The 143,372-nt window shown below is 49.2% G+C and overlaps 1 protein-coding gene across 4 annotated transcripts; it reads left to right on the top strand.

The window, feature by feature from the left end:
* The first annotated feature begins 62,615 nt into the window (after positions 1-62,615).
* Positions 62,616-142,504, top strand: SFSWAP (splicing factor SWAP). 4 transcript variants are annotated; one of them, XM_049865198.1, is made up of 19 exons: positions 62,616-62,987; positions 65,470-65,639; positions 66,225-66,356; positions 69,584-69,669; positions 73,844-74,069; positions 76,074-76,186; positions 77,564-77,699; positions 102,749-102,986; positions 104,025-104,156; positions 104,779-104,872; positions 106,000-106,177; positions 112,651-112,881; positions 114,017-114,207; positions 126,512-126,780; positions 131,183-131,338; positions 132,647-132,772; positions 140,225-140,389; positions 141,564-141,636; positions 142,133-142,504. In XM_049865198.1, the coding sequence occupies exons 1-19, from the start codon at positions 62,770-62,772 to the stop codon at positions 142,196-142,198; spliced, it is 3,000 nt and encodes a 999-aa protein (XP_049721155.1). In that variant the 5' UTR covers positions 62,616-62,769; the 3' UTR covers positions 142,199-142,504. The 4 variants fall into 4 exon arrangements, with proteins under 4 accessions (XP_049721155.1, XP_049721156.1, XP_049721157.1 ...); XM_049865201.1 differs by having other exon boundaries at positions 62,897-62,987; positions 63,838-65,592; XM_049865199.1 differs by lacking the exon at positions 131,183-131,338.
* The last annotated feature ends 868 nt before the right edge of the window (positions 142,505-143,372 follow it).

The following is a 143,372-nucleotide window of genomic DNA, read 5'->3' as shown; positions in this document are numbered from 1 at the left end:
TCATCAGCAGGCAGGGACAAAGGCCTCTTCTCAGTGCACACAGCAGACCCGACCCATGCGGAAAGCGCCATATGAAAGGGGAATTAGAATGCACCTCCAGTCTGAGTCGTGTCCTCCAGAGACATTTAAAAATGAACATTCCCCATATCTGCATGCATAGAAGTCAGTGCTGATGACTGTGTGGGAGGCAATCTTTTTCTCACTTTATGAACGATTTTCCCAGCACAAGAGCTCATAGCTTGCCTTTCACTTCTGGGAACAATTGTCTATGTGTCAGATAAAGAGAACTTGTGTCAGATAAAGACAGAACGGTTCAGGACGGCAATAGTGTTCCCCCGCACTGAGGCACCCTCTTCAACATTCTGAGTGCCAATCAGTGCTCATCCAGCCATCTGAGGTCTGTCGCTGAGAGGAAGCTCCTCAGAGGACCCTGAGGAAGCCTGGACCCACATTAGCACCTGTGTCCAGACCTGGGGCAGTGATCTAGAAACTAATCTCCCAGGTATGTTTCTGATGACACGCTGCCCACCTACGGCCTCACTCTCAGATGAAGTAAGGAAAGAGATGGCAGCCAGGGCATCAACAACATCAGATCTTACTCCAGAAGGTCAGAGAGCAGCAGTGACAAGCAGACCAGGGCTGTTGAGTGCTCAGTGATCACCATGGCCATCCAGATGGCAGCTGTGGAATCTGGCATGACAGTTTTTCAAACCGGACCACCTGAGCTATCCAGAGCGCAAAGCTCCAAGGAGGCTGAGAGGGGTCTTAGGGACCACTGGCGTGGGGCAGATCAGCTCTGTGGGAGTTTTCCTGAGTCCCCTGTTTCTTCCTGTGGAGAATGCAAACCTACCACGGCAAAGCAGAAAAGTCGGTACTCTGGATGAGAGAGAGAGGACACCGCTGAACCCGCCACTGCCTGCTCTTTGAAGCTCACCTGCATGGCTGACCTCTGCTCTTGGGCTGCGTGACCTGCACCATCAGTTAGCACACCTGCGGCTAACTGAAGGGAGCTCAATGTAGGGCCATTTACAGAGGGGCAGGCAGGACAAGGGGGTGCTCCACATGAATGGCCTCACCTAGACAAGCACCCCGGGGGCTGAAGCAACAGGGAAGCTGGTACAGCTCTGAGCCTGAAGGCACAGGAAAGGGGACAAGTACTGGAACCTGGGCAGGCCATAGCTCTGGGAGAGGGACACAACTCACGTGGGAGAAAACAGCACTGCCAAGCCTCAGACCATCAGGGCATGACTGCTGCAAACTCTCTCATTCCACTCTGCCATCTTCTGCTGGTGACACCCAATGATCAGATACACCCAGAAGACAGAGAGCTCTCCACTGATGCACGTTTTGGAGGTCAGTCCTCTGAGGCCCGGAGCACACAGAGAAGGGCCGAGAGCCAGTCTAGAGAGACTTCCGGTGTTAAGATTTCACCTCCTTTGGATTCCTTGAGCAAAGAAATGTTTTATTTGGTCTAAGCACATCTGAGTTTGTTGTGTCTCTTGTTTGAGTCTAAGTGTCCTGTATCTGTGGCTGACTCCCCAGGGGTCAGTAAGTCCTTCAAGGACCTGGCCTACACCAAGCACAAAGCCTGGTGAGTAGCAGGTGCTCAGTAATCTTTGCTGGATGACTTGGTGACAGTACAAGAAAGGGCATTGCAGAACTGCAGAGGCATCGTCCTTCCCGGACAGACCTTGCCCTGGTTGCCATATCCTCCACCCACCCTGAGGTGAGAAAAGCATCTTAGGATCCTCCAAGCTTTGTTGTCATGGAGCGTGGGTGTGCCTGGGGGCAGAAACTCTATCGTGACCATTTATAAAGTTGGCTGCCTTGCACAGTGCTGATTCAGTTATACTTTTAATCAGTGATGGATGGATGAATGATGGAAGGATGGATGGATGGATGGATAGATGGATCAATGGATGGATGGATGGATGGATGGATGGATGGATGGATGGATGGATGGATGGATGGATGGATGGATGGGTGATGGATGGGTGGATGGACAAATGATGGATGGATGGATGGACGGACAGACAGACAAATGGATACTACTGACTGTTTCCACAACCATCAGGAAGCCACATGACCCTTTTAGATAATTTATACTGGCATTGAAATTTCAGAAAATCAGCGCCCCATCCCTGTGGCCTTATGGTCTAACCCCGGCACCAGCACATGCTCCTGGGAGGACTGGACCCTGATGACTCCTCTTTCTATGGTCTCACCTAGACAAGCAGCCAGTGGCAGGGGAGGGTTCACTCTGAAGAACTGCAGTTGTGGTTCCAAACCTCCCCTTGAGCTGAGTTCCTCTGAGGGGTGCGTCTTTATATCAGGTCCATGTGCCTTTTCACGGGGGAAGTACGTGCTGCTCTCCCCACCTCAAGTAGAGGCTTCGGGGACCTCAGAGCATCACAACAGGCCCGTTACAGCCCAGGACGAGGGAAGGTGTGGAATGTGTACTGATGTGGAGAATTAATACACACGAGAAATGTGTCTATTTAAGCCAGGCTCTGGTTTCGTTTGGGGGCAGGCCTGTACCAATTGTCAGCTTGCTTTTTGAGTATGGACTACTGTTCCTCCTGCTTCCTTCGAGACGCAATAGTTTTAACCTCTAGACTTGAACAGGCTGAGTCACAAGCATTAAGCAAGTTTTTTCCTCCTTATTTCCCACACCATTAGCCTGGCTGATTCTCCGGAGATTTACAGGCGATTCCCCAGTGTTAATTAGCTCCAGCACCCAGTTCTTTCCAGTCTGGGTCTCAGAACATTAGCCAGTATCCCATGGGGTCATCTCCCCAGTAATTATCTGGGCTCAAAATCAGATGTTAGCCAGGCTTGCACCTGGATTTCCTGCCCATCACTACCCAGGCTGAACCTCGAACATGGGCTAGCCTTGGTTCTGGACATGAGCCAGCTGATTGGAAAGGGGCCTCCGGAACGGGCTCTTGGGGCAGCTTCTCCCAGAATTGTGGACCTGGTCCTGTGCCTGCTGGGAGCAGGAAAGGAGAGCGACTTCCCTGCAGTCTCAGGGTTGGAGCTGGGGAAATGCCAAGCCCGTGGACAGGCCTGCTCCTCTGTCACAAAGCCAGCCCATCAGCGAGTCTGGAGACCTGGTGAGTACTCGCAGGCACTTCCTCCTACAGAGTCACATGCTTGCTGGGGACCATCCCCAGGCCTCAGAGGGCTGGGACCATTGCACCCAGCACTCTGCATTACACAGGACAGATCTCTGGCTGGGGACCATCCCCAGGGCTCAGACAGCTGGAACCAGTCACACCCCGCACTCTGCGTTTATGAAGGACAGCTCTCTTGGTGGGGACTGTCCCCAGGGCTAAGACAGCTGGGACTAGTCACATCCCACACCCTGTGTTACAAAGAACACCTGTCTTGGTGGGGACCGTCCCCAAGGCTCAGACAGCTGGGACCAGTCACACCCCACACGCTGCGTTACAAAGGACAGCTCTCTTGGTGGGGACCTTCCCCAGGGCTCAGACAGCTGGAACCAGTCACACCCCGGACTCTGCGTTTATGAAGGACAGCTCTCTTGGTGGGGACCGTCCCCAGGGCTTAGACAGCTGGGACCAGTCATACCCCACACCCTGCGTTATGAAGGACAGCTCTCTTGCAGAGTACTACCAGGATTAGGCAGGCCCTGCACACTTCTGAGGTGCTCTGGACACACCCTGCCTGTCATGCAGGCACGGGCATCTCCTAGTGAAAACGTGGGCCCACCTGGCCATGCTCCCACAACCCCAGATCCTGGCACCAGTGCCCTACACACCCTCTCCTGGACTGGGAGCTGCCCAGGCTGTCCTGGACAGAAAGCACAGTGTTGCCTGCAAGATCTTGAAACGTATCCATCGGACTCCTCTGTGGCTGGGGCCTCTTGGGACCATGAGATGCAGCTGCAGGATTCCGACCCCCCCCCCCCCCCACCAACCTGGCGTGTCCAAGGAGGGTGGCAGCAGGGAGGCCTGTCCTGGGTGAGAGCCCAGGGCCTTAGGCAAAAGGAAAGCTGTCTGCAGAAACAAGTAGGACAGAGGAGCCCTGCACAGAGCTCTTTTTCGCTTTTAATCAAGGTTCCCTCCTGGTTCCTGGACTTGTCACTGACAAGCGCTTAATGAACAAATAGACTGTGAGTGTAATTACCTCCCAGCATCCTGATGCTCCAATAGGCTGAGCCCAGCAAAGCCACAGCTCAACAATTCTGAGCCTCAGATTGTGAGAAGAGACAGGGATGGGCCCCACTATGACCTGCAGACACAGCGTTGTGTCCAGATCCCAGAGCCCCTCTTCTGCCCAATCTCTCGGAGGTCTCAGGGTCTTGGGTTAGAAGTACAGAGTATCCTGCCAGCACACAGAGAGGGAGTCTTGCAAATAAATGCTTCCGTGGACCAGCCTTCAGACTACAGACACCCGAGTGTGTCTTCCTCAGGACTGAGATCAGATACCTCTGTAGAGGACGCAGAGCCCTGACTGCACTGAGCCTCTCAACTGTGCTCAGGGAAACTAAAATTTTAAAAAGCGTTGTCATGAAGAAAGCCCTTTCAACCTTCTTTATTATCCAAGAAATGCAACATCTATATGTATACAATTTAACATATGAGAATATAAAACTATATATTTGTATATATAATCATAAATACATATCTACCTATTGTCACCTATCAACAGGCTTATCTCAGTGTTAATTTCCTATGTCAGTGAGTGCACAGAGAAGTTAACATTTTTCTATCCTCCTTGTAGAACTGAAATTGGAACGTCCTTTCTGGGTGACAACCTGGGAGTAAATACACATCCAAAGTCATTTGAAGGTGACTGCCACCGGCTGCTTGATTCCTCACTGTCACTAACGCATGTTGGGGTAGGAGCTGTGGCCCTTGTGTCCACAATGAAGGCCTCACTGAGCCTCCCCGCCCCGCTCTGGTAATGGGCTGTTGGGTCAGTCCCACCAGGTGCTGGGTGATGGGGATGGGCGTGCTTTAGGCTCCATGAGAATCGACTTTGAGGGAGGTCCCAGCTCTAATTTAGCAGCCTCAATCCCTATGAATGGTCCTAAACTCCAGGACATCCCCATCAAATGAGCCCAGAATAGTAGGAGGAAGTAAAAGTCTTGTGATTCAGAGTTTACCTTGGTAGAAAAATATTGCAAAATAATGGCAAAGCTGAAAAATACCATTAGCAGGAACATTAAAAGAAAATAAGATCAGCTCTGCCTTCCCTGTGGAATTCTCTGGAACAATCCCTGAAGAAGCCCACATGTGGGCCAGGGGTTCTGCGCCAAGTTTCCATTGTCTTCGAAGAACTGACTCACCTTGGCAGGACAAGAAGCAGTTTTCTCTCCATCAGTCAAATGGAACCCATCAGTTTAAAAGGAGTGAACGTTCCTTCCTGCTGTTTGATATGTTTTAACTACATCACCCCTTTTTTTGGTAAGTATCTTAGTCTGGACTCATTTCAGTGACAAGTGACAGAAATCAAACTCAAACTGGATAACGTGGGGGAAAAAACACGATGGGTGGCTCAACGGTTAAGTGCTTGGCTGCTCACTGAAAGGTTGACTGTTTGAATCCATCCAGCTGCTCCACAGGAGAAAGACCCCAGAGATCTGCTCCCATAAAGATTACAGCCTAGAAAACCACATGGGGCAGCTCTGCTCTGTCACATGGGTTTGCTATTAGTTGAAAATTGACTCAATGGCACCTAACCACGTAACAGTAAAGGAATTGATTGTGGATCCCAGGAAGGGCCAGACACATGTTTTCTATCTCTCGTTCTGTTCAGTGGCCCACCTCTGCTTCCTCCATAGGCTTTACTTCAGGCGTTCTCTCTGATGGCCCTCAGTTATCCCAGGCTGACACCCCACCAAGAAGCAGCTTCAGTGAAGATGGAAGCAGGAATGGGAGTGATCAGAGACACACAGGAGAAGCCGTGTGAAGATGGAGGGGGGGATGGGAGTGATGCAGCTGCAAGACAAGGACCCTCATCACCATCATTGTCATTGCCACCATAGACCTCATATCTTCATCATCACTATGATCATCATCACCATCATCTCACCATCACCACCATCATCACCATCATCACCATCATCTCACCATCACCATTGTAATCACCATCATCATCACCATCATCGTCATCATCTTCAACACTATCGTCATCACCTCACCATCACCATCATCACCATCATCAATCATCTCACCATCACCATCATCATCATCATCATCATCTCACCATCACCATCGTAACCCATCATCATCATCTCACCATCACCATCGTAACCACCATCATCAATACCATCACTGTCATCACCATCACCACACCACCATCTTCAATACCATCATCATCACCATCATCGTCATCATCATCATTATTCCACCACAAGAACATAAGCTCAGTGAGAGCAAATATCTGAACTGTTTGTTCACTGCGCCCAGTGTCTGGAAGGGCCTTGCACTGAGTGGACGTGTGAATATTCACTGAGTTAATGAAGGAGTGAGGGAATGAATACCTGTGCAAACACTTGTGTACAGTGAAACTCTGGCAATTCCAGGATCACATGGAACCGACTGCTGATTGCTGAGGCCTGGATGTCACAGGATCAAACATAAAAGCTGCCCTCCACCCACTCTGGATGTTCCTCCAGCCTCAGCTGCCCTCCGGTCCTCTGAGTCACACGGGCTCCACACCGCCCATTGATTAAATGTCCAGGCCCATTAAGTGGTGGATACTGCATTTATGCCATCCTGCCTGGAAGTGGCCTGCAAAGCTCCGGATGAAGACATCTAGTGATGGGAGCGACCTGAGGAAATGGGAGGCCAGAGGAGGTCACGGGAGGAGATGTAGGGGAGGCAGTGTGGGGGCTGGAGCTGTGCTGGGCTCCCAGTCAGAGAGCCAGGCTCAGACACTGCCTGTGGGGTAACCGCAGGGGAGGGGCCCTGAGGTCCACTGCTGATGGGACAGACCATTACATAGTGCACCCCCAGCCCCACACAAACATTTCCACAATGCAGTGCATCCAACGAGCCCCTGTTCCAGGGAAGCTGAGCGGGGGCTGGTACTGCTCAAGCTGGCAGGGAGGAAGGAAGTGTTTCTGCCAGGAGCTTCAGGAAAAAGATCAAGCTATGGAGGCTGCAACAAAAGGGTTTATTTCGGGGCTTCGAACCAGTTCAGTCTGGCTGGAACCCTTGCTGAGAATTTGTGTTTCCAACAAGTTCCCAGATGGTTCTAATGCTGCTGGTTAGGGACCAGTCCTGAGAGCCCCTAGTAGAGCAGTGGTTCTAAAAGTTTATTATACATAAGGATCACTTGGGGATCTTGTTAAAATGTAGATCCTGACTCAGTGTATCTGGGGTAGAAATGCAAATTCTCAGCAGGGGTTGGAACTGGAATGTACTAGTTCAAAACCCTGCTTCGTTTTCCCCAATAGGTCTTCCAGGGTCGGTTCAGCAGTCCAAGGTCAAGTTTAGGGGGAACTGTCCATGCCCCCCAGACCTGCAGTCATGGGGGCTACCACACAGAAAGCTGCCCAGAGCTTCCCTAAAGAGCATCTCCCAGGTGCTTAGGAGGCGTGGCGTCCTTTGGGATCAATAGTCACTCTTTAGGGCCAGGAGAAATTGCTGTCTGAGCGTCCCAACAGCTGGTAACTTCTCTGTGGCCTTGAAAGGGGTGCCTGAGGGAATTTGGAAAAAAACCGTGACTGTGTGTATGTGCATGTGTGTGTGTGATTATAAGTGTGTGTACAGGCACGTGTGTGAGTGGGTGTATGTGTAAGCGTGTGCGTGTGCGTGTGAGTGTATGTGTGCATGTGTGTAAGCATGTGTGAATGAGGTGTGTGTGAGCGTGTGTGTGTGCACATGCAAGTGTGTGACCATGTGTGTATCTGTGCATGTCAGTGTGAGTGTGTGAGTGTATGTGTGAGCATGTGTGTGTGTGAATATGTGCATGTGTGAGTGTGTTAGCATGTGAGTGCAGGTGTGTGTATGTGCGTGAGTGGGTGTGTGCGTGAGCATGTGTGTGTACATGTGTGCATGTGTGTGAGTGTGTGTGAGTGCAGGTGTGTATGTGTGTGAGTAGGTGTATGCATGAGCATGTGTGTGCATGTGTGTATGAGTGTACATGTGAGTGTGAGCATGTATGTTTGTGCATGTGTACATGTGAGCACGTGTGTGAGCGTGTGTGTGCATGGGTGTATGATTGTACTGTGAGTGTGTGTGTGCAGGCATGTGTGTGTGAGTGGGTGTATGTGTGAGCATGTGTGTGTGCAGGTGAGTGTATGATTGTACGTGTAAGCATATGTGTAAGTGTGTGAGTGCAGGTGTGTGTACGTGTGAACACATATGTGTGAGCACGTGTGTATGATTGTACTGTGTGTATGTGCAGGCATGTGTATGTGTGTGAGTGGGTGTATGTGTGAGCATGTGTGTGTGCGTGTGAGTGTACGGTTGTACATGTGAATGTGTGTGTGTGAGTCCAGGCATCTGTGTGTGAGCATGAGTGTGTATAAGTACATGTCAGCATGAGCATGTGAGCATGTGTAAGTGCAGCCATGTGTATATGTGTGGATGGGTGTATGTGCAAGCATGTATGTGCTTGTGTGTATGACTGTACATGTGTGAGCATGTGTGTGTTTGCATGTGTGTGGAGTGTACGTGTGTGTGTGTGAGGGAGTGTGTGTGTGTGAGTGCGGGTGTGATTGTACTTGTGTGTGCCTGTGTGGGTGCGCATGTGTGTGAGTATGAACTGCATCACACACCTGCATGCCGTTTACACCGACCTGTGTGCTGAGCAATTACCAGCACTAATATATTTACGAGGAAGCTGGGAATTTATGGGTGGCAGGATCCGGAGCATCAGAGATAATTTTCCTCGAGCTGTCATATTAGCTTGGAGCACTAAACAGCCTGTAGAAGTCACAGCGTGGTTGTGAAGGACAGTGTGCCACCTGCGGTTGTGCTTCAGAAGTCACAGCGGAGCGTAATCTACAGGGGTAAGGTGGCCTCCGTGTCCCTGTCACTAAATTATGTGCCTGTCAGCATGTCCAGGTGCTGGACTATTAAATACAGGCTCTCTGGCGGGGTGTCTGCACTTCAGTGGTGTCCTGTAAACTCCTTGGTGTTAAAGGGAAGGTCACACAGGGACCTGAAGTTGAGCCTCACGTGGGCAGATGCAGGGTGAGGAGGGAAAGGAGAAGTAGAAAGGGGGAGGAGGGAGCGGGGTGCAGGCAGAGGAGGGGTCCCCGGCTCTTGTGAGCGTGTTCTCCCTCCTAGCTCCAGGTTTGGGGATAGAGCTGGAACCCAGGTCTCTGACATCTGACCCAGCACTGTGTTCCTCCCAGGAACCCAGGTCACACAAGCTCTCTGACCCTCTCACACCTCTGCCCGTCTCAGCTGGCACTCCCTGTCCAGCCTCTGTCTCACTGTGATGACTGGGAATCTGGGCACAGTAAGAGCCTCATCAAGGGGCACTCTGCTCACATGGTGACCCGAGAGACTGTGGAAAAAGCATGCACAGCCGTTGTCTACAGCTGCACCAGGTGTCCACGTGCGTGACACCTGTGCACCTGCATGGGGGGGGGTGACCTTCCACGGCCCCTTGATCCTTCCTCAGCGCACCTTAGCTTGGCCGAGGCCGGGCATCTGTGTCCTCTCAGATGCTGTAGCCATAGGCTGAGTTGTGGGAGAAAGAATCTGAACATAAGGAGGAGTAGCTGGCTTCTTGGAGAGGAAGCTCAGACACTTCAGGAATGCAAAGCAGACCACCACCCCCAGCCCAGAGCCCCAGAGAGGGAGGGGTTCAGATAGACTGGCTCCCAGACCCCACCCCAAGACATCCTCCCCTCAAGGAGCAGAGGCCTGGCCTCAGGGTGAGGACCTCATGGTGAGGACGGGGTCCTATCACTCATTATAAATGTGGGTGCAGCCAGGACGGACAACGAGCACACAGAAGGCAAAGGCAACACCTGGCAGAATTTTGCTTCACCTACGGATAGCTCCCGTCTGAGCTGTCTACAAGGTCACATGAAAATGTGATTCAGACAAGGCCGTGGGCGGTGTCTGTCCCACCTCCAAAGCCAAAAAGTGGGGTAGTGGGGAGCCTGTGGGGGCAGCAGCAAGAGCTGGTGTCCCTGGGCCCCACCTCTGGGCCAGGAGGAATCAGGAACTGCTGGGGGTATGGGAGCAAGGGCAGCCTGGGCACTCCCTGAAGAGCCTGATCTGAAATCTAGGGGGGCAGGTGGAACCCTCAGCCTCAGCCACCTCCCCCCTACCCTGTTGAATGTCGTGGTTCTGGGTCTCTGGGTTTCCTGGCACCCTTCAGTTGGGGAAGAAGCGGTGACCACTCGGTCCCCTGCCAACTATGGTGACTAATGGCAGGGCTTGCCGAATCATTCCAGAGTTGCCTCGAAGTGTTATTTGCCGAACTTAACTTTCTGCAGAGCAATGACACATGTGTTTTGCATACAAATTTAATAAAGAAGGGTGCTAGCACTGTTGAAATTAAGAGCATTTCCTAACTAAGAGTGAAGTGAAGTTCAGTGGTGCAGGAGAAAGGGCGGGAGCCAAGCCGGGGATATTTCTGCCCAAGGACAACATATTGAACACTTGCGGATTATTTATTCCTTTAATTTTACTGAAATGCAGCCGTAAATCCACATGCCATGACTCTCAATGAATATTAATTTCTGAAATAACTGTGTTGTTCTGGGTCTCCTGTTGAACGGCCAGGGAGAGGGGGAGACTGTGCTCACAGACCCCTGGCCCCCCAGGTCCTTCTGTGCAATCAGGAAAACTCCCTTTCAATATGCTGTCGCTCTTATTAACAGCGCAAATAACTTAAATTAGTACCAATCACTAAATATATAAGCGTTTGGGAAAAAAATATAGCTTAAAGCACGAGCTAAAGGATGTACATACAACTCGGTACTTAATTCCTCTCTTATTGTCATCAAACGCTGGTCAGGGTAATTCTGGCTTTGCTTCCTGTAAAATTGTGGCTTTTCTCCCTTCCCTGTATAGTATGTGGTGACCTATAAAGCTGATTCCAGCTTTTAGCATTATATGAATCAAGACGTTGCTTTCAAGTCAACACCACTCAGAAAACAAAAAAGCAGAGCAGGAGCCTACTGAAAGTGTACAGACAGCTCAGATTATGGAAGAGAGAGTAGCAGGGGCCCTTGAGACTTTGAATCAGAAGCCTAGTCTGGCCAGATTCTTCTCTTCCATCCTCATGTGTCTCCCTGCATGTTTCCCTATGCAGTGTGAAATATAGCCACCAGGCACCCCGGCTGGCACACTTGTAGTGTAGCAACCCCAGAGGAAAGACGGGCTCTATCTCCACACTTGAGAACATGGAAGTCCCTGATTGGCTGGACGTGGAGAAATCCAGGGGGCGGGGTGATAAGGTTGGCATCTTCACCAGAATCTCAGGGCCAGAGGGTAGGAGCAATTCTTCCAGGGAAGTAGGAAAAGGAATGTGGTGATGGGCAGGTGAGGACACGTTGGGCATGGGCATGACGGATGTGGAACTACACTCCTTGTCCCTTTCGTAGGAGTCTCTGTGCACCGCTCGCTCTAGTCCATGCCCCCAGTGGTTGGGGCAGGGGTGCTCTGCTGTAAGAAGAAACAACCCGTAAACGTCAGTGGCTTCAGCAACAAATGCCTGTGAGCCTGCTGCATGGGATCTTTGCACGGGGATGCAAATGGATAGAGCATGTTCTGTGTGGAGTGTTGTTGGAGGAGGGAGGAGCAAGAGAGACAGAAGGAAAGTGGGACTCAGCGCTTCTGACCAGAAGTGATACGTTGGCCAAAGCAAGTCCACTGGGCACTTGGCCACTCCTGACTCTGATGGGGTGGGGTACATAAGCTCCTGGAGATGGGAGCCTAATCAATTACTTTGTAAAACAATGTGAGCTATGGCAGTCCCTTTCTAGAAGAGAGAGTCCTTGGTGATGTCAGGGATAACTGTTTTCGTCCTTTCACTGAAGGTTCGTTTAAGCACAGAAGTGCCGAGTTGTGCATGTCCACCTCAGTATTCTCATGGGGCAAGGACACGAAGGCACAGTGCTCAAGTCAGCTCACCAGAAGACCTCGTGCCCCCTCCCACTCATGGCCCTCCTTTCTCTGAAATCCAGGGGAGCGGGGAAACTGGTGCTTAGATATGTCTGGCAGAGGTAGTGAGAAGCAACAAATGAAACCTGCCGAAGGGCCCGCCTTCGTAGGATCGCGGCTCCAGGGCGGAAGTCGTGCCTGGACTCGTGCCCGAGGTGGGTCAGATCTCCTTACAGATCCCACTGGACTCTGATCCTCCATTTGTCCTTTAGCTGCTTGTGTTACTGGTTTTGTCTGCATTGCTTTGTGTTTTCTCCCCTTTATTCACAGGGAATCAGTCCTCTGGAAAAACCAATTAAAAATAAATACAGATTAAAGGCATTTACTGTTACCAAGTGAACATTTCAAAAAGCACTGGGAATAAACAGTTTAAAATCCACTCACATTAAAATTAAACAAATACTTGACATTCAACCTTCATTTCCTCGGTCAGGTTTTTGTGTTGTTTCTATGGAAATAAGCAACACTTGCCCTGAGTGCAGCACCCTCCGTGGCTTATTTCATTTTATGGCCACCTTTGGCAATTGGCACACACATCCAGGTGCTCCTTGGGTGGGGTTGGCCTTGGTGTGCGGCATGATTTGTTGAAGGCAGCAGCTTGCTCAGGCCAGTTGCGTGGTGGGCCAACAAAAGTTTTGCCTCGGGATCTTCCACGCTAAATCTTTGGGGAACAGAGCAGTGTCCCGAGATTCAGTCTGCTGCGTGGCTTTGTGTCATTGCACTGAGTAGAAACAGACGTGGTGCTGCCTGGCCTCCAGGGGCATTCAGAGCTCTGTCCCCTTCTCAGTCACCAGCAAGAACAGGTCTCCCTCTTGGTGCACAGGGAGGAGCTGGGGCAGCATGAGACCAGGGAGAGCTGAAAAAAAACAGACAGAAAAAGCCACTCTTGAGCAGAGTTGGTGCATTTAGGCAGGACCTCTGAAATGTAATTTGCACTCTGTTGCCTCAAAAAGTAGACATTGCAGTCAGGAATGGGTAGACCACAGGGCACCATGTGGGAACATGTGGCAGTAGGAAAAGGAATGTGGTGATGGGCAGGTGAGGACACGCTGGGCATGGGCATGACGGATGTGGAACTACACTCCTTGTCCCTTTCGTAGGAGTCTCTGTGCACCGCTCGCTCTAGTCCATGCCCCCAGTGGTTGGGGCAGGGGTGCTCTGCTGTAAGAAGAAACAACCCCTAAACGTCAGTGGCTTCAGCAACAAATGCCTGTGAGCCTGCTGCATGGGATCTTTGCACGGGGGATCATGGTGGGCAGTCCTGAGCACGCATCTCCATACGGTTACGCCAGAGGCATTTCTGACCCAGCGGAGCCAGCAACCATGGTGGTAAGCAGCCGGCTACACTGGTGGCCATGATCATGAGGGATTCAGACAATGGGTCCGCCAAGATGCAACTTTGGGGCCCTCGGTAGCAGAGCATGTCATGTCAGCCTCTGGTCCTGTGGCCTTCATTCAAGTGCAGAGTGAGACCCAGTTCTAAGTCAGGATTGGGTCAGGGGGAAAAACAGATGTGTGATCCTTTGTATCATGGAAGTCTGGGATTTCTGACAGCCAGGTTCAGAAATTAGTGTCAGGCCTTGTGGTGCAGTAGTGATTGAGCTTCTCCACTTACAGGGTGGCAAGGAGGTCCCGCAGCCAGGGACATGCAGAAAGGTGGCTGGCACCCTGGCCCTTCCAGCGCAGCCTGCAGGATGCTGTCACAGGCCCACGAGGCCAATGGGAAGGGCTGGGCTAACACCTGCTCCTTGGACTGAGGAGTGTCTACACACTCTATGTGACCTCTAAAGCAGCTTCCCAAACTTGGGGCACAGTAGGTATCACCAGGGCCACATGTCGGCCACCCAGACCTCCTGAACTAAGATGTCTTCCAGGTCAGGGGCAGGGGTCTCCAAGTTAGGAATGGTCCCTTAGGGCTGGCTGTCTGTGTGGAGAGGCGGATCACAGCAGGAGAGGACTGGCCCTTCCCCGGACCCTCCCACTGACACTGCTGCCTGCCTGCTGTGTGCTCAGTGCTGGGGCCCAGCTGTGTTCAGAAAGAAGGGGCCACGTCAGCTGAACTGCTAGCAATCTCTGCCACATCCTCCCCCCACTCTCTAGCCCCCAGTTTGTGTTCATGGAGGGATAACTATGTGCACGTGTGTGTGTATATGCACACGCGCACAGACATACATCTCTAGACACGTGAACCACACCACGCCGTTCTGCACCGTGCTAGGCCTTCCTTATTCCCTGCCTCCTTCTCCTGCCTCCTCCTTTCTTTCTTCTTTCCTTCCTCTCTTTCTGTTTCTTTCTTTCTCTTTTTCTTTCCCTTTTGTCTTCACTTAGTAATACATTGGCCCACAACAGTACACACATAGATAACTGGATATCCTTAGAGAGGCAAATGAATCTTTGCGTGGACCTTATCTCCCATCACTCCCAGATAGAGTGGAGATGTAACTGTGGGAGGTAGAAAAAGCCCTTCTAGGAAGTCACAAGAAATTATCCTGATGAACTTATGGCAGGGAAAGACTCTAAATACGACAAAAAAAGAACAAACTATAAAGGTTAAAGAAAAGTCAAGAAATCAAAGGACGCACTGCATTTGGCAAATCTGCTGCAAAAGATCTCTTTAAAGTGTTAAAAAGCAAAGATGTCACTTTAAGTACTAAGGTACACCTGACCCAAGGCATGGTGTTTTCATTTGCTTCATATGCCTGTGAAAGCTGGACAATGAATAAGGGACACCAAAGAAGAATTGATGGCTTTGAATTATGGTACTGATGGAGAATGTTGAATATACCATGGACTGCCAGAAGAACAAACAAATCTGTCTTGGAAGACGTAAGTCCAGAATGCTTCTTAGAAGCAAGGATGGCGAGACTTCGTCTGACATACTTTCAACATGTTATCAGGAGACACCAGTCCCTGCAGAAGGACATCATGCGTGGTAAAGTAGAGGGTCAAGGAAAAAAAAGGAAGACCCTCAAGGAGGTGGATTGACACAGAGGCTGCGACAATGGGCTCAAGCATAATGACAACTGTGAGGATGGCGCAGAACCAGGCAGTGTTTCATTCTGTTGTACCTAGGGTCGCTGTGAGTCAGAACCAACTGGACGGCACCTAACAACACAATAAAGGTTAAAAACAATGGCTTGGCCCTAGACAGCCCTCTAACTCAGAAGTGAAGCCACTCCCGTAGCTCATCTTTCAGCCAAAGATTACACAGGCCTATAAAACAAACAATAACACACATGAGATATGTGCTTCCTAGATCAATCAAGTATACGAGACCAAATGGGCAACTCCTGCCCAAAAGCAAAGAGGAGAAGGCAGGAAGGGACAGGAAAACTGGATGGACAGACACGGGGCACCCAGGGTGGAAAAGGAAAAGGCGGGGAGTGCAAACGCATTGTGGGGATTGCAACCAATGTCATGAAGCAATTTGTGTATCAATTTTTTAATAAGAAACTAGTATGCTCTGTAAACTTTCACCTAAAGCCAATTAAAAAAAAAAAGACAGTGGTTTGGTTGGACTTCATTACAATTAAGAACTTCTCTTCATTAAAAACACCTTTCTTCCATGGCGCCACCAAGTGAGTTCAAACTGCCAACCTTTAGGTTAACAGTAATTGCAAACCACTTGTGCCATCCAGGCTCCTGTGCACGTACTGTGACCCAGCAGTTCACTCCTGGACATGTCAAACAAAAAGGCAGATATTTGTGTACCAAAACAGGTGTAAGAAAGCTTATAGCAGTCAGCCTCAGGCCCCCAGAGTCACTCACAGGGGGCATACCTTGCTCGGCTGAGCAACCGTGTAGCGTGTGGAGACGCACACCTTTCGTACAACGTGGCCCTTAATACAGGGATCTCCCTCGTAGGGTGCTCTGGTCCATCGCTGCAGAAGAACAGTCCATACTGTGTGTACTCAGAGACACTTGTCCTCATACCAGGCTTCCAGGGCTACCCAGGACAGCTTCAAGGGTGGTTCTGACTATTCATGACTCTTGCCTGCTGTGCCACGTTAGAAGTTTACGTCCAGTCGGCTGTGACTCACCTAGCCCCACTGCCATCTGGACCCTGTAGGACAGAGTAGAACCTCCCATAAGGTTTCCAAGGCTATACTCTTAATGGAAGCAGAGTGGGTGGTGGGTTTGAACGACCAATCTTTCTGGTTAGCAGCTGAGTGCTTTAATCACTGTACCACCAGGACTAGTGACTCACCTACCTAGTCCATTAAAAAAAAAAGTGCTGGCTGCCTGAGGGGCCCTATCTTCTGGGGTCAGGTGGAGCGTCAGGCAGAGTGATGAGGCGTGGGAAGAACTTCTTGGCAGAAATGACTGACATGCTTACTCAGGAGACTTGTATCAGCCCCAGGTCTGCAAGGCGGAAAGGTACGAAAATAGTCAACCTGTACAGAGTGCCTACTGTGTGCCCAGCCCTGTTCAAACCATTGTGGTTGTTTTTGTTGCCATCCAGATGGCCCCTACTGATGGCAACCCCAGGCACAAGAGAACAAAACACTGCCAGGTCCTGCGTCGTAATTCGTAAACCACAGGGTTCTCATCGGCTGACTTGCAGAGGCAGATCACCAGGCCTTTATTCCTAGCCTGTCCTAGTCTAGGGCTGCTGGGGCCCAGAGAGGTTGTTTAGACATCTGTGCACAATTTCCAAAAACCCCTTCATCCCCGCCTGGAGCCTGTGGTGAGTCTGTTCAAACCTCAGTCAGGTGGGATGCAGGGCAGGTAACCTGTTCCCCCTCCATGGACTCCTCAGCTGTGACCCAGGTCCTGTCAGGGCAGGGAGGGAGAGGGGGATGTCTGCTGAAATGAGGCCCAGAGATGGCCTGGGGCCTCTGCAGTAATGAAAATTATTCATCTGGTGCACGGGTGACCTCTGTTGGCCCATCTGCGAGTTTTCTCTGACCTTGAGGGAAGCTGAGCTGGCTCAGCAGGGAGCCACGCCCCTACTAGGCCAGGCTGCTGAGAGATGCTCAGTATGCATGATGCTGGGTGACATGGGGGAGTGCGGACATGGATAGACGGGGTCTCACACGTGACCCTAATGTGACTTGGGGGAGCCAGGACACAGGTAGACAGGGTCCAACGCATGACACTAGCCATGGGAAGCCAGGACATGGGTAGACGGGGTCTCATGCTTGACCACTGGCATAACATGGCGGAGCCAGTAATAGGTAGATGGGGTCCCATGCATGACCGCTGGCATGACGTGGGGTGTTAAGGACATGGGTAGACGGGGTCCCATGTATGACCACTGGCGTGACGTGGAGGAGCCAGGACACGGGTAGGTGGAGGTTCCAGTCCCAGGCCTGCTGCTTAGAGAAGAATCCTGCTCTTTAGACCCAACAGAAGTGGACGCTCTGCTGGAGGTGTAACTCAGAGAGTGGGGTATAGGACATGGTCTGAGGTCCCCCCGTGCACCCCATAACATCCTGAGCTATCTCAGGATGCCCTAGCTCTGTCCACCTCCTCCAGGGACAAATGTGGTGTCTGAGCTGGAGGCAAGCCGTGCTCACCTCCACCTGCCACCATCCCGGCACACAGGGCCACCTGCCGCCACACAAGAAGCTTCCGTCGCTGGTGCCCACCACCTGAAGCATTGCTGATTGAATTTCTCTCTGTGTGATTAAACTCATCAGTTTTGACAGCTTTTCCAGTATTTCTGCATTTAAGGTCCTTGTCTCCGTCTGAGAGGACCAGGCAGAAGCTACATCGTCTGGTCTGAGAGGATCTGTGAGTGTCCACGGCCGTGGGGACTCTGGGAGGCCCCCCTTGAGGTTCATTTGGCCCCACAAATACTGTCCAGGAGCAGCTGGTTAGGGTCCCCGCCCTCTGGGAGAACCTCCGGGGTGATGTGGTGGAAGACGCTCACTCGTGAACAGGGCACCAGTGCCCACCCCACCTGGGGGGCTGACGCCCTGGGTCCTGCCCCTCTTCTCCTCCCCCACTTTGCATGGCAGCCCAACCCCCTCCTGCCTCCTGCCCGAGTCTTCAGTTACGACACTTTCCAAAATTAAATTACTGTGCTGCAGGCTTCACTCAAAAAGCAATCTCTCTAATTGTTCATTTTGGGATCTGATCCGATACTCCCTTGACAGGGGCCTGTGGCTGTGATGTTAGCAGATATTAAGTGTCTGTGTCTGTATGTTACATCCACACGTACACCCACACGTGCACACACACGCACACATACACAGGCCCCAACCCACGTCTTATTAGTTCTGTGCTGGCAGAACCATCTTGATTTCCTCTTTCTTGCCTGGACTCCGTGAAGGCAGGAAATGTCCTTACTTTGCACCTCAGTGCCATGTGGCTCCTTGTGCCAGTAACACAGGGCCCAAGACTCTGGTGGCTCACTGGTTAAGAGCTACAGCTGCTAACCAAGAGGTCGGCAGTTTGAATCCACCAGGCACTCCTTGGAAATCGTATGGAGCAGTTCTACTCTGTCCTTTCGGGTTGCTATGAGTAGGAATTGACTCGAAGGCAACAGGGTAAGACTGCCTGGGTGGACCACAGGACCCAGGGCTGGCCTGAGTGGACCATGTGCCCAGGGCTGGCCTGGGTGGACTCTGTGCCTGGAGCTGACCTGAGTGGAGGGCAATCCCAGAATTCCTCTGCCCCCTGCTGGGTTTGGCAGACCAGCCCCCCAGAATGTAGATGCCATGAGCACAGGGCCACACCCACACAACCTGCCCCCTGAATGTAGACACCTTGAGGACAGGGACCTGCTCTGGCTTGTTTCCCCCACCCCTACCCCCACCCTCCCACCACTCCCCCTGTGTCCCCAGCGCCAGGGACAGACCAGAACCCAGGATCCATTTGTGAGCTTTTGCTGACCGAATCAAAGAAGGAATGAAGGAAGGAACAGATGAAAGGATGAACGGGTGCTTCAGCTGCAGGGACCACATCAGCACCCTGGAGCGTGCTGGGCCTCACTCCAGTGCCATCTGAATCCCCTGGGGTCAGTTAGAAGGCAGGAACCTGGGTCCCTACACAAATACTCTGATTCAGGAGTCGGGGCTGGACCCAGGAATCTGCATGTTAGCAAGGTTCCTAACTAGCAGATGAGGTTCCCTCAGCACCCACCCCCCACCCCCGGCAGGAAGGCGCTATTCCTAGAGGGTGGGCATCAGAGCCCACAGGTAACGCCCCCTGCCTTCTCCAGAGCCCAGCTCCTGAACCGCTCAAGATTTCTGCACATGGGGCTGCTTCCCACTGCCTCCCCTCTCTGCACCCACTTAGCAATCCCGAGAGGATCCCGATGAAGACACTGCAGCAGGTCTCCCTGGAGCCCCCGAGGCACCCCCTTTACACTGAGGCTGGAGAGTGGGAGAGAAAATCAGCGGCCTCCAGGGAGCAGCTCTCCTGGCTGCGGGTGGGAACCAGGTCTCAGCAGAGGAGCTGTGCTGGTCCCTGTGGAGTCGGGGGACACAGCCGGGATAACTGAGCCTGTGAACCCCACCCCCTCGCTCCCGATCTGTCTCTGCAGCCCGGCTGTGCGTTGGCTTCTGACTGAAGAGGGCAAGCTTCCGGGTCCAGGAGGGTGACAGCAGACGGGCTACGAGGGGGTGAGCCCGCCATGGTGACCTGAGAGGGGCCAAGGGTACAGCCTGGACACAGAGGGCCTGTTCCTGGTCCCTCCCTCCCCCGCCCGCCAAGGGCCCCAGGGGTTGAGATGCTCTGACCGCTGTGACTCAGCCCTGCCCAGGTGGCTCTGTCCTCAGAGGAGCCCTGTCATGGGGGTGGGACACAAGGGCCCTTGTTGTCGGGGTAGACAGGAAACAGCTGTGCAGCCACAGGGGTCAGGCCTCCCCTCCCCCTCCCCTGCTGCCCCCAGGAAGGGTGAGTCCCTCCTGGGCCTGGATGCTGCACCTACAGCCCCTCCTGCATTGGGGAAACCCAGTCTGTAAGCTAGAGGGGCAGCACTGGGCCTGCAGCTGCCTGCCCTCGTCCCTGGCCTCCAGCTGCTGCAGCCCCCGGACTCGGCTGGACCCCAGCCCTGCCCCATGTCCTGCCCCTGGGAGGACAGACCATGGACTGAGGGTATGGGCGCTGAGTGGCATTGGGATCTGGTCCTCTTCAGCCCTCGGGTCCCCGCCTCTCCTTTCCTGGCCTGTGGTGAGGAGGGGGCTGCACTGGGACATAGGGGGAGGGGCAGTGATCACAGGCCTCCAAGGCACACAAGGCATCTGGTTGGGGTGCGGCCTCCCCACCAAGCTCAGGGCTCCTCCTATGTGAGGAGGGTGACTCAAGACCACGGTCAGATGGCGCACTGTGAGCCTGGGGTGTCACTGTGGGTCTGCTTCTAGCTCTGGCCTCAGCCCTCAACCACAGGCATGAAATGAACTGTTTGCCACACTACTCAGGCCACCATGGGTCCTTCCCTGCAGCTGTGACCTCGATGAAGGGGCGAGGAGGCCCAGCTGTGAGGGAGGAAGTGACAAGGCCTGAGCACTGGCCAAGAGCCTCCCCCTGGGGCCCTGGCGCCAGAATCGCCTTCCTCTGCAACCTTCTATGGCCCTCCCCCATTGCTGTGCATGGGAAAACCAAGCCCCGCCCTTCTGGGCCTCGCCCATTATAACCGGCCTCCAGGCAGCCTGCATTTGGCTTCAGCCTCCCCGACCACATAGAGACCGTGTGGGTTTCGGAAAGCATGTACTGGGAACTGTCGAACCCCATTCGGCTCCCTCACATCATTCTAGCATTTGGAATTGGTTTTGATTCGATGACACAAGGTTGGGGGGCCCCCATCATCCCCTCAGATATAGCCCCAGAAGCCAGGGCCCAGCCTGCTGGTGGGTCTATGCAGCCTGGGACCTGCCCCCCACCCACGTATCGGGTCCCCTCCCACCACCTGAGTTGTGGCCAGGTGGACGCCCACATCCTCCCCCAGCTGAGTAGACTGCAGGTCATCCATTAGAAATGACGGAAAACGCTCATCGCTCCCTTTCTCTCCAGCCCATCTCTTCACCCCACTCCATTTCTCCCTTGAATTTCTTCCCTCGGTGGTACATTTGTGCTCCACAGCATCGACTGATTACCATATTATACTTCCCTACCACAAAAATACATACCCGTTGCCATCAAGTTGATTCTGACTCACAGCAACCCCACAGTGGCCCTATAGGACAGGGTAGGGCTGCCCCACAGGGTTTCCAAGGAGTGGCTGGTGGATTTGAACGGCTGATCTTTGGTTAGCAGCCAAGATCTTAACCACCGAACCACCACATTGCAATTTAAATAACACGGTAATTCTTGTGTCTTAATAGCTCCAAGTGTTAAAACACCCTCCAGATTGTGTTACGATTGCATTATCACTAGTAGATAACCTATCAAAACAACTTGTCATTAGGGCCATCATGTCACTTCCAACTCATAGCGACCCTATGTACAAGAGAACAAGACACTGCCCTGTCCTGTGCCATCCTCGCAATCCTTGCTATGTCGTAACAACGTAAATATGTACGTTCACAATTATTCAGCTACACAAGTTGCTGTACCCTTCAGGAATTGGGTTGTGGATACGCCTGAGTCCCAACTAGAGGATGTCCCACGCTGTCACCATGGGCCCGGGGGTCTCTGGGCCTCTGGATGTGCACCTGAAGAGGTTCGGAGGGGATGTTGCCTTCTCCAGTACAGTGTGGGGAGGGGGAAGGAGGAGCTGTAATAGGGACAGTGGGAGTCTCAGCCCTTCTCAAGCAGGTGCGTTTCAGGAGAAGGTGCTGGTGACCTTGAGGGATGTCCTTCTGCTGGCCTGTGGACCCCCCTCTTCTCTGCATTTCCCTGTGGGGTCTCCTTGTAAGCAGTGGTCTCTGTGGCTGTCCCCATGGGTCCCATGGACCCCCTCTTCTCTGCATTTCCCTGTGGGGTCTCCTTGTAAATAGTGGGCTCTGTGGCTGTCCCCGTGGGTCCCGTGGACCCCCTGTTCTCTGCATGTCCCTGCGGGGTCTCCTTGTAAGCAGTGGTCTCTGTGGCTGTCCCCATGGGTCCCGTGGACCCCCTCTTCTCTGCATTTCCTGCGGGGTCTCCCTCTAAGTAGAGGTCTCTGTAGCTGTCTCCATGGGTCCATGTGCACATCCTGTTCTCAAACACTCCGAGTTCCAGTGTCACAAGGACTGAGAACCAGTGCCCTGGGTATAGTTGTGCTGACACACTGCTGCTGGCCAGGCTGCAGGTGAGGCCCAGGTGAGGGTCCAGGTGAGGCTCAGATGAGGGTCTGGGCTTTGAGCTGACCAGGAGGCTTTCTCCTTCCCCAGCAACCCAGTCCTAGCCCGGACCCATTGGGTGAGTGGCACTCTTGCTCCGGACCCAGACTTGTGGCTGGGTGGGTCTAAGCCCCACGAAAGCTCCCTGGGGAGCTGTAATTAGGCTTCCCATGCTGAGATGAGGAAAAAGGGGATCTCTAACACTAATGAATTTCCTTCCAGGGGGACTTTATTTAAAATGCAAATTGATCAGTGAGAAGTATCTTGTCTGTGTTCAATCTAGAGGAAAGACAGGCTGCTGCTCCCTGGGGAGAAGAGGGCAGCTCTCAGCCTGTCTGCAAGGGCGCTGGGCTCCTCACACCCCACGGTGGGGAGCACTTCCCAGGCTCACACCTGCACAGGGCTCAGCGTAAGGTCAGAGTCACCAAAGAACACACAGAGCCAGCGTCTCCTTCGGCCTGATCGTCCAGGTCCTGGAGATGAGTCCTTTTGTCTCTAATGTCCTCGTAACTCCTTGTCCTCTACCCCAGCCCAGTGTAGTTTAGGGGGGATGGGCGCCCTCATAGCTGGTCCTCAGGGAACATGTTCCTTTCCTGTTTGAACTGATGGTGCCGAGGGCTGAGCGGACATGCAGGGCCGTGGGAACAGCCGCTCATGCCTCACCTTGCCTGTGACAATGACTGCCATGGACCTAAGGTTATGCACCACGTGAGGTCTCAGAGTGGGCTGTGATGGGCATGGACATCATGCTCTAAGACAGTGTGCTGGGAGAGCTGGGACATTGGGCCACTGGCTTCTGGCAAACAGGCCTGACACCCTGCTGTTGGACAGAAAGGCGACAGATGGCAGGGGTGGGCAGCATCGCTTGAAGAGCTATGACCATAACAGAGGCAAATGCAAACACCGTCATCACTTGGGAGCCCTCGCTGCACCAGAGGGGATGTGACCACCCCATGCTGGGCATCCCAGGCAAAGATGCCGCTGCTTCTGGCCATCCGTGCTGAGTCTCCACCTACCTGTTGTTAGGCCTCTGTCCCTGGAGAGAGCTTTCCAGATGCCCAGTGAGCTTAGGAGCACAGCTCGGCAAAGCCTATCAGCATCCCGAGCACACAGAGGGCCACTTGGAGGGTCTCCATCTACAACCAGGAAGCAAGGCGCCACTCCAGGGGGCCCAGGTGCCAGCATCAGGGGTCTACCTCACTCTGAGCTTGGTCCCAATATCTGCTGGGGTTCTGTGTGTAAGGAGTGGCTGGCTCTCAAGAGCGAGCAACCCTTCTCCCTGACTCCTTGCTTTGCATCTGACCCCCTCCAGCCTTGTGCTTGAGTCCAGATCTGCCTCAGTACCCCGGGAACAACCTTTCCTTCTTCTTGTGAATGGGGAGGGGGGCCTGGGCACCTAGCTGCTCCTTACATGGTCCCCTGGGTTCAACCCTCAACTCTCTCTTCCCCTCATCCCATACATCCTGTTTGGCACCTTAGATTTTAAGCTGAATTTATCAGGGAGACTATTCTATATCATACATAAAACATTTCTATTTTTCTAATTGCTGTTTAGCATTCCTTTGCATGGGCACACCGTAATTTATGTCATCAATCACTATTCGCACATGTTTAGTAGTTTCTAAACTTCTGACGCAATTAGCAAATTAACATCTTTAACTTACTTCTGTGAATACATTTGGGGTTTCATCTGTAGGATAAATTCTTAGAAGTAGATTTGTGAGGTCAAAGATTTTGAAGATGGAGAATGTGAGATTATGTGCACATCGGATTTACCAAAAGCTGACATGGCATCATGTATCCTGATCTCCTGGTTTGACCTATATTTTTTAAAATCCTGAAAACAGAGGAAAGAGGTGCTCTCTGAGGGTGCACTAAACTCTTCTTTCCAGGATATACAGAAGGTGATACATGTGGATTGATGGATGGATGGATGGGTGGGTGGGTGGGTGGATGGATGGGTGGGTGGGTGCGTGGGTGGGTGGGTGGGTGGGTGGATGGATGGTCCATTCATCTGTCCATCCAACTTCCCTTCCTCAATATAGCCAACTTTCCATCCATCATCCCTGTTGTTGTTAGGTGCCATCGAGCTAATTCCAACCCATAACGACCCTATGTACAACTGAGCAAAACACTGCCCAGTCCTGTGCCATTCTCACAATCACTGCTGTGTTTCAGCCCATTGTTGCAGCCACTATGTCAATCCATCTCGTTGAGGATTTCCCTCTTTTTCGCCGACCCTGTACCAAGCATGACATCCTTCTCCAGGGACTGGTCCCTCCTGATAACATGTCCAAACTATCATGTCCTAACCAAGCTGACACATATTTTGGGAGGACACAATTCAAGCCATGATAGGTGTTGCTTGTGGATCCAAGTAAAAGGAAATCCTTTATAACTTCAAACGTTTTTCTGTTTATCGTGATGTTGCTTATTGGTCGAGTTGTGAGGATTTTTGTTTTCTTTATGTTGAGGGGTAGTCCATACTGAAGGCTGTAGTCTTTGATCTTCATCAGTAAGTGCTTCAAGTTATCTTCACTTTCAGCAGGCAAGGTTGTGTCATCTGCATAATGCAGGTTGTTAATGAGTCTTTCTTGAATCCTGATGCCACGTTCTTCTTCATATAGTCCAGCTTCTCAGATTATTTGCTCAGCGTACAGATTTAATAAGTACGGTGAAAGGGTACAGCCGTGAATGACACCTTTCCTGATTTTAAAGTGCACAGTATCCCCTTGTTCTGTTCAAACAACTGCCTCTTGATCTATGTACAGGTTCCTCATGAGCACAATTAAGTGTTCTGGAATTCCCATTCTTCACACTGTTATCCATAATTTGTTAAGATTCACATAGTCGAATGCCTTTGCGTAGTCCATAAAACACAGGTAAACATCTTTCTGGTATGCTCTGCTTTCAGCCAAGATCCATCTGACATCAACAGTGATGACATCCCTCTTTCCACATTCTCTTCTGAATCTGGCTTGAATTTCTGGTAGTTCCCTGTCGAGGTACCACGGAAACAATTTTTGAATTATCTTTGGCAAAACTTTACTTGTATGTGATATTAATGATGTTGTTCAATAATGTCTGCATTCTGTTGGGTCATCTTTCTTTGGAATGGTACAAATATAGATATCTTCTAGTCAGTTGGCCAGGTAGCTCTCTTCCAAATATTTTGGACTAGAGGAGTGAGCACTTCTCTTGTTGCATTCATGTGTTGAAACATCTCCTTTGCATTCCGTCAATTCCTGAGCCTTGTTTTTTGCCAGTGCCTTCAGTGCAGCTGGGGTTTCTTCCTTCAATACCATCACTTCTTGATCATGTGTGCCACCTCCTGAAATGGTTGAACCAGTTCTTTCTGGTACAGTGACTGTATTCTTCCCATTTTCTTTTGATGCTTCCTGCTTCATTCAATATTTTGCCCATAAAAAAAAAAAAAAGCCCATAGAATCCTTCAAAATTGCAACTCAAGGCTTGAATTTTTTCTTCAGTTCTTTCAGCTTGAGAAATGCCAAGTGTGTTCTTCCATTTTGGTTTTCCGTCTCCAAGTCTTTACACATTTCATTATACTACTTAACTTTGTTTTCTCAAGCTGACCTTTGAAATAGTCTGTTCAGCTCTTTTATTTCATGATTTCTTCCATTTGCTTTAGGTACTCAGTGTTCAAAAGCAAGTTTCAGAGTTTCTTCTGACATCTGTTTTGGTCTTTTCATTCTTTCTTGTCTTTTTAATGACCTTTTTGTTTTCTTCATGTATGATGTCCTTGATGTCATCCCACAATTCATCTGGTCTTCAGTCATTACTGTTCAATGCATCAAATCTTTTCTTGAAATGGTCTCTAAATTCAGATGGGATATACTCAAGGTCGTACTTTAACTCTCATGGACTTGTTTTAATTTTCTTCAGCTTCAACTTAAACTTGGATATGAGCAATTAATGGTCTGTTCCACAGTCAGCCCCTGGCCTTCTTCTGACTGATGATATTGCGCTTCTCCATCTTCTCTGTCCACAGATTTGATTCTTGCGTATTTCATCCAGAGGAGGTCCATGTGTATAATCACCAGCTATGTTGTTGAAAAAAGGTATTTGCCACGAAGAAGTTGTTAGTCTTCCAAAATTCTCTCATACAATCTAGCATCGTTTCTGTCACCAAGGCTGTATTTTCCAGTTACTGATCCTTCTTCGTTTCTGACTTTCTCATTCCAATCACCAGTAATTGTCAATTCATCTTGATTGCATCTTTGATCAATTTCAGATTGCAGAAGTTGGTAAAATTTTCAATTTCTTCAGTATATCCACCCTTACATTCATCATCCATAGATCTACTTATTCACCATTCATTCGATAGCCAACCATTTGCGAATCCACCCACCCATGCATCCAATAATCCACACATTTGCCTGCCCGTCCACTCATGTGTCTGCTCACCCACCTTCTATCAGCCCATCCTTCTACCCACCCACCCACCTCTCTACTCATCCATCCACCCACAAATCCGTCTGTTCACGTGTTTGTCCATCCATTCATCTGCACATACACCGAGCCTTCTATTCATTCTTCTTTGTTTCATCCATCTACTCACCCACCCAACCATTTACGCACTCACTCATCCAACCACCCATCCACCGATCCATCATACACCCATTCACCCACCCATCCACCCCCCATCTACCCATCTATCCATCATCCATCCATTCACCCACCCATCCATCCATCATCCATCTACCCACCCACCTACACACCCATTCATCTATTCATCCCCAGCAGCACTGACCACCATTCTTCACTGGCTTTCCTAGGAATCGTCATCAAATCCTGGCAGATAATTATTGGACCATCAACTGGAGGGGATTTGATGAGCCTGTTTTGTGGCATATGTCTGCAGGTGTGTATCCTTGGCTCATTTCTTACCTTGGAGAAGATGCCATTAGAAGGAGCCTATAGGAAAAGGGAGAGGATACCCTGGTGGCATAATACTTGAGAGCTACGGCTGCTTACCAAAAGGTCAGCAGTTGGAATCCACCAGGTGCTCCTTGGAAACTCTATGGGGCAGTTCTACTCTGTCCTATAGGGTCGCTATGAGTCAAAATCTACTCACAGGCATGGGCTTTTATAGGAAAAGGGAAGATTGATGCCACCCAGTCCAGAACCCATGCCCCTTTCGTGTTAATACAGTATAGTGTGTTCGTTTGATCAGAGGCCACTTTGTTTAATTGCCACATTATCACACCAGAGGCACCATTCCTACCTCAACACCTCCTCTCCTAAGCAAGGCAGGCAATTAGCATCCCAGTGGCTGATAGAAGCGTGAGGTGCAGAAAGGAGAGGAACTGGCAGAGTAGTTTATTTCCGCATGAAAGCTATTAATCCTGCAGAATCTGACGTCCACTAATGAGGAACATCTCACACAGCGAGTGCTGTCCTTGTCCAGTCCAGAGGCCTCTGAGACTTTCCCTCTGTTTTTCTCCCACGGCTCCTGACAGCGTTTCTGGCCTCAGTGGTCACAGTGGGGTGTGGTGTGAGGATTATTACAGAGTTTCCTTCTCTGGAAAACAAAAGCAATCTCTCCTACATTTGGCCAACTTCCAAGGTTGTCAGGAGGCCTCTAACAAGGATGAATACATTCAGTCTTTCTTCTCAGAATCGGCCTCAAGAGGAAGGAACATCATGGAACTAGAAGGGTCTTCAGAGCCTCGGTGGGGGTAGGGGACTGCTAGGATGAGCAGGAGCAGCCCCACCCCTAGCAGGAGGGAGTTCAGGGGCAAGGCCCCTGCCAGAGAGGTGGGAAAGGGCCATGTCCCAGGGGGTCGGGCTGAAGGCATGGGGCTGGGAGGTCCTCCTCTCTTTTCTCACCCTCCTCCCCTCGTCCTTCCAGACCAACTCAAGCCCCGATTTAAGGAATCTAGGTAGTGAGAGAACAAAGGTGCCATTGGCTAAGATAACTGAGATAGGGGAGTTGGGGGCAAGCTGGCTTGGATGAAAGGTGAAGCTCTCTTTGGACCACATGCACCACTTATTGAGCAGTTGGCATTGGCCCTGCCCCTTCAACCGCACACCCCTCCTGAGCTCAGCACCCCGTTCTCTAGACTATACTAGGACAGGACTGGGAGGGGGAGGAGAGGATTGGGAGCTACGTGCCTGTTGGGGTGCAGTGTTTGTTCCTGGCGGAGGCCCCCTGGAACCTTAGAACCAATGAGGGACTTCGGGAGAACCCTGTGTAGAGACTGAGGGTCCTGCAGAAGAAGAGGGAGCAGAGCACATGGGGCAGGGGGGCTAGGAGCTGGACATTCATTTCCCCATGGGGGACTTGAGTCAAGAACCCAAGAGGCCTGAGTGTCACCTGAAGACTCATCACAGAAGGGCCCCGAGGCTCCAGAGCACTGGCTCCTGAGAAAAGGGGAAAATCACTGCTGAGCCATCAAAGGAGGTGAAGAAGGGGCCTGGGGAGGACGCCAGTGTCAGCTAGAATGAACCAGAAACGGACACTGCATCTCACAACAGACATGCAGCATGGGGCTTTCTGAGCCCAGACTGCCTGCCCTCTCCACCTCCACACAGAAGAGCAGCAGGGGAAGCCAGGCCTTGGCAAGAGGACTTCCTGGGTGGAGAATCGCTCCTCAGCCCACAGCTTGCCGTCTGTCCACGCTGACGGGCCAGGGCAGGAAGGATATCGGCTAGCCCTCAGCCTGAGCTCTCACCTCCTCTTGGACAAACGCCGCCAGGAGCCTCCTCTGAGGCTAAATCAGTTGACACGGAGAACACGGGTGGCCTGGAAAGTGCAGCTGGGTCAGCACAGGAAGGGGTGTCCCAGGTAGCCCTTACTTTCCTGCACTGCTCAGAGCTCCGCCAACACTGGCTTGTTAACCTTCTTCAGGGAGGTCCTTCCCGCACCTGCAGGCCTTCCAGAAGGTTTCCACCTGAGATTCCCAAGATCCAGAGCAGGCTGTGGGGCAGGGCAGGGGGAGTCTGAAAAAAAAAAAAAAAAAACCTTTGACTCCTCCCTGAAGCCCTGACCCCCTGTTCCTGAAATCCCTTCCAAGCGAGGCCGTGGTGGGGAGCAGCAAGAGTGTCAGGGGCAAGAGAGGTGAGTGTGCAAGTGGGGGCCCTGCGGAGAGACAGGGGCAGATGAAGGGGCCAGATGGTCTTTCCCGGACCCCTGCATTTGGGGTCTGACACACGGGAACAAAGACTGCTGTGATAGTCTAAGCCCCTCCTGTCCCTCTGCACAGGAGGTGTCACATCCAGGCTCCTGCCGGGACAGCCCAGAGAAGGACTGTGTCCTTGCACTGAGCACGTCAGGACCTTCTTGATGCATCATTCATCCCGTTATCATTCCCCTTCTTTCCATCACACTGTGACAAGAGGGAGAGCCTACTGGCGACACCATCAAAAGCAGGTGCGATGACTCAGCACCCGTGAGGGCTGGGTAGCTTTAACCCTCCCCAGTGGGTTTCCATTGTACAGAGAGAGCCCAGAAGCAATGGCCAGCCCAGAGGAGGCTGCCACACTGGGGTTTAGGCATGTGTCAAGCTGCAGAGGGGTCCGTAGGTTAGGGAGGGGACCCTGGTGGTGCTCCTGTGGCACCGAGGCCAGCTGCCCCTGCTGAGTCTCTGAGGGTCGCTCTGTAGTGGGGGTCAGGGGCTGGCAGAGTCTCAGCTGCAGAGCAGAGAGGGGACATATTTGCAAACTATTATTGAAAAGCAGCCTCACGCATGAGCTTCCGGAGACCAGAGCTTCGAACCCGCTCATTCAGGTTCAAATCCCTGCTAAGAATTTGCATTTCCACCACAGATATACTGAAATCAGAAACTACATTTTAACAACATCCCCAGGTGAAATGCAGCCAGACACACACAGCCGGTCTCTGATGTCAGCAGCTACAGAGTGTCCGTGAAGCCTTCCCTCAGAGTGAAGAACGGGCCCCTGGGGATGCTCTGGGCTTCATTGCAGGGAGAGAGCTCCGTGCAGGTGGCAGACCATCTGGAAGAGTATGTCAGTGAGGAAAGTGTGGGACTTAAAGAAACATGAACTTGTTCCCTTTTCCTGTATATTCCCAGCCTTTTCCTGACCTTCCCTCACGTAGAGACCACCGAATAGGCTAGAATGGTCAGGTGGGTGCAGAATCGTTGCCTAGAATCTAACCAGGGAATGATGGGGTGGGTTGTTTTCCAGCTCTTTCCACACCAGTGGGATGACTCCTATTGGGATAACAGTCAGCAGGGCAATGAGCATCAAAATCAGATGGAACATGGACCAGTAAGAACAGGGTGAACCAAATCATAATGGGGCATGGGCCAATAAGAAGGGAGCATGGGCGAATAAGAATGGGGCATGGATCAGTCAGAATTGAGCAGGGACCAATCAGAATGGAGCACAGACCAGTCAGAATGGCACATCGACCAATCATTATGGAACAATCAGAACAGAGCCTGGACCAATAGGGGTGGACGCCTGTCGAGGACACAGCACAGATGGGGCAGTGTGTGTGTCCTGCTGAGGATCTGCCATGGGCCTTCGTTCCCAGGTCATCATACTTGTCCCTTCAGCCCCAGGCAATGGGTCAGGAGACAGAGACCAAGAGACGCCAAGCCCTAGGCCCACTTCTGTCTGCACGGCTGGGCACCAGCCTTGATAAGGACTTGGCAATGGACAGGGGACAAGAGTCCAAGCGTGTGCTGTGTTTGTCTATCTGTCTGTGCAGGAGCTAAGAGACCTTAGGTGGCCTTAGACCTGGGCCAGCATCCATCCTTCTCTGCTGCAAAGCTGACTCCTGGTCTGGCTGAGTGTCGCAGCAACTGAGAGCAACTCAGAAATGTTCCCAGGAGCCAACAGTGCGGCTTGTGCAATTAATCTTTAATAGTCCACTGACACTTATTGTAAACGGTGAGTAGTTCTCGCCATCCTTACCCGCCTCATACTTGAGACTGAGGGAGAACATCACTTTAATTGCAACCAACATGGGGCCCTGAAGACTTTATGGCTCTGTTTTCAGTTTACCGTCTGGGGACACATTTATGGCCTTGCCAGTTGGTCCTGCATTCACTCAGCTCCTTGTCAGGCTCTGGGCAGGGGAGCAGAGTGGAAGAGCTCACGGGGAGCTATACTCCTAAATAGGGAGACTGGAAACTGTACAGGGGTTCAGTATTCCCATGTTAAGCTATACGTTCAATGTAGTAACGATCAAGATCTCAACACTGACTTTTAGGGACAATGATAAATGGATTATAATATCCATCACCAGGAGAAAGTGCCAGAACAGCAAAGACAAAGGAGGAAGGGAAAAAGGAGTGGGAAGGGAAAAAGGAGAAAGTGGTAAGTTCTCCAGTTTCAAAAGAAAATAAATGTATAGTAGAAAAAACGGGGTACAGTTGAAATAAGCAGAGCAAAGAGGCCAACAGAACATGAAGGAAGTCCCGAAGCAGAGCCATCTGCACATGTGAACTTCAAATGATGAAGAGGCATTTCCAGTGAGGAGGGAGGTGGCCATAAATGGTGCTGAGACGCTCGCCTGTGCTTGTGGAAGAAAAGAAAAAATAAAATTAGGCATCAGCTCCACACTATTCCCAAAGATAATTTCAGGTGGATTTAAGACCTAGCTATAAAACAGAATTATAAAAACATGGGACAAAAACAAAAGAAAATGTAACCTGGATGACAAAAGACCTGAAACAAAAGAAAAATGCAAAAGGCTAAAATGCAGAATACATCAGTTTGACTACAGCAAAACCTAAAATTCTATAAACTACCGTGCAGATAAGAGATAAGCCACAGGCTGTGAGAACTCATTTGCACGGTGGGTAATGGGCAGAGGAGTCACATAGGGAACACGTAAACGCCTTCACAGAATATCATGAAAAAGATAAGCATGTCTATACAACTTCAGAGAAAGGATACAAACAAGCAATTCATGGGAGAAAAATTACAAACAGCCAACAGACATATGAAAAAGGCTAAGCTAAGTAGGGATGAAAGAAAACAAGTTAAAATGAGACACACTGTCTGCCTATCTGACAGGCAAAAACGAGAGAGTGACAGTACAAGTGTTAGTCAGGACGTGGGAACAGGCATCTCACACCTTTCGTGGAAACCTAAGTGGGAAGAACCTGGTCCAGAAAGCCCAAGCCCTGTGCCTCGGCAGTCCCCCTCTCCTTGTGGGCCTGGGAGAAATTTTCACGTGCGGACACAGAAGCGGATGTTAGAATGTCCACTGCGATGCTGACCACTAGCATGAGAACGTGGAGGAAAACTAACTTAAATGACCTCCAGTGGAATGTGTGCTTCCTTCCCATGCTCACTTGTTTACGGTGTTGTAGATGGTGTTTTCACACAGAGGTCTACAGTTAATCACTAGGCTTTGTGAAAATAGCTTTCTTACCCAAATCTCCAACTGGTGGAGATTTCTCTACTAAATTTAGTCCACTGCAAGACTTTGTAAAAGCAGAAACCCAGGAGACAGAAGTTCTGAGCAAAACCCTTTTCCTAGCAGACTTTTCACTATCATGTCCCCCAGGAGACAGCTCAGAGCTGGAGGCGATTTGAACAAAGCTGCTCTTGGCCTGAGGTCTGAGTCCATCCAGGCGGGGCCTGGGTTCTTCCCTAGTGGATGAAAGGCTGTGGGAGGAGCGGGGGGACTAGAGGTCTTCTGAAGACTCATAGGCCGCCCTGAACGGCAAACCAAAAACCAAACCCTTTGCTATCGAGTTGATTCCAATTCACAGAGACCCTACAGGGCAGAGTAGAACTGGCCCATAGAGTTTCCAAGGAGTACTCTGGTGGATTCAAACTGCCCACCTTTTTGGTTAGCAGCCATAGCACTTAACCACTACACCACAAGGGTTTCCCTCTGAAGGCCAGAGGGTGGCATTTAGCTGAGAGCCCTGCAGACTGGGCTATTGTCCAGGCAGTGGCCTCAGGCCTGACCTCTGACCCCCTGAACCCACTGTTGGCTTCGCTGGACACCGTGGAGCCTCTGGAGCCTCCGTGCCTGCAGGTCCTTGGCTCTAGTGGGATCGTGGCGGAGCTCATCCTCCATCCCCACCTGTGCTCTTCTGATCAGACTAGTGCACTCTCTGCTCGCCACGCTGTGCAGAGACACAGCGTGGCTGACCGTGTGGGGCATCCATCCTCACGCCTTGTTGGTGCTGGGGGGCTGGATGGGGGCCCCAGGAGCCCTGGTCAGGAGGACGGGTGGTCTGCTCTGTCACTCATGGATGTCATCGATGCCCCGTGGAGCCCTACTGATGTAGGCCAGACTGGAGGTCGGGCTGAGCTGCACCGAGGGAGATGCGCTGGGAACATGGCTCAGGGATGGGGGCTGAAGGGATGGGGGGGCCTCAGCACAGGCTGGAATAACAGCCAGTGGTCATTCTCAGCAGGGCCACCCTCCCCAACTCCCCTGCCCCTCACACACTATTATGAAAACAAATCCATGAATTAAACACTCCGACAACCTAGGAACACAGCATGTGATGCCCAACGAATTAGAAGAAAATCTTGACAAATTTATGCCTTAATTCATTCCGTGTCACAAACCGAATGTGCCACTCAGGCTCATAAATCTTCAGGAAGGAAACTTGGCTCAGAAGAAGCGGCATGTTCAGAAGTGTCCCCTGCTCTCACGGCTGCGAAACAAAAGCCCCTCACAGACCAAGCTGGTCCACCTCCACGTCCCCCAGGTGCCCAGGGCCTCGCTGTCCTCATCGTGAGACCTGAGGGCCCTCAGCTCAGGACTGTGAGGGCGCAGGACCGCGGGGCACTCCTGGGGTTGACTTGGACTTCACACCATTGCTGGAGTTTCTCAGCCAAAAGAGATTCATTAACCTGCGAGGCCAGAGGAGCCCCTAGGAAGCCTGGGGGCGAAGGGTATGAAGGAAGCAGGGACCTCACACTCTGAGGAGGCTGTTTCATTTCCTCTGGCTGTGGCCCTTCCCTACGCCTTTTCTGGGGGCAGGGCTGGATACACAATTTTGAGGCCCAAGGCAAAATGAAAACGTGAGGCCCTCTGTCCCCAACCCTGGTGGGACATGGCCCCAGGGGTCTCAGCTTCCCGCCAGTTCACCCTAGTACGTATATTGGGATGGACCAGACTCCTTGGCACTGCCAGCCTGGGGCAGGGCTGGCCACAGTCATGCCCACCCTGATCCCGCTCTCTGTGACCTTGGCACAGATGACGGTCAGGGAGGGGCCAGGGACACTCTTTGAATCCTGCAGGGCCTGCGTCGCATTTATCTACGTCCACCCAGTGTGTGACCAGCATGGCCCCTCTATACCAACTACCCCCACCCCCAGGCAAAGGCCAAGCCAGGCCACTGTGCTTCCTGGAGATTCCTGGACCCAAAGAGGCTCAGGACAGAGGTTGACTCAGGAGGTTGACTCAGGAGGTAACAGGCCCAGGGGGCAGCAGACAGCGACCCTCCAACTACACCAATCTTCGTTTTCACCCCCAAACCTACGTCCAGTTGTTAACCACCGTGCGCAGCTCACCAGACTGGGGCCAGGCGATGCTTCCTTTTTATATGGACAGTAAAGCCAAGCACCTTAGAGCCCGTGACCAGAAGGCAGGTGACAGGCAATGTCCCATCGTCAGGTCAAAAACGACAACAGTCTAGACTCCTCCATAAACACACGTCATAAGGACCCAAGCGCAGCACTCAGTGAGCGCAGGGCTGCAGACCTCACTGCTACTGCGCAGTCACACGCGCACGAGAACGCTGTCCCCTGGCCGTAGGGGGCCCTGGAGGAGCCCCCACTCCGTGTGCTCACCCTCCGCGAGCGCCCGGAGAGCAGGAGAGCGTTTGGACAACATCCCATTGAAATGCCACGCACCCATTACACATAGTCCCTGAGCTTTGTGTCGCTCGCTTGGGGGAATTTCAGTAATGTGTGGTAAGGCTGATAAAACAAGGGCAGAAACAGGGTGCCTCCTGCTCTCTCCCCTCCTCCCGCACAACCTGTCCTCCGTGCAGCTGCCAGTCGGGTCTCACCTGCTAAAGCTGGAGCTCTGAAAGCACCTACAGTGAGATCCACCTGTCTCACCATGACCTGCCTGTGGGTCTCTACACCCTGCCTCACCGTCCTCCAGACATCTGCCTCCACCCCACACCTTCCAGCCTCTCCTGCCTCCTCCTGTCCTGGAAGACCTCAGGATCCTTCCTGCTGCAGGGGCTGTGCACGTGGGTTCCCTCTGGCGGGAGCACGTGCCCTGCAGGTTGTCCAATGACTCCTTCCTACTATTCAGGTCTTGGCCAGAGGAGCCTCCTCAGAGACTTTCCAGACCAGCCTGCTGAAGACCCTCCCCTGCCCCTCTGGCTACTCCCCATGGTGCTGTCCTGTTTCCTTCCCTCTTTGCACTACTCTCTGAATGCAGCTCACTTCTCTAACTGTTCACTTACTGTTCTAGAGTGTCGGCTCCAGGAGGACGGGGGTGTCTGTCCACTGACAGACCAGCAGAGCCCAGAGCAGCACCAGGGATGGAGGAGGTGCTTGGTGCACGGTGTTTCACTATCAACGTTTAGTGAATGAAGGAATAAACGAGTGAGCGAAGGAATGAATGTGGGCCAGCACGAAAGGCGACCAGGGCCGTGGGGAGGACGGTGGGTCGGGCAGCCCAGCATTCTGCCCTGGCCCCAGGCTAGCAGAGCGGCAGGTGAGGGGAGATTTAGATTTGCACTGATACTCCAGGAAGACTCTCTCAATTGACTTGTATCACGACCCGAATATAGCAGGTAATTAATTTTCAAATTAGCAAACGGAATCTAATTCGGGCAAAGCGCGATAAGTCAGATTTTGGAATCCTTTTGTATGTAAACTGCATTTTTAAGGCTGTTCCAGAAAGATTAAGTGAAGGATCAATTCATCCACATCACAATTATAACTGCTCTGTTCCCTCCCCTCCCTGGGTTTGAGGGCTTGTTGTTAACTCGGCCAATGTCTGAGCACCTGGGTGCAGCCTGGAGTAGGGTCTGAGGGTGAGGCTGGCTTCTCCCTTCTCACAGAGAGGGATGTGCAGGTGTCGAGGGGTTCAGGATACACTCGCACAAAGCAAGGGCTGATGGGCATAACCACAGGACTCGAATGAGAGCTGGGACAGCCTGGTTGGCCTGTCAGTCAGTTCCATCTAACATGAGTCCCTGCACCCTATAGACCACCTTGTGCCGCCACTTCGGGACACGGCTGCAGGAGTTGGGGGCTTCAGCACGACTGGGTTGAGTGACTGTCTGCAGAGCTCACTCTGGTGTCAGCAGATCTGCTGAGATGGGAGGGACACCTGTTTCCTGCCGGCCTCCCACACGTGGGCTGCCCTTCGGCAGGGACAGGAGCAATTTGGTGTCAGATCTGATACTTTTCCCTCCCCCCGGTCCCGTTCAGTAATGGCCCTGTCCCTCCAAGGCTGAGGCACCTGCCCAGGTGACTGACGTGGATGAGCTCACCACCCAGGAAGTGGAGAGAGGAAATGACGACGGGACAAGGAGAAGAGGGTTTGAGGAAGAGCTGCCCACAGCACACAGAGGGTGACCCCAGGGGGGCTGGGCCTGAAAGCTTCTCCCCTGAGGGGATGTGAGGCAAGGCTCTGCCCCTCATCCCCAGTCATCACCTTGCCCCTGAAAGCTGGCACCACACGGACCACCACTTCAGACCACCGGTTACTAGGGTGACAACTGTTCCCACTGCATCTGCCTGTTTCAGGGGTGAGTGCAGAAAGCTATCCGGACACCCTCTTGTTTCTTCTACTCCTTGGCTCAAGCACCAGAGAACTTTCTAGAATTTAAGATTTATCAGGGAGAGGCTGAGTGTTCTTGGAGAAACTCAGAGCTTCATTTGGTGCCAGACCTGAAACAGACACAGGGTGAAGGGTTACAAGAGACAGAAATCCCAGCTCAAAGTAGTTTAAGCAGAGTTGAGAAGGTAATGGCTGTCGTCAAGAGTTTCAGAGCTTGAAGGGCATCAGGCACGGCTGGACCCAGAGCGTCAGCGAGGTCACCAGGACTCGTTTCCTTTTCCCTCTTCTATCCCAGTTGGCTTTCCTGCATGCTGGCTTCGTCCTCAAAGTTTCTTCTCAAGAGGATGGTTCCTGGAAACCCTAAACTTTCATTCTCCCATTGATCCTTTTTGCATAGCAATAATTTGGGAGGTTTTTCCTGAATAGTTTCAAGAAAAAGTGAGGGCGTCTCTGAACCAACCACGGTGACAGCAACGAAATACCCTAAGGGCCTGCATCCAGTCACTGGCCAACACTGAAGCACCTGCACATAGGGAAGGAGTGATTCCCAAGGAAGAGGGGGTGCTGGGTGGGAAAGCAGCCAATGCCCATCACACGGGGGTCAATGTGAGCAGGAGCCATGAGGGCAGGGAGCACGGAGAGCCCGGCCCTGCCGATGGCTGACACAACAGAGGGTCTGCTGGAGCAGTCACAGATTCAGGAGTCAGTGGGAGCAGCCGGCGATGTGCCACAGGGCTCCTACTTAGCACCCTGGTCAGGCCACTTTCCGGGAAAGGCCGTCATGAGGGGCGGGGTCCTGCCCTCTGCCCTGCAGACCCGGAGAATCTGAGCATGCTGGGGCTCCAGCTCCATCTGGTTACCATGGCAACGGGAGACCTGGCCAATTGGACAGCAGCCCACTGCCTCCCTGTTGCCCTGGTGACAGGATGCAGAGCAGTCCCAGAGGTCCCTGATGTGAAGTACAACTTTGTTCCCTCAAGATAACGTTTAGCATCTCCAGTGCTGAACTTCTGCTTCTCTGGGGCCTCCTAGATTCCGTGGCCACCTGCCTACCCAGTAACCTGAAATCCCCTTCTGCTGAGTCTCTGCCCTGCCAAGCCCTCCCCTGGCTGCTAACCACAGCCCAGGACAGCCCCCTCCTTTGCAGCGCTCCTCTTCTGTCCTGGTGCATCTGACCTCTCCCAGGCTGCCACTGGGCTCCCAGAGCAGGACGACCACCCACCATCTCAGCACCATTGGAAACACTACTTTCTTTTATTTTTCTGCGATTGAGCTTAGTTTTTGTTTAGACTTCTTCTCACTCTGGATGATAGCTCATCTCAAAAATGGGGGATCCCCACCCCCATGCTGCCTCTAGTGCCGTGTCAAGGTGTGGGGGGTGCTCCTCTGCATGATCTCAGCCAGGATCTTCCTCTTGGTGACAAAGGGGCTGCCAGAGGCTCTGGGCCACGGCTTCTGGGGTTTAATGGTGGGAAAGTGCTATATCTGATGGGCCTGCTCAGTCAGGAGCTCACCCTGAGTCCATCTCGGTGGTTGGGATGGAGTGCCCCGAGACTCAGGCCGGCATCCTGCCCCCTTCCTGGAGGGTGGGCTCGGCTTTGCAGAATTACGGAGTACTGAATGTGCCCAACGTAGAACCTGGCAGCTATCAAGGCTAGAGACAGGCCTCCAAAACCAAACTGCTGTCCACTGGCTTGAATCCTGCGGGGGAGGGGGGGTGAAGTGGATGTGGGAGGTGGGTGCAGGTAAGGAGACTGAGGCACAGGCACCCACGAGGCCAGTAATGGGGTTAGGGCGAAGCCCACATCCCCAGCATTAGGGCCGGTTAGAAGTTGTACATGTGGACCCTGGTGACCCCTGCAGCATCAACAGGTTGGTTCAGACCCCAGACAGGGTGGTCTAAGGCCCCCGAGTATAGCGCCCTTGAAGGAGGCTGCCTGGCTGGGGCATTTGTGGTGCTTGTCTTCTGGGTCTTTGATCCCTTCACCCTGCATGTCCCCACTGGCTGCCTCCTCCCAGACCTCAGAGCAAGGTTGGGAAGACACAGGACAGATACCTGAGGGGGAAGGGGGTGCCAGCTAATGTGGCCCAGCTCAGCCTGTCTGCCCCTGCCCCCAGCTGTACCGTCCCACCTGCTGTCCATGCTCTGCCATTCCCCAGGGCCCCCAGAAGACAGGGAGGAGAACAGCATCAGGACACAGGTAACCATCAGACAGATGTCGGTACACTGCAGTCTGGGGGAGGGGGGGACATGACCCACTTTAGCACCAATTTGATTTAAAATCTCCTCATGGCCCCAGGTCTGGCACAGCTCCCCATGTCTGAAGCTCTGAGTCGTGGTTGCAGAAAAGGAAAACAACCTCCTTGCAATGTTGCTTAGGGAGGAACACTCAGGTGTCCTACCAGGTCCTAACATCTCCCTCCCTGGGGTGCTGCAAGTGCACGTGGGGCTTGGCATGGACTGGACCAGCATTGCAGGGGGAGGCTGAGGGATGTCACTGACATGTGGAGGACCAGCCCGCATTGCGGGGGCAGGCTGGGGGATGTCACCAACAGCATGGTGTGCGCAGGGCAGGGGCTGCATCAGGTAAAGACTGACCGAGGCCCTACTAGGGGCCACCTCACTCCAGGCCCCAAACGCACAGGAGCACACACACCCAAGTCCCGAGAGCAGACGTCCGAGATGAGAAGGAAGCCAGCCTCTCAGAACAATGACCTGGGTGTCCTTTCTTCCTGTGCCATCACCCCCCCATCAGCCAGCCATGTCAGCTGTCCTCTAATTGTGTCTAGACCAAACCCCACCCAGTTCTCCGTGGTCCAGCTGCCACAGTGTCCTTTGAGGACATACAGAGCCTGCTGGCCCCGTCGTCAGCTGCCATATGGGTGCTGCAGGACACACAGCCCCAAGCTCAGGGGTTAAAACAGCGAGGGTTTTGAAACACGTCTGCAGCTCATCTGGGCAGCTGGACATCTGTCCTGGGAAGGCTCATGTATGGGGCAGCTGAGGGCTGATCTAGGATGTCTCTCTGGACAACCGACGATTCGTTCTGCTCCACAGGGCCGTGGGCTGTCCTGGGTGCACCTGTCCATGGCAACAGGGAAGGGCAGGAGGCAAATGGCCACACGCTGGCCCCTCGACACCAAGCTCAGAACTGGTAACCATCACTCCCAGATCAGTCTGCTACTGAAGCCAGTTTCAGTCAGGGATGTAGACCACGTCCCTCAGTAAGAGAACCCATGGGGTTCACACGCTGAGGATGCAAGCACAGGGGTGGGAGCTGGGTGAGGACAGAGACCCTCTACTACAGTGAGAGAACCTGCGGGGTCACACGCCAAGGATGCAGGTGCAGGGGTGAGAGCAGGGCGTCACTGCAATTTGCCCTGGCTTATACCCCCCTGTCAATTATTCTCACCTAAGCACCTGGGTGACCTGTCTGAGGACAGACCAGGCTGAGCCACTTCCCCAGTCCCAGCCCCCAAAAATGCCCATGGAGTGACCTGGAGTCAGAGGCCCTGTGTGCTGTGGGGACAAGGCCTGGCTAGTCAGTGTCCCAACCCTGTCTCCGCCCCCACGTCTCCCCTCCCCAACCTCTTCCACTCACTATGGTCCAGTCTCAGGGCCTTTCCCACCTCTGTGCCAACCCCGGCTGGAATGAAGTTGAGCCCTGGCACTCTGTCACCCTGGAAGGACCCCCGCTGCTCTGGGCACTTAGAGGGAGCCTTCCCCAGACGCTCTGCTGCCATCTGCTGGGAACTGTCCCTGTGATGTCACCCTACGACTGCAGTGGACAGGCGCCCAAGCCAGGCAGTGCACGACCTGGACATCCGTACCTGGTGGCCCTGCCTCCTCCTCTGCCCCCACCCAAACAGTATGTGTTTCCGCTGTTAGTTGTCTGTCTCCCCGCTTGTTGTAACCTCCCCAGGAACAGGCAGTGTTGTCTCTGGTACCCAACGTTGTGTTTCCGGTGCATGGACGGTGCCTGTCACAGAGAAAGGACTCGGCAAGTGTTTATAGGACGACAGCGTGAGGTACCGCGTGAATAAACAGTCCATTGATGAGTGACTCTCCTTTCTCTTGTCCCCTGAGCACTGCCCAGTGTTCCGAGAGGCCACGATCGGCAGTAACCGAGTAATGTTGTTCCCCAGCTAGACCCAGGTGTTGGGCTCCATCGCGTCCTTTGTTTACAGGACAGTGTCTGAGCCCATCACCAAGTGCCCAATTAAGCTGTCAAGTGAGGCCTGGAGAAAACGCACCAGAGTCAGGCTTTATATAAATATTTGCTTTGAAAATCATTTGACTTCTGTGAAATTTAGTGAGTAGAGTGTTGGGTTCCTGAGCAGCCGGTGATGGCTGACATGGGGAGGCTGTTTTTCATCACAGGGGAGCTCTCTCCCCAGTTTCATCATCAGTGGGAGAAGTCCTGACTGGTTAATCTTCCTTCCTGTGACCTGGGTGACTCGGACAACTTCAACCTCTTTAAAGGGTGGCTATTTACCTTCCCGGTTTGAAAGATGGTAAAGCTGAGGACACCTCATGTGACCAACCGGCTGCTCTGAGGTGGCGTCGGCCTCCCCGCGAGGTGGGTGGTGGCAGAATGTGACTGGGAGGGGCACGCAACGTTAAGGTGCAGTCAGCTGACTGCATAATGGGCTCTCACTGTGGATCGGAGCACGACGACCACGCCGGTCTGTGGGCATGACCGCCTCTGGGGCCTGGCAGTTGGGCCGGGGGGGTGTGTGTCCACCCCGAGAGTGGTAAGGGGCTTCCCCAAGGTGTGGAGGCACAGGTGAGAGAAGAGGGGGTTGGGTGGTCAGCACCCCAGAAAACAGCAGCCCAGCCCATCCCCCCGTGTGAGCATTGAGGCTCTGAGTGGGTGACTGAACTCAGGGTGGCTGGCAGGGGCAGTCAGGACTGAGCCGCGTCTGTGTGTCTCACACCCCAGACTGCACTGACAGCTGTGTCCTGCTGTCTGAGTCGGAGTGAGAAGCCACATCAATATTCCGTGTGTGGGCGAAGTAATTAAACTTAGTAGCAGGGAGGAGCTGACTGCGCCTGCTTCTGGAGATAATGAAATGACACCTGCCACACAGGAAATGGACACCGGCTTCCGGGCCAGAGCAAGGACTTGTCAGCTCAGTTCCTCTATCCCAGCGTCCCTCTGCCTGGGGTGGGAGGCTCCGAGGGAGGGAGGGGTTGGGTGGGACCAGGCACCTATTGGGTGGTCTGTGGTCTTGAGGAGGGTTTTTAAGGCCACCAGCTACAATGGGGGTGGATGTGCCACAAGAGCTCACAGCGGGGGAGCTAGAGGCAGCCTAACATCAGCAACAGCACAGGCCCCTGCCCCCCAGGACCGAGGGATGGGGAGGGGTGACGGGGTCTAGGAAAGGGGTGGCCCTCAGGAGCAGGGCCTTGTCCAGGCCGAAAGGGCACAGAAACCACACAGGGAGATGGCCTGGAAGGACCTCCCAGGCACTATCTCCTGTGAGCCCAGTCATCCCCGCTGTCCCGAGTCCCTCTGAGCTGGGTCCCCTGACTGCACTGAGGGCTGCAGACACACTTGCTCACCGACAGGCCCCTAACAGGGAGGCCCAGCATGCAGATGGCCCACCTCTCCAGGACCAGGGGTCCCGTCACCCCAGCCCCTGGCCTCGCGGGAGCCCCTCCTATTGGGGACAAGGAGACAAGCCCACTGCCACACAAGACACAGACACCTCCTGGTTCGAGGCAGATGAGCCTGCTCAGAGTGACTCCATCTCAGTGAATTACCAGTCACTCAGCTCAGGGGGCCCGGCAGGGAGGGGCGTCTTCCCAGCACAGCCGAGGGGACAAGATCAGACCGAACTCCCACCGAGAGGAGTAAGGTCCTGCCTCTGGTCGCCGGGCACTGGGCGTCAGGACGTGAGGCCAGGTCAGGAGTGCAGCCTTCCCTTGTGCCTGCACCGCAGGCAGCTGTGGCTGGAGAGGGCGTGTCCTAATGGTGAAGCTACTGTGCCCTGTCCCCTGGCTCCCACATCTCAGAACAGGGTGCAGGAAGGTGTCTGCACGTCACTCCCCAGCTCCTCTCCAGGGACTCGCCAGCTCGGCCCTCTGCACGGCCACTGTCCTTCAGTCCCTCGGGGCACAGGTGTTCCACCCTGTTTTTCCCTGACCATACACCTGCCACCACCTGGGAACAAGGAAGAGAGGTTAGCTGCTCGGCTGCCCTGGGAGGGGAGCACCAAGATGCAGAACTGAGCCAGCAGTTCCCATCCCAAAGGCTCTGCAGTGTGGTCACTCGCCTCCAGATGCTGTGCAGTTGATGGGAAGTCACTGGGTTCCCGGTGCCATAGCGACGGTGCCATAGCAACCTGCACATAGCAACCGACAGGTGGAGCTCCTGAGTGGTGGTTACTTTAGTAACATGATCACCCTGGAGAGTCAAGGCTGGAGCCACTTAGCACATGGGGCCTGATGTCAAGGACTGAGTATGAGATTACAGGAAGGAGCCGAGACCCAATGTGAAGATCATGAGGGAGCCCACAACCACCACTCGGGGCCCCCTGGAATCACCGGCCATCCCCTGGAGGGCTTCTGTCCCATGGTGGAGATTTAGGAGAGGATGAAGGACAGAGTCACAGGAGGGCTTCAAATGGAACATGACAGCAGCCTCATCCCGAGGTCACCAACATCTCCATCACCGTGTGCCGTGACACTCCATGCTTGCCGTTGTCGTGAGGATGATCACATTCACCCCTGCACTCAGTCCTGTGAATACAGTGACAGTCTCCTTTTATAGGTGGGTAAACTGAGTCTACCCCAAGTGTCTGTCAGTTTGTCATACTATGGGGGCTTGTGTATTGCTGTGATACTGGAAGCTATGCCACTGGTATTCAGGAACCAGCAGGGTCACCCATGGTGGACAGATTTCAGCTGAGCTTCCAGACTAAGACTAGGAAGAAGGACTCAGCGGTCTCCTTCTGAAAAGAATTAGCCAGTGAAAACCTAATGAATAACAGCAGAACATTGTCTGATATAGTGCCCAAAGATGAGCCTCTCTGGTTGAAAGGCATTCAAAATATGACAGGGGAAGAGCTGCCTCCTCAAAGTAGAGTCAACCTTAATGACGTGGATGGAGTCAAGCTTTTGGGCCTTCATTTGCTGATGTGACACGACTCAAAATGAGAAGAAACAGCTGCAAATATCCATTAATAATAGGAACCTGAAACGTACAAAGTATGAATCTAGGAAAATTGGAAATCGTCAAAAATGAAATGGAGTGCATAAAGGTCGATATCCTAGGCATTAGTGAGCGGAAATGGACTGGTATTGGTCATTTCGAATCAGACAATCATATAGTCTGCTACACTGGGGATGACAAGTTGAAGAGGAATGGCTTTGCATTCATCATCAAAAAGAACATTTCAAGATCTATCCTGAAGTACAATGCTGTCAATGTTAGGAAAATATCCAGTTAATATGACTATTCAAATTTATGCACCGACCACTAAGGCCAAAGATGAAGAAACTGAAGATTTTTACCAACTTGTGCAGTCGGAAATTGATGAAACATGCAATCAAGATCCACTGATAATTACTGGGGATTGGTATGCAAAAGTTGAAAACAAAGAAGAATAATTGGTAGTTGGACAATACGGCTTTAGTGATAGAAACAATGCCGGAGATCGCATGACTGAATTTTGCAAGACCAACGACACTACTGCAAGAAACCAAAAGAGACCTACTTAAGTGGAAACACTTACCTTGCTCATGGATGGGAAGACTTAACATTGTAAAAATGTCTATTCTACCAAAAATGATCTATAGATACAATGCCATTCTGATCCAAATTCCGACATTTTTTGAGATCATTGCAAATACATTTTTTTACCAACATAAATGATGACTATACACATGGACCTCGCCAGGTGGCATACACCGGAATCAAATTGACTACATCTGTGGAAAGAGACGATGGAAAAGCTTATCAGTCAAAACAAGGCCAGGGGCCAACTGGGGATCAGACCATCAGTTACTCATATGCAAGTTCAAGTTGAAACTGAAGAAAATTAGAACAACTCCACTAGAGCCAAAGTACAACCTTGAGTATATCCCACCTGATTTTAGAGACCATCTCAAGAATAGATTTGATGCATTGAACACTAATGACTGAAGACCAGACGAGTTGTGGACTAACATCAAGGATATCATATGTGAAGAAAGCAAGAGGTCATTAAAAAGACAGTAGAGAAAGAAGAGGCTCTGTCGGAAGAGACTCTGAAACTTGCTCTTGAACACCAAGTAGCTAAAGCAAAAGGAAAAACTGATGAAGTAAAAGGGCTGAACAGAAGATTTCAAAGGGTGACTTGAGAAGACGAAGTATTATGATGACATGTGCAAAGGCCTGGAGGTAGAAGATCAAAAGGGAAGAACATGCTCAGCATTTCTCAAGCTGCAAGAACTGAAGAAAAACTTCAGGCCTTGAGTTGCAATACCGAAGGATTCTTCGTTTAAAATATTAAATGACGCAGAAAGCATCAAAAGAAGATGGAAGGAATACACAGAGTCACTGTACCAAAAAGAATTGGACGATGTGCAATCATTTCAGGAGGTAATATGTGATCCAGAACTGATGGTACTGAAGGAAGAAATCCAAGCTGCACTGAAGACATTGGCAAAAAACAAGGCTCCAGGAATTAACGGAATACCAATTGAGATCTTTCAACAAACAGGTGCAGTGCTGGAAGTGCTCACTCGTCTATGCCAAGAAATTTGGAAGACAGCTACCTGGCCAACCAACTGGAAAAGATCCATATTTATGCCTATTCCCAAGAAAGGTGATCCAACCGAATACAGAAATTATTGAACAATATCATTCATATCACATGCAAGCAAAATTTTACTGAAGATCATTGAAAAGCGACTACAGCAGTATATCGACAGAAAACTGCGAGAAATTCAAGACGGATTTAGAAGAGGACGTGGAACCAGGAATATCATTGCAGATGTCAGATGGATCTTGGCTGAAAGCAGAGAATACCAGAAGGATGTTTGCCTGTATTTTGTTGACTATGCTAAGGCATTCGACTGTATGGATCATAACAAATTATGGATAACATCGCGAAGAATAGGAATTCCGGAATACTTAATTGTGCTCATGAGGAATCTGTACATAGATCAAGAGGCAGTCGTTCAAACAGAGCAAGGGAATACTGCATGGTTTAAAGTCAGGAAAGGTGTGCATCAGGGTTGTATCCTTTCATCATACCTATTCAGTCTGTATGCTAAGCAAATAATCCGAGAAGCTGGACTATATGAAGAAGAACAGGGCATTGGGATTGGAGGAAGATTCATTAGCCTGCGTTACACAGATGACACAACCTTGCTTGCTAAAAGTGAAGAGGACGACGCTGATGAAGAGTGAGCTAATTATATCAGGTGTACACTTGAGATTGTGTTGGCAACTCTTGTCTGGAGGGGGGATGGGAGGATAGAGAGAGAGGGAAGCCGGCAAAATTGTCAAGAAAGGAGAGACTGAAAGTGCTGACTCAAGACGGGGAGAGTAAGTGGGAGTAGGGAGTGAGATGTATGTAAACTTATATGTGACAGACTGATTGGATTTGTAAACGTTCACTTGAAGCTTAATAAAAGTTATTATAAAAAAACAAAACAAACAAAAAAAAAAAAAGTGAAGAGGACTTGAAGCACTAACTAATGAAGATCAAAGACCACAGCCTTCAGTGTGGGTTATACCCCAACATAAAGAAAACAAAAGTCCTCACAGCTAGGCAGATAAAGAACATCATGACGAACAGAGAAAAGATTGAAGTTGTCCAGGATTTCATTTTACTTGGATCCACAATCAACACCCGTGGAAGCAGCAGCAAGAAATCAAAAGACGCATTGCATTGGACAAATTGGCTGAAAAAGACCTCTTTAAAGTATTGAAAAGCGAGTATGTCACCCTAAGGACTAAGGTGTGCCTGATTCAAGCCATGGTGTTTTCAATCACCTTATATGCATGTGAAAGCTGGACAATGAATAAGGAAGACCAAAGAAGAATTGATGCCTTTGAATTGTGGTGTTGGCAAAGAATATTGAATATACCATGAGCAAACCTGTCTTGGAAGAAGTAAAACCAGAATGCTCCTTAGAAGCAAGGATGGTGAGACTACATCTAGCATACTTTGGACATGTTATCAGGAGAGATCAGTCTCTGGAGAAGGACATCATGCTTGGTGGAGGGTCAGCGAAAAAGAGAAGACCCTCAAAGGATGTATTGACTCAGTGGCTGCAACAATGAGCTCAAGCATAGCAACAACTGTGTTGATGGCGCAGGCCCAAGCAGTGTTTCATTCTGTCGTGCACAGGGTTGCTATGAGTTGGAACCGACTTGATGGCATCTAACAACAACAACAAACTGAGTCTGGGAAGTACTGTCCTTTGCCCGGGTCTCATGGCTGTGAGTGTTGAGTGCTAGCGAGATTCTCACCCCCTGAGCCTGCGCCTATCCCTGCCACTAGCTGGCTCCATGACACAGGGTTCTTCCAGTCTGACCCCAGAACTCCCAGCTCATGTGACGGCCTCAGGCTGCCTTCCGGCCCCAGCTCTCCCATTGCTCAGTTGAGGTGCGGGTTTGCTTCTTCTCACCGTTGCAGCAATTCATGACACTGGGGACCGGGCTGCCTTGGATGGTGTCATCAAACACCGTTTTGTCTCCAACTTCCTTTGCACACGCCAACCCTCAGACAGAAAAACAGCATTGGCATTAATCCTGAGCGATACGGTGCAGCAGACACACTACAAGAAGAATAAGGGCTCGCCACGTCTAAACTCCGGGAATTGTGTCCCAAGTGATGGCGTGGATGGAGCTTCCCGAGCCATCACTCCACTGCAGAAGTTCGCATCCCCTCTGAGACTTGATTTGTCACTCAGGTGTGAAGCAGACCGGGCTTTCACCCTTTTTCCACGGCGCTGGTGGTGGGTGATGTTGAGATGCACAACAGACAGCTCCCGGCTGCTCCGGGGTCTCGCAGACCCAGAAGGGTTCTGCAGGGAAGTGGTACATGCAGAAACTCCAGAACACCAGACCACGATGGCCATGCGTGCTTTTCCTCCCCATGTCCTTCACTTCCTCCATGAGGAACTTCTTTCCAACTGGGGGTCAGCCCCCACTGTCATCCCTGTGGTCTGGGTGGGACCCATGCTTGTCCAACATGTGACCAGGTGACCAGGTCCCCTAATGGACACCCACATCACAGACACAGCTTCAGGGTGTGGGCATGTGACATGGCCTGGACCAATCAGAGTGGCTGTCAGGACAGGGTGAAGCTGGTGGAAAAGCTGTGCTCTACTTGACGGCACCGGGTTTCTGGGATCGTGACAGCATTTGGGGTTCAGGACTGATGCGGTCATAGCTGAAGAGGCCCTGGGGCGGCCAGAAGACACCACACGGGCCTAAGAGTGACCCCCACACAGGGGAGGGCGGAGCGAAAAGTCAGACAGAGAAACCACTTCCTGATGGTAACTTCAGAGGCCTGAAGGAAGCCACACCTGAGACCAGGTAAAAATGCCGTCAATTCTTAGTGATGAGAGCCAGCAGACTCCCTTCAATGTGCTGAGACTTTCATATAAACCGTGACATGTTCAGCTGATACACTCACGACTGTGACCATTTCCTGCCCGGCCACAAAAAGTACTATGAATGGGGGCTGCCCTCTCCTCCCTCATGGGTGGCCTCTACCTGTGATCAAGGAGAGAAACAGGCATGAGTGATACCGCTGCTACAAAATCTCCCTCTTGAAACGCCCACGCTTCGCTGTGTGATGGAGATGTGTGCTTCGGACCAGACCCTCAGGAGGATGGAGTGACAGAGGAAGTCTTCGATCAGTGACAGGATTCTCACCTTCCATGCGGGAGACCTCATGCACAGCACCACCTGTCAGTGGAGGATTCCGAGTTGCTGCGATATTGAACAGGTTTCTGAAAGCTTCGGGCCAAAATAGACCAGGAAGAAAGGCCTGGAGATCTGCTTGCAAAAATTCAGCCAATGAAAATCGTGTGGATCACAACAGCCTGACCCTGTTGTGCATGGAGTCACCTTGACCCAGGGTCCAAATGGATGGCAGCCAGCAACAACACCAGCAATATTCAGTATCAAGGCAATAAGGGGGTATCTCTCGGGTCATTGAGTCGTCTGTCCACATGGATGGTGGCTGAGATGTCCGCTGTCCCAACCCTCTGGGTCCTGTGAGTCACCTGTTCTCGGGCTCTTGTGTCCCACACATGAACACAGCGGTCCTTGGGTGCTACCTGTGACCCCAGTTCCCTGTCCTGCAGCCTCTCCTCTGTGGTCACAATTTAGGCTGAGCTGAGGTAGGGCAGGAAGATGCCCCTGTGAATGGTGTCATCGAGAGCACAGAACACGTGCTTCTGAGCAGCAGACCCTCTTGGTGATCCTGATGAAGACCCTCGTCGTGTGTATGGTGCCCCTGATGCAGACAGCCCACTCGAGGTATGGACAAGTCGGAGGGCTGGGTGATCCTGTAACTCACCCTCAGCCACCTCCTCAGATGGGACCTGCTTCTTTCCCACACCAGCGGACCAGCTGTCTGTCCACCTGGGTTTTCATCTTGCTGCCAGACTCCAGGGCAGTTGTGCTTCTAGAATCCAGACTGCTGACCCTGTGCTGAGGAAATCAATGTCAGAGTCTAGATGAGGAGAGAGCCACTTTGTGTCAAAGCTGGTTATGTCTCCCTCCAAGTGGAGCTGAAACAGTCGACTCTCCCGCCTGGCGTCCATCCCTAGGGACCCTGCGGCTCAGAGAAAGTAGTCCCCCCACCCTCAGGCTCCCTTTCTGGACAATGGGGTCCAGTCACTTAGTCTCTGAAGCTGCATTTCTACCTTCTTCTACAGCTATAAAAAGCTTAAAGACTTTTTTCCATAATTGTTGCTTTTGAAATGCTACGGACAACAGTAACTCCTTACATTTCCCTTTAACAACGATTTTTTCTGCAGTCCACATGCATACGCAGGAATTTTTGTGAAGTGAGAAAATCTCACCAGCAAATTCTTTCCAAATGCAGTATAAAGTTAGGAACGCTAAATTTAGTAGTTAGTGGAGTTGACATTTTATCCGTGATCGTAGACATTGAGATAACCATTCCTTAATTCTAGTTTTGCAGTTTCTGCTTTACGTTTTGTAGCTAGTATCTTTATTTTGGGTCCAATATATTTTTGGAGAGCCTTGAAACCTTGGCAGAATCCAGACCATCTCAGGCCCAGCCCAGTGGACAAGTGGCCCTTCACCGCGGCTCACATCTGTTGGTTTCCGCCCAGGAGACATCTTCACCAGCGTGCACGCACCTGGGACCAGGTGGCTCGTGCCCAGGGATGTGGTTGCGGGAACTGTTTGGTCTCCAGGACATCCCTCAAACGCAAGAAGACAGGGACTTGGGGGGGACGTCGGGATCCTGAGGAGGGACAGCCCGAGAGCAAAAAGTGTTCCCACCAGACCGTGGAGTCGGGTGGCACCGATGGAGTGTGTGTGTGTGTGTGTGTGTGTGTGTGTGTAAATATACGTGCACCCTCGCAGCTCCCCCAGGGTCTCCCCCAAACTTTAGCATACTTAGATTCATTTGTTATACTCTGTGGGCCTTTCTCTTTCTGTGAGAAATACATCCTGAAGATCCCCTAGACTTGTCCATAAACAGCATCTCAACATTTTCACAGGCCGCGTTGGCTTCCTGTGTAGACATTTATTGCGTCTCTTGTAACACAAGTGGCGGTGTGGTGGATGTCTCTGTGTGCGTGACGCGTTGTTTGTAATGCCCGCCTGGTGTTCTGTCAGAACAATGTGCGATCACGTATTCGTCCGCTTCCTCGGCCTTAATCATTTCGATTGTCTCCGGTAATTTCTGCCGTTATAAAAAATGCTGGTTGAACATAAATCTCTGCAGGCACCTCTGATTACTGCTCTGGGATGAGTTTCTGGAGGGAAGTGCTCGGTGAAGACAAACATCTCACCAGGCTGAGTCAGGGCTGCCCACGTAGGGCTGTTGGGAGGAGGCAGGATGTGCTGAGGAGGGGCAGGGTCCACCCACCAAGTCTCCAGGGGTCATCCGGACCAGGCGCCTTTGCTAGTGTGCTGTGTGGGGACAGGGGACCCCCAGGGCAAGATCAACTGTGGGTGACACAGAGGGGTAAGCCGGGAGGGAAACTACATGTCCCCCACAGTACCAACGTGTGTGTGTTTTCATCACCCCTGTTACCTTTTGTTGGTTACCCTTATCTGTGCACACTGCACCCTGGGAAGGCAGGTGACACGAGACACAGGACAGTTCAGAGTCCCAGCCAGAGGCCACCTCAGCACCACCTCCCTGCCAGTCCCTATCCAGGTCCCTGCCTCTCCTTAGACTACCTCTAAGGGCCTTGCGTCCTTGGTACCAAATCGCATCACTTTTCAGACAGACAGACAGCTGCAACCCCTCCACCTGCATCTTCCTGAGCCCTGTTTACATGAGTTTCATGGCAAGTGCTGCAACGAGGGATAAGGGAGGATTTACAGTGCGCAGCTCCGTGTCACTGGTCGTGTTCCATTCTTGGTTTACTGCATGCACATCGTGGCTAGGTGGCAGCGGCACTGACTTCTGGGCAGGGCAGAGCTCAGACCTGCACCTTTCTTCTGTCTGCCACATCCCATGCTTGTTCAGGGGAGGGGAGGACACGGGTCGGATGCAGCAGAAGTCACATAGAGGCTTTGTGGCGTGATGGGGAGGCGATGGGGCTGTCTGAAGCCTGACCCCCGTGCTCACACCACAGGCTGGTTTTCAGTCAGAGCTCTCAGAGGGCTGATCACTGGGTGCAGTCCTCCCCAAATCCGCACCTCTGTGAGGGCAGGCACAGAGTGTGTGGCCTCAGCAGATTTAGCATTAGAGAGGATTCTTGGGTAAGTTGGGGTCCTTGGCTTCTGAAAAAGCTTCAGTGGAGCTGCAGGAGGAGACAGCTCATTCCTGTTTCTGTTTGGAGCTCAGGCCAATCGTGTCTTACGTAACCCCCAGGATCACCAGCAGAGTGGCTGCACGCAGGGAGGTGTGTGCTTTTTCTGCATCTGACAGGGTCATGTATTGTTATTCTCTTACTGTGGTGCATTGTATGGTCTGGCTTTCTAATGTCAGCACAACCTTACATTCGAACAGCTTACCTTGGTTGTGGTGCCTTGCTGGATTCCATTTGTGAATATCTTGTTGGTGATTTTTGCATCTACAATCATGGACATGTTATTTTCTTCCTTGTCAAGGTTTGGTGTCAAGGTTATGCAGCCTCATAATACTTTCTGAAAGAGTTTGTACAAGATAAGTGTTATTATTTCTTTAAGTTTGGAAGAATTCAAATTTTTGAACCCATTTAGGGCTGGTGAAATATTTGTAGGAAGGCTTCTAATTATAGATCCTAGTTCTCCTATAGATATGACTATCTAGATTTTCTATTTCTTCTCGTGTCAGTTCTGGTAGACCTGTTTCCCCTTGAGGAAAAACACAACACACAGTGTCAGGCTCAGTGCATTAAGTTTTCTTCCTCTCTCTGATCTGGGCTCCTCAGGGTCTAACTGCCTTGGCAATGCCTTCAAGCAGATTTTTTTGTTTTTGTAGTTTAATGAGCTTTTCTAATGATTGTCAGTTGGAGGTTTGTGTGCTATGAGGTGGTCTACCATTACCACCAAAGGAGTATTTCTTTATATTAACTTTTAGTTACATAAGCAATATATGAATAAATTTTCCTCATTTAAAAACCAGACATTACAGATAAACCCAAAATCCCTTTGGCTCACCCTCTTCCCCTTCTCTGGCTGGTCTCCAAAGTTAAGTACTCTTAGTTGGTTGGTGCGTGCAGTCTGGCATGTTTTGCTGTGCGTTTACCTACGTTTGTGTTTTCCCATCAGAGATATATACAGTCAAAATGGGTCAAAAATCACAGCCTAGAGGAGTGACTTGCGGGGGGGGTGTTCATGTAGTTTCTCTGTGCCTCAGGTTTCTCATGTATAAAGTGGGGATAATATTCTACAGGGTTGTTGGGGGGACTGAATATGTGAACTAAGACAAAGCCCTTATGCACCAGTGCCAGAAAGTCAGGGTTCAATAAAGGGACCGTTGCAAGAATCCTGCCCCACTGCACACGTCTGTCTGTGGCGTCCTTTCTGTTCTCTCTCAACAACACACCTGGGAGAGTGTTCCACGGCAATCCACACAGATGAGCTAGACGCTTGAAACGACTGCCTGTCACTCCATGGGTGACTGCACCACAGGGCAGTTTGGCTAATTCCTAATTAATGGACACTTTGGCTTAAAAAAAATTTTTTTTTTTTTTTTGGCTATTCATACATTTCTCTTGTACAAATATGGTTGCAGTGTGCACCCTAAAGCCAGCTTCGTGCGTGTGTCTGCTGTTTATTCCTCATCACAGCACATGAGCAGGCAGGCCTTCCCCACCTGGTGTGCAGAGCATGTCTGGGGAGACCAAGGCACATCGCTCTTCACGTTGGGGCAGCTCCGAGCTGCAGGTCGCCTTCCACAGCCCGCGGGGCCCGCTCAGAGCAGCTGTGGGGGGAAGGAGAGAGGCTGCTGGGGAGGAACAGCATTTCTCGAGCCCTCTTGTCTCCAGGGAGAAGACGGCCCTGCTTTTCAGCCACACTCAGCCCGTTTATTGGAACACCGCAGAAAGAATTGCGATTTTCATGTTGACGTAATCGTGTGCTACTTCTGAGAGCAGCATCAAACTGAGAGCAATTGCTGTTTATGTGCACGCGGGAAAACAGAGGGGAACTGGAAGGCAATTTCTGTCCTTCCTGGCTGGGCAGAGGGGCTGTGCTCAGAGCGACCTCTCCAACTGGAGCCGAGGGGGCGGAGGACACAAAGAGCCGCCTGTGAGGGTGGCCTCAGATAAAGCTGGCCCTGGAGGCCTGGGCATCGATTCTCTCAGCTCAGCTGCCTTCATTGTGGACAGAGCAGAGACTGAAAACAGATAAATACAGGAATGAGAAGGGGGATGAAGAGAAGAGCCAAGTGGCTCTCAGGGGCCTGGCTCGGAGGGGTAGCCTGTGACTGCCGAGTGCTGTGGTGGAAGGGGTTTGTTCCTGATGAACCCCTCTCGTCCTCCACGTCTGGGATCCCTCTGACCCTCCACGCTGACCTTTCGGTCCACATCCTCCCTCACCCCAAGCGGAGCCCTCTGAGCCCCCAGCACCTCTCCCAGAAGCCGCCTCCCCATCTTCTCACTTGGGACCTCCCTCCCCAAAATGCAGTAAGCTCACATGTTCAGTGCCCCAGCAAAGCAGCTCAGGTCACGCAGAGCATCAGCCCCTCCTTACGGGGCTCCCAGGTGGACAATGTGTCACTGTGAGCCTGTGGTGATGCCGTGGTGAATGGTGAGATCGGTCACTTGTCCGAGGGGCGATGTCATCAAATGAAGGGCATTCATCGTGGGTTGTGAGTCTCCGGATTAGTGCAGCTAGAATCAGGAAAGGGGGTAGCAGAAAGGGGGGACGGGCAGCCCACATCTCTGACCATTTACTACCCCCAAGGCAGCAAGTAGACTCAGGGGAGTCCAAGGCTGGCCTGCAACCAGTGATTTGAATAACCTTTTTTATTTGTTTGTACTTTGATAGCTATAAAACACCTCCCTGTACGTCCCATTTGTTCAGAGAGAACATCACAATAAACGCTAAAACAAAAATGGCAGAGTTTAGAATGGGAAGGAATCTCGAAAATGCCGGTCCTACTCACCTGCCTCACTGATGAGCCTAACTAAAAAAAAAACAAACCCAGTGCCGTTGAGTCGATTCCGACTCATAGCGACCCTATAGGACAGAGTAGAACTGCCCCCACAGTTTCCAAGGAGCGCCTACTGGATTCGAACTGCCAACCTTTTGGTTAGCAGCCGTAGCTCTTAACCACTACGACACCAGGGTTTCCGATGAGTGTAACAGTGAGATGAAGCAGGGTCTCAAGGCAGTCCAGGGGTAATTGTCAGTGGGTCGTACAGATAATCGCTTCTGTCCTCTTATCTCCAAGCACTAACGCTGACTCTGGGATTGTCTGATCCCAAATTTATCAGGATGAATCAATGCAGATTAAATAGCTCATGAGTGGCACTCCAGAGTTGAACTGGACTGTAACACCAGTTGGTGGCTGAAATGATTACTGGGAACTATTTGATGAGGAGTTAAATAAAAAAAAATAAAAACCCATTTTTACATGACGAACTTGTGCAGTGGCTAATTGCATGTGTGATTCCAGCCTCAGGTACCACATGGCTATGTCACCAGGAGTAGAGATTGCCACTTACAGATTAGAGTCAGACCTCGACCCTGCAAAGAAATATGAGGCAGTTTCCAAGAGTACGTCATCACAACTGCTCAGAGCTTTCACTCTGAAAACTAGATTTCAAAAAAACTAGGCTAAAGGCCCGATGAAAAATATATTAAATGTAATAGCTCAGAAAAATGGGGAAACTGGAGATTGTGCTGGCTATTCTGTTATTTTATTTTTGTGGTTGTTTCTGAACTAGAGCAAAACACTGCTGGAGAGGGGAGACAATAAGAGACGTTTGTCTGGAGTTCAGGTTTTTGTTTCTATTATTCTTTTTGCTGAGAGAGTACTTTCTCTTCCTCAGAGTTCAAAGAAGCTTCTAGAAATAAAAAATGAGGAAACGGTAGGAGGAAGATGAAGAAGTAATTGTTAAGGTTTAAATGTATGTTATGAGATACACTTTTTATTTGTTTGTACTTTGATAGCTATAAAACACCTCTTTACACCAACAAAATTTCCCTTTACCAGATTTGATAGAAACCTTAGGGGAGGGTGAATTTATGTTAGTGGGGGAGGAGCAACTCAGAAAAGGAGGGTGAAAATAGTTACAAGACTCAAAAAATGTGATCAGTGTCACTAAATGGTACCTGCAGAAACTGTCGATGTATGTTTTGCTATGTATATTCTCAACAACAACAACTAAATAAAATTAATACATATAATTTTAAATTTCCCTTTACCAGCTGATGCACACTCTGTCGTAGTGGGCATAAACCAAAAAAAAACCAAACCCACTGCCGTCGAGCTCCGGCTTTTTCATCTCCAATCTAGGTTTTTAAAATATCAAATGGAGGAGACAGCCTCGGTCACACAGCAGCCAAGACGCTTTTATTTCAAAAGAACGTAATGGCGTAGGGGGACTAAAGAGTTTGTATTCAGGGTACAGGATAATAAAACGTCCTTTAAAGAAATCCCGACTTATGTAATGTTCTGCCAGAAAAGGTTTATTCTTTTAGGTATCTGTCTCCCCAACTTGACTTTGAGCTGCTCAAGGACGGAGCCTGCCGACCACTTGGTTTCATAAGCCGAGCGTGAGCTTTGGGCAGGACGGCTGGTTAAGGGCACAGTCTCCGGGGTCAAACTATGACCCTGGACATCATCGCTTCATGTCTCTGTGGAAGACACAGGTAACAGTGGCGTCTTTACAGAGGTCTCAGAATGGTGCCTCGTCCTCAGACCCTTCCTGCTGTGGATCTCCAGGCTGGCCTCGCAGGCTGGGAACCACAAGCTCCCTTGCCCATAGGTATGGAGGAAGGAGGAGGGGAGTCAGAGTACTGCTCTCCGTTTGCATTCTCTGTGTCTTCCTCATGGCTCCCACTCTCCCTGGACAGCCCTTCCTTCATAATCCACTCCACGGGGTGACCTCCTTCGAGAGTCCAGTCCCACCTCAGCTCCGATGACACCATCTCCTCCCACCATTCCTCAGCCCTAAGCGTGACACTACTTCCTGCTGCTGTGGGTCTCAGGACCGCCTCATCTGCCTGTATTCAGCTCCTCTCTGACCTCTATAACTAGTTCAGGGCGTTCAATTCCCTCTATCAAACCGTCTGCCTCAGGCTGTTTTCCTGATGAACACTGACTTATAAAATGTGCAATAAAATGAACCATTATTTCTAGAATGGTGGTTGTGGTTGTGTGCTATCAAGCCCATTCTAAACCATAAAAAAAAAAAACCATAGTGACCCCATATTACAGAGTAGAACTGCCCCATAGGGTTTCCTAGGCTGTAATCTTTACAGGAACAGATCACCACGTCTTCTCTACCGCTGAGCAGCTGGTGGGTTAGCAGCCAAGTACCTAAACGCTGCACCACCAGGGCTCCTATGAACCATTATTTCTAAACTAAGCATTTTCAGATCCATAAAGACAGATCTTGTGCCACAGTATAGTGATTGTTTACGTTTCCCTCCCCCCCCCCCGCCCACCCCGCATTTGATTAGGATTCAACAGTAGGAATAATGTAAAATGTAGCAGACACTGCTAATTGTCCCACCCAAATACCATTCTCCCTTCACGGTGAGACGACCGCCTTTATTCAAGGAGACTGTTAATAGTAACTGCAGTCCAGCTGGCCCCAACTCACGGAGACCCCATGCGCAACGGACTGAAACCCTGCCTGGTTCTGTGCCGTCCCCATGGTGGGTTTCGGATCAGACTGTTGTGATCCGTAAAGTTTTTTTTTTTTTTAGATTGCTATATTTTTATTTAAAATTTAACATTTAATGCAGGAGGAGGGGTCATTCTTAGTATTTCTACTTGATTATTTATTTTCAGTTTTGATAAGGTTTCTGATAGGAAGATCTTCAATGCAGAATATTCTTTTTCTATTACATTTTTTAAATTTTTATTTTGTTGAGAACATACATATGCAGCAAAACCTACGCCAACTCAACCGTTTTTACACGTACAATTCAGTGCCACCGATAATGTTCTTTGACTTGTGCAAGCACCTCACCTCCTTTTGTGAGTTGTTTCTCCCCCATTAACTTACTGTCCCCTAAGGTTCCTATCTAAGTTTTCGAGTTGCTGCTGTCACTGATCCCACATAGATAGTTCTTAAAAGAGCATAATGCCCAAGGCAGACATTTTTTACTAGTTAACCTAAACTTACTGTGCAGTTTTAAGAAGACTTCAAGGGATATTTTTGGTTTATTGTTGTTAGGGGACATTGAGCTGGTTCCGACTCGTAGCGACCCTATGTACGACAGAACGACGCTCTGCCCGGTCCTGCACCATCCACAGAGTCATGGTTATGCCTAAGCCCATTGTTGCAGCTACTGTACCAATACATCTCATTCAGGGTCTTCCTCTTTTTCAGGGGCCCTCTACTTTAATTAGCATGATGTCTTTCTCCAGAGACTGATCCCTCCTAATAACATGTCCAAAGTATGTGAGACAAAGTCTCACCATTTTTGCTTCTAAGGAGCATTGTGGCTGTACTTCTTCCAAGACAGATTTGTTTGTTCTTTTGGCAGTCCATGGTATATTCACTACTTGTTGCCAACACCATAATTCAAAGGCACCAATTCTTCGGTCTTCCTTATTCATCGTCCAGCTTTCACATACATATGAAAAAATGAGGCAACTGAAAATACCATGGCTTGGGTCAGGTGCACCTTAGTCCTTAAAATGACATATCTGCTTTCTAACACTATAAAGAGGGCTTTTGCAGCAGATTTGCCCAATGCATCATTTGATGTATTAATTGCTGCTTCCATGGGTGTTGATTTTGGATCCAAATTGTCTTCGTTATCAAGTCCTGCTGTAACAGACATTCAACAAGTGGATGGCTTTAACAAAGAGAAATTTATTCTCTCACAACTAGGAGGCTAGAAGTTCAAATTCAGGATGCCAGCTCCAGGGAAGGCTTTCTATGTCGGCTCTAGGGGAAGGTCCTTGTCATCAATCTTTTCCTGGTCTAGGAGTTTTCTCAGCACAGGGACCCTAGGTCCAGAGGACACACTGTTCTCCTGACTCTTGTTTCTTGGTGGTATGAGGTTCCCCCATCTCTCTGCTTCCTTCTCTCTTTTATATCTCAAAAGAGATTGACTCAAGATACAATCTAATCTTTTAGATGGAGTCCTGACTCATAACATAACTGCCTCTAATCCTGCCCCATTAACGTCATAGAGGCTGGAGTTAAAACACATAGGAAAATCACATCAGATGACAAAATTGTGGACAATCACACAATACTGGGCATCATGGCCTAGCCAAATTATTACACATTTTGGGGGGTACACAATTCAATCCATGACCAAGTAAAATGAAATCCCTGACAAGTTGAATCTTTTCTCTGTTTATCATAATATTGCTTATTGGCCCAGTTTTGAGTATTTCTGTTTTCTTTATGTTGAAGGGTAATCCATACTGAAGGCTGTAGTCTTTGATTTTCGTCAGTAAGTGCTTCAAGTCCTCTTCACTTTCAGCAAGGAAAGTTGTATCATCTGCATAACGCAGGTTGTTAATGAGTCTTCCTCCAATCCTGATGCCCTGTTCTTCTTCGTATAGTCCAGCTTCTTGTATTATTTGCTCAGCATACAGATTGAATAGGTATGGTGAAAGAATACAACCCTGACGCACACCTTTCCTGACTTGAAACCACACGGTATCCCCTTGTTCTGTTTGAACAACGGCCTCTTGATCTATATACAGGTTCCTCACGAGCACAATTAAGTGCTCTGGAATTCCCATTCTTTGCAATGTTATCCGTAATGTGTTTTGCCCACTGAAGGTTGCAACTCAAGCCTTGCATTTTTTCTTCAGTTCTTTCAGCTTGAGAAATGCTGAGTGTGTTCTTCCCTTTCAGTTTTCTAACTCCAGGTCTTTGCATGCGTCTTCATAATACTTTAGTCTTCTAGTGCTGCCCTTTGAAATCTTCTGTTCAGCTCTTCATCATTTCTTCCGTTCACTTTAGCTACTGCGTGTTCAAGAGCAAGTTTCAGAGTTTCTTCTGACATCCACTTTGGTCTTATATTTCTTTCCTGTGTTTTTAATGACCCCTGGCTTTCTTCATGTATGATGCCCTTGATGTCATTCCACAACTCATCTGCTCTTCAGTCATTAGTGTTCAATGTGTCAAATCTATTCTTGAGATGGCCTCTAAATTCAGGTGGGATATACTCAAGGTTGTACTTTGGCTCTAGTGGAGTTGTTCTAATTTTTTCAGCTTCAACTTGAACTTGCATATGAGCAATTGATGGTCTGTTCCACAGTCAGCTCCTGGCCTTGTTCTGACTGATGATATTGAGCTTTTCCATCATCTCTTTCCAGATATGTAGTCTATCTGATTCCTGTATATTCCATCCAGCCAGGTCCATGTGTATAGTCACCATTTATATTGTTGAAAAAAGGTATCTGCAATGAAGAAACCATTGGTCTTGCAAAATTCTATCATGCAATCTCCGGTGTCTTTTCTATCACCAAGGCCATATTTTCTAACTACTGATCCTTCTTGTCTCCAACTTTCGCATTCCAATCACCAGTAATTACTCCTGCATCCTGATTTCATGTTCAATCAATTTTGGGTTTAGCTTAAACATTATCTCAGAGCAATAGTTTCAGGAGTTCATCTAGCCTCCATGGCTCCAAAAAGTCCGGAGCCCTTGAGAATTTTAAATTCTGTTCTATATTTTCCCCTTTTTGATCAGGATTCTTCTGTAGAATCTTTGATCAAAATGTTCAGGAATGGTAGCTGGGAACCATTCAGTTCTGATCTTATGGCAGAAGCAGCAGCTCTTCATGGAGGCAGTTAGCCACACATTCCACACCCTAGTATTCCTGACTCTCCCTCTTCCTCTGTTACTCCATGCAAATAGCCACCGATTGTCATGCCTTGGATGGCTACTTGCAAGCTTTTAAGACCCCAGGCACTATGCAACCAACTAGGAGGTAGCACAGAAGCACTAAATATTGTTAGGCTAATTAACTGGGATGTCCCATGAAACCATGAGTCTAAACCTCCAAACCAAGGAACCAAATCCCGTGAGGTTTTTGGTTGCACATAAGCAGCCTCAGCAGCTTTTTTTTTTTTTTTTTTGGTCGTTTTAAGTTCCATAGGGTTTTCACTGGCTTTCAGAAGTAGATTGCCAGCCCTTTCTTCCCAGTCCATCTTAGTTTGGAAGCTCCGATGAAGCCTGTTCAGCATCACAGCAACAAGCAAGCCCCCACCAACAGATGGGTGGTGTGTACGAGATGCACTGGCTGGAAATGGAACTGGGTCTTTGGCATGGAATTCCACCACTGAATCACCCATGTCTTCAAAGCTAATTGTAGTCTGGGGCTAAATATATGATGTCATGTGAGGTGGTGATAAGTGATATAAAGACAAATCAGGAGGTCCATGGGCGAAACCAGGAAGGGGAAGCTCCAGGCAGTGTGAACCACTAAGGTCTCCCTGAGTAGGTGGAGATTAAGACCTGGGTGGGGAGCCTGTCAAAGGAAAAGCCAGAGGAAATAAAAACACCAGAGGCCCTTGGGTGGGAACTATTTGTTGGACTGTTGAATAAATGGTGCCAAATTTTATAAAACCCTATGGGGTGGTTCTACTCTGTCCTATAGGGTCGCTATGAGTTGGAATTAACTCAACGGCAATGGGTTTGGTTTTTGGTTTTAATTTTATTAAAAGGAGCCCCGGTGGCAGAGTGGTTAAGTGCTCGGCTGCTAACCCACCAACTGCTCCAGAGGAGAAAGATGTAGCACTCTGCTCCTGTAAAGATTACAGCCCAGGAAACCCTATGGGGCAGATCACTACGAGTGAGAATCAACCTGACAGCTCACAACAACAATTTTATAAAGCCTATTAATCTTCACGTACATTATCCCATTTCAACCTTACTAGCAGGAAAACGTCGTTTTTTTTTTGTTTTTTTTTTTGTGGAGAAGGAATCTGTAGTCCAGAAAAGAGAAGAAAGAGCTTACTCACTTTCGATTTCTCAGACTGACCCCTGGCCCCAAAGCCAGCGCTTTGGCACTCCAGCCCTCTTTACTCTCTGCCCCTAAGTGACAGGCGGACTGGAAAACCCCTTAAGGAACCACAGGTGGGGAAAATGAGGGCCAAAAGGACAAAGGGTCGGCAAACCACACTGAATCCCAGCCTCCTAGACTGAGGCTCCCCCTCCGCCCCAGCCGCTTTCTCAACTCGGGTGACAGAACCCTAAATGTCGGTCACCCGGGAGGTGTTCACGGCTTACGAAGCCCTTTGACACCTGCTGTGGAAGCCTTCGGAGGCGGGATAGGGGTCACGGCCCTTCTGATCAGGACGCCAGCAGGGCCTCAAAGGGCAGCGGCTCGCCCGGCGCAGAGCCTGGCCGGCGCCCGACCCCCCACGGGACCCCTGCCCCGGCGACATCAGGGACGACGAGGCTTGGGACGGTCGGAGGCCTTCCAGGCGCGCAGGAAGGCGCCAGCCCCCGCGGTGGGCCCGGAGGGCGAAGCAGGCAACGTCGCCCACCGCTCGGACCCAGGTCTCTTCCGCTCGGATGCGATCAACGCCTCCGCCCGGCCACGATGAAGCCGGCGCGCGGTTCCACTCCGCACTTTCGTAGCCACTCGTTGCAGCCGCCTGAGAAAACGAAGACTAAAAAAAATGCACTCCCGTCTGTACACAATGTTCCCTATCGTGAAGGCGCTCCTGGATGCTAAAAATTAAAGGTAGAATATTTTCTAGCGGTTCAAACAGGCCTGACGGGTTACGAATCTGCCGAAACCCCTGCCGGATGTGCGGCTACCTCTCGCCGGAAGTGGCGTTGCCTCCATTTTGTTGCCCGCTATGGCGGCCGTATTAAGGTTGGGCCCGCGATGCAGAGCGTTTGACTGAGGGGGTAGGCCAGGCGGAAGCATCGGGGCCCTCGGCGCCGCGCAGAAGACGATCAGCCTGGAAGCCGGGGACGCTGTCATGTACGGCGCGGGCGGAGGCCGCGCCAAAGCCGAGAGGAAAAGCAGCGCGAAGGAGGAGGCCGGGCCCGGCGGCGCCGGCGGTGGGGGGAACCGAGTGGAGCTCCTGGTTTTCGGCTATGCCTGCAAGCTGTTCCGGGACGACGAGCGGGCCCTGGCCCAGGAACAGGGGCAGCATCTCATCCCCTGGATGGGGGACCACAAGATCCTCATCGACAGGTCGGTTCCTCCCCCCACCCGCCGACCCTCCCCTTCCCTCACCCGCTTGATTTCGTCTGATGTTGACTTGGTGGCCAGGACTAAAAGGGGCTTTGCGGAGCCGGCGGGGGCCCGGGGGCTCCCTCCCCTGCCCCCGCCTCCTCCTGGTTTTGGGGGTGGGGACGGTGAAACCTGCCCTAACGCGCTGGCTGGAATCACGCGCCGCGTCTGCCGCCGTGGGGACCGTCTCCGCTCCCGCAGCCCCTCTCGACCCGGCCCCGGTCGCTGGCTTCCACTTGGCGGCTGTGGAGGCGGCCCGCGCCCCGGGCCTCTCCTGACCTGCGGGGGCTGCCGCCGGCGCTCCCGCAGATGGATGCGAAACGCCGCCGGTGAGGCGGGGGCTAGAAGCCTCTCCCGGACCCTGTGCGTTAGCCTTGAGCCTTTTCCGCCCCCAGCGCCTTCCACAGTGGAGCGCCCCTACACGGCCGGAACGACATCTGGTCCCTTTCCCTGTAGTAATCCGACAAGATGGGCAGATTCCGTTAGTGGGTGAAGTTGCCATTAAATCGGAGGCCAGTTGACTTCGTGATGACACTCTTGGAGCCAGTGTTCTTAGGGCCGGTTTCACCGTCTCTCAGAACTGAAGGGTGGAGCTGGGATAGAAGTGTGTTGCTCCTTTTCAAATCAAACCTGCTCTAAGGAATCACCCTTTGAAGATGTTTAGGATCGGGGCAGAGGGTTCCCAGAACTGGGATGTCCAAAGGTGTCTGATTTGAAAAGGATGACGTTACATGATGTAGGCTGTTTGCTCCCCTTTCCTTCCCTTTTTTTCTCAGACCCTCCTTTCTCCTCACTGGGGTTTTTTTTTTAGCCGATTTGGCAACACTACCTCTGGGGCCCGGACTGAAAAGCTAACTGTGACCAACCATTAAACTGTGGAATAGCCTCCAAGTGAAGGAAATCCATCGTTTGAGACCATTAAAACTGGATTCTACAAAGTCCTGGAACATGACTGTAGGGATGACTCCTGAGCTGGCCAGAATGGAGCACATTATTGACCAAATAGGCTGTTTCCACCCCTGACGTTTGCTTTTGGAGTTAGGTCTAGAAAACAAGGACTTGTGAGGGGAGGGTTGCCAGACCAGCTGAGATCTGGGTCTGATGGCTCTTGCTCTGCTCAGACAAGCTGTGCCTTTAAACCTGGGGGCATATGGAGCGATGTTTCCTCAGTTACCAGGCAGCTTGCTTTTCCCAAGTGCTCCTTGTGATGTTTATTAAAGTTTGGTAAGCGATGAAGACTGAGCTCTTTATACGGTTTTCACAGCGATCTGTGTACAGTTTGAGTTAGGTCTTCCACAACTGGTGGGGAGCAGACTCTACACATGTACGTGTGTAATATCTTTAAATAATGACCTACATTTGTAAGTTAAGGAGGTTTACAGCAAAGTGAAATTAAATAAAATGCAGTAACTTGGCTACTCTGGAATTTTTGGCCTTCCCCCCTCCACCCCTTGTAAATGTCTCTTTTTTTAGTTAATTTTTTTTTGTCCTGTTACAAAAATCAGCATTAAATAATTTGGCAAACTTTTGTTTGTTGCTCTACATTTGTTTTTGCAACCCTAAATCTGAGTGTTTTAAGTAAATTTCACTAACTCACTGATTTGCTATCCAACAGATGCGTGCTGACGATTAGCATACTGATTGAGTCTTTTCTGTTAAAAGCATAGCACAAAGTACTGTTTTTAGTTTTCATGTGGCTATAATACCTATCGGTCCATGCAAGACGAACATGGATGTGTCTTCATGTATGTTATTTCCTGGGGGTAAAAAGTTCAGAAGAAAATATTTATGCTGCATCTTCTAATGGTTTTGCTCTGTTTCCAGTGAACCTCCTTAAACTGCATGTATATGTTACTGTTCCTATGTATGTGTGTCTCTCTATCACATAACCCAGCACTTATTTCCTCAGCCAAATGGCTAGGGGGCGAGCCTAGCCAAGATTTTACCTCCAATGGACGCAAGTTTCTTTGGTGAAGATCTCTCCTGAGAGTTCGGGACTAGCAGAAAGAAGCGAGGAAATTTCGACCGTTTGGTTCTTACGGATAGGTATTTATGTATTCGGGTTTGTGTGAATGTAAGCTATTTGACTTTTCAGAAAAATAATTTTTTTTTTTTGCAAGTGGCATTGAATGGTTAGCCATACATAAACGGTAAGATTTGCCAGTGAAGCGGATACCATTTATGTTATTATTAAAAGATTGTTTACCTTTATTTGTAAGTCTTATTATACTGTAGAAAGAAATTTAGACTTTATTAAGATAACTTGACTTTAAAAGTAACCAAGACATGACTAGCCAAATTAAATATAAATCTGAGGAATTTTTATATTTGCTTTAATATTTTTACTTCTTTATTTTAATTGGTAAGTATGTATGTACATTGTCGCACACACACAGACCTAGACTTCAGTTCCTTTCCATTGACCAGTTTATTCACATTACAGATATGATGGACGTGGTCACCTGCATGACCTTTCCGAGTACGATGCTGAGTATTCTACCTGGAACAGAGATTACCAGCTGTCAGAAGAGGAGGCACGAATAGATGCCCTGTGTGATGAAGAGAGGTATTTAGCCTTGCATACGGACTTGCTTGAGGAGGAGGCAAGGCAAGGTACTGCTCAAGAAAAACTTACTTAAGCCACAAACTTTTTTTAAAATTTTAAGTATTTAAAAATTTACTCCCATTCATTTTTTTATACTCACTCTTTCTGATATTATCTTGACAGTACCCAGTGGATTGGAAAAACAGGAGTCTTTGCGTATCTGAGAGGACCTCAGGATAGTTTATATATAGAGCTACAAAGAAATTTCCCAGCTTTTGAGGGCAGACTGGGATTTGAAAAAAACAAAAACCAAACTCTTTAACTGTTCTTCCTTAACAGTATCGTATGAATTAAAATTGATGTTCTTGTCTTTTCCTTAACGATCTTTAATACAGTTCTTAATCCCCAAATTTTCCCAGCAGGAAGAAATTTTCCACAAAAGACGTGTACTCTGCTGTCTATGGGTAAACATGTACTGGCAAAAGTACATATTGATAGACATGAAGTGTGCATTTTTAGAAACATTTTCGCCTCAAAAAGAGGTTGAAAAAAGCGTATTGTATGCGTTACCAATAGCTACAACGTTAGACATGTTTAAAAGTTTTCTCAGTAAATTTCCATTTTTGTTAATAAAATTTTCATTTTTATTCAAGAGGAAGAATATAAGCGGTTGAGTGAAGCTCTAGCAGAGGATGGGAGCTATAATGCAGTGGGGTTCACCTATGGCAGTGATTACTATGACCCCTCAGAACCAACAGAGGAAGAGGAACCTTCTAAACAGAGAGGTAAGCAGGGTAGACAGCCCGGGATCACGTTGGCCCACTGTGTGCCACACGTGTAATGGTCAGGCCAAGTCCTCAGCACATTTACAGAGCCCCATGATTATAGCATCCTTCTGACACACGTTGAGGACTTGAGTGGTGCTCCTTCTTGTGGTGTAACAGTGCTAATCTCAGCGGGGATGGACAGTGGAGTCCGACTTTCTCTCGTGAGCTGTATTGGGTTGAGTTGCCTTGTCATTCATTTCTCTCTGATTCAGGTAACAGAAAATAACTCACTCCGGATTCTTTGTTTCCAGATTGATAGTTTATGTATTGGTATCGTTAGTGATCCGTACTTGGGCCGTTAAAAGGATGGGCATTAGCTGGAATAAGTTAATGTGGCCTTACCCTCCTAGTAACCTGCCTGTACATAACCAAAACCAAACCCATTGCTGTCGGTTCAATTCCAACTCATAGCAACCCTATAGGACAGAGTAGAACTGGCCCCATAGTGTTTCCAAGGAGCGAATGGTGGATTCAAACTGCTGACCTTTTGGTTAGCAGCCAGGCACTTACCCACTGTACCACCAGCTGAAACAGTGACAGATGCCCAGCAGAAGGACCCCTGTGGAGTTACAGTTATTACTAAACAACACATCACCACAGACTTCCTGTTCGTGTTGGTAGGACAGGGGCATGTACTGGTTACGATACTTTAAAATAACGTGTATGTGAAATAAATGTTTTTCAGTTTATGCTTTTCTGGGTTAACTCTGGAAACTTTGAATATAAAAAATGGCACTCCTCTAAAATCTGGGCACACATAGTGCAGTGACAGATATGCCTCGTCTCTTGGGTCAGCCCGAGAGCACTGTTACTACAGCTCTTCACAGTGCTCACCTCATACGAACCAGAAACAGTGAGGATGGGTCACTTACATTCAGGGTATTTTATTTATAAAGGGAGGGAGAACTGCAAAAGGGTGTGCTAAACTTCAGAAACCCATTTAAAATGTTTAAAATAATTGCAGTTGCATCAGATGGGGATATAAGAGCTAACTTAATCCGTTATTTGGTTTATCTTTAGGTAACAAATCTCTTGGTGTATAAGAAGCAGTTATAGAGGTTTAACGTTAAAACAGAGAATGGACGTATGCCCCGCAGGCACAGCAGTGCACTAGGCTTCTCCCCTTACCCTCACTTACCAAGGGTTTTTGTCTTAACAGAGTAATAGGATATAGGGCCAGACATGTCGTAGAGACTTTCCTTTTTTAACTTCCCTTAGTCCTACTCACTACTTTGTGGGCAAAAGAATTACCATCGTACATACAACATCTCAAATACTCTCTGAGCTTTTAAAGAGACTTTTCAAGTGTGATTTTAACTCTGTGTGATACCCAACACCTTTTGTGTGGACTTTTGAACCTGACCACCCCCAACATGTTCTGATGCATTGGAAGTGTTCTTCAAGGTCCAAGAAGTAAGCTCTCATTCAGTTATCCAGAACAGGTCCTCCTTTTAGGGTTCTAGATAGTTCAGATTTTGTCTTGTCTTGTCTCTGAACCACATACATTATTTCTGCTATAAATAAACCCACCGCCGTCTAGTCGATTCTGACTCATAGCGACCCTATAGGACAGAGTAGAACTGCCCCGATAGAGTTTCCAAGGAGCACCTGGAGGATTCGAACTGCCGACCCTGGTTAGCAGTCGTAGCACTTAGCCACTATGCCACCAGGGTTTCCTAAATATAATACATAGTGTTTTTAATCAAAAGAAAAGAATACATACAGTCAATGAAGAATTGAAATTTGTAAAGGCCAGCTGTTTTTTTCAAGATCGTAGTGACAATCTTTACAAAAGTCCATAATATTAATTCCTTAACATTCCAGAGCAGGGATCCACAAACCACGACCCACTGGCCGGATATTTAAATCTGGTCTGCCTTTTTAAATAAAGTTTTATTGGAACACAGCCATGATCATTTGTTCACCTATTGTCTGTTGCTGCTTTTGCCCTGCGGTGGCAGAGTTGAGTAGCTGCATAAGAGACCCTGTGCCTACAAAGCCTAAAATATTTACTCTGTAGCGTTTTACAGAACAAGTTTGCCAAGCCCTGTTCTAGGTGTTGAACTATTGTTTCCTTTAATTATTGAGCTGAATAATATTAAACTTGGTTATAATTACTGGATTTTAAGAACTGCATTATGACTTAGTTTCTCTTCCAAGTTTTAGTATGCTTTTCTGTTTACCGTAAAGTTCTCCATATTGTTTTATAATTTGATTTCTTTTTTCTTTAATCATGTTCTCAGAATTTTGCCTTATATCGTAATAATTTTTTTTTTTAATGTGAGTTGGGCCCATGTGAAACTTACAACTTGACTTTTTATGTTGAGTTTGCACTGAGAGAAATAAAGCGCCATGTATGTAGACGCACACATACACACCTGTGGACGTACGTACATGCACACATACAATAGAATTCAATTTGGAGCCCAGTGCCACTAACGGTCAAATTTATTCATTTTAATGGAGATTTAATGTTCACTTTTTTTAGCATCTTTTTCAAAATAAAAATGTCAGTAAATGTTAAAATTTTTTAAAATGTCAGTCTCTGTAAGTTTACTATATTTTTATGTATTTCACTGTACTTTTAAGTTGGTAATCATTTGAGTTTTTGGAATGTATTTAGGTACCTTAGAACTGAGGAAGTTATAATGTATAGCACTTGAGTACCTTGTGTTTGTTATGCCTGATGCCACTGGATTCCACAGAAATAGTTTGGAAAGAGGTTTTAGTGATATCAATTAAATGCACACATTAATAAAAAGAGAGAGGCTGGGAAGGGAAGAGAAATGAACACTTACCGAGTACTGCTGAGTGTCAGGTATTATGGTCACTTGAACGTCACAACAGCCCTGGAGTTGATGATAATTGTCCACTTATATACACGAGGAAGCAGGCTGAGAGCAGGGAAGGCACTCTGGGCATCAGGAGGCCAGAGCCAGTAAGCAGAGGGCTGGGGCTCCCACGATGACCTGACCCCAGGCACACACTCTGCTGCTCCACCTCCCACCACGCTGGAAGTTGGTGAGATGGCTGAGCTATTTACACACGGTGGAATGGGGCAGAAAACTGGAAAGTGTTTCTAGATGTAATGATAGGGAGGCGAAGAGTCGGCAGTTGTTGCGTACTGTTGGTGGGCATTCTTGTTGTCGTGTAGGTGTTTTATTTATTGATTTATGTTTATGTAGAAAAAAACGAGGCTGAAAATCTGGAGGACAGTGAAGAGCCGTTCATTGCCCCATTCGGATTGAATGTACCACCTGACGTGGAACTGGTATGTGTTTCTGCTTCATAGATACTGCTACTCTGCATTTTTATTACTGGAGTTACTAAATGCTGCTTGTGTGAGAACTCAGCGCCAATCGTTACTGCCTCCTAACTGCTTCGTAGCTGTATGATGGCTTAAAATGATCTGTGAGTTTGTTAATAAGGAAGAATTCATACCCCACTTACTTTTCTCCGAATGAAAATGTCAGATACATTTCAGAAATCATATAGTGGAACCCACCTCCAGATTTAACCCAGTAGTGGTAATGGGGTGTCACCCACGCTTGAGGCTTAAAAACAGTCTCTCTCAAGGCAGCTTTGCGTTTTGTCTAGTCGCTTTGTTCTGGCTTTATCTGGGTTGGTATCTGTGGGTATTTGAGATATATATCTTCCCCTAAGACTTCCAAGCACTCCTGCTTCAGCCCAGTTTTCTTACTTGCGGTGACGAGGTCCCCCCGACGTATGCAGGGACAGGACAGGCAAGTTGGAATTCCTCCTGATCTGAGTGCCGTGTAGCCAGTTCCCTCCTAGTGGGGCAGGTCTCCACACTGCACTCACCTCACTGGCTCAGTTACCGTTCAGTGTGAGTCATGATGGGCGTCAGCCAAGACCAGGAGTGGTGGTTGTGTCATCGTCTTTTTCTGAGCATCGATTGAGGGCACTGTACTAGGGGCTCTTTATGTATTATCTCACTTAATGCTGACAACCCTAGAATATAGCTCTTGTTGTTATCCCCGTTTTACAGATGTCGAGACCGAGGTTGGCAGGAACCCTGATGCTCTCTTGCCTCACGTGTCTGTGGGGCTTTTCTGTATGCTTATTAGGAAGTGTTGAAACGTGTACGTGGGGTGGGGCGGGTATTCATACTCAGCGCGAAGCTTCGTCTTTGACATTTTCCTAACTGGACTACAGACATCTGCCACAGAAGCAGGTATTCGGGATTCTTTTTGGTTGTATCCTGCACAGTGAGTCATTGGATGCTCAGTAGATGCTGAGAAACTACTAACTGGGTGAATAGGTCTCACGGTCTCGCTGCCGTCCCTTGCTGCTACTCTAGTCCAGCGTGAACTTGGTGGCTCTTGCCCTTCAAGTAGGAGCCCTGGTTGCCCAGTGGTTAAAGTTCTCGCCTGCTAACCAAATGTTGGTGGTTTGAACCCACCAGCCGCTCCGTGGGAGAAAGATGTGGCAGCCTGCTTCCATAAAGATGACAGCCCTGGGAACCCTATGGGGCAGTTCTGCTCTGTCCTGCAAGGTCGCTGTGAGTCTGAATCAACCGACTGGAGAGTAGTGGGTTTTTTGCCCTTCAATTTGATGTAATGACGGGAGATACCAGAACAGCCCTCTAAATTGCTGCCTCCACCCCATTCCTTCCTTCATCATCTGTATAGCTCCCCCTCACTTTATTTTTTTTTTTCTCTTAACAAATACAGGTAAAATTTTCTTTGGTTTTTGTCTTATGTTTTCCTCCACCTGTTTCTACCACTGAGCCTTTGCTGTAATTAAAGCTGCAAATATTATCTGGAGATTTGATATCCCAAGACTTGTATTTGTATATTTTAAGTATTCGTGTCTGTTGTGTTCCTCCTTGTTCTGGAAAATGCTTTTTCTCCTACTTAGGAGACCTTTGAGATAAGCCCTCAAACCACTACTGCTCCCTTAGCTATAGTGATGCTATAGCGCTTTTTTAAGGTTGAGTGTATGGAATTTTTATTCTGGACCCAAAAGCAAAGTAAACCTGAGTATGTAGCAGTTTTGTTCTCTTATTATTGAAGAGTTTCTTCCAATATTTTTATAAAAAGATGTCTCTTGAATAGGAAGTATTTTTCTGGTTATATGGAAACTGTCTTTGAGAGCTTAATTAAGTCACTGATTTGCATGTTTTTTCCCTTTACCATAGTGTTGGTATTTCAGTATTCTTGAGAAATACTGTGTGTTGCTTTGTTTTGTTTTTTGTAGTAGGTCATTTTATATGGAGCCCTGGTGGCACAGTGGTTAAGAGCTCGGCTGCTAACTAAAAGATCGGCAGTTCGAATCCACCCGCTGCTCCTTGGAAACGCTGTGCGGCAGCTCTGCTCTGTCCTATACGGTCACTGTGAGTCGGAATCAGCTCAGCTGCAACGGGTTTGGTTTTTGGTTTGGTCTGTGTGAGAGGAGAAAGTAGACTGCAAGGATCTGCATTCTAAGTTCTGTTTTTTGGCCTAAGTATGGACATGAACCGTCACTGCCGTAGTGGGCAGAGGGTTGTGTGATTTGCCAAGCCGGAAAGGTCGGGCAGTTGGTAAAGAAAGCAGGGACTTTAGAGGATTCTCAGTTTTGAAACTAAGCTCCGTGGATTAGGAACTTTGTTAGTACAAGCTCTCTGAGGTTTTTGTGTGAAGAGTAAGGAGTAAAAAAAAAATTCGTGGCTTTCCCGTTGGATTTAAATTAGAGAAAAAATTTTCCCTTTTTCTGTCAATCTTTGTAATATATGCATATTTATATATTTACTAAAAATTTTACGTGAGGAATGATCACGATATTCTTGAGTAGAAAAAGAACTTACCGTGAATTTATGTAATAAAGAGAGCAAAGGATGCCTTTTTCCACACTAAACATCTCATTTGTACTTGCTCTGTTTGCAGACTTTGGATATGTTAATAAGATGCTTTGTTTGTAATCATCGTTGCTCTGTAAAACTACCTAACATTTGCTTTTTAACCACTGTAGGCATAGTATAAATAGGTCTGCTTCTAAGAAATTTTGGATCAACCATTTGGCTTGATCAATAGAGAAAGCCTGTCCTGGGGGGGGGAACGACGTGTCCTTTTGAGGACCATTCCTTTGAAGTGGTCAGAAATAGCTGAAATACAGTTCTAAGATTAACCTTCCTGTGAAGCCCAGTGAAAACTGTATCAGGATCGATACTTCGGTGTAAAGTGTGTAGAAACTGGTATGGTGGGCCTTTAACAGACAATCTAACTTGTTTTGTGGTCAGTAAATAACATTATTTAGCAACGTTTATCTTTTTTAAACGCGAAAGATCGTGTTAGTTCGGGATTAAACTTGTGAATTAAGCTGTTTATATTTTATGACAGATGAGGCCCTGAAATTATAATAAGCATCTTAAAAGCTGCCCATTTCTAATGAGGATAATTTCCATCCCATTTGCGTGTGATTTGCTGGTAATGACCCCTTTGTTGATAGTAAGGGTGTTTTAGACAAGCAGCTCCCAGCGCCTGGCATCACAGGTCTCGAGTGGGTAGGAAGCGTCAATACTTGATGTGGTGGACGTGACCTGCTAGCAGCATGTGCAGTAAAGGTCTAGAAGTAAATTCGATAAGACAGCAGACCGACCCACACCTGGTTGTCTTCCCCCGTGGTGTCCAGCCCACTGTCTCAGGGAATGTCGGTGGGCTGCTGCACAGGCCACACCTTGCTGGAAAGGGATGTGCGTGTAACCGTCGGCGAGGTCAGTTGCGGGAGGAAAGATGGCATGAGCGCGTTGATGGTCAAAGCTTTGGTGTCAGAGGGAGCCTCCCGGCTGTAAAAACAGTCCCAGAAGAAAGAGGGAAGAGGAGGGACCCTGAGAGTCCTGGAGGAACCTACTGAGACCTGGGCCCTATTCCTAAAAAAGTGCATACACAGTTAAAGCTGTGAAAACCGCACCCTGTGTAAGGCGGAAACCTGTCAGAAAAGGAAAGTTCAAATCTTTTCTGCTAAAACGACCGATAGGTGGTAAGACCACATTCTGTCAAAAGCGGAAAACTTAGGAGCCCTAGAAAAACAAGCCAGTCCCATGAAGTTTCAGCTGCCGCAGGTTTCACTGTGTATGTACAAAACCTGAGGCCCATCTGCAACCCAGATCGTGAGCCCTGTTGTATAGGAAACGTGCTGACTTGGTGTGAAAAAAGAAATTGCCTCCTGTCAGTTCTGTGCAAGATGAAACCGGCTGCCTTGGTAGGTGAGTTTTTCCCCCACAAAATACTGGTGAGATACAGAGCAGACAGGGGTGGTCCTGTGACCAGGTGCAGAGCCAGGGGGTCCTTCCCAACTCCTCAGAGTATGCATTGGCCTCTTCAGGGGACCTGAGTCTTGTTTCCTATAAATGGCTGTGAAACCTAGTGATTTCTGTTCGTTAATTCAATCACATGGCCAGTGACAGAGGAAAAGTGAGTAACATGAATATGTGTGTTTTCCCATAGCCACCAACAGCAAAAATGCATGCTATCATTGAACGCACAGCCAATTTCGTGTGCAAGCAGGGCGCCCAGTTTGAAATAATGCTGAAAGCCAAGCAGGCCCGGAACTCACAGTTTGACTTCCTGCGTTTCGATCACTACCTCAACCCCTACTACAAATTCATCCAGAAGGCCATGAAGGAGGGGCGCTACACAGTTCTGGCCGAAAACAAAAGCGAGGAGAAGAAAAGTACGTGGGGCCACCCCTGTCCTGTTCAGACTCTGACCTGTGGGGCTCGGGGGAGCTCTGGAAGAGGTATAAAAGCTCTTCCTCTTAAAGAGGCCGGCTTGAGATTGAGACTTCAGAGTCCTTAGGGTATTTATGAAACCCTGCCGCTTGGGCAGGCTGCCGCTTGGGCAGGCTGGACACCCTGCTGGCTGGGCCTGTGTGTCACCTGAGGCTCCATGATATACCCTAAAGGCACACTGAATTCTGATGGGGTATTTTTACAGGTAGGTGAGATATGCTTCAATACTGGTGCTGTCAGACATCATCTTCTAGGTTGCGAGATGTTTCTTCTCCCTTGTTGGCTGTTTAACACGTCATAGAGACGGCAGGGGCTCACACTCCCTGGGGCATCTCCAATGTTGGCTGTTTAACACGTCATAGAGACGGCAGGGGCTCACACTCCCTGGGGCATCTCCCATGTTGGCTGTTTAACACGTCATAGAGACGGCAGGGGCTCACACTCCCTGGGGCATCTCCAATGTTGGCTGTTTAACACGTCATAGAGACGGCAGGGGCTCACACTCCCTGGGGCATCTCCCATGTTGGCTGTTTAACACGTCATAGAGACGGCAGGGGCTCACACTCCCTGGGGCATCTCCAGTGTTGGCTGTTTAACACGTCATAGAGACGGCAGGGGCTCACACTCCCTGGGGCATCTCCCATGTTGGCTGTTTAACACGTCATAGAGACGGCAGGGGCTCACACTCCCTGGGGCATCTCCAATGTTGGCTGTTTAACACGTCATAGAGACGGCAGGGGCTCACACTCCCTGGGGCATCTCCCATGTTGGCTGTTTAACACGTCATAGAGACGGCAGGGGCTCACACTCCCTGGGGCATCTCCCATGTTGGCTGTTTAACACGTCATAGAGACGGCAGGGGCTCACACTCCCTGGAGCGTCTCCAATGTTGGCTGTTTAACACGTCATTGAGACAGCAGGGGCTCACACTCCCTGGGCCTTCTCATGAAGTACACTTGTCCCGCAGCCTGAGGGTTACAAGAGTAGTTCGAAGTGTCCGTGTCTCACCCAGAGTATCTGCTGCAAAACTCTTAGATTTGTAATCATGTCTGTGTTTGGTGCTCTTACACAAAGGCCAGTTAACTTTATTCTTAGTACTTTCAGAGAACAGTCTCTTTGTATTTATTTGTGTGTGTGTGTGTGTGTGTGTGTGCATATATGTAATCTTCCATTAAATTTTGTTTTTTTCAGCTGACCTATGTTCAAAATCAGAGTTGTGTAAATCTTATTGCAGATCTCATCTTCCCAAGTTAGTTCGTTTATTGCTGTTTTCTAATTTCTGTTGTTAACAGGAATCATAAATCATTGTAATTCCATTACGTCAGTAAGATTTTTGCCTTTTTTCCAAAAGAAAACTGAAACAGCTCAGTGAGTTAAAATAACACATAATACCTTCAGACTCGTTAATGCTGGAGGGAAGTTGCCAGACGGTCATGATCCATCTCCCTTTCTCTCTGGCTTTCTTCTGAAAACTTGGATGGCAGCGCTGTAGGGAATATTTGCCAGGCGTGTTTTTTTTTTGGATAGATACCAAGAAATGCCCATATATAGCTCTGCCTTTGTCTGCTTGTAAGTTTTTACTTAAGTTATTTTGTACATTTTTCGTTGCTTCATACCAGTTTTAAAATGTAATTTTAGCCCCCAAAGACCCTTTTAACTCAGTACCGAAGCCACTCATTAGGTTCAGCCAAAGATTAGACGAGCCCGTAAAACAAAATGAGACTAAATGGACACACCAGCCCAGGAACAAGGATGAGAAGGCAGGAGGGGACAGGAAAGCTGGTAATGGGGAACCCAAGGTTGAGAAGGGGGTGCGTTGACATGTTGTGGGGTTGGCAACCAATGTCACAAAACAGTATGTGTATTAATTATTTAATGAGAAACTAATTTGTTCTGTAAACCTCCATCTAAAGCACAGTTTTAAAAAAGTGTAATTTTAATTTCAGAATCAGGGGTCACCTCTGACAACGAAGACGACGATGATGAAGAAGACGGTAATTACCTGCATCCGTCTCTCTTTGCGTCCAAAAAGTGCAATCGCCTTGAAGAGCTTATGAAGGTTTTTATCTCAATATTGAACTTTTTTCATGCCCTGACAAAGTGTCTGTGAATTTAATTTTGGAAGATACTGAACACGCTGTTTCTTGCTTATTATGGCTGTATCTTGTTTTATCATCATTGAGGTGTGTTGTGAAGATTGTTTCTGACTTGGTGGCAGAGGATTTCCTTTGCCTATTTCTCACATATACCATAGTATAAATTTTATAAGCAAATTATTTTTATTTTTTTGTAGTTTTATCATTTGAGATATTTATCATAAGTAGGCTGTTGGTTAAGATTTGGAATTGTTTTGTCATGTATATTTCACTATAACAGGATTGGGTTTTATAGGTATTCAGAATATATGCTTCTTGAAGTACTCTGCCGCTTTTATAGGTGATTTTAAAGTAAGGATCTCTACATCTGATCTTCCCCTTATGACGCTTACTATGAAGGAGTCACTCAGCGTTGTCTGTGGTTAAGGCATGCCTGCGTTCTGCCGTTTGTGATATGAAAAGGAGTCCATTCAGCCTACACATGTCGTTTCCCAAAGTCATACAGTGGGCCTACCCCTTGAGGGAACAACTCCTGATAGATCTGATGCTAAAAGTTGCTGGTGATTACAAATCACAGATTTCCTTCAGGAGGGACAAAATTTCGAGCTTTCAGTGACTTCAGAGGTTTTATTGGTAGCTGTCTTAGTCGTCTCTGCTTCCTTCCCTTACTGCCTGTTACGGAGATGATAGCTCTCCATTGCCTGAATTCCTCTGGAACTCACAACAAGCTGGAGGACTTAACCGTAGTCAGTCAGGGACCTCCATGGGTGTCCATATTTGTGTGTATATTTTCGAAAGCATATGGTACACCAAAAAACTCATTGCCATTGAGTCAATTCTGGCTCATAACGATCCTACAGGTCAGAGAAGAATTGCCCGTAGCGTTCCCAAGGCCGTGAATCTTTATGGAAGCAGACGGCCACATCTCTTTGTGGAGTGGTGGGTTTGAACTGCTGACCTTTTGGTTAGCAGCCGAGTGCTTCACTGCTGTGCCACCAGGGCTCCTAAGCGTGTGGTTTAAACTGTTGCCGTCTAGTCAGTTCCGACTCACAGTGACCATGTAGGACAGAGTAGAACTGCCCTGAGGGTTCCCGAGGAGCGGCGGGTGGATTCACACTGCCAGCCTGTTGGTTAGCAGCCATAGCTCTTAACCACTGCGCCACCAGGGCTCCAGGCATGTGGTAAGACCTTAGTATTCTGAAAGCTTTTTAGAGATAAAGCTAGAAGGAGAATTATACATTCTGTATTGTAAAGTTGAGTTGGGCCTTTTTGCAACAGAAGAGTTCTGTGTAGTTCAAAATACAGACAATGATAAGACCATGTCCTTTCTCTGTCTCTAGCCTTTGAAGGTAGTGGACCCTGATCACCCTCTTGCAGCGCTGGTTCGTAAAGCCCAGGCTGACAGTGCCACGCCCACCTCCCAGGCGGCCGAGGGCACAGCTGCACAGCCCGCCCAGGTGGAATACACTGCCGACTGTGAGTACTCGACCCGCGTGGCTGTGTTATGCTGAGTTACACTCAGCCTGCATGTAACAGATCCACGACAGTGGCTCAGCCCAGCAAGGGGTCTCTCTCCCTCAGGTAGACAGTCCAGGTCTAGTGCACAGTGCCACAGGAGCCTGGGAAGGGGCAGACGAGGGGCAGAGGCAGAAGCAGGTGCCAGCTGACTCAGCCCCTCTTTAAGGATCATCCCAGAAGCCACACCACAGACTTCCTTTAAATCTCACCAGCCTCCCCCTCTGTTAGGAGAAAAAGGGGGAGAGTAGATACTGAGCAGGCACCCAGCATTGTCTGCCATGCTGCTTTCTGAAGAGAGAGACAGCACGATACAGCAGACAGGCATTGCACAGATATGCTTCTCAGTCGCTCTCGCAGACTGCTATTTTTATCTTTTTAATTACTTTAAGATTATTAGTTGAAGGTGAATCTTGAAGTTCTATTCAAGAAATTATTTTAAAGTGTTTGACCTTGGTCTCAATATCAGCTCCTTTTCGTTATTTTATTTGGTGATTAAATATTTAATGAGTGAAGGACCTTTTGCAAAAGCCACTGGTGTTTCTCTGTTCCGTTGACTTTTCACGGAAGTTCGATATAATGAATCCATCTGTGACGCTCATCTCTGTCATTTAGTTATCGGACGTTCAGCCAGAGCTTAATTCTGTTTTAAGATGTAAGCTGCTCTTCGCTTGGGGCCAACCTTTTACTAAAAATGATAGTTGTGTTCTTGGCATTCCCTTTTGGCACTGGTATGCAGTAGACTACTGTATAATTTTGACATGCTAAATTAGCACTTTTAGGCTTTAAAAATCGATCACTTGAGTGAACTTTCTTCCATGTTCTCAAAACCCTTAAACTTAAGAACCTGGGTGATTTCTTTAAGTGATGAAGTGAAATCAAGTGTCTTTAATTGTTCGAGTCAGAGAGCAGATCTTGTGTCACACAGCTGTGTTTACCCTGGTGTTTAGATTCTGCAGTCAGTGCAGAACAACCGTGTCACAGCTAGGCAGGGTTGTTCCGGAACATTCTGTGAAGCACTCACAAAGCGTGGTACACGTGGCGTGCGTTTCTGTATGTACAGCCCTTATGTGTGGCACACCGTGAAAAACTTTAATCACACTTAACAATGAGATGCTCACGCTGGGGCGTTGTGTGAGGACGGGGCTCCGTAGAGACCAGGACATCCCGCTCCCCCCTTAGATTTGGCCAGGATGGAACTCACTGAGGGGAAGGTCTACTCCTTCTGTCTTGTTTCCTTTTTCAGAGCCTGCACTGAATTTGCATGAGTTAAATGTGGTTTTCGGGTACCTCCGCTGAATTCCTAAAGCCAGTAAACTTTGTTGCACAGAAAAGGAATAGAAATGGGGGAGACAGTACCTTGATTGTTAGCTTTGCTTGTCACTGGTGCACTTATGCATGGAACACACCTACAGTCAGTGGTTGGGTGTATGAGCTCCCATAGGGAGCCGAGGTGGGAGACAGGGCTCCTAAGGAGAGGGTGGGAGTAGGCTGTGGAGCAGGTGGAGCCTCCCTGTGCTGAGTGGCATCACAGCAAGTCACACAGGGTTTGCAGAGGTGTGTAAGGTCAGAGGGTAGGCAGGCTCCAGAGAGGCCACGGCGCAGCTCCCACAGGCCCTGCGTGTCCCTGCTGCCACCATTGCTTCTACTTGTCTTCTGCCCCAGAGGCCCGAGGTGAGTCATGGCCTGTGGCCAGGAGTCCTGGTCAGGCTTCGTTCACAGCCTCCAGAGGCCAGGGCCACTGGGAAGGGCGGGCTGGTGGCTCAGAAAGCTACGCAATGGTCTTATTGGTCTGTCACTACAGCAAAGACTGTCTTTGGGCACCAGTTCACAGCCTTCTTTCTCAATAAAATCATTGTTTGGAGTCCATCTTTGCCCTTTTTACAGTGAGGGGGTGGTTCCTTGTCAGTGCAAGCACTGGGGTGTCTGACTGAGGCTCCCAGGTTTTAGATGCACACTCCTACAGTGGAGGCCCGCCTCCACGCCCAGCTCAGGCCCAGCGGAGGTCAGGCAGGGAGAGTGACAGGACCCTGCGGCAGGTTAGACCAGATCGTGGCAATGCCAGACAGCAGGGTTCAGGGCTCCAGATTCTCCCAGAGAAGCAGGAATCCACGCTGTCTGTGTCAGATACCTCAATTTACAAACGTCGGCCATGGATTCATATTTTAAAAATATGAAAAGCACATTGACAGCCCAGGTGCTGCTTGCCGGCTGTTGTGTATGGCTCTGCTGCAGAGGAGAGGGCCATGGGGTGGGTGGCGTCCCAGCAGGCACATGGGACAGGGTGCTGTCGCAGCCCTCCATGGAGATAGGGCCGCCATGTGAGCGCTGCCCAGAGGGAGGCGGCGCAACATCGTGTCCTCAGGTTCTACAGTAAACAGATTGCTGAGTGAAGTGAGAGCAGTTTGACTGAAGTCGCAAGGATCAGAGCCAGCTCCAGCCCGGGGAGCCATGAGCACCAACACCTCACAGAACTGCAGAGGGTGAGGTCCAGACGGGGGACATCACACCCTTCCTCCACACCTGCACACCCAGGGTCAAAGCTCCGTGTTCCTGCTTGTGCACCCTTTATGGCCATCTTTGCTCCTGTCTCACCTCCTTGTCCCTGCTCTCCCCTCACCCAGCAGTGTACTCCCAGACCCCCAGGGCTCTCGCCCCCCCCCCCGCCAGATGCCAGCTCTCGCCACCCTGGATGCCGGCCTGTGCAGTTGTTCCTTGGCCCACTCTGACCTGACCACCCCCCAGTCAGAGGCACTCTGCCCAGCACTCAGCATGTTGATTTCCTGTGCTCGACGCCACCTGGCACTGCTCAAATGTGTCACCCACTGCTGTGGAAGGGCCCTGCACTGCTCTGCTCTGCTCTGCTCTGCTCTGCTCTGCTCTGCTCTGCTCTGCTCTGCTCACCTTGAGCTCAGTACTGGACCCCAGTGCCTGTGGAGAGGGTTTTGTGTTTAAGGTGGGAGAGGCTCACCTGTTTGTGTTGTTAGAAAAGAAGCAGGAGAAAGGGAGAATTAGATGCAGGACAGAGGGGGAATACTTCCTCTTAAGAAGGAGGGCTAGATCCCAAGCCACTGGTGTGAATAAGATGGCGTTTATAGGAGGTGGGATTCCGGACCTGACTGGGCCTCTGAAATGGCCCATGCCGTGACCCAGGGTGAGCTGGTGCCACGTGTGCACTCTGTGTGGCCTCAGCCAGTGGCCTCGCTGGTCTGCCCACGAGGGCCCTCAGCATATGCCTGGCACGTGAGAGCTCTCTGAGTGGACATCAGCCTGGGCTCACCATCACGGCTCCAGGCCAGGATCCAGTCAGGTCCCAGTAAGAGGGGCCTGATGAGCTCAATGCACTGACTGTACTCAGGGAAGAGCCGTGGCCAGCACTCGGGTCTAAATCACATAAGGCCCAGCAAGTCAAGGTCAGCTCCAAGCTCCACTGTAGGGGAGGCAGCTCTGCCCAACCACTGCGTGCCTCAGATGACCGAGTGTGTCTGCATCCTGGAGCCCAGTCTGAGCCCTTGGGGAAAACAGCTGCCGCAGGAGCGCAGCCTGGCTCTCAGCTTCCCTGGGGCTCTGCCAGTCCTCCTCCTTTTCTCTTCCTCGGCTCCTCCTTGACGTGCCTGACCAAGCCCATGCCCGCATCACCATCTTCATCTGCTAATTCTCGGTTATTTTGTTTGGCCTGTCTTTGTGATTCTCTGAGCGCTCTTGAACTTCCACATCTAGAAGCCCCTGGTGAGCTTTGTTTCTGTGGCGTTACTGTGAAGTAGCCAGGGAAGCTGGAGTCCTGGTTGGGGCTGTTGGCTGTGGGCTGGTGCAGACAGTGGTCCAGACTGCAACTACTGCGTGGACACTCAGGCTCCAGCTCACGTCTCAAGTCGGTCATTGACAAAGGTGTTCACAAGTGCAAGTCTTTGTGCTAGAATTCAAGATAAAGTCTATTTAAATTCACTGTATGGTGTTAGGTCACACAATTATTCACATGGCAAGATCTTAACTGTGTTGAAAAAAACCGATAAATGCAGAGAACCGTACAGAAAGTGTTGATAGGCTGAGTTGCCTCTGATAGAATCGTGGTCGATTTTTTTCTCTATGCATACTTTAATTTTCAGATTTTTATGTGAGTATGTGTTGCTGTTTTTAAGGAACAAAGTAACAAAGTCGATAATCTGAAAATCTGAAGTACTGTGACAGCAAGGGCTTGGTTGGTTCATGACTTGATTCCCATTGGTGTTGAGACCAGGTCCGTACATACCCTCATTGGGTCTCCTCTTGCGTTGTTAAAGTATATCGCTAAATTGAGTAGCAGAAAGACTATAACTTACTGCGGGGGCCTCATCAGTCTTTGTGAACATGGTATATGAAGTAGATGGGTCATTTCAAAGTTACTTCCTCAGCCAATCCAAAGACAAGCTAAGGCACTACCTTTCCACCTGGTATTCTCCTTGAGGCAACCCACAGGAGAGCTTGAGTGAGCCGTGCTCTGCCAGCTGCATGCTGCACAAGGTCCTCCCCAGGTGCTCAGCGTCTGTCTTCTCTGCCTCTGACTCACAAATGTGCTTACAGCAGTCTTCCTCCCTGGGGGTTTTGGTACGCAATCTATTATTCCTTTATTTTTAGTGTGTTATTTCCAGTACTCTGGTGTGCTTGACCTTCCTGCTTCTTAAACAACTGGTGTTATACAAAGAATGAATAGCATTCACGGCCATTTAAGCAATTCTCAGCAGAGGGTTAATAACAGTTTATATTGCGGACTTTGCACTTGGGAAAATATTCTGGTAAGTTTTTAGAAAGAAAGCTTTCTTGAAAATTACTAAAATTACTAGTTAACTACTTAAATCAAGGTGATATGTTTAGTTAAAAAATCTGCAACAACCTTTAAAAAGGAGCAGCAAATATAAAAATGCATATACGGTCAGTAGCCTGTTACCGCCTGCCTTTACTTCGATAACTCTTTCCATGTGACAAGTTTTAGAGCTAGGGGACTGTGGGTGTACTCTGGCAGTTTATACAAACCCTAAACTTGGGAACAGATGACTGGATGTGAGTGTCTAGGAGCTGTGTGGCTGGCGTCTGTCACCATGGGCACAAGCATACAGAATTGCTTTCTCCTTCATGCAGGCTCTAGGACGGGCTCTCAGCTCCCCCGGAGCCAGCCAACTCCAGTGCCATGCCAGGTGGTTCCAGAACTTTGGTTTAGTGGTTGTTGGTTTTAGTGTGATTTAGGAGAAAATGTAAAGCTAGTGCATCAAGCCATGCTGTTAAGGTTCGTATTAAACCACCAAACCAAACCCATTGCCGTCGAGTTGATTCTGTCTCATGGTGACCCTATAAGACAGAGCAGAACCGCCCCATAGGGTTTCCAAGGAGTGGCTGGTTTATTCAAACCACCATCCTTTTGGTTAGCAGCTGAGCTCTTAACACTGCTGACCTTTTTTTTAGTGTGTCCAGCTAAGAAAACTGATTCATTAATAGTACAGGTGTAGGTGACAGCGTGGCCGGTCGTGGGTCGGTATCTCTTGAGTGGTATAGTTTACAGTATACCACAGTACCTAATTACTTTATCGTAAAGAACAGAGAAACCATACACAAGGGAGAAAACATCATTTAAACCTCAAAAAAGAGGACATGCCCTACATGGAAGCAGAGCTCTTTAACACTGAAGTGCACGGAGCTGCCCATACAGGAGCCCAGGAACGCCGTAAGCGCCTGGAAAGGAAAGACACGCAGTTCCAGCAGGGGATTTGAACAGCAGTTTCTTAAAAACAGGCTGGGTGGCTGCTGTTGAGAAGCCGGGGAGGTCTTGCTGGGACTCAGAATGGGACTCCCATTATCACATGGGCCTCACCCTCGAGATCACCCAGCTGTGTCCATCTGTGGTGTCTGCAGAAAGCGGAGCACGGTACCCACCATGCTTCTTGTAAGTCCTCACCTGGGAAGTTGGGGCACCCACAGGTCTCTCAGGGCCCATTAAAGGTGATAGCTTAGGATTTTGAGGACAGGTGTTGCAGGTGGTACTTTCTCGTTTGTAAAATAACTTCCTGATAGTAAAGGGCAGTGTGCATAATGAGAATGGTGCCCTAAGCTGTGCAGTGTTGAAGCATTTAACTGTCTGTGTAAACAGATCTGAGACAGGCCCTCGGGGTTTGTCTCTAGAGCTAAGGCTGAGAGTCAGGAAAAGGTCCAGATTCTCTAGGATCTTCTCAGTTTATGGACAGGCTCACAGTCAGGTGCCTGCATGCCTGCAAAGAGGAGGAGGCAGATTGAGATGGCCCCTCTGAGAGAGCGGCTTACAGGGCGGAGCTGGAGCCTGGAAGGAAATGGGCAGTTCACAGTAGCTGTGCCAGGGCTGTGGCTTAGAGCAGGCACAGGGCAAAGCTCCCTTGGAGTCACAGTTGTGACAAAGCAGTAGGGAGAGTGAAGGGAGGGTCCCGAGCTCGCAGAGACTGTGCCACGACCTGTCTCCCCATCCCAGTGAGGCAGCTGTGGATGTGCACTCTCGGGCAGATCCTCCAGAGGAGAGGGTCCAGCCTCCCAGATGAGAAAAAAGACCCCAAGTCAGCGCTGGGGAAGCTCCCTCATCTTCACCTGGGGAACTGGGGCAGGAATTTGGGGGAGTGGCTTGAGATGTTCCAGGGCTCTGTGTGGATTTCCCACCATTCTTTGGGAGGATCCAGGGCTCTCTGTGGATTTCCCACCATCCTTTGGGAGGGTCCAGGGCTCTGTGTGGATTTCCCACCATCCTTTGGGAGGGTCCAGGGCTCTGTGTGGATTTCCCACCATCCTTTGGGAGGATCCAGGGCTGTGTGTGGATTTCCCACCATCCTTTGGGAGGATCCAGGGCTCTGTGTGGATTTCCCACCATCCTTTGGGAGGATCCAGGGCTGTGTGTGGATTTCCCACCATCCTTTGGGAGGATCCAGGGCTGTGTGTGGATTTCCCACCATCCTTTGGGAGGATCCAGGGCTCTGTGTGGATTTCCCACCATCCTTTGGGAGGATCCAGGGCTGTGTGTGGATTTCCCACCATCCTTTGGGAGGGTCCAGGGCTCTGTGTGGATTTCCCACCATCCTTTGGGAGGGTCCAGGGCTCTGTGTGGATTTCCCACCATCCTTTGGGAGGATCCAGGGCTGTGTGTGGATTTCCCACCATCCTTTGGGAGGATCCAGGGCTGTGTGTGGATTTCCCACCATCCTTTGGGAGGGTCTAGGGCTCTGTGTGGATTTCCCACCATCCTTTGGGAGGATCCAGGGCTGTGTGTGGATTTCCCACCATCCTTTGGGAGGATCCAGGGCTGTGTGTGGATTTCCCACCATCCTTTGGGAGGGTCTAGGGCTCTGTGTGGATTTCCCACCATCCTTTGGGAGGATCCAGGGCTCTGTGTGGATTTTCCACCATCCTTTGGGAGGATCCAGGGCTGTGTGTGGATTTCCCACCATCCTTTGGGAGGATCCAGGGCTCTGTGTGGATTTCCCACCATCCTTTGGGAGGATCCAGGGCTGTGTGTGGATTTCCCACCATCCTTTGGGAGGGTCCAGGGCTCTGTGTGGATTTCCCACCATCCTTTGGGAGGGTCCAGGGCTCTGTGTGGATTTCCCACCATCCTTTGGGAGGGTCCAGGGCTGTGTGTGGATTTCCCACCATCCTTTGGGAGGGTCTAGGGCTCTGTGTGGATTTCCCACCATCCTTTGGGAGGGTCTAGGGCTCTGTGTGGATTTCCCACCATCCTTTGGGAGGGTCTAGGGCTCTGTGTGGATTTCCCACCATCCTTTGGGAGGGTCTAGGGCTCTGTGTGGATTTCCCACCATCCTTTGGGAGGGTCCAGGGCTCTGTGTGGATTTCCCACCATCCTTTGGGAGGGTCTAGGGCTCTGTGTGGATTTCCCACCATCCTTTGGGAGGATCCAGGGCTGTGTGTGGATTTCCCACCATCCTTTGGGAGGATCCAGGGCTGTGTGTGGATTTCCCACCATCCTTTGGGAGGATCCAGGGCTCTGTGTGGATTTCCCACCATCCTTTGGGAGGATCCAGGGCTGTGTGTGGATTTCCCACCATCCTTTGGGAGGGTCCAGGGCTCTGTGTGGATTTCCCACCATCCTTTGGGAGGGTCCAGGGCTCTGTGTGGATTTCCCACCATCCTTTGGGAGGATCCAGGGCTGTGTGTGGATTTCCCACCATCCTTTGGGAGGATCCAGGGCTGTGTGTGGATTTCCCACCATCCTTTGGGAGGGTCTAGGGCTCTGTGTGGATTTCCCACCATCCTTTGGGAGGATCCAGGGCTGTGTGTGGATTTCCCACCATCCTTTGGGAGGATCCAGGGCTGTGTGTGGATTTCCCACCATCCTTTGGGAGGGTCTAGGGCTCTGTGTGGATTTCCCACCATCCTTTGGGAGGATCCAGGGCTCTGTGTGGATTTCCCACCATCCTTTGGGAGGATCCAGGGCTGTGTGTGGGTTTCCCACCATCCTTTGGGAGGATCCAGGGCTGTGTGTGGATTTCCCACCATCCTTTGGGAGGGTCCAGGGCTCTGTGTGGATTTCCCACCATCCTTTGGGAGGGTCCAGGGCTCTGTGTGGATTTCCCACCATCCTTTGGGAGGATCCAGGGCTCTGTGTGGATTTCCCACCATCCTTTGGGAGGATCCAGGGCTGTGTGTGGATTTCCCACCATCCTTTGGGAGGGTCTAGGGCTCTGTGTGGATTTCCCACCATCCTTTGGGAGGGTCCAGGGCTCTGTGTGGATTTCCCACCATCCTTTGGGAGGGTCCAGGGCTGTGTGTGGATTTCCCACCATCCTTTGGGAGGGTCTAGGGCTCTGTGTGGATTTCCCACCATCCTTTGGGAGGGTCTAGGGCTCTGTGTGGATTTCCCACCATCCTTTGGGAGGGTCTAGGGCTCTGTGTGGATTTCCTACCATCCTTTGGGAGGGTCTAGGGCTCTGTGTGGATTTCCCACCATCCTTTGGGAGGGTCCAGGGCTCTGTGTGGATTTCCCACCATCCTTTGGGAGTTGTGCTGCTATCCCAGCAGAGTTTCTGCTACCTGCCACGGCCTGCGAAACCAGCAGTTGTGCTGACAGGTGAGCGTGTCCGCTTCTGACCCAGCTCAGACAGGTGGCGGTAGAGACAGTAGGTGTCACTTCTGTCTGCTGCTGCTAAGGAAGTTGAGTTCTAGAAAGGAGCTGGGTGCGGCCTCCTGTGCAGGGCAGCACCCAGCGTCGCACTAGTACGTTTGCCTCATGACTCTAACAGTAAAGGTGCAAACTCTCGGCTTTCATGAAGGAAAGGATGCATATGTTTGTGGCTAACCAAGACCTAACCCATTCATTACTGAATGAGTACCTAGAAAATTGAGGAATAAAGGTCCAGAAGCACCTGCGTTTTGTCCGAGGGAGCAGTTGTACAGGTGTGTGGGAGACAGTAGCCATACAGCGGTAAACACAGGTACCTACATGTACGTCACAGTGAACGTGAGTGGGAAATGAGGAGAATCCTTAAAGATTTCACACAGTGAAAACCTGAGGAGTGTTTGTGGGATGGTGTGTTTTTATCTTGACAAGATGATTCTGTGGTTATCTGAAAAAGTGATGAGCAAGAACGTGAAAAATTTAAAACAGAGGCACAGAGGGAGTCGTGCCCTGTAGCAGTACAATGTGCTATTACAGTAGAAGTGCTCTGCGGGCCAGGACAGCTGGTGCTTTAAGCAGCAGCAGCACAGTTAACATCGGGTCAGAAGCATCTTGTTTTGACTAGAAATACCCACACACACCATTCACCAGTCTTGCCCGCGAGGAGGCCACCTGCCTGTGCCACATACAGACATCCCCAGGCACAGAGCGGGGCGTCCAGGTGAGGCTCCCCTGGAGGGGCTGTGACACAGCCGCGATGGCAGAAGTCTTCATCTTTATCATCTGACTCCAAGGCTTTTGCAATCATTTATCCCTTCTCTAGTTATACACTTTTTTTTTTTAAACAATTTGCCTTTTGTTTGGTCTTTCCAAAGGGTTCAGTGTTCACAGAAACAGTGATTCACTTTCTCTCTCAATTTCATTTGCATAAATGTTAAATAAGTATGTAATTGCCATAAGTTTAACTGTAAAAGTGCTGTTGGCAGCAGCCGGGCGCAGGTCTGGAGAGAGCCTTCTCCTTGGTGTCCAGGGTGTGTCAGCATTGGCATCCAGCCGGTGAAATGAGGCCCAGAGCAAGCCAGCAAGTCGGCCCAGAGAGTTTCTTCACTCTACTTACCACTTTTTTTTTTTTTTTTACTTACCACAGCAGTGCTAGCACAAAAATTAACAGAGCCCTGAGGGGGAAAGAACGAGTAAATAAGGCCCTGCAAAGAGACATACAGACTGCAAGGAGGGAATGCCTTAGTAACGCAGCACCTTTGGGAAAGAGCCACTTGGAAACTAGTCACGTCAGCCTCACCCTGGGCTCTCCGTAAAGTGAGGGTGCTTTTACCTCGATGAAAATCATCTCGTAAACCCAGCTGGTGAAAAACAACGGAACTATTGAGAAACCAGGAAAAAAAAAGCATGTCTTTAACATATAAAGAGCTTTTACAGTCAAATAGGAAAAACAAACTTAATGGCCCTGTGGAGAAATGAACTGCAGTATGAATAATTTACAGGGGTCACAATGGCCATAGATTTTTAAAAGGTTTACCCACACAAGCCACTAAAGGGCATTACATCTGTTGGCTTTGGACACTAACCTCTATAAAAAATGCAGCTTCATTTTTCACTTAAAGCTGACTGCAACCAGTGTATAAAGAACACGGAGGCTTCATAGTAGAAGGGAGTTTGCCCTGAGGGCAGACGGGGGACCTTTGGAATTTAAGTCTTAAATCGAGATTTCCAGGCTGTTAAAAAGGCTATTTCATGTGTGTAAGATTTTCGTATCTTAAATTACAGAGATTAAATGAAAGAAATGCAGATTTGGCCTGCAGTGACATGCTGGTCTTCGGCTGTCTCGTAAGCAAAGGAGGAAGCAGTACAGGCACCCCTCGCGTGGCGGATGCCTGACAGGGCATGTCAGGGTTACTCTTGTGCGTTGTTGGGGTAAGTTTGCACCCCTCGTGTGGTGGACACCTGGCAGGGCATGTCCGGGTTTGATCCGGGGTGTCTCTTTCCGTCCACAGATGTGTGTGTAGGGAGATGCTGCGATAGTACTCGTTCTAAGTCAGAGTCTGAGTCGCTGCGGCAGGCTGAGCATAAATACCTACGTACACGTGACAGCGGGCTGCCCACACTGTGAGGCGAGAGCGTGACATGCGTGACCTGGGGCTTCATACTGACGGAGGAAAGAAGCGGAGGGCACAAGGGACAGCCGTCGGTGTCAGACACTGCAGCAAAGGGACACGTGTACCCAACAGGACAGGCAGGAAGAGAGTATAGGGGACAGCCGTCGGTGTCAGACATGGCAGTGGAGGGACACGTGTGCCCAACAGGACAGGCAGGAAGAGAGTAAAGGGGACAGCCGTCGGTGTCAGACACTGCAGCAAAGGGACATGTGTGCCCAACAGGACAGGCAGGAAGAGAGTAAAGGGGACAGCCGTCGGTGTCAGACACTGCAGCGAAGGGACACGTGTGCCCAACAGAACAGGCAGGAAGAGAGTATAGGGGACGGCCGTCGGTGTCAGACACTGCAGCGAAGGGACACTTGTGCCCAACAGGACGGCAGGAAGAGAGTAAAGGGGACAGCCGTCGGTGTCAGACACTGCAGCGAAGGGACACGTGTGCCCAGCAGGACAGGCAGGAAGAGAGTAAAGGGGACAGCCGTCGGTGTCAGACACTGCAGCGAAGGGACATGTGTGCCCAGCAGGACGGCAGGCCACCAGGAGCAGTGGTTGGCCAGGGCAGGGCAGGGCCTGGGGGAGGAAGCCCAGGGAGGACTTGAGCTCTTTACAATAAGACCGTATTTTACCTTCTTTTCAAAAAGGCACAGATTTATATGCTGCTTAATTTGGAGCTAAGCTGCATCCAGAGCTGAGTGTTTACAAACTCGTGGCTTTACGTTGGAGACTGTCTTCTCAGCTCTTGGTATATTCCGTTCAGGCTGAAGCCGTCCCCAGAACGTCTCTTTCCTTCATAACCTCGTGGGGGTGGCCCTGCTGTGACTCTCTGGAAGTGGTGCAGCCACTGTGCTTTTACTCTTTTCTCATAATTACTTGGCACTTAATAACCTGTAGAATACACTCAGTCATTCTTTGTTATTTACTTTCTACAGATAGAGTTTCGGCAGCCTGGGAAGAAAAGCACCTATTTTTATGTGTAAGGAATATTTTTCTAGAAGCTCTTTAAGTATACATATGCAACACTGACAGTTTGTTTCATTTATTAGTCTGACAGTGAACCATTTTTCATGGCCTTTATTTTTTGTTATTACTTAGTGGTCCTCTGATATCTAGCTATGAATCCTTACAGAAGAATACAATAAATGTAATTATGCGGGAGTTATAATGCTGAAACACTGCCCACTGTCCCAGCACACCATTGTTTAAAATGATAGGCCGCCTCAGGTTTTACACAGTGTTCATTCTGTAAATAGCTTAAGTGAAATTAAATCGTATCACATGGCTAGGCTGGATGTTTCCCTGCCACGATCCCAGTTTTTTAAACATGGTTTTGCTGTTGCCATTTATGGTATTTTCTTCTTTTCTGCAAACCATATTGAGCTTGAAGTGCTTTACTTTCCAGTCCCTCTTTTTAACGTGATCTGAGATTCTACCAGCCAGAAATGACTGCTACTAACCTTAGGTGAGCACCACTGACACGGCGGGAAGGACTGAGGTCATTGTCACGAGGGAAAGAGAAGACAGCGCGTAGAGGTGCTCTGCATGCATCCATACAGAGTAAAAAGCTGGGTGCATGGGTAGAAAAACATTAAGTTGGAACTAAATTCTGGATTGTACTTGAATTTAACAGAAGAACCTATAATGTAAAATCAAAATAAAAGTAATTGCTGGACTTGAGATAAAAGTTTCTTCCATATCTCAAGAATTCAGTTCTGAAAGAACCCTGTAAGATCCAGAAAAGAGATTAGAACGTTAAGAGGTTGAAATTGCAGAGTTTGTTTGTTTTTAAGTTTTATGTTTGTTTTTTAGCAAGTATTAACTATGCAGCTAGAGGAAATCACCTCTTAGAAAACACCTCTTCACGCCGTTTCCTCAGCTCCTGATTTTGTTGGCAACATCCATCTGATGCTCAGAGAGCTTATCAATAGTGTTTATGTTCTGTGCTGTGACTGCAGCTCCCTAGTGGCTTCGTCTGAATTGTACAGTGAGGTGGCTTGGTGCCCTCCGCATCACCTCTCTGGTTGAGTTCTTCGCTTGATCATCTCTGGGTCATTTGGATTTCATAAACGAGTGAGTTCTTCCAGGAAGAGCTCCGTTTCGTTAACTTCATCCCAGCTAGTCTGAGTATAACATCCTCGGTGACACTTTTTTCCTCTCACAGCTTTCTCGCCATTTGCTCTGCTAGAATCTAGCATGGTTGCTTTCTACCACAGAAAAACCTGGGGCGGCTGGTTTGCCGTTGACTAGTTGGGTTAGCTGGTTGGTTGGTTTTCATTAGTTGCTCCTGTGTGCCAGATTTTACTCTGAGATCTTTGATTTTTGGAAGCCCCTGCCCCTTCCCTTTTAGCCTAGATGGCAACTGGACAGGTGCTGTATATCTGTCACACTTGCCTCGAGCTCGGGAGACTGCTGCATTGTTTTCAGGAACCGAGCATTGCTGTGAGAAGGTGCGAGGCCAGCGTGGACTTCGCACCCACCCCTTGGCAGGTTTGCCTTTCTGACTGGACAGCTAAAGAGCCCCCTCTGCCCTTAAGCTTTGGTGATTTAATCAGCGTGCATGGCCCAGTTTTCCTGGAATATTTTGAACACCCTCCTGGCCTCGGGTCTGTTCTTCGTTTCAGCCAAGCTCTCTTCTGTGTCTCTGAGCGCCTTTTATGTTCCCTTTGTCGGCTTCTCTACTGAGAAGACATGTATTTCCTGATTTGGGATCATTTCTTTCTTCTGAGTCTGCAGTTTTCTCTGTGTTGTTTTATTCTTTGCTCTTCGTCAGCGCTTCTCAGGGTCATGTCCCTCTTGTCCTCAGTGTCACTGACTTCATTTTTTAGCCATGTCTTCCCACGAGCCCTAGCGGCACAGTGATTAAGAGCTCGGCTGCGAACCAAAAAGTCAGCAGCTCGAATCCACCAGCCACTCCTTGGAAACACTATGGGGGCAGTTCTCCTGTGCCCTATAGGGTCACTATGAGTCGAAATCGACTTGATGGCAACGGGTTTGGTTTTGGTTTTTGGTCCTACTCCTTGCTGCTTAAAATGTATTGGTTCTACAGTGGTGGTGTTTTGGTCCTTTGTTTTCTCAACTACCGCAGGCGTCAGCAAGATCTTTATGTAAAGGGCTGGATGGGGGAGGATTTTCGATTTTATAGGCCATACAGTCTCTGACAGCAACCCGGCCTGCTACTGCAGGACAGGCAAGTGCGCGTGGCTGGGCAAGATAAAAGTTAAATGACGGACTCCGAAATTTGAATTTCATAACAAATTTTGCATGTCATGGTTTTTACACCCTCCCCCCCCCCCCCAGCTGAGCTCACGAGATGTGCAAACACAGGTGGGGAGCCACTGACCCTGCCCTGCAGCATGTCTTTTGGTCTCTTGGTTGTTTTATTACCTTTTCCTTGCGCTTTATTGAATTCCTGTCTTACCACATTGGTCTGTGGGTCAAAGCACTCAAAATGAATCTGAGTTTACTTCTGCACGGGTAATACTTTCTGCCAGACTAGGTTCTCTGCCGTCACCATAGACTCCCATCCCCTCCCACCCTGGCCAGGCGACACTGGTAGTTGGTGGGGCTTCTGCTCACCAGGGTTCCTCCTCAGCTCTTCCTGGGCTATCCCTACATCCTCTGGGTGCTCCTCACCACGTTTGGACATCTTAGGCTTTGGCTGCTTGCTTTCTTTACCGAGAACTCTCTAAAACCTATTTTTATGTAACAAGTCTCAAAAACTCGTTACAGAATTAAAGATTCAAGAGTTTTTATTTGAGGGCCACTGATGAAGATTTTAAATAGTGTTTAGAGATGGGCTTTTCTAGAATAGTTTTATTTGCAAAAAAAAAGAGAGAGAAAGAGGTCACTTTTAAACACTGGGCTAAAATTCCAAAGGAGCACACTCATGTATCTAAAATGAATTTGCATTGGCAGCTTTCCAGTTTTACAAATGTAATATTCTTACGTCTCTGCAGAGATCATTCCGATCATCCTATTCCCATTTGGTGATACAGAAACAAGTCTTTCATTTGGGGATTTTTTAAGACGTCAGGTGGTCTCGAGGTTACTACAGAGTGCAGCTCTGTGTGGTTATGGTGAACTGCACGTGAAGCTCTTCTCAAGTATGTTCGACCTCCAAAATAGTTTCGGTTCGAAAATATTTAGACACAGTGAGTCATAATCCAAATAATAAGCACTTTTAAGTATTTTGGTGGATGGAGGAGGGCAGTAATTTTTTTTACTTAAAAAGTATGGATTGAGCATTTTAGGGAGGTTTTGGTTTGTTTGATTTATTTGATTTGATTTGTTTTCCCTTGTGGTACAAGAGTTAGTACTATATAAACCTAACAAATAAATGCCCACCAGAGCCAGAGGGTCTTAGGATTTCTGGAAAATTTTCCAAGTTCCAGGAGGTGAGGCCAGAAATCTTGAGAATGGAGATAGTTGGGTGGATAAGAGAAACCAAAAAGAGAGAGAGAAAGCGCTTCAGCTTTGTTTCCTCTTACTGGACTTGTGAAAGCCTTGAAGGTTTTCGTGCCCCCTGGGTTCACTAATCACTTTCCTCGCCCTTGAAAATGTGAGATTCAGTAATTATGGCAGTTGTCATTGGATTGCGGTTTGGGCGCCTAATTAAACTGATATTATTGTGACCTCTCTGGGGTAAAGGTCTTCAGTGGGAAGAAAGCATAACATGAACACTTGTCAGAATAGAACTGTCCAGTTGAGTAGGCTGCTAGAGCCTGGAGAGCGTGTGAAATTAAAACTACTGCAAGGATCTGAGGCTTCACGTAACAGCGGCTGACTTCAGAAAGGCTTATTTTCAGCAAAAGAGATGCTTATTGTAGAATTTTATATTTGCTGTTGTTAGGTGCCGTCTAGTCAGTTCTGAGTCATATCGGCCCTGTGTACAACAGAACAAAACACTGCCCAGTCCTGCACCATCCTCACAATCATGGCTATGCTTGAGCCCATTGTTGCAGCCACTCCGTCAGTCCATCTTGTTGAGGACCTTCCTCTTTTTCGCTGACCCTCTACCAAGTACGATGTCCTTCTCCAGGGACTGATCCCTCCTGATAACATGTCCAAAGCATGTAAGACATAGTCTCGCCATTCTCACTTCTAAGGAGCATTCTGGTTTTACTTCTTCCAGGACAGACTTGTTCATTCTTTTGGTAGTCGCTGGTTATTCAGTATTCTTCGCCAACACCACAGTTTAAAGACATCAGTTCTTCTTTGGTCTTCCTTATTCACTGTCCAGCTTTCACATGCATATAAAGCGATTGAAAACATCATGGCTTGGATCAGGTGTACCTTAGTCCTCAAGGTGACATCTTTGCTTTTAACACTTTAAAGAGATCTCTTGCAGCCGATTTGCCCAGTGCAATGTTACTTTTGATTTCCTGACTGCTGCTTCCATGGGTGTTGATTGTGGATCCAAGTAAAATGAAATCCTTGACAACTTCAATCTTTTCTCCGTTTATCATAATGTTGCTCATTGGTCCAGTTGTGAGGATCTTTGTTTTCTTTATGTTGAGGTGGAATCCATACTGAAGACTGTGCTCTTTGATCTTCATCAGTAAGTGCTTCAAATTCTCTTTACGTCAGCAAACAAGGCTGTGTCATCTGCATAACGCAGGTTGTTAATGAGTCTTCCTCCAATCCTGATGCCCCGTTCTTCTTCATATAGTCCAGCTTCTCAGATTATTTGCTCAGCATACTAGTGAAATAGTGAAATACCATGAAAATAATTCTTTCTGACATTGGTCTACCAGCCAAATAAATACATGGGATATGACCGCTCTGGAGCGCTGATCACCTGCTCACTTTAGGTGGCATTCCTGACACTTAGCAGGCCATCAGCACTTTACTTTGCGGTAAATCCTGGTTACTCACTGTGGCTTCCTCCGTGAGTCTGAGCTTGAATGTTAAATATACAAAAGCAAACCTAAATTGTCCTTTAGGAAATAATGCTACACATTGCGTGTTCTGTGCATAATACTGCAGAGTCATGTGTTTATTGGTTGGCCGTTGAACTAAACTGGAGAACGATCCCAGCGGGAGCGTTATAGAGTGAGCGTGTCACACGCTGAAGATAATCCGCTTCTGTCTCTGAGAAATCTCTGTGCGTGTGGACAAAGACTGGACAGGAAGAGAGGAAAATCAAAATCACAGCGGGGTTAGGGTTAGGGTTAGGGACCTGGGGCTACCCCACGCCCTTCCTGCCCTTTCTTAAGTGTGGTTGCCACCCACCCTGATGGTAAAGCGTTCCCTAAACTTTTAAGAAAATGTTGACATTTAAAAAAAAAAAGGAAGAAACTTGACTCCAGTTTGTAGGGAAAAGAGGTGTTTTGCTTGAGGGTAAAAAAAACCTTTGGAATGTGGCACTCTGTCCCAGGAGTGAACAGACTCCAGCCTGCAGGCTCTATCTGGCCGCCTGTTTTTGTACAACCCACAAGCTAAAAATGGGTTTTAAAGATGAACTTTTGCAATCAATTTGATGATGAGAACACTAACTTTGAACCCTAGTTAAGTGATACGTTATCCCGCCCCCCCCCCCAAAAAAAAACTCACTGGTCTATTTAAAAAAAAAAAGTGCCCACACTTGGTTTTATTATATTTTTAATTTCATCAGCAAAAAATCTGTGTAAATTTTTTTCTCATATATTACTTACAGAATACCCTGTTTTGCCTCGTGGCCCACAAAGACTTAAAATATTTGCCATCTGGCTTTTTATAGGGAAGTTTTGCCAAGCCCTGCTGTCCCAAAACTATTAAGTAAGAGAACGTACCTGAATGTAACTACACTCATTTATTTACTCCCTGTTTTCCTGATAGTCTTACAAACTTTAAAGTTAAAGCAGACATCTGTTTCACTAAACATTTGGCTCTCACAGTACATCATTATTTGCTTGCTTAGAATAGACAAACATGTTTATTGTTCTAAGACCTGATACTCTTAAATGCATTGTTATTGTGTCTCTAGCCTCAAGCTCTAGACGTAGCATCCAGTGCCTCCCAGTGTCTCCCCTGGATGTGGAAGGGACCACCTTAAGAGTCTTCATTTCTCCCATGTCCTGCTTTTCCCTACTCCCCCATTTTAGCTAACATGTCCCTTTTTGGGGGGGTTCAGGCCAAAGCACCACTGACCATCACCCGAGTTGTCTCTTCCCTCTTAGCCATGTGTAATTTCTGTGTGTCCGTCAGGGCCATTTTCAGGATCTGTCCCGACTCTGACGTGTGTCTCCAACCCACAGCTGCCTCCTGGCCCAGCCGTGACTCACATCCCATGTAAATTCTAGGGTCCCCTCTAGCTGACTTGAGCCTCCACTGCTACTTGGAACTCAGCTCCCTCCCTCTGCTCTGTCACAGTTCTTCCTGTTCGCAGGACATGGGAAGGGGGTCCTGCCTCAGATCTGATGGGGCCCTCCCCGTTCCTCCAGACCTTGCACAGCTGCCTCCCTCTCAGCCCAGGCTGGGCCTTCTGTGGCTCTGCCATCAGAAAGAGTCCTTTTCCATAAGTGGTCACTTTGGTGAAGGGTAAGACAGTACACAGGACTGGGGAAGCCAGCACAACCTGTCCAAGGCAGGGTCACGGAAGCTCCATAGACACATCCAGACTCCCTGAGGGACCGAGTTACGGGGCCAAGGGCTGTGGGGACCATGGTCTCGGGGCATGTAGCTCAATTGGCATAACACAGTTTATAAAGAAAATGTTCTACATTCTACTTTGGTGAGTAGCGTCTGGGGTCTTAAAAGCCTGTAAGCAGCCATCTAAGACACTCCACTGGTCTCACCCTGTCTGGAACAAGGGAGAATGAAGACAACCAAAGGTACAAGAGAAAGATTAGTCCGAAGGAGTAATGGACCACAACTACCACGGTCTCCACCAGACGGAGTCCAGCACAATGAGTTGGTGCCCAGCTACCACCACTGACTGCTCTGACAGGGATCACAATAGAGGGTCCCAGGCAGAGCTGGAGGAAAATGTAAAACAAAATTTTAACTCACGCATTAAAAAAAAACACCAGACTTACTGGTCTGACAGAGACTTGACTGGAGAAACCCTGAGAGTATAACCCCCAGACACCCTTATAGCCCAGTAATGAAGTCACTCCTGCCGTTCACCCTTCAGCCAAAGATTAGACAGGCCCATAAAACAAAACAAAACAAAGTGGGCACACCTTTGCTCTGCCCCATTGTCTTCTGCTGTGACAGCCCCTCAGGCCCCAAGAAGCCTCCGCTCACAGGCCAGGGTTTATTTTGGCTTCCTCTGTAACTCTGACGCATTTAAACCTTTGTTTTATAATCAAAAGGATGAGTCAGCAATTTTGAAGGAGTGGTGGGTGTGGGGCCTGGAGCCTGGGGTGTCAGAGGGAAGGAGGGGCAGCACGGCTTCCTCCTGAGATGGGGCTGGGGAGGAGGGTGCAGGGAGGCCTCAGCTTCGGCCTGGACATGCGAGGTTTGCTGTCTTGTGAGATGTCCCAGTGGAAATGCTGAGACAGGAGCCCGGGGGTCCCAGGGGTCGTCAGGGCACTTAGAGAAGACCCAGGGATAGTGTAGATAGAGACACTGGGCTGATGGGTGTAAAGAGCGAGCCTGGCCCTTGGGCGGTGGGGTGGGGGCGGAACTGAGAGAGACAGACCTGCGCCAAGGCTCCCAAGCGCTGGGCGGCTGGAGGGCCAGGAGGTAGAAGGCTGTGTCTCTGGTGCTGCTTCCCAGACATGCTCAGCCAGTAACACATGAGTGCCTAGAAAGCAGTGCCATTTTTTAAACATTTTTTTATTCATAAAGTAGGTCTGTTTTAAGAACATACCTATTTATTCTCTCCATAGGACTCAGTAAAACTATTTTCATTTTTAACATAAATATGCATTTCTCTTTCCTGAGTTGTCTCTTCAGCAGAAGAGCTTGGTACCACTCATCTAAGCATCCCTGAGAACCTTTCAATGTGAGACTTCTATGAGTTAAATGTACATGCGATTAAGATCACGTGGGAAATTGACTCTGAGCTTTGCAAAAAGCCAGTTGAATAGTAAGGTGTTTGGACGATAACCAGGCAGCTTTATCTGACCGTGGGCTCGGTAGCTCCGTACGTTCTGAAGCACATGCAGTCCTGGGGAAGAAGGGTTCACGAGCGAGCCTGGTGCTTCGCAGCACAAGGTTTTGCCGTGTGACTGACTGCGTTTCCCTTTAGGAAGCAGGGCCCAGTAAAGCATCTCTTGGACATTGGGAGTCGGCTTTTGTGATTTACAGATGGGAGTCAGTCCCTTCACGTCAGCATTTCACTGACTTTAAAACTGATCCCTCCAGAAATTCAACATAAAAACCTGGGAACAACAACAGACGCGGTAATGTGTCGTGTCCTGAAGCCTGATGTCACACAGACCGGCAGGAACCTCGGGAACTCTCCGCGCCCCATCCGTGTCTAGGGATAGGACAGTTATCTTCAAGTAATGCCCATCGTGTCCTGAAGCCTGATGCTAACACAGGCCAGGAGGAACCTTGAACTCCCCGCGCCCCATCCGTGTCTAGGGATGGGACAGTTATCTTCAAGCAATGTCTGTCATGTCCTGAAGCCTGATGCTAACACAGGCCGGGAGGAACCTTGAACTCCCCGCGCCCCATCCGTGTCTAGGGATGGGACAGTTATCTTAATGTCCATCGTGTCCTGAAGCCTGATGCTAACACAGGCCGGGAGGAACCTTGAACTCCCCGCGCCCCATCCGTGTCTAGGGATGGGACAGATATCTTAATGTCCATCGTGTCCTGAAGCCTGATGCTAACACAGGCCGGGAGGAACCTTGAACTCCCCGCGCCCCATCCGTGTCTAGGGATGGGACAGATATCTTAATGTCCATCGTGTCCTGAAGCCTGATGCTAACACAGGCCGGGAGGAACCTTGAACTCCCCGCGCCCTATCCGTGTCTAGGGATGGGACGGTTACCTTGGAGACAGGATGGTTGGTCAGTGCCCCTCATCTGCTTGTGGACTTTGTTCCTTCCTTGTTATGCCAGCGGTTCTCAAATGTCGTGTGTGTCAGAATCACTGTATGGGGGGTGTGTACAGAAAAAACGTATCTTGTAGTTGATGGCCAGGTTGACAGCTTTTCAATCCAGGTAAAGGATTTCTCAAGCTGCCTCTAGAACTCGAGTGAGAGGACCCTGACACTGTGCGTTTGCTCAGAGGCCACTGCAAAACGAGGACGATGTTGGCGTGGTGGCTTCATATAACCAGGGCTTCCTGCAGGCTCCTGAGGCACCGCACGCTCTAGAAGGGAGGCCAGGCTTGCCTGCCCTCCAGGGTGTCTGTCAGTGCCAACCGTGGGCCAGCTGCCAGGCAAGGTGGACGCTTTGTCATCGTCTGTAAGAGCCCGTGGGGCAGTGGCCGTGCCAACAGTCAGTTGCAGGGGATCGCCGCAGTGGTATGTCCCAGCTTCACTGTGCGCACAGAGCAGGGGTCTCCTGAGTCAGCCGGAGCACGGGGGCGTCCCCGGTTGAGAGCAGGGGAGGCAGGGCAGCAGAGGCGCCTGTGTGTGCACAGAGGGAAGTGTGGGCGCTTCCTGGGGCTCCCTAGAGAAGCTCCACAGCCCGAGGGGCTCCAGCAACCAAAACTTCTCTCACACGCACCCTGGGGGCGCAGCCTGGGGTTGGTGCTGGGGGGAAGTGCCGCACCTGAGGGGAGCTGTGGGCCAGGGCTTTGGCTTTCTCCCGGAGACATTTTCAGGAGTGGGGCTGTGTTTTATGTTTATACCTAGAGACCATTTTTCTTTGCGTGAGCTCAGCTATGCGTTGTAAGTTTTTCATTACGTTTCAGTCGATATGTTCAGATGCCTGTCTGCGACTCGCCAGCACTGCTGTTGGTTACTGCTTGGTTGTTACCGCTCGGTTCTAACCAACCATGGTGCTGGTTCTGGGAAGTCCTGACCTGCCCTTGACTGTGTTCTAGTCCTTTCACAGGTGTGAGGCTGCATCTTGAAAACTGCTTCTTCCCTTCGTTTCCATAAAGAATACATTGCGTTGGACTTGAGTAATATATACCGTTGCCTGAAACTTAATCCTAAACTGTTGTTTGTTTCTATAACTTCGTATGTCGTATTTGTTGTGGCTACAGTTTAAAATTAGGCTTTTGTGACCAGAGAATGGCTAATACAGGACATATGGTTTTTCCTTTCCCATTCAGATTGACATTTGGGCCCAGCAATGGTAGTGGGTCAGTGCTGGGTGGTTCCACCATGACTGCTCCTGGAGACCATGGGTGCACTGTGGGGCATCCTCTGGGAGCAGAGCACAAGTCGCAGGGCGAGGCAGGGCCTGGCCTGGTCCACTGGCGCCCACCCCCTCCTCAAGAGTGGCTGTGCTGGGGAGAATGCAGGGGAGTGTGGCGGAATGAAGGAGGAGTGGCCCGAAGGACTGCCTCCATAATTTCAGGGTAAATGTCTGTTACAGAAGCAGGTACTTATACTCGAATGCTTCATTCTGATAGGAAGAGCCGAACGGGAGCCATTGTGCCAGTTTGTCCGTCCGCTAATAAGTGTTGATGTCGTTGTCAGTTGTCACGTAGCCAGCTCCAATGCATGGTGACATTACGTACAGCAGAACAAAATGCCACCCAGTCCTGCACCATCTTCACAATCATTGGTATGAGTCCATTGCTGCAGCCACTGTGTCAGTCTGTCTCGCAGAGGATTTCCCTCGTTTTCACTGACCCTCCACTTTACCAAACATGCTGTACTTTTCCAGAGATTGGTCTTCCCTGATGACATGTCCAAAGTCTTGTCATTCTCACTGTGAGGAGCATCCTGGTTGTATTTGTTGATTGAAAAACTCTGGTGTGCTCAGTGCCGGGGCTGCAGAGGCAGGAAGACAGGCCCTGGGCCCTGACTGGAGTGTGCTCAGTGCCGGGGCTGCAGAGGCAGGAAGACAAGCCCTGGGCCCTGACTGGAGTGTGCTCAGTGCCGGGGCTGCAGAGGCAGGAAGACAGGCCCTGGGCCCTGACTGGAGCCGCAGGCCCAGCGCATGCACCGCCCTGCCCCCGGCCGCCTCCTGGCAGACAGCGCCATTTCCCCCCAGCCCTTCTGCAGAGTTCTTGTCGGGAATGTTTCTGTCCCAGAGACAGGTGTGGGGGTGCACTGAGGCCGCAGAGCTTATTCTGAAATTTTAAGATACCGGTTGCACTGTGGAGAAACCCTGGTGGCATAGTGGCTAAGCGCTAGGGCTGCTAACCAAGAGGCCAGCACTTCGAATCCACCAGGCGCTCCTCGGAAACTCTATCGGGCAGTCCCGCTCTGTCCTAGAGGGTCGCTATGGGTCGGAATCGACTCGACGGCAGTGGGTTTTGGGGGCTTACACTGTGGAATAGCAGTGCGTCGAGCTGAAGGATGACCCCTGAGGAGGCCCTGCAGCGTCATTAGTCAAGTCAGCCATCACCAGCATGATTTGGGCAGGTAAACACTCAGCTGCTAACCAGTGGGTTGGCAGTTCAAACCCACCAGCCGCTTGCTCTGCAGGACAAAGATGTGGCAGTCTGCTTCCATAAAGATTACAGCCTTTGAAACCATATGGGGCAGTTCTGCCCTGTCCTGTAGGGTCGCCGTGAGTCAGAATCGACTTGGGGGCAGTGGGTCTGGCTTTGGTTTGGTGCCTACAGCATCCGTCGCGTAGGTACTTTCTAAGCTGAGCCAGAAAGGCCGTGACCCTGGTTGATGCTGGGAGCTTTAGGCTGCTCTGCCTCCGTGATATTCTCCTGCAAAGCAACCATGACCGCAAGCCGTGCTCAGCACGCAGATTCTGTCATCCGTAAAGTCACTGGTTTCTAATTAAATGAAACTCCTTAATCAGAAAAAAATTTTTACCATCCTCTAATGAAGATGAAATTAAATCTCTGTGCAGTCAGTACCAGTTGCTGTCTACAGTAGGATTGAAAATAAAAACTCTTAAGTAGATCATTGAATCTTCTGTGATTTGTGCTGGTTTTAAACATTCTTCCAAAACGATGAATAAACTTAGAATGGGCTGCTGTCCCACAGGTATCTGTATATATGCCCAAAATGCACCACTGTGTGGAGTGTCCTGAGGCCACTGTCCCTCTGGGGGGGACCTGCTAAATGCATTACAGGATAGCCATATGAGGGAAGAGGACACATACTAGCAGAAACAGCCCCGGTGGGGACCTCGGTGGGGACACCCAGATAGGGAGGGGACACCCAGATGGGGAGGGGACACGTGTTAGTGGCTATCCCATGGCTAGAAAGAGTAACATGCATTACAGAGGGAGTGGTTTCCAAGATGAATGTTTAAATGAGAAACCAAGATTCTGAAGAACATCGTTAGTGTCAAATAAGAAAGCAAAGGGTACGTGTTCACATGGTGCTTTTACAAGGTAGATTATCTCCTCAGATTGCGTGAGTGGCAAGTTGCTTCTAGAGAGAGTACTTTTTTTTAATCTTCACATTCTGAATTAGGGAGAAAATTCATTTCAGTGTGTTTGTGTTTGATTGCTGTGAATGTCCGTGAGACCACACACGTCCCATTTGTCCCTGGCGTGTGCCTCAGCATTGCCTAGTTCTTTCAGATTGTGTGTTATGTGGGCAGCCTCTTTGGTCTCAGGAAAATGTAGGAGGAGGAGGGATGGCGTGCGAGCAGCAGCGGCTGCATTTGGTACGGTGTCTCGTGCCCCGTGCGGCGTGGACTGTGGCAGACTGGCCTGTCAGCTGCCGCTGATTCTCTACCTGTGTCTCCTGACAGCGACAGTGGCGGCGATGTACTACAGCTACTACATGCTGCCTGACGGCACCTACTGCCTGGCGCCACCCCCTCCCGGGATTGACGTGGCCACTTACTACAGCACCCTGCCCGCGGGCGTGACCGTGTCCAGCTCTACCAGTGTGACCACTGCCCCGCCACCTCCTGGGACCACGCCACCACCACCCCCATCCACCACAGAAACAAGCAGTGGGGTGACCTCTACGACCACCACAAGCAGGTATGTGCATGCCCCGGCTCACTGTTCTGGGAGGGCCTGGGCACAGTGTTACCCAGTACGTTGGAGATCTTGATTTGGGGGCTTTTGTAATCAGGATTCCTCAGAGCTCTTTACCAGGGGAGCATTTATTACCCAAATCCCCACGCCACAGGGGTGATAGGAAAATAGAAATGGTCGTGATGTTAACTGGCAATCAGAGTGGAGTCTCATTTGACATCCCATCTCTGCCTCAGCCCCGGCCTCTGGCCCTGGCCCTGCGTCAGCGTCTCAGCTGGCCGTCCTGGCCCAGTCAGTGCAGACGGAAACCACGGGTGTTGGCAGAGGTGTCAGTTTTGTAAAGTCCATGAGCGTGACACTGGCACACTTCTTGACTCGCATACGAGCCTCCGGGAAGCAGGGATCTGGCGAGTAGACCAGTTAACTGCCAAAGAAGAACCGGTGGGCGCCGGCCCGGGTGACTGAATGCTAGGTTGCCACCTCACCAGTGCCCGGCCTCAAGTGAGGGTGCAGGGCAGGTCTGTTGGATGAATGGGTGCCTGATCAAGGGACTGGAATAGCACAAGTTTAAAAGAGACTCAGGACATTGGATTAGGCACTTGCACATTCCTACAGAAACGGCCCTTTTCCGCGATCGTGCACAGACATCACAGGTGAAATGAAGGGTGTGGAATCATGCTGACCGACTTTTTTTTTTTAACATGACAAGAAAAACGATTAGTGCTTGATTTGTTAGCATGTAATTGAGGGGAAGTGCTAACCAGGAGAAAAAAATGAACCTGTTTTTATGACCTGAAGTCTCATTTTTCAATAAAGTCCTCATTTTCACCATTCTCTGTGATATTTTGGCCCCGTCTCAGGTGGATTGACACGAGTTAGCTTTTTATAGTACTAGTTGTGATTACCTATCACATGAATATCTGAGACAGTGAAGGCCCTCTCTACCAACCAGTGTGGCACTTGCTGCATCTAGCCACGGGGGAGTGTGTGCTTGCACCCAGCTTGTCCATGTGGGAGAGTAACCCCAGCTTCTCCCTGCAGTGCCCTTGCCCCCGTGGCTGCCATCATCCCCCCACCCCCAGACATCCAGCCTGTGATCGACAAGCTGGCCGAGTACGTGGCCCGGAACGGTGTGAAGTTTGAGACCAGTGTACGCGCCAAGAATGACCAGAGGTGAGATGAACTGTGTGCGCCGCGTGTGTGGGATCCGGGGTTGTAGCTGAGCTTGGTTTGGGTGTTTCCTCTAACTACATAATCCCCTTTTGTAATGTCTTTAATCCTTTTGTTGGTTCAGATGTCTTGAGATAAATACATCTTATAATTATCTTGTTAAATTACTTAGAATTGGGGAAGGTTTCTCTAATGTGTTATCTATATGTTTAGTTGGCTTGGTTTTGTTTTTTAAGCAAGACTGTTGAAGCTTCCTAAGATAAAAGGCTGAAGTCATGCCTTTCAAGAATCTGCCCTAGGAATTTAGACACAACCTTCCCCCTCCCCTTTTTTTCTCTTTCAATCGAGTAATGTTCCATGCCTCGAGTGGTAAAATATAAACTGGGGGGTTCATTTGCAGGATGGTCTGTGTAACCCTGAGCCTCTGCACGCTGCAGCTTCTCTTATGTGCGATAGAGTGTAGTAGTAGCTCCTTCCTAACGTTGTTGAGGTAATGGAGAGTTAGTAATTGTGATGCATCTAGGACAGTGTCTGGCTCGTGGAGAGTACAGTGCCTGTCGGGTGGCATTATGTTGCGGCGTGCCAGTCGTGTTAGCTGACCGGCTTTCCTCCTGTCTGTTCCTAGGTTTGAGTTCCTGCAACCATGGCACCAGTACAATGCCTACTATGAGTTTAAGAAGCAATTCTTCCTCCAGAAGGAAGGTGGTGACGGTGCACAGGTACTGTCGTGGGAAGGCAGGGAGGATGTGACGTGCCTTAGCCTTCACAGCTTAGACTTACATACGCACAAGTAACTCTGTGAGTCCCAGCACGTCTGAAAAGCCCTGTTGATTGAACACACCTTGATTTTAGGTTCCAGGTACATGCGATATATGAGGTAGAACGTGCCTTCAGTCTGCTGACAGCTCATCCCACATTCACGGCCCACAGATGCACATTTATCCAGCAGGTTCTAGACAAAACATCCTATTTTTTCAAGCATTGGGTGTTTTGGTTGGCTATTGTTCTTAGTAACTTTTGATGAAAGCCACACACTGTTAATTGCATTAACATATACTTAAAACATACAAAATTTAAACCTGCGTGCTCACAGTCTACAGCCTGGAGCTACAGGGCAGTGCACCGTGGGGCCCTTGCCCTGGAGTTCTGGCTCCATGCACCCAGGTTCCCTCCTCACAAACGCCCACCCCCGTGTGTTTGTTGCATGTCCTCAACACTTGAAGCATATCTTCATGCCCTTATCATCCTTTCTTCTGCCTCCACTTCCCTCTTCTCAGTCAGATGGATGCCCTGACATTTTTAAAACCTAGATTAGTAGAGAGATGAAGTAGACCTTGGTTATCAGTAGATTCCCTCAGACGGAGAAGGTCGCCCCGTGCGAAGGCGGTAGGCAGATTCCCTCAGAAGAAGAGGGTTGCCCCATGGGAAAGCAATGGGCAAATTCCCTTAGATGGAGAGAGTCACCCTGTGGGAAGGTGATGAGCAAATTCCCTAAAATGGAAAGGGTCACCTGTGGGAAGGCGTTAGGCAAATTCCCTCAGACAGAGAGGGTAACCCTGTGGGAAGGCGATGGGGATAGCCTGGCTCACTGGCAGTGCCCTCAGCGGCCACCCTCCGAGGAAAAAGGCACTGAGTGTTGGCTACAAGACCACGTCAGAGCTCTGAGAAGCATCGTGCTCTCCCAGGGGGACAAAACCTCCTCCTCTCTTCTTTTCCAGAGAGTGGCAGCTCCGAATTTGTGCTGCCTGGGCAGTTCTGTAGAAATGCTGTGTCCAGTGAAAAACACATACGCACCTCTCGACAAGCTCATGTAACTTCCTGTGTAGCGATTTATAGTCCTGTTCAGTCTCTGCAGGCTGCAGCAGCACCAGAAGAGGCTCCGGCCGAGTCGGCCTCTGAGAACCCGAGTGAGGCTGCGGACGACGGGGTGTCTGAAGACGCAGCTGAGGGGGGAGGAAGGGCAGCCTCGGGAAAGAAGGAGGCGGCATCCGGCAAAGCCGTCCCTGATGGGAAACTCGTGAAAGGTATGCTGTGCGCCCCCACATGCCCACCTCCTCACCTGAGAGGCCACGCTTTAAGCGGGCAAGAAGGAATTCCGGGTGACTTAGATTAGTGCCTGTAACTGTCGGACAGGCTGCCGGACAGGAAGGAAATGGCAGTTCGTTCTGAGGTGCTGTGATGAGGCTGCAGCCTTTGCAGCACTCTCCTAATTTGGAGATGGGGTCGTGTAGACATAAACTAGTCTTAGGTACGCGTGTATGTAACAGCCTGTTCTTCTGAGCAACTTGTGGAAATGTTTAGGACGTTTCAAATAGCGCTCCGTAGCCCTCAGACTTAGAAGATTCTCTTTATTACCGGCTGCTGTACCAATGAAAGTAGCGCTCTGTGTTGCTTAGGAGTGCCTTGAGGCTGTCACCAGGCAATACTGCGCACATCCAGTTTTAGTTACTTTGTTATGAACCATTCCCACCGGGAGTCTCTCATGTGGCAAGACAGGCTGACATGTAAATAGCCAGAATCATAAAAAAAAGTAGGATGAAAAAGGCAGGAGCAGATGCATTAGCAAAGAACTGTGTGGTAAAACGCAGATAAGCAGTTAGTTCCACCTGGGAGGGTGGGCAAGGCTTTGTGGAGAAAGGAGCACTTGAGCTAGGTTTCCTGGGCTGGGCGGTGTTCCAAAGACAAAGACGGGGACGTAATCATGGCAGAGGCGCAGGGCCTGGCTAAGGGGCTGCATGGCCTGGGCACACGGATGGGTGGATGAGCTGGAAACGGAGAGTCTGCCCACTCTTGGGGGTTCTTCCATGCTGAGGTCACTGAACTATTTACAGAACCCCTCCACAGGCTTTATGAGAATAACCGCATCCCATCTGGTGGCTGAGATAATGCACGTTGGAGCGGCAGTACTGCTCTCACGGCAGGCCTCGGTCACAGCTGGGTGGGTCACAAGAGTGGGCAGAGCAGGCCCAAGACTTTCAGGACTGCCCTTCTCTGCACAGAGGCCCGTGTTTTAATAGGAATGCTGAGCGTGACAAGTAACTAAATTGGCTTCCTGGGAAAATTCAGCTCTTTAGGAAAAACTTTTACAGTTTCTTTGGGCCTTTCATTCTAGCAGGTTAGCTGAGCACTTGTATTCATTCTCTCACCCCTCCTGGCCCCCTGCAAACTGTCACTGAGACCTCTGAAGGATAAGTGTGGGAAAAGCTTTAGTTGCTCTGGAAACCAGGAACAGGCACTGTACATACTTCAGAAGCTATGAGGCCTTTGATCAGATGCAGGCAGAAGAGACAGTGGTGGAGGGCATGCCTGCCAGCCTGGACCTGGACTCACAAGGAGCCTGCTGTCAGCTGGGGTGCTGGGAGGGGCTACAACAAACGGGGTACTCGGGGAGCAGCTCGTTGGCCCTGCCACTGTCTCCAGAAAGTGCACGGGCCTCCACTGCTGGTGGGCTGAGCACAGTGCACCTGCCGCAGCCAACATGGGCTTTCCAGGTGCCAGGGCTGAGTCACCTGCTGGATGCAGCATCTTCCACTCTCCGTGCCCGGTCCTGTAATCTGGAAAATGAAAACAGCACGTTCCAATGGGGCACCTGAATAGAGACCTACACGGGGTCTGACCAAACCCTTCCCAGCTCACTTCCTGAGAAAGAGGCGCACCTCCCGCAATGATAAGGAAACAGGAAACCCACTGCCATTCCTGTAAAGATGCAGAAGGTCAAAGGAGACACGCCTGAGCTTCCTGGGTAGATGGGCACCTATGAGATGACATAGCAAGTAAACCTGTAATTTGTATTCTCCCATCTGCCTGACATCTGTGAACCTAGTGTAGCCCGTAATCCGGCATCTGGGAAAGATTGCCAGATTTTAAAATATAACAGAGGCACCAAAGGACAGATTGGGTAAGAAGACAAGTTCGGAATTTTTCTCAAATCTCAGAGGAAAAGGATGGAGATGGAGAAAAGTGTCCAGGCAGAAAAATGTACAAGTTGTCCTCCACGGGGGAGGAACCTAGGCTGGCCCATCAGGCCACGCCATTCACCATAGACCATGGAGCCATACCTGGAGTTCTGAATGGAAGTGTTCTGAATGCAGCAGGTAGGCTTTCAGACACATCAGCACCCTGAAATAGTCAGAGAGAGTGAAGACAATGAGATAGTTCTTACCCAAAGATTACCAGATGCAGTAAACATTTTAGAACAGTAGAAAGCCTGTTACGCCTGTGTTGATTGCAAAAAATAAGCACAAAACAAGCGTTAAATTCAATCTGGGAAGAAACTATAGAATGCATCAAAGGAGGCAGGAAAGGGGGCACGATAAAAACAGAAGCGCAAATTAGTGAGAAAATAGTAGAAAAGTCTGTAAAACAGTCGTTGTACACGTTTAATAAAAAAAAGCACATATAGATACATAGTACCATCGAGGAATATCTTTTTTTAAAGTATACAAGAATAATATATGTAACTAAATTTGAATAAATTTGAAAATCACTGAAAAATGTCATTTTCTAAGAAAACACAAATTGCTAAACTTATTTCAAGAGGAGGTGGGAAACCGCCATGTTACCTACAGACCTGAAAGAATTTAGAAAATAAATTGGTCGGCGAACCAGCTCTGAGGACAGGCAGCAGGCCAGCACAAATGGACGGCAGGTTCATGTGCCTTCAGGAAATAGAAAGACCTGTGTCATTAAAACTACCCCAGAGAATTAGGAGAGATGGAAAATGATGACGCCTTCAGAGCCTTCCTGTTCAAACCTGGCAATGCTTAGCAGTCTGTAGACCGTGATCACTTACAAGTAGAGATGCTGACATCTTAAATTGAACCCAGCTCTGCATAAAATAAGTTGTGAACAAGTGGGATTCGTTCCAGGACTTCGCGTATGGCATACCACCAGACGGCCTTTCATACTTTATCGTATTAACAGGTGAAAGACTTTTCATGTTTTTATCTCAGTAGAAGCTGGAAGAGCCTCAGTATTTCCTAAAATTTTTAAAGTGAAAACTATTACAACAATTGATATTGTAAAAACACGCTTTCCATTTTTGGGGAAAAAAATTAAACGTGACCCCTACAGCACGTGTGACAACAGGAATAATTCCGGGGAGATTAAATATCTAAATGTGAGAAATAAAACTGTAAAAGTAGAAGAAAATGTAATTTTTTTAATAATCTTGGCGTTTGGAAGGACTTCTAAGCCACAAATCGTTAGAAGAGATTAATAGGTGTGATGGGGTAGGGCATAAATAAAGGACAAAGGTCAAAATAGTGGTGATTTCTAACATAATGGAAGATAAAGAATTAATACCCTCACTATAGAAAGAGTACTTATAAATCAATAAAAAGACAGCCACTGCAGTAGAAAAATGAACAAAACATGAAAAGATAGCTCCCAGAAGAAAAATAGATGGTCTATAAATAAAACTTTTAAACATACCCTCATTGACAAGATGCTGTTTTTGCCTCTTGAGTTGATAAAGTTAGAACAGGTAATACTTAGTGATGGGGAGGATTGTTCTGGAAGTGGAGTCTGGCACAGCCTTTCTGGAGGGCAGTCTAGCCCTGTGCACCAGAATTTAAATGTGAACAAGTGTCTTGGCACGAACATACCATTCACAGAGGCACAGCACCTGCTGGTGTTTAGAAGGAAAACCTGGAAACAGCTGTGGGTAACTGCGAGGTAAATGGACGTGTCCCTTCTAAGGCATACTGCTGCCACTGTTATAATGTGGTGTGTTTATTGACATGGAAACGTGTCTGCAGTATTTACGTGGAAGGATGTTCCTCGCCAAGTGAACACGGCAGGTTTTGAAACTACGTCTCTGTGAAAATGTGTATGAGGGCAGGCACACATGCCTGGGAACGCCGGCGGCTTCTCTGTAGCCCATTTTCCCAGGTCAGAATTGCAGTTCATCTTTGATCTTGTTCATCTCTGCTTTCAAGATTTTGCATGGAGAATACCTATTACTTAGAAAGTTAGATGTCGAAAGGCCTACGTGGTAAGTGAAGCCTGTGTGCTCTGGATGGTGGAAGATTTGGTTGGTTCATTCGCCAGTATTTGCCACGTCTGTCACGTGCCAGGCACCAAGCTGGGTCCAGAAGTGCCTCTACCACACAGTAACCCATCTAGGGTCCTGCCCCTGAGCCTGGGAGCGAACAGACAAGAAACAAAGGCATAGATACAACTATAGGTAAACTTAGACACGAGTACTGCGGTGATGAAGGGGAGAGGCTGGGAGAGCCATCTCCGGAGGTAACATCTGAGGGATACTCTAAGGAGGAGAAAGAACCGGCACGGGAAGAGCAAGGTGATTCTCCAGGCAGGTTCAGGGCACGGCGTGCCAACAGGGGAAAGCCTAGTGCAGAGGAGCAGAGAGTGGAATAGCGGGAAGAGGAAGGCCTGCTGCCTCCAGGGCTTTCAGGGTTGGGGGGCACCACTGAGGACTGTAGGAAATGCTTTTCCTATGCTGTGGTGTCTCTGCAAATAAGATCGGGGGAAGAAGCAGTAGTTGTGTAGTTGAATAGTGCTACAAAACGAACTAATACCTAATCCCCTGCTGACTAGCTGGGTTACCTTGGGAAGGTCTGTAAGATGGGAGCCTAATGGCACCTGTCTCACGGGGCTGTTACTGCCAAACGAGGTGTAGGTGTGGAGAGTGCGAATGAGCCCCTTCAATTAGATTGCTTTAAAGCACATACTGAGTAACGGTGCTATTTGGTGTTGTTTTTGGTACGCTTAAATGCTCACTTGAGGATGTCTGCTTTACAGTGAGTGTTACATGTGAGGTAGAGAACCTCGAGCTTTCCTTTTAATATTTGTTGATTGCTTACTTTCCTAGTTTGGGGCAAGAGATGGTTAAGGAATAATTGTAAAATTATTTTGTGATTTAATATTCCATTGCTGGCCCCTTGAGTAATTTTGATTAACATTTTAAGTGAAAGTTTCTCTCATTTTGAAAATTTCCTTGGCCCTTTGTTTATTAAAGAGACCGTATTACTACAGGCAGTAAAAGGTTAATTTCGTTAAACTTTTTTTTCTTATGGAAAATGTCAAACATAGACAACAACAGCACAGTGTACAATGGCCTCCTGCCCCACACAGACTCATCAGCCAGCTTCAACGACTCACCCAGGGCTCATCTTCCTTTGCGTACTCACACAGAGCCCGCCCGGCCGATCACGTTGTCCATGAATATTTTAGCGTGTATCTCCTGAAAATTAGGACTTGACCGCAATAAAGTGGTTACTACTGACTCTACTTACAAAATATTGTTTTTAGTCCCCTGTGTTATATCTTTGTTTTGGGGGATTGCTCTGAACGTGAACATAAAATATGTAACGTTGCAGAATCAATACAGAGACTAATTTCTCTCTTTTTTAATTTTAACTGACATAAGTCTCCCAGCACTCACTGCCTTTATCTTGGGGTGTGCTTTGGTGCTTGAAGTGACTATTGATGAAAGGAGGTTATATTTCAAGATCGTCTTTAAATCATTCATGGGTTTGGAACCATAAAATGTGAAAAGTGGGACAGACCTCCTGGACCAGCTGGTCTGAACTATTGTTGGGACCTCAGTTACATCCTTCACCACGTTCAGGAACCTGCCGTTGTTTACCCAGAATCCATTTTCCTTTCAAAGTCTGCTGGTTTGCAAGGCTTTTAAAATTTCTTTTCATTGTGTTTTACCTGAATATTCTTTGTGAATAGTAAGGATTGGGTTGTAAAAATAAAGAGTATCTTATTAAATCAATTAGCAGTTGTAAGAGCCATTTCCCCCGTATCTAAAGAGAAGGGGCTCCATGAGCCTTTACTGAAGTGAATGGGGGTGAGGAAGGTGTTTTCCTTTGGGGCCTTTGTGTTACTCTTAAATAAAATTTTCCAAATACTCTACGGGAGAAAAGTTCAACCACCTAAGTTTTTGTTATACTAAGCTTAAGAAATTGTTAGAGGTATGAGAATAAGCTAACCTAATGCCTAGCACAGTCAGCATCCAATAGAATGTTTGCTGAATTAAGGAACGGGTCCCCTGATTTTTGCTTCCTAAGGGAGGACTTTTTCGTATTGCCAGGATCTTCTACTATACCTTTTTATAGTGGAGTCGCACCATATGCCTACTTAACATATATATGCTGTGTTCCCTCCACCTGCAAAAACAGGAGAATTGACCATGTGGAAAATGCCAGTGGTCCCACTGTGCCCTGCAGTGTCCCCGACATGGGAGCTCTGTCAGTTGGGTTTGATGTGGCTCTCTGTGAGCGCCCCCGGTGAGAGTGGGTTGGTGGTCGTAATAGTGTCTTACTGTGCGCAGGATACACAGAAATGGGCTTGTGTGACAGGCTCTCCTCCCTCCTGCATGCGGTGCGGCTCCACTCTAGACTGTTCCCTTCCTGCCGTCGGCGTGCCCACAGGTCCTGTAGACAACGGTAGGGCCTGTGACCATTTCTGCTCTGTTCTTCTGGTTTCCTTAAAATGTGTTACAATTTTCGCCTTTTCTCAATAGCTTCCTTTGCTCCAATAAGCTTTGCAATCAAGGCCAAAGAAAATGACCTGCTTCCCCTGGAAAAAAATCGTGTTAAGCTAGATGATGACAGTGATGATGATGAAGAAAGCAAAGAAGGCCAAGAGAGCGCTAGTAGTGCTACCAACCCTAATCCAGCAGTTGTCCCACCCTGTGTAGTTGTTGAGGAGAAGAAACCTCAACTTACCCAGGAGGAGCTAGAAGCAAAGCAAGGTTTGTAGACACGTTTTGAACTTCTTGAAAGAAATAAAGTACATAAATCCAAGATTAATCTTACTAAGCCAGAAACACTGAGACTGCCAGCGAGAATCTCAAGTGTCTGGAAATGAGAGCCCTCTGGGTGTTGTGTACTCTTTGTGAGCATTTGGAGAGCTGGAGTGATGAGCGTGCCCTTCATTAGCCTCCGCTGCCAGGCCGCTGGCGATCTGTCTTCAGAGCCGTCGTGTTGGCCGTCCTAGCTTGACGCACCACAGCAGAGTGCTCTAATGGAGAGGCTCTTTGCGCTTGGATTGCAGCCTGGGGTGGAACGCTCGGCCTGCATCCCCGCTCGTGTTAATGTACGAGGCGGGGAGAGGCCTTCTGTGAGGCTGTCTCCACCACAGAGCCCCCTGGCCCTGAGACACCCGTGCCCTGCTGGCTCCCAGACTGTGGTCCCCGCCATGGACATGGCATGGCCTTCACGCACACCTCTGGAGTGTCTGCCTGCGGCAGCCAGGGGCAGAACAGCCTGAGTCCTTCCACCACAACCCAAAGTGAAATTACAGTCTGTATCAAATCAACTCATTGACGTTTACCTTTGTGGTTTTACCTATTCTGACTGGTTTTCTCGAGGTGCTTTTTCTGTACTTACATGAACAGATCAAGCCATATGTGTAAAAGGTACTTTTTAATCACAATATGCCTTACTGTCTGGAGCTGGCGTTGTGCCTGAGCTGCTGTCCCTCAGCAAACTCGTCTTCACGCGTGTGTGTCTACAGCCGCACTCACTGTGTGCAGACTCAGCACTTGCCGAGTCATGTGGACGGAAACACTTCATGGGGTATTCATTGCTTGGTGTGGGTATTTGACTGTCCGTGTGTAGATACGTGCTTTTCTGAGATTCTCCATTATTCCAGCTTCCACTAGTATGGACCTTCTCACTGTTTCCAAAGTAACATGTCAGAAAAATAAACATAAACTAATTCCCTCAAAATCTCTTTGCCCGTTTGTTTACCTGCTCTGAATTTTGTACCACGTTCTCTTTTTTAGTAACTCCATTCATCACCTTTTTGCTCCCTGTAAAAATTAAGATAGCACGATAAAAACACTGCTTGCCCTAAACCTCATCTTTTGTCATTTGTTCCTTAAGCAAAGCAAAAGCTGGAGGACCGGCTCGCAGCTGCTGCCAGAGAAAAGCTCGCCCAGGCTTCTAAGGAGTCAAAGGAGAAACAGCTTCAAGCAGAGCGTAAAAGAAAAGCTGCTCTATTTTTACAAACCTTAAAAAACCCTCTGGCAGAAGCAGAAGCTGGGAAGATTGAGGAGAGCCCTTTCACTGTGGAGGTAAGCCAAGGAGGCAGCGCCTCAGCTGCTGGGGAAACCCAGCTGGTCGTCACCTCTGGCCACCCAGACCTGCTGGCGTGGAGGACGCTGGCACGTGTGGGTACCAGGCTGTACCTGACTGCTTTGGGCTTGAGGACCTGTGTAGCCTCCCTCCCTACGTGCACGTGTGCACATTCTCGCCAAGTGTGGGGTTCAATACCAAGACTCATAGGCCCCGGGGCCCCAAGTTAGGGGATAGTGCTTTGTGGCCAACTTCACAGGGCCGAGAGGAGAGCTTCCTGGCACCTGACATCAGGTCTGCAATGAAACGCATCAGACAGACGAGCACACTTGGATACGTGGACTTGGGGTCTGGCAGCTGTACTCTGATTTATGTGTGTAGACCCAATATTAGACAATAGGTAAAAAGTCGTGGCTTTTTTTTTTTTTTTTTTAACATAAGAGCAGTTAATTGTTTTTAAAAAAACTTTGCAACTTAGTCCTTTTAAAACAATAAGCGTTAACTCCCAGAATTTGACGTTTTGAAAAGCTTCACACCTTCAGAAAAATGGACAGAAAAGTACAGGGAGTACCAGTGTGCCCTTCACCAGGTGGCCAGACACACACGCCAGCAGGTGTGCACAGGTATGTGCTCACTGGCACATGGATGCACATGTCTGCATGCGTGCTCTGACAAATGTGCCCACGCCTTTTTTTCAAACCATTTGGCAATCAGCTGCAGACATCTTGCCCACTTGCTCTCCCCCGGACACTTCGGTGCCTGTCTCCCAAGAAAGAGACCCTGTCCTGCGTGGCCACAGTGCCATGGTCACAGAGTAATGCTGGCACGTGTCATCTGGTGTGCAGCCGCGTCTGCATTTCCCCAAGCGTCCCGAGTGCCATAGACAGCTGGGCAGTTCCCTGTAGTACAGAAGACTCCCTTGGCTCTTCTGACTTTAATTACCTTGACATTTCAGAGTCCGGGGCCATTGTTCAAAACTCATTTTTGCTGAATGTAGGCATTTGGTTCATTCGTTCCGTGGAGAGCAGCATTGTTATATCAGACACATAGCATTCTATCAAGGCACAATCCGCTTTCTCGTCTCAGAAATCCATCTCAAATTCTCGCAAATCTGGCAGGAGACCTCAGGAAGTAAGAGCTAAACTCCCTGGGGGAGAATTTGAGTTTTCACTGGATCTTGTCAAACTGTGGAATGTAGCCTGGTGGGCTGAGCCCTTCTGCCTCACTCTCAGGTTGTCCAGGCTGTGGAGGTTAGTGTCAGCTCTGACACTGCTAACGGCTCTGCCCCTGAGTGGTCCTCTGCGCTGCTGTGCCCAGCAGTGGGGTGGTCCCAGCCGTGACAGCTGTGACTCAGCCCCCCATGGCCCTTGGGATGGCCACCTGAGCTAGGGCCTCCATCGTGTCCTCCTCTGGCATCTCACCTCAGCCCGTTATGGCCAGAGCAAGAATGCCCACTGGAAAGGGCTCATGGCCACTCCTTGGCTTCAAGAAGACTTCTGCAACAATAAGGGAACGAAATAGGCAGCAACTAGAAATGATCTTTCAGCTGACCATGACCACACAGACGAATGCTTTTATAGAATAAAGAGAAGAAGCAGAATAGAAAATGGCTCTGCTTAATGGCTACAACTATGAAAAGTATGTGTACGGTGAGGTGGGGAGGAAACTGCAAAATGCAAGGGAATTGTTACGGTGGTGGGAATGTGAGTTGGTTTATTTTGCTTTCCTTTTTTTTATTGTTAGGATGTCATTTGTGCAGTGAATAAAGGGTTTAATTAAAGGGTACCTGCAAGTATAGATACTTTAACCAGTTATATTACATATCGCATCTATATTTTCTAATGAAATTCTGTTTTAATGAAAACTCAAGTCATAGCTCAAACTGTTCATCGTGAATCCACTGTCTTTCCCCACGTGCCACATGGGCCTGGTCGCAGCCCGGTGTCATTTCCTCACGAGCACACACACTGTGCCCCACTTCCTGCCCGTCTTCTGCTCACCTCCAATTGTAGCTGCTCCCACCCTGCTGTCTTCAAGGACTGGTGTTGATTCAGTAACAGAATGAGTTTTCTGCTGCTTTTTAAAATCGCTTGGATGATTTGTCTGGATATATAATGGTGCAGATTGTAGCTACTAAACTATTTCAACAAAAATGTAATGTTAGCAGATGTCTCTAATTGCTTAGAAACAAAAATACTTGTAATTAAATTGACAGTTGTCATAAATAAGGTTCATACTCTGGAATTTTTAGCCTAAAGCAATTCTTGGCGATGTGTTGCCTTTGACTTTTAACTGAACATCCTCATGTGCACTGTACTCACAGATTTTGGTACATGTGACCACAGCGCATAAACACGGAGCGCTTAGCATTCAAAAGCACCTACGGCATTACCTGGCTTGGCGGCATTGCCGGGTCTGGCTGCCTCAGGCCCTGGATATGCAGAAGCCTTACAAGGCTGAGGAGTGAGTGGTCTCATCTTATTGGCATTCCCAGAAGATGTCCTCCCAAGTGGTCCCCTCACGGTCCTGCTCTGCTGTGCCCCAAGACACAGGTGGGCAGTGTAGATGCTCACACCAGGAGGCCAGGCACAGACGGAGGGAAATTTCCCTTTTTATAACTTCCAGTTTCCTGAAAACAGCCATAGTGCTTCTGCTTTGTCTTAAAGAAAGGCAGTTTCAGACTTTTTACATTTTGTAAAAGCAGTGCATACTATGGTTTAAAAAATTCATCACACACCCTGATTTCAAAACATACTATAAAGCTGTAGCAATCAGAACAGTCCAAAGCTGGTATAACGATAAGACATGTAGACCAGTGGAAAAGAATTGAGAATCGAGAATAAACCCATACATCTGTGGTCAACAGATCTTCAACAAAGGATTGAAGTACATCCAGTGGGGAAGGCAGGGTCTCTTTAACAAGCAGCAATGGGACAACTGGACCTCCATGTGTAGAAGAATGAAGCTCGGACCCCTACCTCACACCATATACAAAAATCAACTCAAGATGAATCAAGGACCTAAATGTGAGAACTAAAACCATAGAACTCTTAGAAGAAAACACAGGGATGATGTTTGAGGAGCTGGTTTTCAACAGTGGGTTCTTAAATATGATACCGAAAGCATAGGCAGCAAAAGTCAAAGTAGATAAATTGGATTCCATCAAAATTAGAAACTTCTCTGCAACAAAGAGATAACCTACAGAATGGGAGAAAATTTGGAGGACCCGTCTATCTGATAAGGGTATAATATCCTGAATATGTAAAGAACACCAATAACTCTACAACAAACAGACAACCCAATTAGAAAATGGACAAAGACTTGGAGAGACAGTTCACCAAGGAGGCTATACAAGTGGACAGCAAACACATGGAAAGATGTTCGGTGTCACTAGTTGTTAGGGAAATACAAACTAAAACCACAGTGAGATACCACTTCACCTCCACTAAATGGCTACAATTAAAAAAGCAGAAAATGGTGGGTATTGGCAAGGATATGGAGAAATCGGAGCCCTCATCCGTTGCTGGTGGAAATGGGAAGTGGTACAGCCACTGTGGAAAACAGTTCGGTGGTTCTTCAACATAGAACGACCATATGACCCAGCAATCCCGGTGCTAGGTGTACACCCAGAAGTGAAAGCAGGACCACACACAGAAACCTGTATAATACCAGTGTTCACTGCAGCACTGTTTTCACAATGGCCGAAGTGTTCCAAGCATTCATCGATAGATGATAGATAAGCAAACTGTGGTTTATACACATCATGGAATACTGCTGAGCCGGAAAGAGAAACACAGTCTTGATGCACGCCACAACATGGATGCACCTTGAAACGTGGCCCTGAATGAGTTAGACACAGAAGGACAGATGCCGTATGGCCCCACTTGTATGAAACAGGCAGTTGTCTATTAGTGGTTATCGGGGGGGCCGGGAAGGGGAAGGGGGAGCCTTTGCTGAGGGCAGCGAGTCTGTGGATGGTGCTTTCAGAACACGCTGATGGTGGCCCATGTCGCCGAATCCTGCTTGTGAGGGATATCGAATTGGCGGGCATTTTGCTGTAAATATTCTAACCACGGTAAAACAATTAAAAAAAAAAAAGGGCATGTCACTGAATTGTGCACGAGGGATGCTGAATTGGCAGATGTTGTGCTATAAATAATGTCAACCACAGTGAAACAGCTTTAAAAACCCAGGGCCTAAAGCTCATGAGCGTAAAACCCAAAGCTGAATAAATCATGTGAGTTAATTTTGTCTGTCTTCTCTTTTTCAATAAAATATCGTTTCACCTGCAAAAAAAAAAATTCAGATGCTAAAGGAAGGTATAGAGTGGAGAGTAAAAGCCTTTTCTATCTTCTTTCCCCAAAGAAACAGTTTCTGCTTCTTGTGTATTCTTGAGGGAAAAAGTTGTATTTATCAGTGTATGGCTTTAAAATTTGACACTAATGGACCCACACCATGGACATTACTCTGGCATCTGCCTGTTTTCCCTCACCTCAGAGGTCCCTCCTGTCCTCTCGCAGCTCATGGTGGTGCTGGGCACCTTGGGGCATGCGGTGAATGCTGGCGGGGTGAATGACTGTGGGGACTTACATACCCACCCTAAGTACACCACAGTTGAGATGTCCATGACTCAGCCAGCCCTTCCCTGTGCTGGGGATATAGGCCGCCCCTGGTTCTTGCTGTTGATAACAGGCTGTAGTGAGCACATGTGTGTCCTGTCCTCATGTGTGTCAGCATGCTTATCCCTCAGGCAGAGTCCTGGCTGGAAATTGCTCCATCGCGGTCTCTGTGCCTTTTTATTGGAGACACTGCTGAATGGGCCTCCAAAAAGGCCACTTGCCCACCTCCGTAGAATAGGAAAATAACCGCCCGCACCCCCTGCCAACACTGGTTCTCATTAACCTTTCATTTTTGACCCTGTTGGGATGGCGGAGCCCTTTGTTTTAATTTGCACGTTTTACTTATCAGGGGTGTGCAGTAACCTTTCCTGCGGTGCTTGTCCATTTGTGCTTGTTTTTCCCATGAGCTCACACCCTTGACCTGTCTTTGTTTTGGTTGTCTTTCTTTGTCTTGACTGTGTTAGCTCTTAGTCATCAGTGTTGCGAACATCACGTCACTGTGTGCTTTCTAGTCTGCCCCACCTGGGATGTATTTCTATATGAGGAGCAAGTGGAGATGTACTCCCCCCATATTGCCAGTCAGTTGTCCCCACACAATTCAATAAGTCATACATCTTTTCCCCACTGATTTAAGAAGCCTCCTTTTTCACATACAGTCATGCACTGCGTCACATCCATTCAGGCAACCTCCAACTGCTTGTTTGTCTGTGGTTCCATCAGGTTACACAGGCAGTTCCTGGGTTACAAACATCCAACTTACATACAACCAACCTCCACAAAGCCTATTAAATTAAGAATTCAAGGTACATACAATGGTTCGTAATAACAAACGGGTGCTATTTTGCAACATGCATTAAAACATTTTTATTTTTATTGTTCTATTATGTTAAAGATGTTTTGGTGTACCTGGAAGGGTGTGTTTAATATTTTTATGTCTAGAAAGGTACACTGTATGTACTAAGACAAACATGACTGACTGACGGTAGGTACAAATATCACCTTACTGTTCCAACTTAAGGTACAAATTCCACTTAAAGTCAGCCTTAAGAATGGAATTCGTTCATAATTGAAGGACTGCCCTGTGTAATATTGTACAACACCCGAATCACCAATGCCCTATTTCACAGAACATACCATAGACGGTAAGTGATGCATACCAAACCACTGTCGTCGAGCCGATTCCGACTCATACCGACCCTATAGGACAGAGTAGAACTGCCCCAAAGAGTTTCCAAGGAGCGCATGGCGAATTCGAACTGTCGACCACTTGGTTTACAGCTGTAGCACTTTACCACTACGCCACCAGTGATGCATGGCTATACTAAATCCCCCGTGTTTGTTTCCTGTTTCTGCATCCCGCCTGTTCTGTTGGTCTGTATCAGGAGAGGTGGTTTTACGTATCAGGTGTAATTTTAAAATGATGGCTCAGAATGTCTGTTGACATGGAAAGATGTTAACACTACATTAAAGTTTTAAGCAGTATGTAAAATACAGAAAAGCAATATCATTTTTGCTGTGTGCATGTGTGTGTATTTTCTTAATTTGAAATGAAGATAAATCAAAAGTCTTGAAATGGACCCCTTTTGAGTTATATAGAAGAGCCCTGGTGGCTCCGTGGTTAGCTGCTTGGCTAACTGAAAGGTTGGTGGTTTGAAGCCACCAGCAGATCCGAGGGAGACAGATGTAGCAGTCTGCTTCTGTAAAGATTACAGCCTAGGAAACCCTGCGGGGCACTCCTGCTCTGTCCTGTAGGGTTGCTGTGAGTCGTACTTGACTCTACGGCAACAGGTTTGGGTGGGTTTTTTTTTTTTGTTTTTCCGGTTATGCAGTTGTTCACATGGCAGCAGCAGACTTGATGGCATTTTAAAGTTATTGACCCTGCCACGTTTATTGGTCCAGTAAGAGTTTGAAAGAAAATAGTGACAAAAACCAGCCAGTGTTTGTTGAACATGTTACATTCAAGGCACCGAGGCACTTTGGGATCTGAATTAGGAACCTGTTTTTTAGCAGTGATTGAAAAACTGGTCTCTGTGAAGTTGAAGTTCGCACGTGAACGTTGCCAGCAGGACAGGCCTGAGGCGGCCCAGAGTGTGTTCTGGGTGTGTGGTGGCAGGGGTGCCTGCACCTCCCCAGGAAGGGACAGATGATAACCGTCTGCAGGCCTGCAGGATCATTACACCTTGGAGAGGTGCAAGGAATAGAGAGGACACGTCAGGCCAAAGACCCCAGTGGTTAGGGACAGCAAGGAGGAGACAGTGAACTGAGAGTGGTGGCTGGCGGCAGATTGGAAAGCCCTGCGCGTCAGAGCACATGGAAGCGGCTGGACGGCGGCATTGTTTTGCAGGAGGCATGCGTGACATGACATGACACAGGTGACTGGAGCACAGCTGCACGGACCAGGCAGCACCCAGGCGGGTGTGAGTTTTTGGGCAAAGGGTGGATGGCCTTGAACATGGCCGGCACGCCTTGGCCTGTGGGTCCTGTGGAAGGCTGGCCTGACTGAGGCTGGCAGTGGTCCTCTGCCGACGTTCTGAGCAAGCACTGAAGTCTGAAATTCTAGACAGAAGACCTTAAGTCTTAGGTGTAATTATCCCGTTTCATTGTTAATGTAGCATTACTTCACAAGTAAGATTGTATTTTATTTTAAAGTACGTGTTAATCTGCTCTTCAGCAGTTCATTTTGCCACAGCAGGAAATAATAGTTGTTAGTTTTTGCGCTGATTTGTTAACAGACACTTTATTGTGATCAAAGGACCAGTCGACATTATTTTCCAGTGTTACTGGTTTTCAAAAGTCTCTCTCTGATTTGTCCATATACTACCAAACCAACCTGCCTGGCCCTCGCTCGTGGTGATTTGTGTTGTGATGTTTTCTGCTGGAATATTATAATTCCTTCCCTAAAAGGCAGCTTTGGTTCCTGGGAAGATTGACTTGGCCCTGGTCAGTGCGCGCCACCACCATCAGGCACCTGCGGCATCTCGGGCAGCTTGCTTCTGACGGCTGTGTGCAGAGGGCCCACCAGGGCGCCCACCAGAGCGCCGTGGGAGGCTGCAGTCTCGACTCAGCATGACCACCTGCTTTGTCTTCCCGGCTATTCTTACACCCAGTTTAAATCTGCAAGGCAGTCAATCAGGAATCTTTTTGGTAAAGCCAGAAGTAGCATTTACATTGAAAGTTACTGTTTGTTGAGGCCTGCACTGTCTGACATGGTCACTAGTGTGGGTGACCTGCTGGCATTGAGCCTCTCTGACATGACCAGCCTGACAGGTCCTGTGGTGGCCTGGAACACGGCGCTAAGTGGAGTGGAGGGGTGGACTATGTGGCCGTCTCCCACACTCCAGACATAGTGAGAGGCCCATGCTCGTGATTTTCCCAAGCGGGGTGGGTGCTGGTTGCAGGGAGAGCAGCCGTCGACTGCAGTTGCCTGGAAGTTGTTTGTGGTGTTTCCCTGCCCGGCCTCAGGCTTGCGTCATCGTGAACACCCACTGAAAACCCTTTCCACTGCTCTTGTCGTCACCATTTTCGTTGCTGTCCAGGTGCTCAGGAGTCCCTCCAGGATTGTTTGCAGAGGCCAGGCATGAGCTCTCATCCTTCTAACATCAAAAATGCAGATTTCAGCCCAGAGACTGGGAGCAGAAATGCCACGTAAGGCCCACTGCTTATCCTCCAGAGGTCGTACCTTGGGCCTCTGTTCTTCCCACTTACGAGCATGATCTTGCATGGTGCCCACCACCCCTCCCCTCCGTCTTGACGGTGAATGGAGTGCTGGTTCCTCCGTGGAGTGCATCTGTGAAGGCCAAGTCTATGCTCCCGCTTGTTCTTTCAATGAGAGGCACAGCTTCGGGGACCAGGTTGTGTGGGCTGAGACTTCAGCTCCTCCTCATGTTTATTGTAGGATCCTGGGTGCCTTGCTTCACCTCTGAGCCTGTGTTTCCTCTGCAAAACGAGGGCCATCACAGCCCCCACCTCACGGGTGCTGTGAGGATAACGGCCCTGGTATAGGACTCACCCTGGTGGGCCTGTAACAGAGGCCATGATAGCCTCCACCTCACGGGTGCTGTGAGGATGACAGCCCTGGTGTAGGACTCGCCGTGGTGGGTCTGTAACAGAGGCCGTGACAGCCCCCGCCTCATGGGTGCTGTGAGGACAATGTCGGTAGTGTAGGACTCGCCACAGTAGGTCTGTAACAGGCCATGACAGCCCCCACCTCATGGGACTCACCATGGTGGGTCTCTGACAAGAGCCTCTGCCAGTTAGGATGGTGTGATGTCTCCAATTGTAGGACATCCTGATGTCAGAAATGGCAAAGTGTGATGGGTAGGTACATCTCAGACGCCATGAAACATGGCAGCACCTAACACAGCATCTCCGTGGCACACAGGCCTGTGCACTCTGATGGCTCACTGAGTGCTGTTCTTTGTGTGGTGTTGGTTACCCTTTGCTTTTTTATTCTCCAGTTTGGTTACTGGGTTTTGAAAATCCTTTTAGTACTGTTAAGGAGCCCTGGTAGCACAGTGGTTAAGCACTTGACTGTTAACCAGAAGGTCAGTGGTTCAAATCCACCAGCTGCTGCACAGGAGCAAGATGTGGCAGGCTGCTTCCATAAAGATTTACAGCCTTGGAAAGCCTGTGGGGCAGTTCTCTGTCCTGTAGGGTTGCTGTTCAGCCATTTCAGGAAGGAGCATATAATCAAGAACCGATGGTACTGAAGAAAGAAGTCCAAGCTGCCCTGAAGGCATTGTCGAGAAACAGGGCCCCAGGAATTGACAGGATAACAATTGAGGTGTTTCTGTTTGGAAGGCGCTGGAGGTACTCACTCATCTCTGCCAAGAAATTTGAAAGACAGCTCCCTGGCCAACCGACTGGAAGAGATCCATCCATATTTGTGCCCATTCCAAAGAAAGGGGATCCAACAGAATGCTGAAATTATCGGACAATATCAGTATCACACGCAAGTAGAGTTTTGCTGAAGATGATTGATACCACCAAGACTCGATGGCACCGAACAGCAGCGTAGGATGACTGATTCAGAATCGACTTGGTGGCGGTGAGGTTCTGGAGTACTATTACGGTAAAAAATAGAAGTCAGCACGGTGAATGATCTTAGTGCAGCCTGCCAAAGGTCACCACAGTTCAGAATTATGCATCGGGCCACTGTTCGCTTTAATGGCGAGGGATAATCATTTTGTTAGAATAAATAGGTCCCATGATTTGATTACAAGTTGTATTTTGAAAATATTAAGATTACCTCTTTGCTTCAGAAAAGAGTACCAAATGTTAACCACAGTGGTGAAATAAGTACTTTGATGACAAACGTTAGTTAAGACAAAGGCAGTAGAAATAAGATTCGGAAATACACGTTAGTAGATTGGCAGTAAAAATGTAGCTAGAAATCAGCGAGTACGTTTGCTGTGCATCCTTTCGCCTTGGTCTGTGGCTGTGCCTCATGTTTCCTCTTGTCCTTTTGTCTGTGGCCTCCTGCTGTTGTTTGTGTCCCAGGACTATGTCTGTCCATCCGCCCCCCCCCCCCACGGCACAGTTCCACACGCCCCAGCTCATTGCAGTGGTTTCGTCAGTGTCAGGAGTCTGTAAGGGGAACTCCTGGGGAGAGAAAAAGATCGCAGTGACTTCGTTTTCTTCCTTCTCATCACAGAGTAGACCGTTGCTCAGGAAGGAATGTGTGGCTCAGTTCTGAAAACGAGCTTTCTCTGTTGCCCCTGGGAAGCGCCCCGTGCCTTGTTTCAGAGGGCTGCAAGCCGAGCCGGCTCTGCCTTTTACAGTTACTTGCATTCCTGAGAGCAGATCGGAGCGTCTTTGCTGTCTGCCCCGTATCCCTCCCATTTCACGTGGTCTGTTTCAGGGACGTGGTTGGGCACGTGGGTGTTTGCCGACCTAGTGCTGAATCTGAGCGTGAACACCAGCAGCCCCGCGAGCGTCATCGTGCAGATCCCAAGCGGTGTCTGTGGTCCCCAGGTTTGGTCTTGTTTTCCACGTGATGTGTGTTCCTCATTTAGAGTCCATGGTATGGGGATTTTTAAAAATTCATGAATTTGTTCTTGGTCTTTGCATGTTGGTGATCCGTCTCCCCTGCAGCGTACGTGGGAAAGGGTTAGCAAAAATGCTCACCCAGTACTTCCCTTCCGCAGCCTCCAAAGTAACGCAGCTGACTACGTGCTACTTACTCTATTTTAAAGTGTTATTTAGCACGTGTGCCTGTGGACAAACCTTGACTGATGCTGGGATGGAAACAGTTGTCCTCAGGTATACAGGTTGGGTTCTTATCAAACGTTTAAATGTCTTGTTTGTTTTCATAAGAGTATTTTGAAACTTAGGTGATAAATACTGCACTGAAAGGACTTGAAACGAGAAAGAGCTCTTTGACAGTAAGAACTGTCCTACAATGAATGGGTTCGCTTGAGGAAATTATCTCTTGTCCCTGGAGATAATTAGGCAGAGCCTGAAAAATGAACTTGGCCGTGTCAGTGTGTTTGTGTGCGTCCCTCCTGGGGACCAAACACCAGAGAGAAACTAGAGGACCCCAAGCCACTGTGCCGGAGGCCCTGGCCGCGGAGGCCCTGGCCATGGGCTGTTCTCCCTGGGAAGGAGCTACTCTGGAACAAGGCATACTCTTCCTTGGGTGTCCCTAGCCCTCCTGGCTCCCTCCCTCTCCCCTGAGAATCTCTGCAGGACCGTGGGTGCTGTGGGCAGTGGTATACTGTGAGCATGAACAGCAGGCTGGGTGCCATCGGGCCTTCCCGGCCTTGACTGCACCCACCCCCCAGGGTGCCATTGTTGGCGTTGCAAAGCCAGAACGAGCGCATAACGTCCAAATAGCCGTTGTTCCCCTCAGCCGGGTGGCCTTGAGGGTGGCCTTGTCCATGCAGATCCAAGGAGGGAGGGAAGGAAGGAAAACCCAACTGGCAGGTGAGGAATTGCGAATGCCGTTTGCACTCGCGGCCTGGAGTTCGGGTGGAGGCCAGCCTGGCACGGGGCGGCGCCTGCTGGAGCTCGACCCTGTGTGCATCTGGGGCACAGGCGGGGGTCGGCTGATAAATGGCAGCTTCTCAGCACGTCTGGCCTCTCGGGTGAGGAGTTTAATGGCGGTGGTTAAAATTCATTTCACATGAGTGGAGGAGTGACCAGCAAAGGGGAAGGGCTGTAGGAGGAGAAGTGCCGGTCTTCATAAAACCAAGGGTGGCGGTGTTTGTGGTGGGCACACCCTGCAGAGCGCTGCCACACTAGTCAGACCTTCATTAAAATTACTTCCAGAGCACACAGAGATGCATAGAAGACCTAATGCTGGAGATCTGGGCTCTCTTTTTCAATGAAAAGGTGAAATTACTTCTTAGAAGAGCAGACGTAGATCTTTCTAGTTTAGCGTCCTGGACATGTTGCTCCTTTCATTACGTCTCACGTCTGTGGCCTCCAGATTGGCGGAGTTGCTCCTGGATAGGAAGACACTCAGTGGAGGGAAAAGTTCTAGTTGTTCTTTAGGCGCCTGAGGAGTCCTGAGCAGAGGGTCTTGCCAGTTGTCCTTCCCCTGAGGTGCGGGGAGGACTTGTGGGAGCAGATGGAAAGCCAGAGGAGGGGAGGTGGTCCGTGGTGGGCATGAGGGGCTGTCGGTGAAATCTCACAGGTCTGCATTTAAATCCCTGTTCACACCCAACGTCTACTTTGCTCGCAGGAAGCCAGTGCCGCCTCGCCCTGTGCTCCACTGGCTGCAGGGAGAGCCCTGCCCGCTCTGGAAGGTAAACCGCCCGACAGGCCTTCAAGCAGAAGCAAAGATCCACCCCGAGAAGAAGAGAAGGAGAAGAAGAAGAAAAAGCACAAAAAACGGTCTCGAACGAGATCCCGCTCACCCAAGTACCACTCGTCATCCAAGTCCAGGTCCAGGTCGCACTCAAAAGCCAAACACGCCCTCCCCAGCGCCTACCGGACGGTGCGGCGGTCGAGGTGGGTGTGCAGGGCGGCGCTGCCGTCTGGCGTGGCCCGTAGAGCCGCGCAGGGTCTGTGACTTAGTTACCTGTGAGGACGCAGGTGTGTGTGTAGATACACCCTTGCAGAGCCAAGTAAGGTCTTTAAAGGTCTGTCTTAACTTCCTAAGCTTGTCGACTACTGCCAGGGTAAATGTGTACGTATGTATTTATTTACGTTTTAACAGGTCCTGGGAGCAAACCCAGCACTGGATGTGTGAAAAATTCCGCAGAGTGCCACGCTGGTGGTGGTGGTGGTTGTGTTTGTGTGAGTGCGCTTTTCCATGCTGAGTTCTTTTGAATCTGGAAAGCTCTAAACGGAAGGAGGCTTCACCAGTTCACCTGCGTGCGGGTTCTCCTGCTCCACGTGCGAGAGCCTGTGAGAGTGAGACGCGGCCGTTCAGACACGTTTGTCTTCCTTGTCACTAACGTGCCTCTCCAGACCTCCCACCACTCGTCACGAGAAGCCAGCTTTTGGGAAAGCACTTAACATTCCTGGCAACAGAAATAATAAACATGAAAACCTTTAAGGGTCGTGGAGTTTTCTGCTTACTAAAGCAGTAAAAACAAAAGTGACGGGCTTGCGGGAGGCTCAGAGAAGCAGGCTGCTGTTTTTGGAACCTGCACCTACCTTTGGTTGTCCTGCTTGGTGTCGATGGGACTTCCCTCAGCCTCTCTGCACAGCACTCGGCTTGTTGTGATCTGGTTTTTCTCCTTTGATAGATGTCAGTTCTTAACTTTCCATAGGAAAAATGCAGATGTCCTGTACTTTTTGCCCTTTTTTTTAAAAAAGGAAAATTGTACACATTTGCCTCTCTGAATATATCCTAAAACAATGTTTTTGCCCAGCCCAAACCCCAGAGAATTGACAGGTATTTACACTTACTTGTTGACAGTGAAACTGGACATGCTTGGGTGATGAATAAGTGTGATCTCTGGACGTCTGCATTTTTACTAATTCTTTCAGAGATCTGTCACTTCCACCCTCCAACCCCCCACACACACTTCAACACAAAAGACTTCTGCTTTAAATAAGTGAATAATTTTGCTGACGTTGGCATTCTGTTTTTGAAAGCTCCCAGGAATTTGTATGTACATATCAAAACTTCTTTAAGATTTCTTATTTGAAAAAGTCTCTAATGCCATTCTACAGCTGAAAATAAATAACCTGGGCCTAAGCCAGCCAGGTAATACCAGGTCCAGCAAAACTCTTTATTGCAGGGCTCAAACAGAAGTAAAATATACTTAGTTTATAAACCCCCCACTCTTGGGGGCTGCTAACTGTAAAGGTACTCCTATATATACCATTTCTCTAGAGTGAGAAATTGGTTCCGTTTTGAATGTTGGACAGATACAGTCGATTCTGGGCGCTGGTGTTGTGTCCCATCTGTTCAGCTTTAAGGGAAGGATGACATAAGACCATAAACTTTTTCCCTGGCTTGCTTCCTTGAGGTGGAAAGAGTCCATCTGACACTTGGAATATTAAGTTTCTCGGTTTTATGTCTTCTTCTTATCTATAATAGAATAAATCACTTATATATTATTGAATTTTACTTTTTAAGTATTTTTTATATTAGAATAGATTTAGGGTTACATGTTTTTATTTTACATTAAAATAAAATTTACTGTTTGAATATACTCAGTGCTAAGTGCGAGAAGCAAATTCTTACTCCTTAATTTGTAACTTTCAGTTAAAATAAGAAAAAAATTAAAGTTTTCTGAGTGTGAGTTCTACTATGACAGTAGGCTACCAATTTTACCTTAATTTGATCTACAGTTAAAATATTGTGCAGTGTGAACAGAGCTTTTTTATATCAGTGGCTGGGGCAGTATCTACTTGATACCAAAACTGTTGGCTTTGGTCAGCTCAGCCAACTGATAAGCTCCCTAAATGAGTTAAGCTCTGGGTGTTTAGATACAATATCAAGGCACGGTGCAGCTTCATTACAAAACGACTAATGTAATGAAGCAAAGCCTTCAAAGTATTTGATGATGCGTGGGGTGCTACCTCGAAAGTTAGTACGTGACGATTGTTCTCCCTGGTAACAAACCTGTATTCCGTGCTCAGCCACCTGAGGTGGTTGTGAAGGGTCTCAAGTAAGAGGCGAGGCCGAGAGACCAGCTCTCCTGTGGTAGAGGAGGCCCGGAAGCTAAGTTAGGTGAGCTGGTAGTTGCTACTGTCCCCTCTGTGGGAACCGGCCTCAGCTCTCACTCAGGAGAGCTGTACTGCCTTCTGTCCTCAGCTGGTTGCAGACCTCATCTCTCGGTCACAGCTTTCCAGCACTGATAAATCCAGGGAGGATCCAGTCATAAAGTGAGATGGGTTGGTATTCTTCTCAGTAATATGAATTGTGGAATATAAAAAATAATTAAATTCTGACCAAAGTATTTAAGTTGCTAATGATATTGTGATAATTTTTTCTTTAACTATCTGTCTTTTCAGATAGAATAACCCAATACAGACATAATGTCTACGTAGGACATAGGAGACTTGTTTCTTGTGCCTGAGACAACTTAATTGATTGTTTTAAAATGACTACTGCCAGCTCGAAGTAAAATGCTGCATTTTTTAATATTTCTAATTGTGGGAGGATGCTACAATTGAAATATATTTTTCTTTTATATGTTAAATGGCTAAAATTCTATAAAAATTGTAGAAAGTTAAGATTTAGAAAGTCTTTTATAGCATAATGAGTTTTTGTTTATATATAATCTTTTACAGTTAAAGTCCCATTTATTCAGAATGTCTAAATAATGAGTAACTATGATTCCCATAGGCGAATTACTCTTAGAAAAATCTTTAAGGTAAAAGTCTTTTTCTCTTGTGTTGTTGCGTATTTTATTTGTATTTTTACATCCCATGAGATTCTCCACCTTAGTGGATGATTGTTTTAAGAAGTACTCCTTGCAGTTCACTTACTGCCTAAAATTAAACTGGTTTTAATGGTTTAGGTACTCTTAAACTGAAATTTTAAGAGTAAAGGTTGAAGCCAAGTTTGTTCTTAAGACTTTTGGGAAGATGTCCTTTGGTGTTAGCTTTACCTGTCTTCAGTGCTAGTCTAGCATTTTGAGGGAGGTTCTGTGTTGAACTTCGAATTTCATCATTTTAAGATCTCCTCCAATGAAGAGAACCTAAGTGATAAAGATACATTGCGTTCTAGACGTTCGCCCCCTAAGTAATTCTACTTTGGGGAAGAGGAAGCTGGGGGTTAATAGTGACTTTTTTAACAGTTGTATTCAATATTCAAAAAGAATTCAAGCGGGCAGAATTGGGATCATATTTTAGTTTGAAATGTGCGATTCATGACTCCTCTTCCCCTCAGTAAACGGCACAGCAAACCAATAAAGGTACCTAATGTAGTCGACTGATCCTGTTCCAGGAAGGGGCGAGGCAGCACTGTAAGTGTCCCACCTGTCACATTCAGAGTGCTGACGTGAAGTAACCGTAAACAAGACCCCGAGCAAACATGGGATGTGGTCAGTAGTTAATGATGCAGGAGGGAGGGGGAGCCACAGCAGACACCCAGCCTGTTAGGAAATTACTACAAACCCATAGATGAAATTTAGTCCGCAGTTCACACTTGAGGAAGACACAAAGCCAGGGGCCTCTCAGGTGTGAAAGCGCAGTTGTTATCCAGACCCTTGCTGCTGGGTCAGCTGTCCAGGTCGTGCAGCTGTGTAAAGCCCCACGTAGTGACGTGGACGGAGGAAGCAGGGAGATGAATGGTGACGTGCAGGTAACAGGAAGGTGTTTATAAATACGATCACCATCATCCAGATGAAATTTCTGGGATTTTATCATTGAAAAAAGTCTCATCGTGCCTTTACTTTGAAAGTAGAACGTTGTGATTTTTCAGGAAAGAATCTCGGAATTGCATGATGCTTGAGAAGTTTTCATACAGGTGGTCTCACCCCCTTTCAGAAGCCCCCAGGCACGTGGTGCAGATAACGTCCTTATGAAACGGGACTCCCGTTTCTACGCTGTGTTGTGGTGGCAATACTAAAAGCTCGGTTAACAGAATAAAAATCATTAAAGCTTCTTTAATTAAAATACAGCTTAAGGAATTATCTGATGTTGTTTACTGGCCCCAATTCTGAGATGGGCTTCGTTCCCAGATAACTTGCAATCTCGTATTAACAGCCACTCAACTTTAAAGCACCCTAATACTAAAAAAAAAAAAAGCCACTGCCAAATGGTACTGTATTTCAGAGTTGTGAGCTTGCAGGCATTGAAAGCTAACCTTTTCCTGATTCCTGGGTTTGTATAGAGTGCTACACTTCAGCTTTCCGTAAGGTGCTGTAGCTTTGACCAAGGTGCAGAGCTTTTTCAGGACTCTAGTCCCAGACCAGCATATTTCATTCTGGGTGCCTCCATACCACAGCCCCACAGCCCCCCCAGGGACACTGAGCACGGAGCCGGGGCACAGCGTCTGGCGAGCGGCAGCGGCGGCCGAGCAGAAGCGCTATCAGGCAGCCTCGACCACGAAAAGATTTGACTCCTGGAGCTCTTTTGAGGGAAAACCTGGTAAAATGTCAAGGTGTCTACTGACTCACCTTTGTAATCTCTTTTATAAGTCTTAGGAAAGGTCTGGGGGAAAAAAAGCCAAAGCTTTTGACAAGCTAAAAGCAGCTAACTTGTTAACAGTTGAGGGGAGAAGCCCGCCCCCAGCACTGTTCACTCTGGGGCAGGTCTAGTCCAGGACTGTCCAGCTTTTCCACCAATGACGCAGGCTTTTCTCTGTGACCCGAGAGTGGAATGCCACTGAGGGCTGATCGTTGGAGCGGCAGCATGTGTTGGGGTTTTTGTTCTGTTTTAATAAATGCAGGGAGGGGGGTTACTGCAATTAAAATGAGTCAATGTAGAATTTTTTTTTAAAGGCAGAATCAAACTGCTCTTCTTTATATTGTTTTCCAGTGGGTTGTCATGGAAACAGAAAGGGAAGAAATGAGTTTTTTGGGTTTTTTTTTCCCAGATTTCTGCTTATTGCAGGTCTTCCCAAAACAGTGGTTTTACTGAGTGAAAACAGAACTGCAACAAAAGTGCTAAGCCCAGCACTAGGGGCTCTGCCTTTAGGACCTGACCCCCATGTGGGCGAGGGTCCCGGGCAGGTTCCGACACTGACTGTGGGGTCCCTGCTGCCCGTGTGGGCTGTGTCCCGCTTGAGCAGACACAGTCTCTCAGGCACACCCAGAGCGAGAATAGCATACTAATGGACACTTTTCCACCCATGAAACCTCATCAGCTTCAGTTTTTTTAATTATTATGAGAATGGCATGTTCAGAATGGAGGTTTAGGCTTGATGCCACTGTGCCCACAACCAGTTCTTGGTGTTAATTCATGTTCATAGACCCCAAGAGGAGTGGGAACTAAAGAAACTTCCAGTTGACCCCCTAACTTGATTACTGTCTAGTTTCTGTCTCCACTAAACCTACCGTCAGTATTCAGAACAAGGAGAAGTGACTCCCCTACCTACTTTTGATGGAGATTTCAGTAAGCTGAAGGTTCTGGGGTGATAAAATGGGCAGAGGCGAGAAGAAGGAGGAGAAACAGGTCTGAGACAGCCATAGACTGCAGTCAGGCCTTTAATGTGGAGAATCGGTGGCTAATGGCCATTTGAACCAGCCGCTCAGCTAGCCTCTGGCCTTAGACGGGAGTGTGCATTGGTTAGGACCTCCGCACTGGTGTGGTGAGGAGAGGCGGTGTCTGCCGGTGGAGTAGGGGGCCGGGAGGAGCCCACCCCAGCACCTGCACAAGCTGTGCTGCCAAGGCCCGCAGACTAAGGCCACAGAAGATGGTGTCGGGCAGACCAGACTCAGGAACTAAACCCTGCTCCTCCTCTGTTCAGGTCACGGTCCCGGTCCCCCCGGAGAAGAGCTCACTCCCCAGAGAGGCGGCGGGAGGAGCGTGGCGTCCCCACAGCCTACCGCGTGAGCAACAGCCCCGGGGCCAGCCGGAAGCGGACACGCTCCAGGTGGGCCACACACTCAGGCGGGTGGGCTTAGTGTCGGAGTCACAGAGCACAGCTGTGGAAACTGAAGGGAGACTTGCCCTCAGTCCAGCCTCTGTGACTGCTATAGCCTAGACGGGCAAGGGAGCGGGCCCTGAACATTGCCGGCTGGGACCGCCAATGGGCAGGGAGGAACCCTGCTTTGGCTCACCTACCTGCCGGCGTTGGCTCCACGTCCATCTCCTGTGCTGGACCCAGCACAGCCCTGACGAACGCTTCTTTGCTGGCTGCGAGAAGAAAGAAGCGTAGGTGGACAGATGAAAAGAGGAGGCAGGGCTCCTGGTCCAAAGACTCTGTCTGGACACGCACAGAGTCACTGCTGCCGTCTGAGTGGTCCATGCCAGTGACTGCATGCACACCCGTGGCACCCACAAAGGCACAGGGTGGGGGCGGCGGGGGGCACTAGCAACCCGGTCAGGGTTGTACAAGGCCAGCACGTGGGGTTGGTCTGTCCTCTGAAATGGGAGCCCAGCCACATACCTGCTCTCCACCTCTGATCCCGGAGCCACTTCCTCACCATACAGGTGCAGCAAGAGGGCCAGTGGGTGCCCTAGGTGGGCTCCACTCTCACAAGAATGGCCTGGCTCCCGTCTGTGGCACTCACAGGGCTGTCATGACCCCAGGCCAGCGAGCACAGTGGGCAGCAGTCTCCATCGGTGCCACAGCAGGCCTATCCAACCTGTCCCCCGCTCTGGCCATGCCCTCGGCCATAGGTGCTTTCCAGGGTCAGGCCCTTCCTTGGTTTGCTCGGCTGGGCTCAGGTTCAGGGCTGATGGCGGCCGCCCAGGTGTTTCATAGCATTGAGCTTGTGCTTCAGTTCTCCCTGAAAACTAGGGGTCCTGAAGAGTGGAGCTGGTGCTTTCTATACGTGCTTCTTCCCGCATGGGTGCTACTACAGGCCCAGCCAGCACAGACAGCCAGCACCATCGTCCAGTGACTGGCACTCTGCAGTGGGGGCGGCAGTGTGGCCCCTCTGCAACCTTGAATTTTACAGTGCCGTGTCAGCATGCCCACGTAAGGCTCAGGACATGTGGGGTCCAGGACCTCAGGATCATGGTCTGGGGAGGTACTTGTGGGTCCAGGACTTTCAGGATAGTGTTGTGCGGGGCACCATGGATTCTAGGACTTCAGAGTCACGGTCGGGGGGGCACCTGTGGTTCCAGGACCTTCAGGTTCATGATGTGGGGGGCACCACAAATTCCAGGACTTCAGGGTCATGGTGTGGGGGGCACCATGGATTCCAGGACTTCAGGATTACGTTGTGGGGGCACCATTAATTCCAGGACTACAAGGGCACCTATGGGTCCCCCCTCTCCCTGGGCAAACACAGCCACTGCCCAGTGCAGCCCACCTGCTGAAGACTGTGGCCAGCCGCCAGCCTCACGTCAGCCCCTCCCTCAGATGCACTCACAGGAGAAGCTCTGAGAAGGCTAACGGGAAGTTCTGCAGTAATCTAGCCAGTCGTGCAGTGGTTTCCATTAAGCAGTAAGATGGGATCTCTTCTTCCTGAAAGCCGACCGACTGGCTAAGGCTTCACACCCAGCTCACTCAGCCCTGTGTGATTCACACCCAGCTCACTCAGCCCTGTGTGATTCACACCCAGCTCACTCACCCCTGTGTGATTCACACCCAGCTCACTCACCCCTGTGTGATTCACACCCAGCTCACTCAGCCCTGTGTGATTCACACCCAGCTCACTCAGCCCTGTGTGATTCACACCCAGCTCACTCAGCCCTGTGTGAATGGCATTTCCTGCCTTGGTCCTCCGTCAGCAGGCACACGTGGCTCTTGCGTTGTAATGGGAATCCGCTCTAAGATATTCTTCCTTAAGCAAGTAATTGTTTAACATTTCAAAATCATCATCACCTTCGGTTTATGGAAAGAGCACGGTCTAAAAATGGATTCTGGGTAGCAAAAGATCTCTCAACGGAAGAGTTCTTTGTCTTCAAATTAACCTTTGAGTTGAAAGAGCTGTCGCAGGAGAAGATGGTGATTATACTGGGAATCAGTGAGTGTCTTCTAACCAGGCTCAGATGTCAAAACCTGCGTGATCTTCCTGATACTGTCATTAGGACTTTAATAAGGCACACGTCCTGATAGATGGAATTACACCCTGTGAACCTAGCTCCGAGAGCTCTAAACTAGTTAACTCTGCAGAGGTGAATAGACTGGCAATTACCAGCCGATTGGGTCAGCTGTCGGTGCAAAACAGGTTCATTAGCAATTGAATTCTGTTAACCCTGTGGTCAGAACGTACCCTCCATTTTCCTATCTTGGAGTGCCTGTGGGCCTCCACACTGCTGTGACTGACGCACTCCCGCCATGCTATCACTCAGCCTCAGGAGATCACCCGACAGTGGGAGGGGGCTGCCTGCCCAGATCTGACAGGAAAGTTAACAAAAAGAGTGCAGTGAACTCCCTGTACATATAACCTTTACCTCAGTTCACCAAGTGTTCACATCTGCTTTCTCTCTCTCTCTCTAAAAATACAGGTTTTTTTTTTAACTTTGTAGATACAGATATACTTTGTTTTCTCTGAACCATTGGGAAGTAAATTGCAAGCTTTGTGTACTTCCCGTAAATACACCCCCATGGATCACGCACAAGGATGTGCTTCTCTCTGGCCAAAATGTCATCGGCGACCCGTGGACTCATCTGACAGGAAGTCTGTAAGGCGGTAAGAAAGGTAGAAGGCGCAAAGATTGGAAAAGAAAGTTGCCTTTTCACAGAATTATGTAAAATCCTAAGGAATCTACAAAATACCTGCCGGAACTAAAAAATGAATTTGCAAAGAGGCAGGATACAGTCAATATTTTTTAAAGTCAATTTCTATATACTACCAATCGCTGTTGAATCCGTTCTGACTCAGTGACCCAGTAGGACAGAGTAGAACTGCCCCGTAGGGTTTCCAAGGCTGTCATCTTTACAGAAGAAGACTGCCACATCTTTCTCCCGAGGAGCAGCTGGTGGGTTCTAATCAGCGACCTTTTGGTCAGCAGCCGAGCACTCAACCACTGCGCCAGGCTGTGTACTCCCCTAGAATAACTGAAAAATGGAGTTAAAAACAGCCCCATTCATCACAGCATCAAAATACCCAAACTGCTGAGGGGTAAATTCAACGAATGTGTGCCAGACATCTCTGTATTGAAAAACACAACATTCCAAAGAGAAAATTTAGACGATGGAGAGAGAGCCCATATTCACAGATTGAAGCCTTGGTGTTGGTCACATGTCTGCTCTCCCCAAGCTCATCCACAGACCCAACCCACCCCCGGTCAGAGCTCCCACAGTCTTTTGTTGAAGTTGGCACACTGATCCTAAAACTTGGGTGGAAATGCAAAGGGCCCAGAAGAGCCCAGGCAACCTTGATGAAGAGAAGTTTGAGGCTTATCCAACCCAATTTCCAGACCGACGAGAAAGCGGCAGGAGTTGAGGCTGAGGTACTGGTTAGGGGGCACAGGCAGAGCAGCCGGTGGGGTGGAGAGCCTAACAGGACCCTGCGTGGCCTCGATTCCTCACAGAGGCGCCAGAGCAGTCAACGAGGAGAGGAGAGGCATTTTGTCAAAATTACTAGAACAACCGATACCAGAACGGGAAAAAAGCAAACCACACACCACACACAAAAGGTACATCAAGATGGTCAGACCCAAACATAAAACCCAGAACTGTGCAACTTTGTGAAGAAAACAGAGGAGAATGTATTCTGACCCTGGTGGTGGCAAAAATTCTCAGGACTTAGAAAACCCTGCCATAAAAGAAAAAATAAGTTAGACCTCATTGAAATTAAAAACTTCCCCTCAAGCATCACAGTTAAGAGAACGGATAGGCAAGGCCCAGACTGGAGAACAGAGTCACAATCTGTATCTCTTAACAAAAGCCTTGTATCAAAATTAAAAGACAACGCAGCCCAGTTAAGAAATGTGCAAATGACTTGAACAGGCCTTTCTCAAAACAATATAAATGGTCAGTAAGCTCAGGAAAAGATGTCTGGCATCATTGGTATCAAGATGTGCAGATTAAATCCTACTAAGTGTTGGCAAGGGTGTGGAGCAACTGAAACTCTGTACTGCTGGTGAGGGTGTGAGATAGTACAACCACTTTGCAGACGGTTTGGCATCTTCTTGTAAAGTTAAACATACACAGCACCATGGCCCAGGAGTTCTGTTCCTAGGTATTTACTTGCTGTAAAGTAAACATTTGACCACAGAAACTTCATAATTGCCCAAAACTGGAAACACACCAATGTTTATTTACAGGAGAATGGATAAACTATGGAGTATTCATACAGTGTGTTCGTGTTCCTGAGTCTAAAGAAACAAACCGCCCCAACATCATGGACATTCTGTTGAGCAAAGGAAGCCAGACACACAAGAGTGGACGGCATGTGGCTCCGTGTCAGATTTCCGCAGTAGAGATGGTTACCTCTGAGCGTGGGGAGGGGAACATACTGAAAGAAGTGGCATTGAAGAAACTTGCTGGAATAGGGAGATGTTCTCTGTCAGGTTAGGGCTCTGGGTTTCACAGTGTACGCACTTGTTAAAACTTATCGGACAGACAGGGTATTTCGCATGACGTGAAGTAACCGCCATCAAGAAGAATGAACGAGTGGGCCTGCTCCTTCGGCACGTTCGTGGCAGGTCGTGTCATTTGAGACTAAGTTACAGCAGCGTTGTACCTGATTTACAGTTAAGAATGGGTACCCTGCCTTTAATTAATTCATGCAGGGGCCCATAGCTTAGCCAGATGGGGGTTTGGATCATTTTTGACTTATATGGCATGCTGGTAAATTTTGTTTGTTTCTATTATATATTTTAAAAGTAAAAGTATTATAATGACATGTATAAAGACCTGAAGTTAGAAAACCAAAAGGGAAGAACACACCCGACATTTCTCAAGCTGAAAGAACTAAAGAAAAAATTCACGTCTCGAGTTGCTATATTGAAGGATTCTACGGGAAAAATACTAAACGATGCAGGAAGCATCAAAAGAAGATGGAAAGGATACACAGGTCACTGTACCAAAAAGAATCAGTCAACGTTCAGTCATTTCAGGAGGTGGCATATGATCAGGAACCGATGATACTGAAGGAAGAAGTCCAAGCTGCACTGAAGGCATTGGCAAAAAACAAGGCTGCAATTGACGAAGTGCCAATCAAGATGTTCCAGCAAACAGATGAAGCACTGGAAGTGTTCACTTACCTATGCCAAGAAATTTGGAAGACAGCTACCTGGCCAGCTGACTGGAAGAGATCCATATTTATGCCTACTCCCAAGAAAGGTGATCCAACCGAATGAAGACATTATCAAACAATATCATTAATATCACACGGAAATCTGTTGAAGATCATTCAAAAGCGGCTGCAGCAGTATACCGACAGGGAACTGCCAGAAATTTAAACCAGATTCAGAAGAGGATGTGGAACCAGGATATCATTGCTGATGTCAGAAGGATCCTGGCTGAAAGCAGAGAATACCAGAAGGGTGTTTACCTGTTTTATTGACTATGCAAAGGCATTCAACTGTGGGGATCATAACAAATTATGGATAACATTGCAAAGAATGAAAATTCCAGAATACTTAATTGTGCTGATGAACAACCGGTACACAGATCAAGAGGCAGTAGCTCAAACAACAAGGGGATACTGTGTGGTTTAAAGTCAGGAAAAGTTTGCGTCAGGGTTGTATCTTTTCACCATACTTACTCAGTCTGTACTCTGAGCATATAATCCGAGAAGCTGGACTGTATGAGAAGAATGGAACATCAAGATTGGAGGAAGACTCATTAACAACCTGCAACATACAGATGACAGAACCTTGCTTGCCGAAAGCGAAGGGGACTTAAAGTATTGTTGAAGATCAAAGACCACAGCCTTCAGTGTGGGTTACACCTCAAGATAAAACAAAAATCCTCACAACTGGACCAGTGAGCCACATCATGATGAACAGAGAAGATGGAAGTTGTCAAGGATTTCATTTTACTTGGATCCACAGTCGACACCCACAGAAGCAGCAGTCAAGAAATCACACGATGTATTATTGCATTGGGCAAATCTGCTGAAAAAGAACTCTTTCAAGTGTTAAAAGCAAAGATGTCACTTTGAGGACTAAGGTACTCCTGACCCAAGCCATGTCGCTTCATATGGATACGAAATTTGGATAATGAATAAGAAAGACCGAAGAAGAATTGATGCCTCTGAATTACGGTGTTGGCAAAGAATATCAAAGATTCCGTGGACTGCCAGAAGCAGCAGATCTACCTTGGAAGGAGTACAGCCGGATGCGCCTTACTTAGAAGGGAGGGTGGCGAGATTTTGTCTCATTTACTTCGGACACATTGTCATGAAGCACCAGTCCCTGGAGAAGGATGTCATGCTTGGTAAAGAAGAGGGTCTGCAACAAAGAGGAAGACCCTCAACATGATGGGTTGACACAGTGGCTGCAACAGTGGGCTCAGACATAACGACAACTGTGAGGATAGCACAGGACTGGGTGGTGGGTGGTGTTTCTCACCGTTGTACACAGTGTCGCTATGAGTCGGGACCGACTCGAATGCACCTAACAGCAACATCATGTGTTTTAAAGGGATGCAATTTATAAAGCAAGAAACTGGTAACTATGGTCCTGTCTGAGGAGGAACCTGGTAGGTCGAGGGTGCGGAAGGAGCCTGAATACCTTTCTGAGCTGAGCGTTTCTTTTACTTAAAAAAAAAGTTTTACGGGGAGTGGGAGGAGGGTAGAGGCGTCTTGGAGTCAGGTTGGGAGAGGCATTGGAGGGCCTGTGGGAGGGGAAGGCTCCCCAGCCCTTCCTTTAGAGAATCCTGAGCATTCAGCAGTCCTAAGATCAGCACCAGGGTCAGAAAGAATGGTGAGCTCTGTGTCTGTAAATACTTTTAGTAATTTCCCGTTTTCTTTTTGGAAATTCTCAGTAAATCAGCATAAATGAAAGCAGTATAAACAGCATTTGCCTGTTTATCTTATTATGTATTTTAAATGCACATAAAGTGCTGATTATATGTTAAATTCCATGAGCCTTTTGTTGAAGAACCATAAATGTGAATAGGAACAGAAGCTCCCTTCCACGAGAAGATAAGATGGCTCTCATTTTACTCCAGGTGACTTGTTAAGCCCGCCGGTTGTTTTGCTGAGTGAGTGAGTGAGTGAGTGAGTGAGTGAGTGAGTGAGTGTAAACCTGTTGCCATGGAGTCTGTTGCGACTCACAGCGACCCAGTTCATAATGACCCTATATATGTGTATATATACACACCTGTATCTCCTAAAAGGAATTAATGTGTGTAGAAAGGTAGTATCACTGATGTGTCACTGCAGAATATCTTAGACCCCAAATGTGCTCATTCCTGCCTAGTGCCCTGTCCTTAAACCGGAATTACGTTTCTCTCATGGACGCGTTTCTCCTCCAGGAGTCCCCATGAGAAGAAGAAGAAGAGGCGGTCACGGTCACGGACCAAGTCCAAGGCCAGGTCTCAGTCAACATCCCCAAGCAAGCAGTCCACACACAGGACGTCGGCACACTCGGCCAGCATCTCTCCTGTGGAGAGCCGGGGGTCCAGCCAGGAGCGCTCCAGGTAACCTCGCCACCACCCTCACCTGCACCCTGGACCTCGACCTCTGGGCGTCACAGTAGGGGAGTGCAGGGAGTCAGAACTCAGTGCCGGGTCAGAGGCCCCCGGGGGGCAGACAGGAGTCTTAAAGTTCCCAACAGAGGGCTCGCCTGTCAGCCGGCGCCCGATCTCGTCTGCACTCCCTTCAGGTGTGAGCGGCGCTGTTCCGGGCTGTCCCGCGTGGGCAGAGTGCACGGGGCTCAGGCTGCAGTCGCCTGATGACAAGATAGCCATCTGTGTGGAGGTCCCTGCTTCCTAAGCTCCTTGTCACACAGAAATTGTTCTTGGTTTGCTCCTGGGGGCAGCCCCCACTGCAGAGACTGCACTTTATCCCAGGGGAGCAGGGGAGCCAGGATCATGCCTGTCGATGTGGTTACAGCGCCCCACTGGACCGGGACGCGGGCACACCAAGGCCAGAGTGATTGTCAGTGTTGGAACTGGCCAGGACCCAGATGCAGGCTGTCTCACTAGTCAGCTGATGGTCCTCCCGTTTGTCCGAGCGGCCTGAGAGTAGACTTTCCTGTCAGATCTCCACCCGTCCAGTGGCCCAAGCCCTGACAGGTGGGCTGAGATCATATCGTGTGGGAGAGAAGTTTGCTGGGACTTGGTCACGAACCTGCTGCTCTGATGAGTCAAGACAGTGCCCAGAGCTGGGAGTTACACATGTGGCTTTTCCTGTGAAAGCAACAGGGAGACCCAGCTGACCTAAGGTCACTCAAGGTTGACGGTGTGACATCACCATTAAAACATAGAGGCGTGGGTCCCCAACCACGGCGTGCCCATGGAGCTGCCCCTCGGCACAGAGCAAGGAGGGTCTGGTGGGCTCTGGAGCCCTCAGCCCAGAGAGGCCGCAGCTGGGGACTTCAGCCTCCTCCTGGCGCTTCTCCCCCCGCCCACCCCCCGTCCTCTTTTTAAATGCGTTTTATGTAAATGTTTATGTAAAAATATTCTCTGGGTTAGGTTGTACTTTATAAAATATTAAAACTCTGTGTAACAAATATAAGAATGAGATACATATTCATACTGTTATTTCTAGCGAGTGGGAGTACCGCTGTTTATGTTTTTCTTTGCACTTTGCTACATTTTAAGCTGTCCCAACAGTTTCTGTTGCCTCTCAGACTTCTGATCTCTGTTTTAGGGGAGTTTCTCAGGAAAAAGACGGTCAGATCTCGTCAGCAATTGTGTCCTCTGTGCAAAGCAAAATAACTCAGGTGAGACTGGAAGGTGGCTCCCTCCTCTGTCACAAAGGGGCCTGTCTGCCAGTGGTCTTTTTCCTCTGCTGGCTCTTGTTGCGTAGATTCGGATGGGCATCCTGGGCTGACACCGCCCCCCCAGGGGGCCAACAAGGTGGGAGGAGGGCAGCGGAAATGCAGGGTGTTTCCTCTGGGGCCTGAGGTCCACAGGGTTGCTGGCACTCCACAGGGCACTCAGCCCCCTCTCCTCCCAGAGAGTCAAGACAGCAGGGGCTGGACCACAACACTGCAGCCACTCAGCTCGTGAAGCCTTGCCTTTGTTTAAGCACTTAGTTGTCTGCGCCTTCCCTCTCCCAGCTCTCAGCTGGTGGAAGAAGCGCTGTCTCCTGTCTTTACCGGGATGTTGCCCTTAGTCATCTCCCACACGCTGGGGCTTTTCCTGAATCCACAAGGCGGCGCCTGGGTCTCGGTGGCACTCACGCCAGGTTCCTCCGTGTCCTCTCACCTTGCACAGGACCTGATGGCCAAAGTGAGAGCAATGCTTGCAGCTTCCAAAAATCTGCAGACCAGTGCCTCCTGAGCCCGAAGGCCAGCTGTGTGGCAGCCCCTCGGCCGCCCACCCACCGCTGGGACCGGAACAGGCGTGGCTATGGTCTGCGGTCTGTCGAGGAAGAGCTGAGATACTTCTTCTGTCCAGAGCTTCACAGACACCGCCCAGCGTTCCACCCTGGCCCCCTCGGACAAGTGGTGGCATTTGTAAATTAATTTTTGATGACATTTTCAGTTTAAGATTTTTGACCAGCAGTCTCTTACCTGTATATTTGTAAATAATATCATGTTTCTGTGAAAATGTATCAAATAAAATGAGAGGAAGACACCTTTTCTAGCTGGCACTGGGGCGGTCCCTTCCTTGCCTGGCCTGTGACTGTTGTTACCCTGTTGCCACCCACCCGTCTTCTGGATTTGCACCTCGTAGAGAAGCTGTGGGGAGACTGTGTGGGTGGCTGTGGAGTTTGCCTGCCCGCTCCACCGGCCTTGGGAGGAACCCTCTTACCCCCTCTTCTCTGCCACCACCCCACTTCCCGGCACAGCCCTCCATCCAGTTCCCCCGTAGGTATGGTCACTTCAAGGAGGCTTGGTCCCAGCTCACACATGGTTGCTGCTGGGAGAGGCTCTCACTTGGCCCACCACTTGGCTCTGGTGATGCCAAACAGTGGAAACAAGCTGTTCACGGTCATGTTTGCAGCCACCGGGGAGGCCAGATGGGCCCAAAGGGCTTCGTGGCAGTACCTGGATCTAGCTATTCCTGAAGATAGCCTTCCTCCTCCCTCAAGTCATATAGGCTGAGCACAGGCCCTTTTCTGATTAAGTCATTTGTGCTGGTGTTCTTTCTTTTGCATCCAGAAAGTCCCAACTAAGATGTTGTTGGCTGCCATCAAGTTGATCTCAACTAATGTTATCCTGAACCATCCCTTCGTCGTGCCTGAGCTCTGTCAGCTTTTGCCCTGGTGTCTCCTGAGACTCCAAATTACCCTCGAGAGCTTTTCAGCTCCAGTCCTACGTGAAGTCCCCTGTTGCTGAACACGGGCCACTGCAGTCTAACCTGCCCCGCGTCTTCTGTAAAACACCATAAATGAGGGCCTGCTGGTGCATCCTCCCTTGAGAAGCAAGTTTGTGTGTACAGCTTAACTCCCTTCTGGGTCACTTTTCCAAAATCAGAACGTGAGATTTATGATTTTGCCTTCCTTTAAAAT

The sequence above is a fragment of the Elephas maximus genome, chromosome 22 (genome assembly GCF_024166365.1).
Source record: "Elephas maximus indicus isolate mEleMax1 chromosome 22, mEleMax1 primary haplotype, whole genome shotgun sequence".
Classification (NCBI taxonomy): domain Eukaryota; kingdom Metazoa; phylum Chordata; class Mammalia; order Proboscidea; family Elephantidae; genus Elephas; species Elephas maximus.
Note: the sequence above shows the minus strand (reverse complement) of the source record. Positions and strands in the feature narration are given on the sequence as shown.

What these genes read in the sequence shown, in the direction of transcription:
- SFSWAP (XM_049865198.1), top strand. Translation starts at nt 62,770, where the DNA reads ATGTACGGCGCGGGCGGAGGCCGCGCCAAAGCCGAGAGGAAAAGCAGC. An exon ending in CACAAGATCCTCATCGACAG is followed by an intron (nt 62,988 to 65,469) that starts GTCGGTTCCTCC and finishes TTCACATTACAG; the next exon opens with ATATGATGGACGTGGTCACC. An exon ending in CGCGCCAAGAATGACCAGAG is followed by an intron (nt 104,157 to 104,778) that starts GTGAGATGAACT and finishes GTCTGTTCCTAG; the next exon opens with GTTTGAGTTCCTGCAACCAT.